Here is a 144,060-nt window from a genome sequence, read left to right on the forward strand (position 1 = left end):
GATGGCAACACTGCCTTTGCTTCCATTGGCTGGCTCCTCAGGGTGTCCCTCTTTGTGTGGGTGTGTGTATGTGAATAATGGTCATTATCATCAGTATCATTATATGGCACTGTGTGGGTAACTCTCTCTCATGAATACTGCATGAAGCTGTGAACATAGACGTGACAGCACGGAGTAAAGCTGTGACAAAGTCACTGTTACTGTCACATGTGCTCACTCCAGTGATCATTCAGCCTCAGTTTGACTAAATTCTATTCAAATATTACATTTGTCGATCATAGGTAGAGTCAGGTAATAAATCAATGTAATATCAATAAACATTCAATGAATATTCCAAATTCAAATGCATTTTGGAGTGTGAAGAGAAGGAGCTGGCCCTTTGGATGTGTGCCTTGCGAGTTCCTGCACAGGACAGGGCCACTGTGCTGAACACACTGGGCTGAACACACTGTGCTGAACACAATGTGAATGAAAATTAAATGTGTGTCAAAACAGGCGAATAGTTCAACAACAATAACGTCTCAGTAATAACAGAGATTTCACAACACAACTTGAGAAATCTCTGTAGCAAATAGTAATTTGCACAAACTCCATTTTGAAATCCTTTGGATTGTGGTCAGTGGATGCATGATTGTGAAACCTCGACCTAAACTTATATGCCCCAATCTTGGATCTCATTGCCTATCATCTGATGATGAACAACCAACATTTTGGGGCTCTCAGTGGAGCCAGCAGATATCGGGGCCGAGACTCTGTCTTCCGTTTAACTTGCACTGGTTTCCGTCCGACTACTTTCTTTATCACATGAGTTAGATGTTTGTAGGTGATTTTAGGTCCAGACGGCATTTTGGCTAATATCTGTTAACTGCTATCTGCATATGAATGCAGATAAATTAAAAAGCAATTCGTTCAATTCGTTCCTCCTCTTGTTCTCCGCACAGACTGTTTACCTGACGGCAACTCCATTCTGCTCAAACATGATCGGTCAAACTAGAAATGGAAGCATCTTGTCTCAAAATCTTGTCCCTCTTCCCTTCAGATATTGCATATTCACATGTACAATCTGTTTATAGAGATCATGTGCACCACAGTAGCCTAAGGTTCCAGCACAAGCAATCGGAGGACAAGTGTTGAAATTATGCATGAGCTTGGCCTGATGTCCAGAACTCCACCCAAATAGTTTTCATCATGTTTTACACATCACACTACACATTACCTTACGCACTAATAGCCATCTTAATGTTAAATCATTATACACATTGATAGTGAGGTATATTTCTTTTAAAATGAATTTAGCTAGTACATTGAAAATATAGTTTCTATGGTAGGAGATTGCATCAACATCACCCTTATTTGTATTGTCTATTTATTAAAGAGACATAGAATTCAAACAGAATCACATGTTATATCTTTTGTCAGTCTGTCTGGTTTCATTGTATAGAATTCAAGCTTCATCATACAGGGCTGGGAAGTTGTTTTCACGACATATTTCCACTTGTCTCCTTGCATCTAGCTGCCTACTTTACATTGTATGTGTTTTGTTCAGCAAGCATGAAAATTGCCCTATTTAATGACTCCCTCCCATGCTCCTCAAGATGCAGCACTTCTGTGAGCACTGAGAACAACTCATCTGAAGGCTGCTATACCTTTGAAATGAACAACAGATTGAACTTCAGATTTCTGCTTGTTCCCTATTGTGCTGAGCATTGTCCTGTAACCAGTGCTGCGGGCTATAAGCGATTGTTTGTCCAGTCTTAAAAAAGAGCAGCATTGTGCATGTGACATATTAGTCACTTGAGTGCCAGTGTTGACCTATATGTTGAGGTCTGGGCCAAAGGAGGGGCAGCGAGCCAGAGCATCGGGCAGATATCTAGTGTAATGAGCCTTAATGTAACATTCAGTGACACGACATGCGTCAGACTGTGGCACACACTAAGGCAGCCAAGATGAACGCAGGATTTATGTGCTGCTTTGGTGATATCCTCCAGCTGAAGCAATTGTTGTGTAAGCAAAGCCCTGTCTCTGGGTGAAAATATCACGCATGAAAACACTCACACATGCATGCACACATTTACTGGAGACTCCTCATGCATCTCTGACACAGGGAAACTCTATTACCTCTTTCACGCCAATATACGTGGGTTTTGTAACAAAGGTTAACCCTATTAAAAAAGCAATTGCCTCCTTTCCCATTGCCACGGTGGCAGATATAAGATTTTTCTAAATCCGGGGCTATAAAGGGGGCCAAGTTCACAGAGGGGCCAATATCCAACATCAATGCACAATTTCTGATTCAGTAAGGTGCATATATAAGTCATACATTGTTTACTGTTGTTTCTGTAGTTTTTATCAAAGTGAGATTTCAATTTTGGAAATTGTTCCTCTGAAAAACTAAATAAGAAGCATGCAACATGTAAAAAATGTGCCAGAAACTGGGAACCTCTCTCACCTCCCTGTCTTGCAGGTGTTGCATCTTGCGTGAGATGCAACATGAATAAAAACTCCTGGAATTTCAGTGCGGGTCCTAATATCGCATATAAAAGGTGCAGCATCAGCTTCTATGGAATAGATTTGATTATAGATAAATTAAGCATTTACTGGGGTGTCATGTTTCCATCACTGCCGATTGGAGACAAAAGCCAGATGTTAGTTAGTAATTCTGACTTTACCTCATTCTTCTCTTCAATCTTGCTGTAACCCCATTTTTTTCGATACATAAATACTTGTAAATACATCTCCCGGTTCAAAATTGATAAATCAATTTGTTAATTGGATGTTTAGGCATGCTGTGGTGGACAGGACAGGACTGGAAGACAGGACAAGATGGAGTGACTTCCCCAAGCTTGGGTTGGAATGGATGCAGAAAATTCAGTGTGACTCTAAGCCTTATTATCTATGCCGTGATGACTCCTCTAGTGCAGGAATCAATAAAGTCTGACTGGCTCCAGGGTCACAGGGCCCCACTACAGGAAGCGGATATCTTAAAAACGATCCATTATGGATGTGGCAGTGAGGAGGATTGTTAAGGTTGGAGAAAAAAGGGAAAGAAAGGAAGACAGGGCCAGAGGAGAATAAGAAGATGAGAGGAAGGATGGGTGGAGGAGCTGATTCAGAAGACGAGTGGTTGAGTGGAGGTGAAGATTTACAGCAGGGCTCAGCTGCCTTAGTGTGGCTGGTTCCTACTGTTCCTCCAGTGTTGTTGAGGGAAGGAAACTCAGCAATTGTCTTCTTCCCTCCCACTGTTTCTCACCCCTGTAACTTGCAATATAAATATTTTGGTATCATTTCCTCTTCCTCTTGCAGCAGCAGTATCCTTCCCTCTGTACATATACAGTGTAGTCCTCTTACTCGTCCTTCCTTCTTCTAGTAATTCCTTCCTCCTTACATTGTCTGCCATGCTTTGTGGCCATACCCTTGTTATTATTCTCCCTCATTTGCTAAAACACACATATGTGACCCCAACCCCCTCCTCCCTCTCTCTCTCTCCCTCCCTCTCTCTCTCTCTCTCTCTCTCTCTCTCTCTCTCTCTCTCTCTCTCTCATGTAATGCTCTCTCTCCTCCTCGTCCTCCTCCTCCTCCTCCGCTGTGATGTGAGGTCACAGCCGGGGAGCCCGATGATTTGACAGCTAAATGTTTGTGTGTCTGTGATGAGGGGGGGGGGGGGGGGGAGCGGCTTCAGTGCCACCGACTGCCTGTGACAGAGCAAGGCAAGGATGGCATGACAGCAGTTGCTAACCAGCAGCAGCAGACTATCGCAGTTTATCCCGGGGCACACATTATGGTGTAGCTGACTCCACCGCTGCCAACTCATCGCTAACGGGTCTGTAGCTACAGTCAGTCGTGCAAGGGTGCATCTGTGTGCAGCTCAGGGTGTGTGCATGGGAACAGAGGTGGGTGGCAGCCTGAGCTCACTGTTTTGTGTTTGTGAGTGTATGTGTGTGTGTGTGTGTGTGTGTGCTGGTGCCAGAGCAGAGCAGAGAGTCAGGAAGTTTGCTTTGGTTAATAAGCTTGTGTGTGTGTGTGTGTATGTATGTGTGTGTGTGTGTGTGTGTATGTGTGTGTGTGTCTCAACTCTGCTAGTGCTGGGATTCTGTCCTCTGCAGAGAGAACAGCTCATTATCTGCCTCTGAACAGCATCTTACCTCCACACTGCAGTGCTGCACGCTGACAGGATGAACGTATTGAAGCATTTACGTGTGTGTGGTTACTGTGCTGACCTCTTTTTGTTTTTAAGCCGGGAGAAAAGTGGGTGTTGGGCAATACGGTATCTGTTTGGTTCTCCAAGTGCGTTTTTCTCATCTTGTTTACATTTTTTCTCGAGCTTTGCTTGTACATGCTTCATCTGCCAAGGACACCATTCATTAAATAATCATCGGTTATTTTGCTTCTTTTTTTTGTCAGTGTAATTTTTTCCTTACAAGCTCCAACTCGGAGGCATGTGTGCTGTATGCCCAGTGTGGCCTGTTAGGGCAAAAGTCTAGCTTCATTGTCACGTACGTTGTGATAATGTCGGTCCCTACAGTGCTTTGTTTATCCGTGTGTGTTGTCTCCATGAGCCTCAAGCATGTGCACAGTGCTGCCAGTGTAGCTGGTGAAGCTGCTTCACACCATGATGTGTGAGTCACTGGGCCCTCGACGTAATGACTCTATATGCACAGTTAAATGTCAGTGGGCTCACATGTATTCATCAGCAGCAGAACATGACTGTGCCTTCGTCAGAGCGCTCGCAGCTTTGGAGAGGGGCTGGGAACACGTGATGTCACTTCCTTCTCTGCATGGCTTAAATAACAATTTCGCAATATTTGAACTGTGGCTGTTTTGGGTTTATTTTCTACGGGTGGCAGGTCAGTGTTTACCAGATCTCATAATAACAGAGACACACACACGCAGACACACACACACACACACACATACACACACACACACACACACACACACACACACACACGCAGACACACACACACAACACACACACACTTACACTTACGCTCTCTCTCGCTCTCACTCTAACTCTCTGTCTTTTCCCTCTCTCTCTCTCACTTTTATCTCTCTTTTATCGCTTTCTTCTGTCTCTCTCTCTCTCACACACAAACACACACACACACAGTACTGACCAAGCAGATTAGCAGTTAAACTCAGTCAGGTCATAACCAGGGATTAATCTTCCAAACTTTAAATTGCCAGGGAGATGAACAGATGTGGTCACATTTAGATATCTATAGAGTCTGCATACCGGCCCAAGCCCCAATGTGTCCCAATATTTCCTTACTTACTCAGGACGATTTCAGTACATTTTTGTTAAGGATTTTCGTTTAGGGTTGAGTTTGGTCGCAATGGCTGGGTTATGCTGGATTTAGTTTTTACACTGTTTGTGTCTGTAATCGGAGAAAACCGGCAGTAGCCATGAGAGGGGTAACACAAACTCAGATCAGCTTCCATTAAACGCATAGGGCTTGTGTTTCGGTTCTGACACAAAAAGAATCAGGTCAGGCTCGCTTAGTTTTCTTTTGTTTCTCGACTGGTAAACTAAATCAGTATTTGTGTGTGTTTCTCTCTTATCAGCTAATCAAAGTCATCCAGTTGCACCACGTTCCCTCCCTCATTCCCCGGCTGACACACTTACAGAAAACACCTGCAATGAGAGCTGTCTGCCTTTCATGGGGCCTTCATTCACTCAAATCTCTCAGCGCTGCTCGTATTAACAAGCACACAAAAGTTATTTTGGGCAATTTGGGCAGTTTCTTCTCCTCTGTCACAAGTTGAGAAGCTGCCTCTGCTTCTATTCTCCTGGACTGAATCACTGAGCAGTGAAAAAAGGGGGTTTGGAGAAAGGATCAGATGTGGGCGGAAGAGGACAATTTATTTTTGGCTTGAAGTCAAGCCTTTGAGAGAACGTGCTCGTGCCCGTCCTTCCACCAATAGACCATAATCAGCAGCAGAAGTATCTGTTTAGCAATATGCAAGTTGATTTATTCATGTTTGGCACGTGAATATCTCTGATTCGCTGACCTGTTCTTAACCTGTAGTACATGAGGTGGCACACACGTCGCTGCTTACTCAATCGCCCACACATCAACACACACACGCGCAAACACACACACAAACACACCAATTCAGAGCCAAACAAGCATACAAGGGTGTTTGCAGGAATAAAGCAAACATGGCGAACAGCTGTATATTAGAAGGACTGAACAGCTGATGTAATGAAAACAACGTAGACCTCATTTCCCTCTTGAAAGCCTGGACAGGAAATGCTTCATAAGAGCTATAGTCTTAGTTCTTCTTTTCATGCATCCAGTCTCCTCATTGTATTCTAAATATGCAACACCCCATCAAATGTGATTTCAGGGAGCAGAAACCAGGGCACAGCCGATTTCAAACAGCAAAAAGACTTATTACAACTGAGACCCACATTTCTTCCATCATCAGTTAGTCCATGTAAACACAGAATCTACTTTAAGCTGTAACTGACATTAATCCTTAATGTTTGCTTTAACCCGTTAGAGAGAAAAAAATGGGTGGGGCTTAGTGATGCACTAATAAGTGACACATTTACATGCATGATCCGTAAGCTGCTGATTGTAATTTGCAGATACTCCAATTAGATAATTGGTGAATATTTTACTTTCACTGCCTTTGATTACATTTGGAAGAGGTTTTGTTTAACAGAAAACCAAGTTGGCATTGGAGAACTCATCATGTGCTTGTGCAATACCAGAATTGTACCGTTAGTTTCTTTGCTATTTTACAAAAGAGAAGAGATTCTTTGTTATTTGTTCATTTATTTAATATCAGTCTCAGAAAATAATTTATATGATGAAGTTTACGTCCAATAATAAAGTAAATACTTTTACTTAGACTGTTAGATTTCCGAGATTGAACTGAGGCCTGTCTATACTACTATCAATATTTTCCCCTTCATTAAAACTTCCTAATGACATTCATTCAACAAAATATATCCATCCTCACAAGAACCCCAAAACGAGCATGCTGGCCAAGTAGGCGGGGATAAAGTGTTCATCAACAATCCGTCAGTACTACAGAAGAATGATGTGGTCTAAGTGATGTTGGATGAAGCAGAACCCTGTGAATGTTGGTGGTGCAGTGATGATACATTTAGCTGCAAACTTGTATTTAGTTTCTTGCCAACCAAATGTAGAGAAACAAGTATATATAGCCACCATTGTTGTTGTTGTTGTTTCTGGAGCGTGTTCATTACATAACGCAGCAGTGGGCAGAGCCAAAGTAGAAATAGAAGTTCCCAAAAGTTTCTGTTGTACACCGACACATACTGGGAAAACATTTGAAAAATGTGTATTCTAGAGTCTTAAAAACAGCGTTGGTTTGTGGAGAAGAAGCACGATCAAAATGAAAAACGATGTTTTGCAAAATATTCACATTAGTGTGGTCAGGGTAGGAAACAAACAGCAGCAGTCGCCTGATACTGTTTTTATCTGCTTTGGTGAAACAGCAGAAGTTTTGTTTACCTTATCTGAAAGTGCTGTAGTCCTGGTAAAAAAAGGACAGAAGAAAATGATCCTCTTTCATTCCTGTCAAAGGTGGGGCCATGCTGAGGCAGACACTCTGGGTAAACCACAGAGGAGAAAAAGACGGATCAATGAATCCAGCCAGACACCCGCCTTATGCACTGCAACTGCTCCCTCAGCCCACATGCTGCATGCTCAGGAGAGATTTGCAGGCGGTTTTGATTAACCAGCGAGCTCAGGGTTTATGAACAGTCGCCTGCTAAAAGGAAGAAATGCTGCTTCTTGCCTCTATCTGCACAGTTCTCCTGACTTTTTAGTGACCTATGTGTCTTATTTGGACGGAAGCCATTCGAGGGAATTTTGTCTGAAGCATCGTCTTCTACCCTCTTGACCTGATTCATTTTATGACTTACGGCTTTTCCTACTAAGTAAAGACATCAGCAAATTCCTAATTTCATCGGGGACATTCAGACACAAACACACACACTTTCACCACTTTCACTGCAGAATGCTGAAACCTTTTCATGCTCCATAATCACTTATGTAAGTGGTAGTTACTTTTACTTACAGCCTAAGATAATACTAGTGTTGTTACCAGCTGCAACAGTGCGGATGATATTGTTTTCACCTTGTGGTTGTGATAACTGCAAACTGTGGTCCAGGAGACACCTATACCTATAAGCACACAGGTGGCTTGGAGGACTTTCCCTAGGCTTACTCCAAACTTTCACATATAAGAACGCAGCCGGAAAACCGAAAAGTCTGGATTTAACTTGACATTTCTTTGATATTTTACCAGAAGGCTTGCAGGATAAGTCCCAGAAAATGTCCAGAGTAACTGACTGTGATTTTTGCGTTTTCATCTACAGCCCCTCTAGACATTTTCAGTACAATGTAATGAACAAATGGAATTCAACGCATGTGTCGGTCTCTCTGCCTGTGTAGTCACAACACTTTACAGTTGTGAAATCAAAACGAAGGCTCAGTTTGAACATGGTTGAGGTCCAGCTCACGTTTACTGGCTTATGGGTGGAAACGTCAACATGTTGAGGCTGGGCATGATGGCTGCATTTCACATGCTCTCTTGTTGCTGCTGTTTTGTATAAGGCTTCATCCTTGTCTGTGTCATTCTACACAATGTAAGGTCTTTGGAGTGAGTCAAAATCAATCCGAACAGATGCTTCTCCTCCCACTTGAACTGTCAGCTGGACATAAATTTGTAAAATAGATGGTAGTTGTGTCTATGCAAAGATTCTGGACCTCTGCATCAATAAACACAATGAAATCCAATAGTTTCAATCTATTTTTTTGCTTTGTGTTATGTAGTCCTGGTACAAATCCTTTTTTGTTTCTCTTTGGCCGGATCATATATTTTATTTATTATGTTGTCATATCCAGCTGGGTGCGGTCCAGGCAGTATAAACTGGTTTGCTAAAATGCTCCTGTATGTGGTAACAGAGCTAAAGCAACAAAAACTCGATTAAGTCTGTTCTAGTGTCCGCTCGAGCATATCCCTGCAACACTTGCTCAGCGTTTATATAAGCTAATGCAGCCCAGAGGCACCATGTAAGAATTTGTACAATGTTGGCTGCCTCTTGTCCCCAGAACAGGGCAGAGATGCTGCTAATGTTAGTAAACAAAGACTTTGTCTTTTTGCTGTTTCAAGGGGAGTTGCTCCATGGCACAGGTTTGGGTGTAGGGTCTTGGTTAATGATTGTTAATGGTTAACAGGAATTCTGATGTATGTCAACCTGGGTACCATGTTTGTTAATGGGTTTTTTTTCTGAGTTTTTGTAAGTACTATTCCTTCACACACCAACGTTCATAAACACAGGGCTCAGGTTGAAAAATACCAGAATTCTCCTTTAAGTAAAGGCACATTACTTTCTTTAGCATTTCTCTCAATAAAATTTTCCCTCCAGAAAGATATGACTCTTCAAGTCAGAAATTCATCTTCTTAAATGTTTAAAAAAAACATTTTAGTTGTAATTAGCCGGCAGATATTTACACGTTTAATATTTGGTAGTATTTGCCAATATTCATATTTTCATTTAATATTTTAGAATTTAGAATTTAGAGTTGGACATTGTCAGGTTTGACTTGGACTTGGAGAAACTCCCTCCAGCATGTCTTTGGTATAAGGGCGATAACTTAATATAGGTGGATATATAGTCATAATCTGAATCATAAGATTTGAGTTACAGTTTGACAAATGTTTTGTGTGTTTCTAAAGTGAACTTAAGTTCAAATGTAAGTCTGATCTCATTCTTTACAACTCTGTCTGATGTTTGACAACATAAGAAAACATTATTATAACTTATATTAAATGTGACCTCCTGTATTTAATGAGCAGCTCACAGTAATAGGATGGATTATATAACTTGATGACGTTGGGGTGATTTATGGTTCATCTTTGCATGACAAGCTTTGAGATATTCAGTGGTCAGACTCATTAATAACAAAAAAAAGTGAATCCTTTTTCTTTTAAAGGAGATAAATGAACTTCAAAGCAGAGCTCAATTATTGTTGGCTTTCTCAAGGAAGATATATAGAATAGGAGAGAGGGGAAAGAAATGCAGAAGATGTGGGACACCAAACTTCACAGTGTGCTCACTACTGACAGAATAACATTAAAGAGATATAGAACCATCAACCCCGTATCACAGACTTTCATGTCTGACACACAGTTGCAATTTTATTTTTGCAAAGCATTCGTTTTCTTGGCCAAGCATCTTTTCCAGTAGAGAAATAGCTTTCTCTGCAACAGTGGACGATTATGACAGTGCTGATGGGACGTCTGGCCCTCTGCCAGGCTAATGATGAGAGAGGAGTTGGGGAGGTGGGGGTGGTTGTTTGGGTGCAGAGGGGGGGAAATTGTGTCTGTCAGTGAGTGTTTTCAATTTGTATTTTTTTTGTGCTGGGGTGTCTTTGCATGTGTGTGTGTGTGTGAGTGGGATGGGAGGGCTTAAAAGATTAAAACCCCATGCCTGGCCACAGTGACGGGAGAAGACCCCTCGTTGGAGTCTCTCACTACGGGGGGAGGCTTCTTCAGCGGCGTCCCATTTGCATGGTTCCCTGTCCTGCTCGGGGAATTAGCCTTTTTCTTTTTGCCATTGTCCCTCTGTCCCCCCTTTTTCCACCTTGGAGAGAGCGCATCCATCCAGCGGCGCCGCTTGTTTCTGAGGCATACAATGGAGTGAGGAGTATTTAGGACACTTGGCATTAGGCATGTTGGAGGGGATGGGGGACACGGGCTGCTAAGTAGCTCATCCCCGTCACACAGCCACAGGCATGATAGCTCTCCATAGCAAGGTAAGCACTGAGCAAAATGGCAGAGCCCTGATTGTTTCCCTGTGTGTCTAATATAGGGTTGTGTGGTGACAACCACCTCCTCTTCTTCTTGACCGTAATGCAATTAACTAGGATTGTGGTGTTTGTGGCTAATGTTATGATGATATTTAAACACTGCCTCCATTAATCTTTCACCTAATGTTGTGTTCACACAGACTAATCCAATAAGGGGGTGAATAATAGAGTAATCTTACAATTGTTTGCCATTTTAATTGTAACTGCCCACAACAGAATAAATGCACTTTGTTTACTCTTATCCTCCAAGAGCCTTTCAAAGCACAATCTGACGGTAGGGATTGTTTTTGTTCAGTTTACTTCTGCACACTTTAATTACTGTATATGAAGTCCCCTCTGTTATCTGTGTAGCTCTGTCATCAGCCGCAAGCAGCACTCTGTGTCTTGGTAATTACAGTTATTTAGAGTGTACGGCCATCAGTGAATGGAGAGTATGATATGTAGCCTCTGAAGCGTGTCCCTGCTCCCCCATAGAAAGATCATACATCCAATATCTTTATTGGACACATGTAGCATGAAGTAATTAAGCTGAATGGTTTTTTCTTCATAGAGGGCACGTCTCCTCTGACCTCTGCCTTTATGGCGCAATTTATCTCACACAATGTGACACACTTTTCATACTAAGAGGCGCTTAGAGAATTTCAGACCTGGGTTTTGTCTTGAGTGTGATGCAACCACAGACTGTATCGCACTCTTTCGTGGCCTTTGCGTGAAAGGTCAATGCATTTATGTGTCATGAATTACTGTTCTTTTTATTTTATGTTGTAATAAATGAACAGCAATGGTAAAATCAGAGTGGAAGGCAGAGGAGGCCGCTGTTAATCACACGGGTTTCTCTTCTGCTCTAAGATTTAGGTCTTGAGGATCGATTGTTTAAAAGAAAACCCAATGTTGGAATTGTTATCATATTCATCTTGTCCGTAGGCTGATGTTTTATATCCTCCATCTGCCCTGCAATTCTTCTTAATTGGTTAGATTTGTGCATTTACCATAGACTGTTTATAAAGATAGGCACCGCACCCCCACTTCATCCTACCATCTGTAAATGAAGCCAAAATGTCCCCGATGCAAACTCGTCCAGAGTCAGCAAAGCAGCGATCGGGGATTGAGCCCAGTAGTAGTGATGTCCCACAGACACACGCCCTTGACCAATTGAAAGTCAGTCTTAGCGTCAATCATGACTTTTAACCCTCGGTTTTGGGGTACGTTTGAAGGATTTCTACCTAAGTTACCAACTACCAGTAGATGTTAGCAGATGTTAGCAGGTGTTAGCAGGTGTTAGCTGATACATAACCTCAGTTGTGCACTTAGAATTAACAAGTCTTTTGGCCTTGTAATCAAAGATTAAGTGACTAATTAATGCCTACCACCATTTGATGCTAGGGACATATCTTCAGTTGTGTAAATAAATGTACTTATTAATTGACCTTTGACTTATTATTAGTGTAGTGTAGGAGAGGCGGTGGACTAGTGGCAGAAACTTGGACTATGGGCAGAAAAGGTATCTGGTTCGTCTCTGGTTCGACTCCACGGAGAAACAACAAAAAGACGAACCTGGATTGATCTGTCCAAAAATCCAAGAGGATTCTCCCTACCCTGTCTAGTGCCCCTGAGAAAGGCACCTTACTCCCCCAACATCTGCTCCCCGGGCGCCGTACATGGTCGCTCACCGCTCATGGTCAAAAGCAGAGGTTACATTTCCCTACCTGCATGAGTGTGCCTGTGCATGTGTTTGGGACTAATAAATGCATCTTAATCTCTTAATCTAGTCCATGTCCCAGGAGGCAATTCTTTTTTTGAAAATATACTGCAGCAAGCCACGAGAGAGCGATTGAGACCCTTTGACTTGACTGATGGGAACAGTCACGTCATTCATTTTTAGATGCAGTCTATGATTTGTCGAAAAATGTCCCTCATCACTGTTATTATGGTTATTTTTTCCATGATCATTTTTGTCAGGGCCCTTTTATAAAACACGCCACTTAGTTTACTTGGTGTAAACGTTCGCAAAAGCCAATTACTATACTTACTTATGATAACAAAATGATCAGCTGTCAGCCCCTTCTCCTGGTTTGTCACTCACACTGCTGCTTGACAGTGGACAAACTGTGACATGATATCTTATGATTTAAAGAAAGTGCTATTGCACTGCTGCATTTGTTTTTATACATTCATATTAATTCCTACAGCGGTCCAGGTCCAGTCTTCATGGATTGAATGACTGGTGTCATTGATATTCAGGTCAGCAGAGGTTTGTTAGCCTGACTGGCCTTGGGGGGCTTTGTGTTGACGGCAGGGGTTTGGATAAATAGCTTACATTAGCAAGGCGGCTTCTTCTCCTCAGAGGGAGGAGGTGGGAGGGAGGGCGAGAGACAGATTGACACAGTGAACGAGCCATGACTGGATCATCTGCAGCTGGATTACATCATGAATAATACTTTAAACTAAGTCTGTCTGCTTTCTGGGTTGGGAAGGACAAAATAACTACAGGAAGCAATCTGTGCATGAGATTGTACACAACAAGTAACAGCCTGAAGCACTTGTCCTAAAATATGTCAGAAGTATTATTTCTTGCAGGGGCTTATTGAGTAGTAAGCAAAAATGTAAAAATAAATCGGAAGAAATCAGGCTAACATTAAGTTCCGATAAAGTTAATCTTTGGCGGGACCACAACACTGCTCCTGAAGCTACTGAAGCGCCTCGTCAGTCCAGCCGATACTTGCGGAGTATCGTGATGTCACATGATGTTTGGTTGCCCCACATTTGCCAACATTTCCTGCCTTCGCTCGAAGCAGTTGACCTATTGAAACAGAGCTGTACAGCTGGCCAATCAGAACAGACTGAGCTTCATCCTTAGGGGGGCCCTCAAGAGACAGGAGCTAGAACCAAGCTGAAAGGAGGAGCTGCAGTAAAGGATAGAATTAGGAAAGTGAGGATTTTTCGGGAGATTACAGCATGTAAACCCTTATGAAGTAATATAAAGAAGTTAAAATGATGAATCTAAATGGGAGCATAATATGTCTCCTTTAAGTATTACTGCATCTAAAGACCAATCAACGGACTTGTATTCTATTAAAACCCTTAGCTACTTCCAAAGAGGAGAATCTCCATTGCCCCATGCGTGGGAGGTGGAGCTTCCCCTCCGATTGCTGACCACACAGCAGCTGACATAGATGATGGAGCATGGATAGAAATCTGAAAACCAGCTGTTGTATTTGCTTTATGTGGGTGTTGATTGGATGATGTCCCAGTTATGAAATTAGCATTTTAGCAGTGCTGAACCGGGTTTGGAAATGGGTGAGTGACATTTTGCTTCAAGGGAACCATTTCCGTTACTAATTAATACTTGTTCAGCAGTGTGACAAGAGATCACGTAATTGAAAACTGCTTTCCTGGGAACAGAGTTAAAACCCAGTACCTGTGACCACAGAGTAGTGAACAGATGAAGGGCTGAATGATAATGTGAAGACCATAATCAGCCTATTACAGCAATTTTCCTGCAGACTTACTTCCCATATAAAGTAGTCATTTATTAATTTGCACATAAACCATGCGGTCCAGTCATATGGCTTTTACCAAGTGGTATTCTTTCAAGTGCTGAGCATGCCCCTGCTTAGAAACAGGAGGCCTGTACAGTGGAAAATGAAGAGACCATTTCTGTAGGTGTGATTGTCAGTGTCTTGGGGTCACGGCTGCATCTGCTGCGTAATAGGTTTAGAAAGCCTATGTCTGTATCCTACGATTTAATTGAATCATTCTGCTGGACTTCTGGGAGGAATAAACCTGTTTATCTGAAGCCAAGTCCAGTCTAATTTCCCACCCTGATACAGAACAAAAGGAGTGCATCTCTCAGAGCAGAGGTTAGGGAGACACACAGGCAGTCTGTGGCTCATTTCACAATCCAAATCAATGATTCTGTCATAAATAATTCATAACATTGTGGTAAAATAACACTGTTTCAGCATAAAAATGAAATGATTCACAGCTTGTGTTTCTTCCTAATGTTAAAATACAGTATGTTTTCACAGTCAGACGTCTTATTACAGAGGATGTGAGGAGAAAGGTGCTGTTTTATAGTTTTCCCTTTTCATTTCAGAATTACATTTCTAAAGTTGGAATTATATAGCAAACCTGAGTATTGGATCCCATTAATATACAAAATCTATTTTCAGTGTCGTTAAGATGGTTCGAATGTTCTTACTATCTGAATTTAGGGAGGACAGCAACTCTCATCAGGCTCTGGATGAATAAAGCTAAAGAGATTGAATGTTAATTCTCCTTAAACCAGACTAAGTCACCACTGCTTCTTACAGATGATGTCAGACCCAATGTCTCACAGTTTGATCTTAATTTAATCGGGATCAATATTCACTAAAACATGTCTGCCGTATCCCAAAGTGAGTGGTCACTATATACCTCATTAATATTGCATTCCAATATTGGATCTCATGCTTTGGTTTGAGTGACCCACCAGTAGATGCAAGTTGAGATGAAAAAAGGAAATCCCACTTTAACCAGTAAGAAATTACACTATATAAGGACTAATTTGACATGTTGGAAACAACCACTACTTTTTTACTTTCTTGCTGAAAGATGGAAAAGAGGACCGGTGGAAGGACACGTGGGAGTGGTATCACTCTTCAATATTTGTGAAGAATATGAAAAAATTTGGACTTTTGCTTTAGTATAGAGTAAATCACATTATTATATTTAGCAATGAACAATTGGTTTATGAGGGGGTATTTTAATACTACAGATACAAATCTGGGAGAAATTAAACATACAAACTCTTTTTATGTTGGATAATACTACAACACTGAGGCTTCTACTTGCATTTATTTTCATTATTGATTATCCCGTTGATTATTTCCAGATGAATTTATCAGTCGTCATCTGAAAAACCAAGATTGGACCATATCTAAAGATATTCCCTTTGTAACAGTATAACACATATAAGCCCACAGTAGCTGGAACCAGATGTGTTTGGCTTTTTCACTCAATAAACGACTGAAACTATAGATTGATTATCAGGACATTTACAGATGAGTTCCCAGTGGAACATCTAATCAATTATCCGACACATTTTTCCAGCTCTGTCCTCCAACTAGAAGTGTTTGCATCCTCCTGGAATTCAAATAATTGAAACCTAACACATTCATCAATAGTTGTGGAGAGGTGCTGGTCACTGGGTATAGACTGGTTCCGTGGTTCACTCATGGCTTGGAAGCTGCAGGAGCTGGCGCTGTGTCTAAGCAGTGCTCATTTCTCCTTCTCCAACTGATTAAGACCAATCCAGCGTTAACCCCATCTTGGCTTCCTCCTTTGCAGGATTACTGTGAATCTGTTGTGAATGACTGATTGTGGTGTGTTTGTGTGTTGTGTGTGTGTGTGTGTGTGTGTGTAAGGGGTGGTGGTGATGGGGGTGGGGGGGGCTGTTGGAGCAACATCTTGCTTTTGAAGCTGAACACTCTGACCCCTCCATCGTCCCCTCCTCCACCCCTATCCTCGTCTCCCTTCGCCCCTCCTCCCCCACATCACTGGATCTGCCCCCGCTGATAAGAAAAGACATTTCTGCAAAGTTCCCCTCACTTGATTATGCAGCTTGCATCAGGTCAAGCGCAGAGATGGAGAGGTTCCAGTCACTTTCACCGAGACCCTGGTGCCCCGAAGGGGTTACGGGGTCATAATAAACAGCAGAGATGACAGTATTTTCCATCGAAGTGCAGCTGTAAAATCCCACAATCTGCCCCGTGCAGCCTCGACTCCGCGTAACTTGATTTCTGATTCCAGAGTTATGAGGTTGAGAATTCTAATGGGAGGCAGAAGGAGATTGTAATTCGGCCTGCGAAGAAAGAAAGCTGCGAGACGGGAAGAAAGAAAAACCTTGATAAGAAAAACCGACAAATCAAACCAGAAGCAGTAATAGCCCTGGTAATATCCAGGATGTGAGCTATAGGGGGATAATAAATGGCCTTGTTTGAGGGCTGTCAGGTCTGGGCCTTGTGATTTACTGTGATGACTTGAGCGCTCTCATCACATGCATTCAGGCTGCTAAGAAACGACAGGATGAGGCTCCATTAATACTGATTACAAGAGCATGTTGCCGTCCTGCGTGCTGCTGGGCTGATGGTTCTTTTTCTTATACTATATCAATTTAGTGGCAGTTCTTAATGGGATAAATGGGATTGGTTCCCTCGCAATGTACTGTTATGCTATAACTAGGATCATTGTCATCCACTCTCATCTCCTAAGTGCACCTATTAAGATCATTTATGATTCATGAGTCAGAAATTATACCTACAGTAGCTGTGCACTGAAGTCAAGAGGGGAACAGCTTCAGTAAACATTTTTTTTTCATTGTTTTGCCTGATTTTTATTTTATTACTCCTGTGAGACCACATAAGTTCTTCAAAATAAATCAATATAAAAAATGAAGTTGGAAACTTTTAAGAATATAGATAAGAGTAGAATAAAGATAATAAGAATATAAAAACAGATGAACAAAGCATGACAAATAACTATAGTCAGATAGTACAAATACATTTGTCCTTGCCCTCTTTTGTTCTAATATCTAATATCCCCTGAGTGGATATCTGCTCTCTCTCAGTGAGCACTCTATGATTCAGCCAGGAACTGTTTGGTGTTTTACTTTAAACAGCATTTGTTAAGAGTGCAAGCTCCTTCAGTCCATAAGTGTCTGGAAGTATTAGTGAGTTAGGTCGTTGCAATCAATCTTTATGAAAACTTTTATTGCTCTTTTTGGAATCTAAAGATGAAATTGCTTGGTTTTGTAGGTAAGAGTACATTAAAGAATAAATGGTGAGTAATGTTAAAAGAACTGTAATGGATTTAGACAGGTTTGACTTGATATGTTTTCTAACATATTTTCAGTCACAAGAATATTTATAATAATTTTTATATATTCTTTCAATTCCTAAACGATTCATCTAATGTTGCTTCATCCCTTTGCTTGAGCAAAATACATCTGCCATTAGCAAATATAGAAAAACATAATGATTTAACAATAAATAAACAACATTAAACTTATAAATATGATTAATATAAAGTACTGGAACCAGCACTGAGCCTTGTGGTACTCCACAGGCAACCATCATATATTCTGAATCAAAATCTTTCACTTGAGCACTTTGATATTTGTTCTTAAAGCTTCTCATTCAGGAATATGTTACCCCTCTAATGCCATATCTTTGCAGCTCCTTCATAAGTAAACCACGATCAGTTGGTGGTTGAGGACAGTAGACTACAGATACTCAGCTCAGTAACCTCAATTGTTTCATTTTGCGTAACTTTGTTGCATGAATCAGATATGTTAGTTATCATTACACTTTTATTCTTAATTAAACTTAGGTATAATTACTTAGTTTAACTTGTTTCTGAATGTGGTTTTTCACTATAATGTGCACTTTTCACATTACTTCTGTTTTTCTTCAAAACTTCAGGACCCGCTGTAACATAGAAATGAGCAGAGCACAGTAGGTCTTCGTTCCCCAGCAGCAGTGTTGTTCCAGATTCAAATCAGTGTTTGTATAGTTTCCTTGCTTTCTACAAGAGCCCCCCCGTCGCACACAAACTGCTCCTTTTGAAAACTGTTGCTAGGATACAGGCCAGTGTGAAAATGAAATCGCCTCTGTATTGTTTCCCCCGCAGCTGTACAGCTCGGACATTAAAACCAACTTACTGTGTCTGGGCTTTAATTGTACAGGACGTCTGCCCTGTTTTGTGTGTGTTTGAATATGCAGTCTCCAGTGTGGTTGTGTTTGTGTCATACAAAGCTGCAACATTAAACCGATTCTCTTCTCTAATCCGTTTTCTGCAACAAGCCTCCATTTGTCTGGCGACAGTGAGATCTCAATTCTGCGGTCGCACCTCTGAGTCCCCGACAGCCGACACCTCGGGCTGTGCACAAAGAATCAATAGAATCTGCCTCACGTTCAATTACACTGTAATCAACGCACAACAGTCCAGCACAACCAGCAAGTAAATGGACAGGTTTGCTGAGCTAATGCTCTATGATACTGGAAAAAAAATACAAAGATGAAGTGCTAAATTTGAAAGTGTGCTGGTCAACCCACTTTCAAATTTGGAAAAGAAGAATAGTATAATTATTATCATTATGATTAATTAAAATTATGTAGATGAGATGTTTTCCTTTTCAGCTCGTAAAATATCAAGAAGTGTATGCAACTTACACACGCAAAGTATTTACCATCTTATTCCATTGACTGTTTCTGTTTCTTTTAGATAAACTGATCTATTAAGTTTTTATTGACATTTAACATCAAATCAAAAACTCAAACATTGCTGAATTTGATTATTTTCCTTGTTTCAGAATCTCCTGCCACAGTGCGTTTTATGAAACAGATTATTTTAAACACATTATTCATAGTATCATTGATATGGAGATTATTGTCAACCATTACATAGAGATCAGCTTTCCTCTCTGTCTCAGTGAGTGCTCGTGGTGTTCGTCCACACTCGGACTGGGCGCCAGGCTCAGTGCCCGGTGCTGGTCTGGTGATTCCTGGTGTGGTGTTGACATCCCGGGGGCGGTGAGCGAGCAGCGAGATGACTGCTCGGCTAAACCAGTGCTGAGGATTCCTTCTGGCAACTGTCTAAATGTCAATCATGAGGTGTGGACCAATCAAGGAGCTTGTGCCTGAGAAGCTGACAGGAAGCAGAGACACATCTAACACACTGAAGCACCGTCCCGGTCAGAGATGGTTGTTGTCATGGCCGGTGACACCGGTTGATGCTGATACAGTTTTCACATTAATGCTTCCCCGCGAGACAAATACACATAATGTTGAGATTATTAGTTGGTGAACAATAATCAACATTTCCAGCTTCTCAAATGTGATGTTGCTGTTTTGTACAAAACCAAATTTTAAGGTTTTCATGAGATGTATTTTTTAAATCATAAATGGTGCTTAACAAAATTCAGCTATTTATTCAACATTAATATGCTCTTTTCCTTTCTGACAGGCTGATGCTGTTAGCCTTCTTTTTTGCTTGTGTAAAAATGTCTTTGTTAGAATAAAATACTATAAATGTCAACAGACTCTTTTCCCAACTGTTTATATGTGTTATTACTATGTTAATTATCTGACCTGAGGTTTCATCATCTTTCTTTACATTCACAGTTGCTTCAAACAAAACATGTTTTTCTGTAAATCTAACCATCTGTCTCTCTTTGTGTTTTCTTCCCTCTCTTTAAGGAAATCCAGGCAGTCCTGCTAATGTTCCATCAGCTGAGCTTTAAGCTGTAACCCCACCAGGTGGTTCTCACTTCAGCATCATGCTGCACCTCACCCTGCTCCTCCATCTCCTGGTCCTCTCATTCTCTCCTGCAGGTTGGTAGCACATCAGCGAAAAAGAGAACAGCTTCAGTGAATTAACAGAATGTGTCAAATGGTATTTTTGAGATGCTGGATTCCTGCTGTGAAAGATAAGAAAGAATCATGTCGCTAAAAATCATACCTTACCCTCAACCTGTTTTTTTTAGACAAGGATTGGGGACATTTTCCAGAGTTTGCCTTTCACATATGAGGAGCACAGAAGGAGGTTGAGAGTCAGAGAGTATTCCTTTGGGTTTTTTTCAATTCCGTATCCACCACATATGCTGTCACTCTGACATTCCAAAGAGGTTGGCAGGAAAAGTGAGCTACTGACTCAGACATTTCATTTATCGCACACAGCCCATGAGTTCAGTCAATGTCAGAAGGCAGCCTCAGCCTCAGCAATGTGACAGTCATGATAATTAGATATAATTATTAAATCTTTCTGTGACATTACATTTTTCATATTTTCACAGTACACATGTACAAACTTGAATTTCTTTTACATTGTATATATTTTTACATGTTCAAAAACCTGTTGACCTGACTCTGAGTCCAAATAAAAACAGCACAAATTGTAGGAAAAAGCTATCAGGATAGATGTGTAGCTGATGGACCAGGCCGGGTCATTGTGCTCTCAGAGCTCCTGTTGTTTTCATTGCTTTTTTTTTTTCTGATCTTGCTGTGCAGTCATCTGTGCTGGAAAGCAAAGTGGACAGAAAACAGCGGCCCTGAAAATGACCTGTCTACAAACCATACAACCTCCTCTGTGCTCCCATTCCCGCGGCTATTCTCACTTGTTTCAGATTGGATTGCACATGGAGCCCAAAAAAATGGGAGATTACATTGGGAATTTTGACTTCACAACTCATTCGTCTCAAACAGACGTTGAGATCTCGGGGTCTTGGAATAATTTTTTTCTCTTTTACTGATATGGGATTGTATTTGTGACAAATATTGTGGCAGCACTGCAGCTAAAGCTCACAATATGATTCTGGAAATACCATCTGTCACACCCCGCCTCGGGTGAAGGTAATGTAACCTTAAAAAGACTGGACTTTCAAACCCAAAGATGGCAAGGCACACAGTTGCAAATTGGTTTATAACAACATTTATTCTCCCAAAGTGTCAAAATAAGTGCACAACATACATAGGAGGCCAAAACCCAAACATCTCAGTAGATATTCCGTGGAGAGCTGAGCACCCTGCACAACACCGACAACCTCCTCCGGCAACAGCATGCAGCAGACTGTCAGAAGGACAGCAGCTCACCCCTTATATACCCCATGGCCCCTCCCACTAGACAGGCCCAATCAACAGGGGGATTATAATACTGAGCATTTTGCCAACCAACCATGAATACACTCATCAAAAAATACAGCATGCATGTTAATGTTACTTTCATTTAGCAGATTAGTGATTTTCACTAGTACATTTAAAATTGTCACTCATTAATGTCCAATGTCAATGTCCAGTGTCCCCCTTTGACACAAGGGAAAATGGTTTGGCCCAAACATGGCCAATCAGTCCAATCAGTTGCAGCAGGTATTTCCTGACACCATATTTAAAGCCCTCAGCCCCACCCTGACTCTTTTAGTCTGCAGTACAGAGCCGTGGTGAGCGGGTAAGATTGTTTGTGAGTGTTTGAACAAAGAGAATGTATGCTTGAGGGCCTTGCCGCTCACACCATCCATCAATGCGCGCCGCCGACAGGCAGCCAAACAGGGACAGTGGTCTAAACTGTCACATCACCTCCCTCCTCTCCAGGAACTGCAAGTTCAGGCAGGCGGGACAGGTAATCGGCAAGCAAGTTCGTTTTTCCAGCTCTGTGAGTAATATTGAAGCAATATGGCTGTAATGCCAAGTACCATCTGGTGACACGGGAGTTCTTATCCCTCATGGAGTTGATCCAGCTCAATGCCCGGTGGTCCGTTTCCAAATCAAAGGTCCTTCCAAGAAGATAATACCGAAGGCTGTCCAATGCCCACTTGATTGCAAGACATTCCTTTTCAATGGCAGAGTACCTAGTTTCTCTGGGATGCAGTTTACGGCTCAAATAGAGAATAGGGCATTCCTCACCCTCCCTACGTTGCTGGCCAATCAAAAAGTCTTTGAACATGTCAACCAGTGTAGGTTCACCTGGCATTGTTGTAGGCCTCGGTGGCTCAGCAGACCACCTAGCCTTTCTAGACCCCTCTTTGTCCCGCTTAGGCCTAGCCCCCAAGTTCTCACATCCTTGAACATCTTCATCAGACTCCTCGGTGTTCCATCCAACTCCTTCACGATCCTCAGCCATGGCCGCCGCCCCTTCCAGCTCCATAGCCATGGCCCTCGGTTTGGCCACCTCTTCAGCCTCCTCTGTAGTTGCTAGCACTGACACTTGGGATCGTAACCCACTTCTCGCTCTGCCTCTGCCAGGCTTGTTAAAACCTCTGCGGCCTGCCATCCCACCACTGCCACCAATTGTCACACCCCGCCTCGGGTGAAGGTAATGTAACCTTAAAAAGACTGGACTTTCAAACCCAAAGATGGCAAGGCACACAGTTGCAAATTGGTTTATAACAACATTTATTCTCCCAAAGTGTCAAAATAAGTGCACAACATACATAGGAGGCCAAAACCCAAACATCTCAGTAGATATTCCGTGGAGAGCTGAGCACCCTGCACAACACCGACAACCTCCTCTGGCAACAGCATGCAGCAGACTGTCAGAAGGACAGCAGCTCACCCCTTATATACCCCATGGCCCCTCCCACTAGACAGGCCCAATCAACAGGGGGATTATAATACTGAGCATTTTGCCAACCAACCATGAATACACTCATCAAAAAATACAGCATGCATGTTAATGTTACTTTCATTTAGCAGATTAGTGATTTTCACTAGTACATTTAAAATTGTCACTCATTAATGTCCAATGTCAATGTCCAGTGTCCCCCTTTGACACAAGGGAAAATGGTTTGGCCCAAACATGGCCAATCAGTCCAATCAGTTGCAGCAGGTATTTCCTGACACCATATTTAAAGCCCTCAGCCCCACCCTGACTCTTTTAGTCTGCAGTACAGAGCCGTGGTGAGCGGGTAAGATTGTTTGTGAGTGTTTGAACAAAGAGAATGTATGCTTGAGGGCCTTGCCGCTCACACCATCCATCAATGCGCGCCGCCGACAGGCAGCCAAACAGGGACAGTGGTCTAAACTGTCACATCACCTCCCTCCTCTCCAGGAACTGCAAGTTCAGGCAGGCGGGACAGGTAATCGGCAAGCAAGTTCGTTTTTCCAGCTCTGTGAGTAATATTGAAGCAATATGGCTGTAATGCCAAGTACCATCTGGTGACACGGGAGTTCTTATCCCTCATGGAGTTGATCCAGCTCAATGCCCGGTGGTCCGTTTCCAAATCAAAGGTCCTTCCAAGAAGATAATACCGAAGGCTGTCCAATGCCCACTTGATTGCAAGACATTCCTTTTCAATGGCAGAGTACCTAGTTTCTCTGGGATGCAGTTTACGGCTCAAATAGAGAATAGGGCATTCCTCACCCTCCCTACGTTGCTGGCCAATCAAAAAGTCTTTGAACATGTCAACCAGTGTAGGTTCACCTGGCATTGTTGTAGGCCTCGGTGGCTCAGCAGACCACCTAGCCTTTCTAGACCCCTCTTTGTCCCGCTTAGGCCTAGCCCCCAAGTTCTCACATCCTTGAACATCTTCATCAGACTCCTCGGTGTTCCATCCAACTCCTTCACGATCCTCAGCCATGGCCGCCGCCCCTTCCAGCTCCATAGCCATGGCCCTCGGTTTGGCCACCTCTTCAGCCTCCTCTGTAGTTGCTAGCACTGACACTTGGGATCGTAACCCACTTCTCGCTCTGCCTCTGCCAGGCTTGTTAAAACCTCTGCGGCCTGCCATCCCACCACTGCCACCAATTGTCACACCCCGCCTCGGGTGAAGGTAATGTAACCTTAAAAAGACTGGACTTTCAAACCCAAAGATGGCAAGGCACACAGTTGCAAATTGGTTTATAACAACATTTATTCTCCCAAAGTGTCAAAATAAGTGCACAACATACATAGGAGGCCAAAACCCAAACATCTCAGTAGATATTCCGTGGAGAGCTGAGCACCCTGCACAACACCGACAACCTCCTCCGGCAACAGCATGTAGCAGACTGTCAGAAGGACAGCAGCTCACCCCTTATATACCCCATGGCCCCTCCCACTAGACAGGCCCAATCAACAGGGGGATTATAATACTGAGCATTTTGCCAACCAACCATGAATACACTCATCAAAAAATACAGCATGCATGTTAATGTTACTTTCATTTAGCAGATTAGTGATTTTCACTAGTACATTTAAAATTGTCACTCATTAATGTCCAATGTCAATGTCCAGTGTCCCCCTTTGACACAAGGGAAAATGGTTTGGCCCAAACATGGCCAATCAGTCCAATCAGTTGCAGCAGGTATTTCCTGACACCATATTTAAAGCCCTCAGCCCCACCCTGACTCTTTTAGTCTGCAGTACAGAGCCGTGGTGAGCGGGTAAGATTGTTTGTGAGTGTTTGAACAAAGAGAATGTATGCTTGAGGGCCTTGCCGCTCACACCATCCATCAATGCGCGCCGCCGACAGGCAGCCAAACAGGGACAGTGGTCTAAACTGTCACACCATCACATCCAACTGTAGAAATGAGAGACGTACATCAACACCACGGACAAAGCTGCACTGCTCACACACACTCTACGTGGTGTATCCACTATAACTCAGGCACACACAGATGAGCTGAGCTATACGCCTGTTGCTCGATATAAACAGACAGCAGCCAACCAAGAGTCTCAGGCTGTTATTGTGGGTAGAGAACATTAGCTTGACATTTTTTGTTTAGCCCCAACGAGAATAAAGTATGATGGTTAATGTGACGTCAATGCTTTGACAGCAGAACGAAAGTCAAGCCCAGGCCACAGAGGACAGAATGTATGTGTGTGCTTTTTAAAGCTGAGCCAAACCAATGCTTAGTCTACAACATATAGATGCAAAATTGTTTAATTGTTGTTTAATCATTGGGTGGGTATTGTTTATTTCTTGCTTCTCTAAATGTACCCTTTGAATCAGGAGCCCTTCAAAGGTCTCTAGCAAAAAGGACCTGGGGGCTCGAAAAATAGGCGTCAACCATTCTAGACTTTCTAAAACTACGAAGCTGCAGTTGCAGTGGTTGTTAAGCAATACATCCAATGGATGGCAGCACTGGGTCGAGAGTTTCTCACAACTACGAGGTGTACCATTCGCAATAGAGGCAAAAGTGGCTATTTGTCCCTGATCTGAATACCGTCTGACCATTTCACTTTCTAAGCCAACCACCACAATTTTGAGTTGTGTATTTTGGCAGTGTGTAGTGGATTTTACGGGAAGGGCCCTTTACAAAATAAAATCTTTCTTTATTAAAAGCACCACTTCTATCAAAGGCACAAATATAGCAGAAAACACTGTCATGATGATATATATTTTCATATCATTTGTCCTGTGAAATCTGTGTGAAAAACCTGTGATCAAGAACAGAACAGATGTTATTTGAATCAGGAGTTATTTTCTAGTTTAATGTTTCCAAATGCTGACATGATATCCTTTTTTTCCCCACAGATGCATCATTCCATGGGGAGGTACCTGACTTTTATAGAGGTAAGGAAATTCAATTTTGAGCTTCCATCCTACATTAATGTACCTTTGAATTCATTCATGAGTGTCCAAAGTTTGGATATGAAGAAAACACTCGTAAAATGTTATACCGGTGCTGATAAGGTTCCAGGGTCAAGGCTGAGTGGGAGGTGACGGAGAATGTTTAATAACCAGAGAGGTCACAGGGTTGACAAGCCATTTATTTTTCATCAACATGTTCTGTAGAGGTCCCCTTGAGGAATTCAAGGGATTCCTCGCCGCTCATTCAGACCATGATAGTAAATACCCGAAATGTGAAAAAAATGAAATTGCAGGATAGCAACAAATTTCATAGGCTCCATTTGATTCACGGTTTTCAAAGCATAGGCAAACAAGCTGTGCCCCTCCGGAGGCAGGTTGATGAGGTCGTGGCCTTGGAGTTCACACGAGGAAGGGATTCATAGTGATTTATATTCAAGGCCACACTGCGAGATCTGTCTGAGGAGATTACGGCAAGTTACTTACGGTCGCTCGTTGCCTTATTCTGTCAAAACTCTCTTAGCATGAGAGCTTTTCCTGGCTGAGTGTTTCGGATTTAATTCTATTTCATTTTGGAGAAACACTCCATTGACTGTAATGACAGTAACTTAGTGCGTCAATGACTAAACAATGCAGTAAAGTTAGAAAGTGTCAGAGATAAAATTACATTGAAAAGTCCATGTCCTCCTTACTTTATAAGATTTTTTATTATAAAGAGATGTTGAGAATTAAGTCTTAATATCTTGAGAAAAATGTAATGCATTTACTTAAAGAAAGTTGTTATAATATGCAAATGAAGTTAAATTTAAGGCTATGTGTTGTTATAGTGGGGTAATATCAGAAGACCAGCCTGTGTTAACATCAAGAATGAAGAGCATCTTGTTAAGTTAAATTTAAGACTATGTGTTGTTATAGTGGGGTAATATCAGAAGACCAGTCTGTCATCGCCTGTGTTAACATCAAGAATGAGGAGCATCTTATTAAATTATATGTAAGTAAAGGTTTCATAAAATACCAAAATACCTATCTTTTCTCACACCAGCATTACATTATCATAAATATCAGGACTAGGATAATTTTCTTTACATTTATTTTATTTTTCTTTATTTTTATAATATAACGACATTTTACTCGTCAAATTTTGACTTTATTTCCATTCATCAGATTACGCTGGTAGTAATAAATTATTCTCAAAATCACATTTTTTTCCTGAGTATTTCCCTAAAGAACAATGACAGTAGATTGTCTGATATGATGGGCATCAGCTCCCATCTTTGACCGCCCCAGCCCCTGAGGTGATAAAACCACACTAGTATCTGGCTGTCAGGATTGGTTAAGAGATATCCAGTGTGACAGACTGCTCCTTTGTCTTTGTGAACAGAGCTAATGAAAAGCTCTGTTTGTCTCCACTGTGGCTATTTCTGTATTTCTCCTACTTGGAAATGTACCTCAATGGAGATGGTCTGAGACATTTCACTGTGCTGAGCAGCTGAATGTGGGGCGGTCTGTAGAGCCAGGAATTGTATTACAATTACCACGCGTCATTGTGGGGTTTTATGGGAAAATAGAGATAAACTTGCCCATGATAAATATTAGGCCACAGCCTCGAGGCGATTAGTGTAGCTTTGCATAAAGATTGAAATTGCGGCTATAGCATTGGATCTGTAAATCAAACCCATCACCCAGCACCTTTAAAGCTCAGTAATTAACACGTCCTGTCTCATTTGTTTGAACTATACTAAAACCAAAGTGTATAAACAACAGGCCTCCCTTTTATGTGGGGTTATGTGCCAAAATTATTATTTGGCTGGGTGTCCCTGCGAGGTTGCCAGGCAACCAGTTGAGGCTCCAGGAAGTCTCTGTCCTCAGCCAACAAATAGTCCAGAAATACTCTGTATTGATCTCTTCATCCAACTACTGGCAAGAAAGTGAAGAAATGCACAATTTGGCAAATAAGGAAAATCAAATGCTCCAAACCAAGTGATTTGTATTCACTTGGTTTCGCTGTCTGCATAAGATTTTCCCTTTGTGTTTTTGTTTTCTGGGAGAAAAGGCGTATGTGAGCGAGGGGTAAATAGAAAAAGACCACTTGCTGATTTGTTGCCTGGAAAAAAAAATGGTGCTGCTGCATGCAGGTTGACTTTCTGGTGGAATCGGTAACAAGAGGAATCTCTTTTCCTTGCTGTCATTTTTCACCCACTCGTTCTCTCTCCTTCTGACCACAGAGGATTTTCACAGTCTGTGTGATGTCACCTCCTGCATAGGTTGATCTCCACTTCTATAAAAAATAAAAGCTTGAAGAAGCCTGGATTCTGCCGAATGTTTTTGCTCAGGCTTTAAATTTTGAACATTTTGTCAAACTTGGACAAAGATGAATGAGTCGTCATGGGAGGAGGCCGAGTCAATAACAAGCTCCTCAAAGGTCAGAGCATTGTCAGGCTGCCTTCCAGCAGGGACCCACTCTGCAGAGTCTGCCATTAGAACAATCAGCTCTAGCCATCTAACTGTAATTCAGCATACAGCTAAATTAATGCATCAGTTATTAAAGCAATACTCATCCCAATTTCATCTGTACTGCCAGATTGGTATACTGACCATACTAAGTGGATTATATCAAATATTGTAAAACTGGGTTTTCCACCAACTCAGTTCTTAGATCGATGTCCCTGGATCACAAGATTTCAGTGATTTCAGAAACATAATCAGAGAATAACTTGAGCCGATCAGATTTGATCTTCCTTGTATAAGGATGATGTCCATCTTGTAGAAAACTGTGCAGAGATGTTCTGTCATTTCTGACGGATGATTTTTCGGCTGCTCTTTGCCGAAGGGCTTTCACTGCTCCATCTTTCACTTGGAAATACAGCAACTTTTTTTTCTTGCTGGATTCAAACAGGAAGATATTTGACCAGGTTATTGTTTCATTACTTATGATTCCTCATATTGTCCGTTCGTCATTTAAAACGAATCTCGGATCTCAAATCTCAAAAGAAAAAGATAAACACAAAAAAAGTAAATAGCAAGAAACAATGAATTGAAGCCATTCAGTAAAAGTTTGTTAGGCACAATTTGAGAGATGATGTGTTTGAAGTATCAGTCAGACCACTGACGAGAGCTTCACACTCCCACCCCCACATTTCACAGTCGGCACTGTGCAGCCACGTCCACTCCAAACATCCTGGACCCCATCTGATCCGAAGAAAATGTATTTTGATTTCATCTCACCAAAGAATGTGCTGCTAATATTTTTCACACTCTTTATTTTTATGGTTTGGATCTGGTCTGGCAGTTTTGTGCTGCCTCGTGTGAGTGATGTATTCTTAAATGTCATCGGTAGAGGTTGACTTCATGCAGTGTCCTTCACACTGACTGAGCGGGCACTGAAACACCATTTCCTCCATAAGTGATCTAGCACGGGGGGGGGGGGGGGGGGTAGTCAGTTTTGTTATGTACAGTATGTCATGGACTGTGAAGCCCTCATCGCTCTGCTCTGTCGCAGCTGCCACTTCACAGAGTCATTCTTTCTGAGCGTGATGTCACATCTGGTACCAACACTGACCAAATAACCTGCAGGGATCCGAATAATTAAATATTATTCATTTGATGCAGAAAAAACAAAAAAAAAGTTGATTTTAGTTTTACTCCAGGGACAGGTTTATCTGCCACCATGCCTCGTGGTGTGGCTCAGGGGCTTGTGGGTAATTATTGCTACCTTGTGCTTTTGGTGCCTCCAGGAGACAATATGCTGTCTGTCCCACTTGGACACCTTCTCGGTCGTGCAAACAGACCATGCGGCAGATGTAGCTAAAACACACAGCTGTGTGTAAAAGTGAATTCAGCTGAGGGTTAATGTCCTCCGGGAGTTTGAGTAATTATGTGACTTTCAGATGTGCAACGAAAACGCACACTAACATGTGAAAACGTTAATGACATGTCACGTGAAAAACCACGAAGAAACAGGACAGGTGGAAGTTGTTTTATGTTTGCTTGGGTTTTACGGTCGCAAATGAACATGTCATGTATTTAAAAATATGCTTTCTACCTCAATGAATTATTGATGCCTCATTAGAAAGTGAAGCCAGAGGATATAGCGGGCTCCTGAAATAAACCGTCTGTGTGGTATTTCTGATTCAAATGACCGTCTAAACTTGCTTGCTCTTTGCCTGAATGGGAGTCTGTGTTTGATAATGAAGTCTGTCCTGAAAAGATCACTTGCAGCAGGCCCTTGAGACAGACTGCCTCTGTGTGTCTGGGTCTTTCTTCCCTTTCTGCACCGATGTGGCCTGACAGTTACTGTCCTCCTTTTCTTTCTTTGTATATGTTTTATGTCTGCGTGGGCGGGAGCGAGCATCTCTCCATTGACTGTTGAGTAAATCATTACTCGCCCATTAAACGGGACAAAAAAGGATATCCACAGTCAATTCAGGAGCAGCCGTGGCTCAGGTGGTAAAGCGGGTCATCCACTAACAGCAGGTTTGTTGTTTGATCACTATTGCAGTATGCAGGCTGAAATGTCCTTGGGCAGCACACTGAGCCGCCTTGTGCAGCTGATAGAAAAAGCTCTGTGTGTGTGAATGGGTGAATGTGACTTGTACTGTAAAGACCTCTGAGTGGTCGAAAAGACACACAAAGAGCAATATAAATACATTCCACTTACTACTCAAGTTGTGCCAAAACAGAGGGGAAGGGAAACAGAGAAGGGCTTTGATCCAGAGAGAAGGAGAACCGTAGAGAGACTCTGATTTGAAGAGAGAGTAATACAGAGATTTGAAAGAGGGATGTTCAATTGGAGAGATGGTGAGAGGTACTTACATCAGTCATGTTCGGGAGGAGGATGGAAAGTGTTCATGACTCTGAAGGTCTTTTTCTCACTTGAGTATTAGCTTCTCAGATGTCTTTTTGGATGATGACTGTTGAGTGCTCAAACAACTGAAACACTGACGGATGCAGAAAACACAGCTAATTGAATCTGATCAGGAAACTTTAATGATGGATGAAAGAGTGGAAGTCGCTGTGTAAATTTGATTAACACAACACGAGGTCATAATTTTTTTCAAACATGGAGCAATTTTGGACAAAAAATTGGACTCAGTGTACAAATACCTTAACTGAGAGGCTTTGAGAGAAAGATGGATCTGAGGCTTTCCCACAGCTTTGAACTACACTAATGCTATTCAGCAGGCTAATGTATTGTGTTCTCTGACCTTATTTAGTTTGATTCTCTTTTCGACCGGGGTCTCTTTCTGTTGGGTTTGCATGTTTTTCTGGATTCTTTGGCTTCCTCCCACAGGAAGACTTGCAGATTGGAGGTGGTTTGATCTGAGACTCTAAATTGGCCGTAGGTGTGAATGTGAGTGAATGGTTGTTTGTCTCTGTATGTTGGCCCTGTTGTTGGCTGGCGACATGTCCAGGTTGCACCCTGCCTCTCACCCAATACCTGCTAGTAAAAGAAAAAAAATCTCAGTGTGCTCTGGTAGCCGCGTGGTTAAAGCAGTAGCCATGTTACTGCAACATCCACAGTTTGACTCCAATCAGGGACCTTTGCTGCACGTCATACCAATTTCATGGCAATCCATCATTCTCATCCAGAGCGACGCAGCAATCAACAGACCGTCACTGTCCAAGCTGCTGGGAACTGAAGAGTCAAGAGAACATTGGAAGGAAAGTAGGTGTGAAAGTAAAGCCAAAGAAAGAGGAGCAGGGTGCGACAGTGGGATGTAGGTTAGAGAAAGGAGGTGGGGACAGAGGAGAGCCGGAGAGAGTTAGAGACGGACAGACAGAGAAATTGAAGCGAGGCAGAGGGAATGTACAAGGTCTATGTGTGTGTGTGTGTGTGTGTCTCCAGGCTGTGGGCCTTATGTGGCCTGCTTTAACACTCCCCTCCACCATCTGTCACATCCCACATTACAGGAAGAAGGACCGGCACCAGCCTTCTTCTTCATGAGTTACACGCCGACTGCTATTTCAACACAGCCTCGGTGACTCCAGCACATCCAAGATTTACAGTGTATTTCAGGTTTACACGCAACACATTTATCCAACACTCATGCAGAACTACTCCAGTGCAATAGGGTCACTGTATTCCCTTTACTCATCATGTGTCTTTCAATGGTATTTTTAATTTCTCCCTTGTTCCCAGAACATAGTTCCTCACTTAATGTGCTGTCCATCAAGCGCACAATACCTATTAATACATATAACATATTAAATTCTCTCTCAGCCGGCAGTAATTCACAGTCCTGCTGCTGCAGTGTGTGAGTGGGAGTGGATCCTCATCGACTTTCTCTGGAGTTTACTTTTTGGTTTTGGTTTTGTATTTACATAGCGCTTTTTCTAGTCTTGATCACCACTCAAAGCGCTTTACAGTACAGTTTTACATTCACCCATTCACACACACATTCATACAGTGCATCTATTCGAAGTCACTTTGTTAATCTATGGGGGGGGGGGGCATTCGGGGTTCAGCATCTTGCCAAAGGACACTTCGGCATGCAGATGGGTAGGACTGGGGATTGCACTTCCGACCTTCAGGTTGGAGGACGACCACTCTACCCCTCAGCCACACACAGCCGTACTGTTCTCACATTAACAATGCAGCAGGAGATTGTCCGAGTCAGAATCGTTCACAACAATAGCGTTCAGGTGAGGGGGGGCGCAGGCAGCAGGAGGCAGGAGTCCTAGCAGAAGGTTCACATCTTTCTGAGGAGATCTCGTGTTTGCATCAGATCCACACTGGCGTCCAGTTCTTTCTTCTACACGTATGGCACCTAACAGCTGTCAAAACTCTGGAGAATGTCCGCAGCAAATGTCACTCAGACGTTTGGACGGGCTGTCCAGGAGATTATCTGGCGTTCAGTGCATGTGTCTCAACATTTATAGATCAGGGACAAACTCCAGAAAATTACAATTTTCCAGACATTAATGTCAGAAAACAGGTTCCATTACTGATTCAGTGATTACAAAAGTAATCAGTTTAGGAGATTATTTAAATCAAGCGCAAACACATTTGGCTGCTGGAATAAAGATTCTTATTATTCCGCAGAAAAGTTCATCTCACAGCTTTTGTGGTAGTAAACAGTAGTGACAATACAGTTTCAGGCAGCAGGATATCATGCAAATAAAAGTCTTTTGTACAGATTTTCGAAAAGGTTACACATTTTCTGTCAGTATGACATTTTGTGAGTAAGTGACTCACTCACTGTGTGTAAGCTTCTATGTAGGCCCGGTGACGAATAGAGGCAGGATATCAGAGAGAGAGAGAGCTTCTCCTCATTGAGGTGTCAGCTGCACGCTCTTAGAACTCAGACACACGGAGGAATCCGAAAAACACACACACACACACAAACACAGGCACACACACCTTCGCAGCCACGCTTCACATTTGTATGCCTGCAGTCACCTACACACGTTTGGGAATATTTTACCCTCTTTGCTTATTCATAGCTCGGCATTGTGTTTATGTCTTATTCACGCCAAAGCTCATAATCTGTTTTTAATGACTAATCGGGGCTAATTGTACGTATGTGTGTGTCGATGCTGTAAAGGCAGATCGAACCAAGAAGACTGTTCTCTTTGGATTTGCCCGTGCAGCTGCTTCATCATGACACATGCAGCATGAAAAGAAGGGGCGTTGGATTATGCTAAGTCAAGTTAGCGTTTCTTTTCCAGCTCCGGGATTTGAATTAGTGTGTAATAATATCATATCCACTGGCAACAGATGATGGTGTTGCTGTGGTTTGGCACCGGAGTGAGCACATCTCGGTCACGATTAGTGTGAGGTTGCGATTTGGAATAAAATGCGGCCTCATTGCTCGATGCTCCGCAGAGGGTTTGTGAGGATTCAGCGGTGGGATTAGTTGAAGCTATGACCAGGATTTATCTTAAACCAGCTGCTTAGCATTGGAGGTGTGTGAAAACCCCAAACTGTGCTGGATGTTAACAGACAGGTCCTCCACAGTCAGTCCCTCGCTGGTGTATACGTCTGAACCCAGCTGTCAGCTTTTTTTTTTATGAAACTGCTCCAGAAGTGCCAGACGAATGCTCTGACACCTTGATATATCCTTTTTTTGTTTTTTACGTCTGACCCAGCTTGTTGATATTTACCCTGGTCTTGTTTGTGTGTTGTCAACAGATGAAGCCACAGGTTTCGGGCCAGTGTTTGAGGAGCAGCCGGTGGACACCATCTACCCCGAGGAGTCGCCTGAGGCCAAAATCATCCTGAACTGCCGCGCTCGGGCCAATCCACCTGCCACATACGAGTAACATATGTTCCCCATAAAGTCATTACTACCCACCGGGCATTCTGCATGCCTCCCATCGTTTGCCTCGCTCTACCTATGGGCTCTATTCATAGTGTTTCATGCTACATCCATACTACAATGTTTTCATTCGAAAGCAGCGTTTTAAAACTAAACAGTTTCTTTACCCTCGATAGCTTTTGCTCCGTATCATTTTCATTCCCCGTCCATGTTCACGCCATGTTCATGACCACTCACATACACTGGGCATACGCGTGTTTGTGTAAACAGTGTCCTCAAATATTATAGTAGCTCGTCTCCTGTAAACATTTGTGATATTATAAAGTTTTACTTAACAACAGCTATTTGCAAAAACAACAGGGTCAGCAATGCCTGTAATGGATCCATGTTGCATTCTGAATGCCTTCAGAAAGAGAGTAATGTAATAGGATCCTGATAAATCAGTGAAGGCTGCGCCCGGACTGAAATTACCCAATCATTATCTTTGTCACAATTTCCAACTTGTCCTTCTCCTTCTAGGGCTGACGTGAAGTGCAGCCCTAGAGTTTTCAAACTTAGAGTCTCAGCACTGTTTCCAAACTCCTCGGTTTTAAACTCTGGATTAGTTTGGACACCAAGTGTATTCGTATCATTTTCTAACAGAAAAGTAGTAGTATGAATGTGTGCCTCTAAATGACAAGGTCACAAGGATGTTTATATTTAACTCAGAGACAATTCTAAGGTTTACTAAGAGAGAGTGTGTGTGTTTGTCTTTGTGTTTGTGTGCGTTCGTGCGTGTGTGTGCGTGTGTGTGTTTGCAGTAGATGAACACACCAAAAATGTTTTAAATTGTCCCTGCATGATCTGCACAAGTCGTCTTATTATGCACAGATGTTTGTTTTTTTCACACAAAAATAATTTAAATGCTAAAATACGTTGCACCAGGAGAACCTTATAACAGATAAGTTGCTCCTGCAGCTGCAGCACAGCCGGCACTGCCATCGCATCTCCGCCTCATTCTGCAGCTCAGACCTTTAAAGATGATCCATTTCAATTTAGATGTAAATGTATGTAAATGACATTGCTCTGCGTCTTCCAAAATCAGTTTCACTATAAAGACAGCCCAGAATTAGTTGTCAAAGGGGAAAGAATTGACTTCCCCCACCACTGGTATGGAGTATTTAAGATGTTTCACCCACAGATCACTTCGTTATGCCTTTTGAAACATGACATTTGTTAAAAAAAATTTACATTTTGTCAGAACCAAAATAACAGGGTTGGATCATTTGCAGTGTGAAAACACTTTTGGAACAGTTCAGACCAGTTCAGACCAGTTGCAGGATGTTGAGACAGCAACAGAAGAAGAAACAGAAGCGACTCACAGGATTGCCTCTAGTGTTTCCCTCCGATTATATTCTGTTTGAACGATGAGGACGTTCATTTGATGCATTCGACACATAGTGTTGAGTACTGCACCTGGAGTTGGAGATGCCGGTAATAGTGATACCATTGTGTTAATGAAATTAATGAAATGAACCGGTTAATTCTTTTACTCCTTTCCAACCTGGCGAATTGACAAAACAGCAACATCAGACGCTCGCCCCTCTACAAACCAATCCATGCCAAGTATAGGTAGACGCAGCCTACGTCCTTAATGAAGACAGGATGTACATATATCATGAGAATAGTCTTAAGTGCCCTCTCTGAATTGCAAACTGAAACCAAAACTTACTTGATCACATGTAAATAATGAAACCAAAATTCGAAGCTTGCTTAATATATTTATATATTTATTTGTTATTATTCTCCATACCATACACCGACTGCTTATACTAACTTCCAATTGTTTTCCTTGTAGATGGAGGCTTAACAATTTGCACATTGATCTGAATGAAGAGGGCAGCCTCTACAGTTTAGCGGGAGGCAACCTGGTCATCAACAACCCACTCAAAACCAAACACGAAGGGAACTACTCCTGCATGGCTTCCAACATGTTCGGAGCGGTCGTCAGCCGAAAGGGCTCGGTCCAGTTCGGATGTAAGTGGCTCAGATGTGAACCCCCACATTTAGGCTGCAGTCTTGTAGTAGCATGTAGACCATGCTAACATAGAACTGCCCTGCAGCTGTACTTTCATGCATATTAAGTGCACAGAAACTTCAAGGGCAGCTGGGACAAATCATTGGCGGTGTGGAACGTTCAATTTGTGAATGATTTGACTTCAGTTCATGTCAGTGTAGCAGATGTCCTTAAATGAACTTTATACAACTTTTGAACTTTTGTTAATGTTTTATGGAAATTAGGTGAAGGAGATACTCAAACGTAATTATGTGATGGTAGATTCTGAGGGGACCTGGAGTCTGAAACTTGTCTCACTGCTCATTCTCTACTCTGTTCTCTCAGACCTGGATCTTTTCTCGTCAGAGGAGAGGGAGACGGTGAAAATCAAAGAGGGACAGGGGGCAGTGCTGCTCTGCGCTCCCCCGCCACATCATCCAGGTACAGCATGTGGTGCAAATGCTTCCGATAACGTTCGACCTTCCTCATTGACCAGCTTAAACATCTGAGTGATTAACATGTGGACGGAACAGCGGTGAAGCGGTGACATATTTGCATATTGCACATAAATGTACTATTGTTGTTTTATTTTCTCTTCAGCTGTTTATATATATATATTTATATATATATATACTTTATTTCTATTATTTTGATATTCTATTTTATTCTATTTTATACTATTTCTATTTTATTTTATAGGTTGTAATTACTTGAGCATTGCCAGAAGAGAGCCTGTGACTCAAGCATTTCACTGCCAGTGACTGCTTAATGTTATTGTTGTGCATTTGATAATAAAATCTTGAATCTTGAATCTTGAGCACTGGGTTCCCTCCTCGATGCTGCAGTCCACAGCCATGTTAGTCAGGTGGCCTGAAGACTGTACATTTCCTTTCTACATGGTTTACACACTTTAAATGTCTTATGCTACACAAATTACAATTTGAGTTATCTGTTCTTCTAGCTGTGGTTGTGCTGTTTCCATAGATTTTCAGGACTGTATATTGCAGTCAAAAATGTAACTGGAGCAAAACAGACAAACAAACAAAAAATGCCAAGAAACTGCTTCGAGTTCTGAGAGTTAAAAAGTCAAATTAAAAAACCTCAGATTGAATCATCCAAACCTAATGCTGTAACCAGCCTTAAATACGTATGATGTACTATCTTAGAAACGTTTAGTTTAGGTCTTAAATATGCTAACGTTAGTTTAAAGCAGGGGTTTTCAACCAGGGGTCCGCGGCCTCGTTCTCTCAACATGTCAGCTACATGTCTGTACATTTAAGTCATGAATATATATTGACGTACATATGGTTCTGAGATGCAGTACAACTACAAACTGCATTTTAATTTTGTTTTCAATTCTTAGGCACTGAAAAACAACCGTTTATTTGTTTTTTACACATTTTAGTAGATTTGTTTGAGGTTTTAAATAAAACAACATGGAAAACCAAATGTTAATACTTCCTTCTATCCACTTACGCGCACGCGCACGCGCACACACACACACACACACACACACACACACACACACGTAGGCACGTAGGCACGCGCACGCGTAGGCACGTCAGTGGGCCGCGGATTACTTTCTAGTCAGAATGGTGGTCCCTGGGACAAAACCAGTTGAAAAACCCCTGGTTAAACCCCTGGTTTAAAGTTTCAGTGTGTAGATTTGAGTGACATCTAGTGGTGAGGTTGCATGTAGCAGTTAAACTCTATTAGGTGTTGTAATTTGATTTAGATGTATACATGACTACATAATGAGACTAAGGTCGCAATACTCCACGTATTAATTAGATTATTTCTTATTCCGAGTATGACCTTATTTGGGTTAAGGTCATCAGAAAATGGTGTTTACATGACTGTGTCTTATTCAGACCTTTGTTTTAATCAGGTTCATATCAGAATGTAAGTGTTAAGGTTTTTATCCGACTCGTGAATCAAACTCCTGAAATACTGAAATGACCCATGGAAATGTTGTCCTCCTGGTGGTTTGGGATGGAATTGACGTTCTTAATTTCCTCTGATGTATATTGCCATTCCTGTTAATATTTATATTTTACTTATGGCAATAAGATATGAGAGTTCAAAATGATTCATTTTTTTTTCCATATTCAGTTTTTCATCACAAAGCTGGTTCTCTGATATCTTTTCTATTACTGGCCTGTTAGTGAACTCATTTAATTCTTCTTCAAGCTTTTCACACTTTAAACATTGTCACATAAAACCTACTCTTCTTACCATTAACATTCACATTTTTTAAGCCACAGCCATCGACCCACAAAGCTGTACACATATTTACATTTCCATGCTGATGCAAATCCGTTTAACACAACAGTCTGAGAGCATTGTTAAGTAATTCTCCACAGCATCAGAATTATCCCAGCGAGCCCATGTGCCTGCACTCGCTCTCCATTATGCCGCTCAGCCAGCAGAATGATACGATTCCATCTGAAAGGTCAATAGATGCTCGAATAATACATTTCTCTCAGCTACAAAGAATGGTGCTATTTTTATTTTGCATGTGTTGAGATTATTCCAATAGAAACAGCTCTCTCCTCCAACCCCCGTGGCTCTTCCCAAAGCTGTTGCTGTGTGTCCACAGTCTTGATTGACAGTGTGTCTCTCTCCCCGCAGCCGAGCTGTCATTCCGATGGATCCTCAATGAGTTCCCCACCTTCATCCCGCTGGACCAGCGGCGCTTTGTCTCCCAGTCCAACGGGAACCTGTACATCTCCAAGGTGGACTCGTCAGACACCGGCAACTACTCCTGCATCGCGTCCAGCCCGTCCATCTCCAAGAGCGTGTTCTCCAACTACATCCCTCTGGTGCCTCAGGCTGAACGTTAGTACCTCACTTCCTACCATTGTCTTTTCCACGTGCTTGTTTCTGACCTGAACGTGAATGACGATCACAGTGAAGCAGTGGTTTCTGGTTTCATCACTTTTACAGCCAGTGATTTAATATGATGCACATAAAGGCCCAAGTTCAAATCAAGGTCGGTTTAATCATCTTGTACCAGATTGATGACAGAGTGATACTTGAGCTGCAATAATAATCTCTTGTAATCTTGTATCCTGTAATAACATGTATAATGTGCTGTATTAATGCAGTGTATAACATTGATAGTAACTCACTGTTCGCTAAACTCTGTATTGATCATTTTACTCCCAGGATCTAAGTTCATGTAAAGACGGAGACAGCGTTTGTTTTAAAGAACGAACTGTAACATTAACAGCCTCAGAGACAAGAAACTACAACTTTGTGCTTATGATTGTTACGACATAAATGTTGTGTTTACAGAAACTACTGCAATATTTACTATGAGAAAACGAGGCAGCAGCTATTTTAACAATCTCCCCAGGGACCTTGCATCAGATGCTTATTTTCACTGTCATCATGATTTACCTGTGGCAAGTGCATCTTTAGCAGTAGAACACAAAAGAACACAAGCTTGAGTGTCGTGTCTCCGAGCCGAGCAGTTGTTCATGCTTTCTCATGCATGGGAGTATTATGGGATGCCTTTTGGGTATGAAGCGACCCGTACTTTGTGTTTTAACTAGTTTTTGTGTCTGCGTGTGTGTAGTTTTGCCTTTTTTTTAGCCTTTTGCGAAGGTTTTTGGAGTGTGATAGCATTTGTCATAATGAGTTATATTTACATGAACTTCATATTACAGTTTATAACCCTATCTTTTTTGCTATATCTTATGTGTTGGGATTAGGGTTTAAGCATAAAAACACGTTGGCTTTAGAGAGCAAAAAAGTGTTTTTAATTGTTTCCTTTAATTTTAAAATATGTATGTGAACAACACAGGAAACACTGAGCTCACATTTTGTCGTTGGCGCCATTTTCCTGCTTTCTGTCTAAAATGGAAACCATCCGACACTGAAAATCTCTGGTTCGTGAAGTGAACTGTGTTCAGCATCACCTGCTGTGGTAACTGTCATCTTCAGTACACAATTTACAGAGAGGTTGAGACGCCAGGAAATCAAAGACACTCTTGGAAATGACACAGTATGTTGCCCAGTGTGGACTCACCCACTTACACACCACAGACAGAATCAACTTTACAGGTTATGACGAAACATGCCCACTGAGACTGCAAGAAACAAGCACAGTGCACATTACGAAAACACCCTGATGACCCGTGTTATTTTCATACCACCGTTTGTTTCAGGATTAGCAGCTGGAAGTGGGAGCATGAGTGATAATACAAATACGATGTTGTTATTCCTCTCAGGTCCCATCAGGAAGTACCCTGCTGACCTCAACGTCAAGTTCCCAGACACCACAGCTCTGGTCGGGCAGAATATCACCTTGGAGTGCTTCGCTCTGGGAAAGTAAGAGAAATGAACAAGTCTATTCTTCTCTCTCAGGAATAAAACTACGAGGAAATGTCCCCCTGTTATGAGTTTATTCAAACGATATGCTAGACACAGTCTGTTCTCATGAATGTTGTAAATATTATCTTGTTGTTATGTCTTCTGTTACACTTGACATCTATTGCACCTCTGTCCGTCATGGGAGAGGGATCCCAGAGGAAGATTCTTTGGCTCAGAATGGTCTTTATCAGATTTGTGAATATGGGATAAACTAATAACATTTGATTGATTTATTGATTGATTTAAATGATGCAGCATGTTTACAGATTATTGACAACATAAACATAATATTTTTTAATAATCAGAATTTTATCCATCTCTTAAGAAAAACATATTTGTCAACTGTAGCTAACCCACTTTTAGACCCGCTGCCTTCCCACTGAGCTAAAATAATTAAAGTCACGGAGTGGTGATGACCGGAGTGCAGTGATTCATAAGTATCACAAGAATCAGGCCTTATTATGTTTTGTCTCTTTTTCCTTTGTCCTTCTCAGCCCTGTTCCTGAGATCCACTGGAAAAAGCTGGAGGGGACAATGCCGCCCAATCGTGAGAAGGCAGGGGCTCATCTGCACCTGTACAATGTGCAGTATGAAGATGGCGGCACGTATCAGTGCGAGGCGGTGAACTCGAGAGGGAAAGACTACCACACCGCCCGTGTGTCTGTAGAAGGTAAGAATCTGAATTGATAAAAGTCTTATTCAGCCTGATTAATTCTCTGTGAGGCTTTCTGTGTGGATTTGACTCCCCAGCCTTATTCTCTTATCACTACCTACTACTTTTTCCTCAGTATTTTCTTTTTTTAGAAATGACGCCTACTTTAATTCCGTGAATATCACCCCGTGTCATATATTATGCAGCAGCTTTGTAGTTTTCTCCCTCTAACTGTTGACTTTCCTCATTTGCAGCTTTCCCTGAGTGGGTAGAGCACATCAGCAGCACAGAGAGAGACCTCCACAGCGAGTACACCATGTCCTGCGAAGCCAGCGGCAAACCCAAACCACACATCCACTGGCTGAAAAACGGAGAGCCGGTAATATTCAAACTCATAGATCTTTGTTTTCCTAAAATGGAATAATTTAGCTTCAGCTATAAAAAAAAAGAAAGTCTGAGCTCCCTCTGCAGCTCGGTCTGTTAAGAACCTGTGTGCATCTCAGGGTTGGTACAGTCGCACAGCGGTGACAGGAAGCTGGCACTGCGGGTACGCATGGTGTCAGGAGAAGGTAGCTGTTGTCATTGAGCCGGTGCCAGCGTGGGCTGTGTAGCGCTCCATACAAACAACTTGTCATCAGGACAGAAAAACACCCAATAAAGTTGCAGCTGGTGACAGCAGAGTGGGGGGGGAGGCTGCTGGATACATCATTAGGTATTAATGAGACCCCCTCCCAGTCCAGCTAATCCTCATCTGTAGCTCTGTGCATGTCAACAATCAGCTGTTTGATTTTCCTAAACTGCTGGGAAACCGTGAAAAATGTAGAATGATGATTTTTCAACAACTCCGGTTGTTTCCCACAGCTCGACAGGAAAGAGATGAAGTTCAGCAGCCTGATGTTTGTTGACTCGGGGATGTACCAGTGCATAGCCCAGAATCGCCACGGAGTCATATATGCCAACGCGGAGCTGCGTGTGTTCGGTGAGTCAAACTTCGGCTGCCGCTCAAATGGCTGCGTCAGAGATTCAAAAGGTCACGTCTCATTAGGACTTTTGCAAAACTGTCTTTGGTCATTCAAAGTAGCGTGCACTAACTCGCCTCTCTAAAAAGTGTCCTAAATCAATGCAAGCCTGCAGTCAAGGCATATTCTACTGAGCGTGTGATAAATTTTTATTTTATTTTTATTTGCCTTTATTTAACCAGGTCGGTCCCGTTGAGATACAATGACCTCTTTTCCAAGGGAAGCCTGGCCAAGACAGCAGCATACAAAAAATGTCAACAGTCACAAGACACACAAAAATCACATAACACAGATCAAATAAGATAAGTTCCCTGTTCCCTTAAGATAAGGCAACAGGACTAAAGCTCGGATTCCCACCAAAACAAGAACAAGTGCGGTATGAAGCCGCTCCAATTTCTCTCACACGAGTCTTCAAAGTTTCAAGGTTTATGAGCTCCTTTAACTTAAGAGTTTTTTGTAGTGCATTCCAAGCAGCAGGTGCAGCGAACTTAAAACAGTGCTTACCAAATTCAGTGTTTACTTTGGGCATAACTAATAAATAAAGCTCATTTGAACGTAAGCTGTAATTGCTCTGGGATTTAAAGATGTACTTACATAAGTAGTGGGGGAGCAGACCCAAGATAGCTTTATAAATAAAAATATGCCAATGTATAAGGCGGCGTGCTGCCAGAGATGGCCACTCAACTCGAGCATATAAGATGCAGCGGTGAGTGAGGGCTTTACAACCAGTGACAAACCTTAAGGCACCATGATATACAGTGTCTAGAGAGCGCAGACAGTTATATGGGGCATTCATATACAAGAGATCACTGTAATCAAGTACAGGGAGGAAAGTGGTAGCGATCAACTTTTTTCTGGTAAAAAAAGAAAAACAAGATTTGTGACAGAAGAAGAATCCCAGTTTCACTCTTAATATTTTTACCAGATTTGCTACATGTGGTTTAAAAGAAAGTCGATCATCAATTAAAATGCCGAGATACTAATAATCTATCATACTGTCCTGTCTCAGCCTGTGCGCCCACGTTTGAACACAACCCAGTGAAGAGGGTCCTGGTGGCCAAAAACGGCCGGGTGGTGATCCAGTGTCGACCGAAAGCTGCTCCGAAGCCGAACTTCTCCTGGAGCAAAGACACGGAGCTGATCTCCAACTCTACCAGGTGATCAGTCTCTTTATGTGGTGGCACTCTTCCTTTTCCTTTCATCCCTCCGTCACACCATCCATCCGTCAATCCATCCATTTATTGTCTTGCACATATCCGAGCGCGGGTCGCGGAGGTGGTCGACCGAGTGGGTTATTCCAGACATCCCAGTCCCTTGACCTTGACCCATGGAGCTTCCCGGGCCCGGTCGAGCAACGGGGAACGGTGCTGAGGTCACCGGGGAGTTGGCAAAGCCTCTTCCTTTTGTCCTGTGCACCATTGTCATAATATAGAGGCTGGTCTGTCAGTTTTTCAAGTTTTTAATGCAAATATCAAAGTTTGTCTGCATCTGTGAGACACATCTGGGTCAAATTAACACAAAGACATGTGTCTGAGCACCGACTACTGGTAAGACACGTACAGTAGTGATTTGGGGATCTCTATAAGCCGTAGATCTCCTGTGCACTCAGTCTTTAGGGTTGTTGCTTCGTCAGTGACGTGCGCTGCTCTGCTGTCAGCCGCTGACGTTAAGCTCATTCCGCAGCGCGTCAGCCTGGTCAGACTGGATGTGCAAACCACCCCCCCGTCTCATGCTCCTCGCTGAAAAAGAAGAAGACGCCTAATCTGGGAGCTCCAGGACCTCCCAGCCCCTCTCACACCCCCGTTCCCGACTCGCACAGAGGAGGAGCAGCAGCCAAATGACTCTGCAGCATATGCCTCCTAATGCTCTGTATGGCTGCTGTTTGCGTGAGAGTGTATGTGGCGGCGGGGCAGCTGGCACGACGCTGTTTGTCATGCATGAATATGAAATATGCAGAGAAGAGAAATGAATCAAACATCTCCTCTCTGCCTTTAGCGCATTTTTAATGTTGCTTCTCGCTGAGTAGTTTCAACTTCTTTTGCTTTTTTATATTTCTTAGAAAAACCTTACATCTGTTGGAGAACTGGTAGAGCTCTTTCATACATTTTCATCATCCACGCATCCACAGGATAACATGCGCTGGACTTTTGACCCTCGTATTGTGCTGAATATTTAATACCGTATAGGTTTTTTTTCTCCTCGGCGTGTGAGGAATTAATCCTGGTTTCTCCTCAGGGTGTTCATCTGGGAGGACGGGAGCCTGGAGATCCTCAACGTGACGCGGGCAGATGAAGGCCGGTACACCTGCTTCGCCGAGAACGACCGGGGCAAGGCCAACAGCACGGGCGCTCTGCTGGTTACAGGCAAGTTCCAGCTAATGAACTGCTCCAAATTAATAACTCTCTCCGTGCCCTCTTTTTTCAAATCTTTCTTTCAGGAGGACTGATGTCGGCCTTGCCTGGCTATCACTCCTGTGCCGACCTCCAAATGTCTGCTGATGAATTGCGTGGCTCTGATCAGAGTGACAGTCCACAGGCTACTGGTGGATATTTAGTCGTTCCCCAAGGGCAGAGTGGAGGGGAAGGGAGGGGATCACTTTAGATCAGATGTTATGAGACATGGACTCAGACTTCATCCTGCTCAGTGAGAAATGAGACGAGAAGATGAGTTATGAACATGTTGACATAGTTTTATTGAAAGTACAAATAATAACACTGGCTGCGGGTTCTTTATCTTGTCAGTTATTCAGACGCACACAATCTCAGCTGTCAAACATTTTTAGGCTTTTACATTTGATGTCTGGATAGAGATGGAAGTGCAGCTCTTTTCTGCCCTCTACTGGGCATTTGTATGTATTATATGGAGACAGCCATATGACTGCTCTATGTTCCTATTTTCATATGAGCTGTTTTCCTGTAACTTCCTTTTGCAGTTAAACAAATTTCTCACCTCTGCCTCATAATCATCATTACATAATTTATTACTTCTGGCTGCAGCTATGTTATTGTGAGAATTAGAGGTTATTCTTTTTTTTACATTCTTTTACACTTTCCTTGCCTTTTGTTCCCACATTAGCTTAGAAACTTACTAAGAAACCATACAATATGTTAGTTGAAGTAAAAATTAAATAATTATTATCATAAATCAATCTGAATGAATGAATGCAATTTTTAATCTAGGAAATAACAATCAAAATATAGAAATTCAAATGAAATAATCACATGATAATAGAACTTTAATAATTAATAATATAATTACCAAAAATGTAAATAGTACTTCAAATTAAAACCTCTTTGAAGCACAATGTTAAATCTACACTAACAGCAGATAACAAAAATAAGACAGCAAATTCTTTCAACAACCATGTATAAAAAGAAACGACCTCGAAGATGAGTGTCTCATTTGTCCTGTAGCATCTTTAACTTTGCTGTTGAATCAACCCCAGCAGCCAACACAGGCTTTTGGAGCAATCGGTGACTTCCAGACAAACATTCCTCTTCTACAGGAAAGAAGAATAAGGAGGCAAGGCAATGCTGCCCAAGGATTCTCTCCGTATTGTTTGATGTCCTGCTAATACTCCAAAGACGGATGTTCTTTGCACACGGTGTCAGCACGATGTTTAAAACCTGAGGTGTTGTCCAGCAATCATGCACAGGAGGACAGGGCCGAGACACGCATGTTGTGTTTCTCCCTCGTCATCACCGATCTCCTCATCCTCCTCCTGTTCTTCCTCAGACTCCACAAAGATCACCCTGGCACCGGCCAACGCTGACGTTAAAGTGGGAGAGAACACCTTGATGCAGTGCGGCGCGTCGCACGACTCCTCCCTGGACATCACCTTCATCTGGTCGCTGGACGGCCGCGTCATTGACCTGCACAAGGAGAGCCAGCACTATGAGCGCACACCGGTAAGACGTCATATCGGTCAGTTAGGAGAAATCACCCCCCCCCTCTTTTCCCCTCAATGTCGCTGCTCCTGCCTGGAGGTCATCCACGTTAACTCATATTTGAGGTTTTGGTTGATGTCGGAAAAAGGAAAAGTATGTCCTGCTGTCAATGGATAGGTCTCTAAAAGCCAATTTCACATTCCTCCTCTAAATGGATTGTATATCAGTTTAATAACCAATTTCCTCGAACATCCATTATTGTTGACGTGACCTGCTCTTTCTTGTAGGGCAGCTCTGACCATAAACCGGTGGTTAGCATTTCTTATTTGTCACTCTGCCCGCTCAGCAAACACCATATTATGATTATGATGGATGATCCCCCTGTTTTTGTACACAAGGACTTTCCCCTTTAAAAAACAAAAACAGGGTCCACTTCAAATTCATACTCTTTTTGTGGTTTTAGCAAAACCAGTTTCAGCCTCAAATGGGGAGTTGAATGCAGTCATGTAATAATGTACGTTTATGTGATGGTTTTTACCTTTTCTTTAATGAAAGTGATGTCCGGAAAACAAACACTGTGTGCGGAGATTAACATTTCTTCACAGAAAAAGAGATGATAGCTCTTTAGCTGCAGTTCATATGCAGCTCCCTCTAATTGGCTGCTTAATGCTGATATCTCAGTCTCTCTGATGTTGCAGGTGTCTGAAATAATGATGTCCTGTTCCATATTTCAAGATGAGTTTCAGGCTGAGAGAGAAAACTCATCTGATGTGATCATTCCCTGTTCCCCTGTAGCCTTGTCTGCTTAATTAACTGTTGAATATATTTTGTTGTTTTCTGCAGAACGGGAGCTCGAACGGCGAGCTGCTGATCAAACACACCCAGCTGAAGCACGCCGGACGATACAGCTGCACTGCGCAGACCACCGTCGACAACATCACCGCCTCTGCCCACCTGGTTGTCAGGGGTGAGTCTTGATTGGTGCAATTCTATAAATATTCAACTACAGCCATATGCACATGAACACATATTTTCTCCGTCTAACCCGAAACAGTGGGCTCCTACATGAACACATGAGTTTCTTCCGGAATTAATTAAAGTTATTTTCTGTATTTTGCTTTTCACTCACATCACACGTCCAATGAAACAGATTAGTTTAGGTGCCAAACTGTAAAATGATACCTCAGAATATTTAGATATTCTTATTTTACATTGTTCTTTATTTTATGGCGGGGCCAATCTGGTTTGCAGCGTTGCCTCCCACAAGAAGGATCCTGGTTTAAATCCCAGTTTGGCCGGGGCCTGTTTGTGTGGACAGCCTCTCAGACCTGGTGTTAACAACTCAGACCACATTAGGAGGTGGTCTTTGACATATGTGAACGCAAATCCATTTTGGGTCACATATGAAAGACCAACTACTGACCTCCACTGACCCCTGATGCGCTTTTCAGTGTGCCTATGGTGCATGCATTGATTTGTTTGTGGTCGCTGCTACGGTGAAATCAGAAAACATCTGTAAACTCAGACTGGATTAAAAGAGCATAATTAGGTCTTTGTAAACAGAAATGACTTACGTGACTATTTGAAGGAGGAGTGGTCACAATTTAATGTTCCAGAGATATACTTTATAGATTTGAGGCCAAGTTTCCGGGGTGAAACACACGACACATGACTTTTAAAATAATTCCACGGTGCGTCACACAAATATTCCTGAATAACTCATTAAAAACTTCTCCAGCTGTTATTATCAGACCATTCCATGCAGCTGGAAAGTGCGTTATTGTGTGTGCGCGTGTGTGCATGTGTGTTGGTGCGCGTGTGAAAAAGTGGCAAAGTTCGACAGTGCATGTTTGAAGAGGAGTAAATCTCTCCAGAGGAACCAGACCGTGGCCTGTTTTGCTGGATAATCTGTCAACCCCGAGACACCACATGAGGGAAAGAGAGAGCGAGAGAGAGAGAGAAAGGTCTGGAAAAGCTATGGAGGGAAATAGCTTGTGTCTTTTTGCAGGAGCCAGAGACACAACTATCTACCACTACCACCTAGAAAAGGTCAAACTAACTTTTCAGGCTGTCTGCATTTGATGATCCATTAAACACCAATAAAAGGCTTCTACAGCCTTCTGCTGGTGCCTGACCCGTGTTGGTACATTGCAAATGATCTCATATTTGTCATAAAGTGGTGTGAGCTTCAAAAAGAAACTGAAAAGTTTTTGCATTATGTTTTTACTTTCTCAGCCAATAACAAACTACTGCTGGGGCTGCATTGTTAGACACTGTTGTAGACTTGATTATACTCAACAGAACAAGAAGAGCTGCTGTGCCACAGAGAAGTGTGATGAATTGAGTTTCAGCTTCCATTCATCTTCATTATAACTCATACAGAGGTTTTAGTCCACCTCCAGTGGCCGGGGGTTCGATTCCGACCCGGCCCTTTGCTGTGTGTCTTCCATGCTCTCCCTTCCCATATCGTGTTCACTGCCCTAACGAAGGGGAGGAGGACTCTTGCACAAAAAAAGAGTCCCTCGGTCAAATCTTTGCAAAAGTGCGACCATGTTGGACTTTGCTCAGTGCAGAATGATTCCTCATTTTCTGCACTAGAGAAGACGACAAAGAAAGGACAGTTTTTTAATGTACAGTTCAACTTATGCCTGTAATTCTTACTATCCTGTCAATAAAAGAGAAAATACCCCCCTCAGAAAAAAACCACATAGATATGTTCTAAACAGAGTAGAGAGTGTTGGTACATGTATAATGCATTGCAATGAGACTTGACTTAAATGTGTTGGGACATCTCTCTCACCACAGTCATTTGAAAGGGAGTGCTGTTGATCTCAGCTCTTGTTCTACCAAATCAACACTGCCACACTTCCGCAGCGCTCTGTCTGTCATTTCACCTCCTGGATGATTCACCATTTGTTACCCCACCCCTCTGACTCCTGCTGACTGAGAGCTTGCCTTACAGCCCCCCCCTTCGCTCCTCGGAACAGGCCCGGTGTTGGCGGACAAAGGCTGTCTTCAGATAGGAACCCAGGAAGCGTAGCAGTGATCTGGTTCGCCAGTGATCCTTGTTGTGCCCTGGCTGTGCTGCCTATAGCCGCCCCTGCTTTAAGAAGCAGGTGCTGACAGATGGCCAGGTGAAGGCGCGGTGGCCAACTCTGTGACGTGTCTCCCCTCCGAGTGTAACCGAAAGCACAGGAGGGCCGTGGGCCGCTGTAGATGGAGAGCCAAGTGCCAGAAGTCCAGGGCGCAGCGAGGGAGGGATGAAAGATGGCTATTTATCAGAGTAAATGAGGAAGCAGATCGGCTTCAGGAGATCGTCCCAGCTAAAAACACAGCTCTGCACCTGTAGCTTGTTATTAGTAGGGATTTGTGATGAGAGGAGAGGTCCTCTTTCTCCATAGTATGGTTTTGTGTGTGTTTTTGTAGCATTATGTTTCAGTCCTGCCTGAACAGTGTTGAAATGTGGCCGGGTTAACTTAAGTGCCTGTGAGTCAGGAGAACTTTTCATTAACTTCGTTCATTTGATTGTTGTCGATTTGTCATTTTCTAACCATGTAATTTCAATTTGAATATCATATAGGTGAGAGAAGAGGAATCCTGCACACTGTCCTGTACTTGCAAAAGAGATGAATGCCCACGGTACCCAAACATTGTACACTTAATAAAGTTTTTTGGGACAGGACAGTGTGCAGGATTCCTCTTCTCTCCCCTGCATGTGCTTTTTCTCCTGCACACCTCTCCACTGTATTTTTGAAGGTGTGCATTGGCCTTTTCAATGTTGTTTTAATTGCAAACATATACAATACTTTTTCACAGTTTATATTTATTTAGCATTGTACATATTTCTATATATGTCTTAAACTGGAGTGCTAAGAGTTCATCCAAACAAACTTTTGTACAGACACAGAGAATCAGCACACTATTTAATACCATGGGCTGAATCGTAAACTTGACTTTTCACAAGTTGCTATGCTTTACCCTACACCTCTTAAAGGAGAGGGGAAGCTTAAGGCCTGTCCAGCTTTAGTTGTCTAATCGCCTTATTTGTCTCATATCCGTGGCTCGGAAAAAATAATCTTGGCTGATTTGTGGGGTTTGTGGGTTGGGAGGCTCAACCCAACACAGTCTGTGTTTTCTATTAGACTATTTTATGTTCCAGAGGTAGAACCGAGAGGAGCAGGCGAGAGACCAAGAAAGACACGCTGGATTCAAAAGATCTCGCTTAAGCTTCAGTTTATATAAGTTAGCGGGGGTCTGAGCTCTAAGGGCTTTAATCCATCATCTTTGCTGACGTCTGTTAAAGAAGTCGGTAAAAAGACCATGTTTAAAAGCTCTGATATGTTTCATATGCATCATCTTGGAGACTGGTGTTGAATTACAAAGTTGTAACACAGCTCAGGACTTTGGACAAGAATTCCCCTCTGAGCTTAATTTAAAAATCTTTCAAGAAAAACTGTACCGTCTTTCTCTTTTTCAACAACCCGTGCGAGGAGCGTGTTCGCAGTTTCCCTGAGGAACAAGTCAAAGTGGAAATTCATTAAATTCCTCCTTCAATCCTGCAGCCGCACTGGAGTTCATTTCTGATCGCATAACACTGACTCGTCTCTTTGCTCTACCTTAGGTCCCCCGGGGGCCCCAGGTGGGTTGCGAGTGGTGAACCAAACCGACAAGAGTATGACGCTGCAGTGGAGCCGAGGGGCAGACAACCACAGCCCCATCTCCAGATACACCATCCAGTACAGGGATTTCCTCCAGAACGACGTCTGGAAGAACGCCACTACATGTGAGAGCTCCATATGTTTATATAGTCAAATAAACACTGGTGCCTTAATGCTGAGTTGACAAAGTGATGCTGCTGACCTACATGGTGGTGAACGTCTCTTAGAAACGTTCTTTACCAAGGGCATTAACATAGGAATGGATTCCGAAAGTGGCATTTAATTATTGATTTAACGGGTTTTTTTGACAGAGCAACATATGCTGCACTTCTTTTCTTAGACCGTCGCACTGTTCGGACTGTTTGTATTGTTTTGCTTTGTTTTGTTTGTTTTGTGATGTGTATTCTGTGTAAGCACACTGAGAGCCACTTTACCGAGTCAAATTCCCTGTTTGTGCAAACTTACTTGGCCAATAAACCGGATTCTGACATGTTCAAGCTGCTGTAACCCTGACATTTTGCCGCCGTAAAACCAAACCGTGAATCTCTCTGCAGCTCCTGCGGAGGTAGAGGGGAACACAGAGACTGCTACCGTGGTGGATCTGCTCCCCTGGACCGAGTATGAGTTCAGGGTGATTGCCATCAACACCCTGGGGACAGGAGATCCGAGCAGCTCGTCCCCCAAACACACGACCCTGGAAGCAAGTAAGACTGTGTCCCGACTCAAGTCCAGTGTGCGGTACACAAGATTTGTGGGAGTAACTTGAAAGGTCACGGAAAACGTGGTAGCACAGTCCAGCTTTCCGTTCTAATATTTACTCGCCATCAATCTATTATAGCCGTGTTTACTTATGTTACGTAGCGCTGTAGGAATGAGTCAGCAGAAAAGCCACCGTGCTGCACTTCCTACGGCACCAGCGTTCTGCCAAGCTCACCACACAAACCGCTACAAATGAGCACTTTGCTGAAACTCTATACTGATATTCAATTATAAAATGGAAATCACAGGCCTACAGTAACCTCTCTTAAAAAAAGAATCACCGAGTCTCGAAGTGAGCTTCGAGACTCGAGGCAAAACAAAAAAGAAGCTTAGCCCCTCCATCCCCTTCCCCCCCGGTGGCAACGTTCCCACATGGACATCAAGGTGTTGCGTTTGGCACGGGGGGGAAGACATTGATATTGTGTTTGCAGAGGAAGGATGTTTCAGTAGCGCTGCCAGGGAGAGGTTACAGCCTGTGTGGGTTGGCGTTGCTTGTGTGGATTCTCGGCATGTGGCTTGAGGGTTTTTGCTTTTGCTGTCTCATTGTAGTTCCTGTGGTGGCGCCCTCGGACATCGGCGGGGGTGGAGGGACCAGCAGAGAGCTGACCATCACGTGGACGGTAGGTCTGGACTTCCCACAGGGCACAGGGGTAAAAAGGTTATGGAAAAGTACGCTGCTGCTGCAACATGCCCAACCAAATTAAGTTACCAGAGGAAAAACCTTATTCAATTTCTAATAACGATGATTGATAATGAACTTTATTGTTTCTTTTAAAAAAAGGAAAAAATTGAATGTCACTCAGTTGAGCTCATACCTCATACCAAGCTGCACCACATTGCACCCACTCATAGATATCAGTTCCCTTAAAGTGTGAGATTTCTTTCATCAAGATCCCTGAATTATTCCCTGGGAATGTTAACAAAATAATCCTGGCTCTGCTGTCTGATCTGGATCCATTCCAACATTGAATGGGTTCTTTTCTTACTCATACCACAGCCCTGCACTAAGTTTCATTCAGCTGATTAGAAGAAGTGGGGTTGGTGAGAGGGAGGTGTGAACAGGACATTGAGTAAGTCTTCCTCAATCAACTTGATTGATTTCAACTGGAAAGGATTTGGAACATTTTATCCAAGCAGCCAATTACAGGGCTGTAAGTTTGACAATACAAATAAAAGGTAGAGCAGGATACAACAAATTAAAGCTATGACACTTCAAATACAGATTTACAGGAAGCCGAAGGTTTCTGTTGCAGCACTTTACATCATCAGATCAGAGACGGGGCAGACAACTGTCAAACCACACGGCGCATGTAGAGGAAATGAAGGATGAGCGATCAAACAAAACAATCACTATCACACAAACATCAGTAAGTGGACGGAAACGTTATCCTGCACTCTCCTGCTGCAGCCGCTGATAAATAAGCTCTCATGGCTAAATTGCCTTTCGTTTGGCCGAGGCAGAGACGTTCGATTCCAGAGCAGCTGGAGGATGAGGCAAGCGATGTGTTCAGGGGTTAGCGCTGCCTAATGCAGGCACGTCTAAGGAGACATATGGCGCTATGATAAAACAAGAGTGCCAGCAGAGGAAATGAGGCAGAAGGAGATATTAGGAGGGTAGAGCCAGCAAAGTGTCCCAACTCAGTGTATATAAATCACAGAATGCAGTGATTTTACTTTGCTGGACTTGGCCCTTTGGGTTCTGCTGTTAATCCGAGTTTATAGCATAAGTGGTTGATGAAGTGGGGTGAAATCTGACAGGATGGACGTAGTAGTCGCAGAAACGTCTGTATGTGGAACTCGTATCTTGAGAACCGTTCCTCTTATCGCCTTCACCCTTGACATGTGTGTCCGTTACAGCCCAAGGAAGTGCAGTGTTGAATTTGGTGCGTTTTGGGCTCTTGATGAGTTCAGTTGAATAAAGAGCCAAACAGCGCCTTACAGTTAGTGGGGGCGGGGCTTAACAGGCAGTCTGCAGACCATGAAACATGTTTTCTTCTACGTTCTCGAAAAAACTAAGTGGCGGCAAATGAACAGTAATATCAGTTCCATCAGATCCTTTTGGTACATTTCACCATGTCGGTGCTGATCTTCATTATGTCAACGACCTTTGTAGAATCACTTCCTCTGTAGCAAGTTGTCTTCAAAGTAAAAGCACAACATCCATTTTGTCGCTGCAACTTTTATACTGAACAGAATAACAGGGCTTTTATTTTTGAAATGTTGTGAACTTGAGTCAGAAGATTGTGTCGATTTTTTTATATAAACTTATATAAAGAAACCACACCTGAACAGTAAATAAAGCAAATTCAGTTTAATGAAAAACATTTGCACTTGTCAAGAGTTCCAGGGTTGAGAGTTGTGTTCATTTGTGATGTTTTCCTTTTCTCACCAGCCGGTGCAGCCACAGTATTACTACGGTTCCAACTTTGGCTACATCGTGGCCTTTAAACCTCAAGATGACAACCAGTGGAGGAGGGTGATAGTGCCCGACCCCCAGGCCAGCCGCTACGTCCACAAAGAGTCGTCCATCGTCCCATTGACCAAGTTCCAGGTCAAAGTCAAAGCGTTCAACAGCGAAGGAGAGGGACCCTACAGCCTCACAGCCACCATTTACTCCGCGCTGGATGGTGAGCAGCTCCTTCTCCACACTGAAGTGCAGCGTGTCCAAATAATCTCACCACAGTGTCACAGATCGACCCGATCCTGTTTGTCCTCAGTATCTTGCAGAGAATGGATGAATTCCTCAGTATGCCAACACTCTGCCATTTCAATCTGTCAGTGTCAGCTACTCATCACCACCCGGGTTTTCAATGGGAGTGGGAGCCATTTGATAGCAGCTCTTGTGTATAGTTGTCAGGAATTTTAATACCCCCTTGAAAAGTGAACCTATCTTATCCTCTTTCTCTTTCCTTGCGGGGGGATTATCAGGATCTATCTAGCATGAACCAGAAAGCTGATAATTCGCCCAAGGATGCAAAGCATTTAGCCTATTTATTAACTTCCACTGACAGACAGTTAAGATAACCACTGGCACCCCACACGTGATGGGCTGTGCCCCGTTGCCATGGTATCGCACTCTGGGAACGCTTGAGCGTGTAGCCAAGCCTGCAAAGCATGCGTGTGTGACTGTTATAATTTGTGCGCGTCCTTGTTTGTGTATTTCTGTTTTAAACACAATGACAGTATGTGACGGCTCAAGGCTCGGTGCGACAATCTGACATTCAAGGACAGTTTCACACAGTGTGTCACCATTATTCACGGAATAGTGCACGATGGCCTAGTGAGGAATGTGGGCCGAGATGGATTTCTCTCATTTCACTTGTTCCTTACTGTGATTTATTCACCTTACATGAAATGATGCATAAGCACCACTGACTAAAAATGGCGTTCATAAAGCCAATAGACACAAAGCAGGAAGTGCTAGATAGTTTATGTTCAAAGTAATGGATCCATTAGCTTGTGTGGTGCACAGGTCGATATCTGACTAAACATATTCATGCATTTAAAATATGCTGCCTTTGAGTTTTATCCGTGCAATGCAAGATGAAGGGTGAGTCCTTGAAGTGCTCTCTCAGTAAATAACCTATTAATCACACTGTATTCTGTCTCCTCAGCTCCATCCGAAGCTCCTGTGAGTGTCAGCGGCAAAGCTCTCTCTGCAGTAGATGCCATGGTGGGGTGGCGGCCACTCTCACAAAGCAATATAGAGGGATACCAGGTCAGCAAAGTTGTACTGATGCATGCTGGGGGGGGGGGATTTCCAATGTGAAAGACGTACTGGAGCCGTTTTGTACTCCAGATAATGCCCTGTCATGTCAATTGGGTGCTGACATTTCCTGGAGGTTGCCTTTCACATATGTAGACCGTAGCAGGAGGTCGGACGAGTTCACATCAACAGGAAGGTGTGTTCTGGTGAGGGGGGGCGCCTGGGTGGAATAGGCAGGAGGCAGGACATGGCCTATTAATTACGCCGTGTTCGAATGTTGGGCCTCATCAAAAAATCTCAAATTCTGTTGTCTTTCCCAGTAGACATCTTCATCTTCTAAGAGTAACGACCCCAGAAATATTTATATTCGTCCCCTCCGGACTTAATCCTGCTTGTTTCTTACATACTGTCAGTATGCTAGGAGGAGGATAAACTCTGGAAAATGTCCAGAGCAACATTTGCAGTTTTACATAGAGCCCCTTGGGACAATTTCAGGAGAGAAACCGAAGTTCAGTGCCTGTCTGATAGCAGCTTATGGCTCAAGCTATGGAGCATCCAAAAATATGTTATTAAGTCATCCATGAGTAGAACCTTCGTACCGCCTAGATTCTATAAATTAGTTATTTTTTATTTTATTTTAAGTTTTTCTGTTTCACTTGCACTTTGCGTTTCATGACATATGACCCTTCTGCATCACTCCACTATAGTGCTCAGTTCTTCTGACACTATCCCACCCATCTCACCTCTGTCCTTGTGTTTGCCAGGTGAAGTACTGGAGGAAGCTTGAAGACGGTGAGGGCGGGGCTCAGAGGGTGGTGGTGCCAAGCAAGGAGAACCACACCAAGTTGGAGGGTATGAAGCCCAGCTCCGTTTACCTCATTGAGGTCAGGGGCTACAACTCTGCAGGCTTCGGGCCGCCCAGCGAACACATCCAGATCCACACCAAGAGAGCCCGTATGTCCTGCCATTTGTCGTATTAAACAGCCCTATCTGCGGTAAAAACAACATTGCACTGTTCCGACTGCATATGAGTTGCTTGCTCTTCATTTTTGTTTTCCGTGTCTTTTACCAGCTCCCAGTCGACCGCCAAAAATAATAGGTAAAAAGTTAAAGGGCCGGTTAGTAAATATTGCCTGGGAACACGTTGAACCGCTGGAAAACGAGTCATCGATAAATGGCTACAAAGTGAGTACAGCTCAACACATACTTAAGTGCAGATGATAATCTCTCTGAAGTGAAACATCAACTGTTGGAAACTTCACATTTCTTATTTCTTACCTGTGTATTTATAAAATCTAGGTGCTGTGCTGGATTAAGGGTGACCCCAAGCAAGTCCTGTACACAACAACTAGGCTGAACATAGATCTTCCCCTGCCTCCAGGGGGAACCTATGTGGTGGAGGTCCGGGCGTTCACAGAAGGAGGAGACGGGGCACTGGCACAAATCGTCATCACAAGTAACAGAGACAGACCTCAGTGAATTTAAATGTGGTTTCATAAGTGGACTGTTGGAGGAGGTTTGCATCGAGTGCCGTTCTAGTTTATAAGAATGATTCTCTATTTCCTTTCAGTGGTACTTTCTGTTTAATGAACACTTAAATAAGTGGCCGAGTAATAAAATATCATGCCACCTTCACCGAGGTTTAGTTTCACATCAGTAGAATGAAAATGAGGAAAGCCCTCGGTTATCAAATCACATTTTAAATCCGTGGTGCTGAGGTCTCGCACCCAGACGGTTCAATCCTGGCCTGTCCTTTGCCAGTGGGATTAGACCAGATTCCGAGTTGGTGGTAGGTTATCATTTGTCACAGCTAGAGGGTTCCCATGGGCCAGAGCGGAGCTGTCACTTCAAGTTTCATACCTTTAACTGGAGGGCTAAGACGGGAAACTTAACAGTTCGTGACCAAAGCCTCGATTGCCCAGTGACTGGATCCTCACTCCGGCCGATGGCCTGATTGTGGGCTGACGGGATAGAAGAGGCCTTAAGCTCCTGTAATTGATCCTGATGAGTAGAATACCCCCCCCCCCCCCTGTGCTTTTCCTTATCCCTTATCGTTCAGTGCAGACCCAACCTGACAGCTTGATTTCACAGACCTGGGAGTTTAAGCCGTGGAGGATTTCAGATGAGGGGGGTGGGGGGGGGCATTTATGGTGAACTCCATACAGATGGGATATAATATCAAACACACGCCATATATGGTCTATAGATGGTGAGAGTTAGACATACGAGGGAGGAAGCTTTTTCCCTCAAATCAGAATAATCTTTATAGACCAACTGTAAGTGGTGTGCGGATCGATACTCAAATGTCAACACTTCTCTTATTAAAAGTTTGACATATACTTTTGCACAAAGTATCTGTATCTACACTACCACCCCTGGTTTAACTTGGCATTGGTTAAGAAAATATAAGTGGAATTGCACCTCACTACCAATTATGTGTACATACTCTCGATGTACTTAGATATTAATAAACAAACAGCTAGGAATAAGGTGAACAAAAACAGACATATAGGTTATAAGTCATGATAAAGGAATGGTAAAAAGAAAGGAGCATATACAGTATTTGATTGTTAACACTCTGTGTCTCTGTGTGCCTCTCAGATGGCGGTGTGATGGCTGCCCAGTCCCTCAGCGTACTTTCCCTGCTCCTGGCGGCCCTCCTCTGCCTGAACCTCTGAATGTAGCGCCATCTTTGTCTTCACTCCTCGTGAAGAAGACTCTTTAAGCTAGACGCCTGTTAAGGACTTTGGGACTTTCCACACTCTCTCGGCTCCACCCTACAACCCGGGACTTCGTATATTCCAACTCTTCCCCTCTGGAATTTGTTTGCAGGAATAGACCGAAAAGGAAAAAATTGGAAATGGACAAAGACATCCCTTATTTATCCACAAAAAACACCTCTTTGGAGGAGCGTCAAAAGGAGATCTGTAAACTTTTTAAATATGCCTTATATAAACGACTGCACTTATCTTTCACAGTGAGCTGTTTTTCAAATGGATCGTGGCTGAATATGTGAGCGTTACACTTTACACAGTTTGGCAGTTTAATGTCTATAACATGTTCTAATCTGTCCCACAGTGCATTCCACAGTGAAAGTAAACAAGTAGCTGCGAAGGATAAGTGAATCAGTTTATAAAACTGTCTTTGTCTCTCTTTACTTGCAGTTCAGTGGCATTTTCTTATGTTTTCTTTTCTAAATGAAGCACATACTCTGTTACAGAGATACAGTCAAAGCAAATCTCATCCTTCTACATACTTGATTTTTTTAACAAGCATCATGGAGAAGAGCTATTTATGTCATGCTGAAATAATATATCCAATAATTGATATTGTTTTGCTATCTAATATAAAATGGATGTTATGCAGAGAAATAGATTGGTTTATCTGGAATCAGTGCTTATTTACAAATCACAACATGAACTCAAGACCATATTCACACGGCAGCCATTTTCCTCTGATGTCATGCTCGGGGTGGGAATGCTCATGTGCCGTTCAAACTGAATAATTTTGAAGTTTGTGTTGCTGTGTTCCGTGTTTGAAACCTATGTCAACACAGAGAGAGGCAGCTAAAAAAACAATACATATTTCAAATCGGGCTTAAATCGTTGTCCCAGAAGTGCATTGATATCTCCGGATTATATTGTCTTTCCCATTGTATAACTGTGTTAAACAGTGATGTTAGCTAGGAAGGGGTTGGATGCTCACGTTAGCTGTAGATCAAGTGTGTTGTGTAATCTTGAAATAAGGTGCCATGTCCCTCCAGATTTTTTACGACCCATTGTCTTTCCAGTTGCTGATCAGTTAGGAAGCAGTGAAATGAAAACAGTTTGTCAGATTCTCTGTGTTTCTGTGACTTACAAACCTGGATCACAACCACACAACATTATTCAGTTCATAACAGGATTAGCCCCTCCCACCCGAATCATGCCGCCAGAGGAAAATGGCTGCTAGGTGGCTATGATCTGTTCAACCACCTTAAAGTTGTGTGCATGTTGACATTGTTACATGAGTCAATTTGAAAGGATTCAGAGGAGCTGGAGAGTGTCAGCAGGTGGAATCAATATTTGCAAAACTGAATGTAAAGCAAACCACGGGACCAGGTGAACATATCAAACATCTTGAACATGTTCTTATTCTGACTGCTGATTTACCACCTGTAGTTGTACGTGTACATCTGTGCAGTGATCAACACCTCAACATCTGGGTCAATGTCGTATCCGATGCTTAAAAAAAAACACGCTAAATTATAAGTACTTTTGTTTTGACTGTATCACGAGGACCTCGGTGGTACAAGCCAGTGCTTTGTAAAGAATGTTTGCTTTTTTTCTTTGTACATTTTCATGTTGTCTCTCATTTATGGCTTCGTGTGAGAGTCACAGTAGCGACGCTCATGCCCTCCTGTAATTGTGCAATGTCTGATTCATCCGTGGCTAACTTTGTATATTTTCCAATAAGACAACTTGCCTAGCTCCTTTAACAGTAAATCTAGTATATTTCATTTTTTCATTATCTTGTTTTAACAGAAGGTATAAGCGAAGGCATCCATGTCGGCGGAAAGAGCCAAAGGTCATGACATTGTTTTCACTCCATTATTTTAAACTTTTTTTTAACAAAGAAATATATGAACATAATCAGCTGTTGTCATTTTTTTTTGTTCATAATCAATATATGTGTATGTCCTCACTGTTAAAATGTTGATTTCCCTCAACAACAAATGCTGCGTTTTGGATTCCTACCATTCACGTGTTGTGTGACTGATGCTGGCCATGCTTCTACATTGTGACTATATCAACATCCACCACAAAGTGCTTTTGCCGGTCATTTCCTTCATGCGACAAATCGAAACAAAAAAGAAGAGTTGCCAAATGCATGAATGCCGACAACCTTGACTGACATTTGGGTCGAGGCGGCGACTCTACGCTCTGACATGCATGACATTGCAGATGAAGTGTACATTACTTTGCAACCAATCGACACCATAGCGACTTCTCAACCTCTGTGCTCCATCTGAAATACATTCCATTACTGAGTGACGTCCCTGTATGTCAGAGACGGTAGAGATCTGAGCCTAACACGGGCTTCTTTCATCTCATGTGACGTTTTAGGGTGAGTCTTTAAAGAGACAAATCCAACTAAAGGAATCTCACTTGTAAAAAGCTCAGACATGGTCTCTTGCACAAAATGGTTGGAATTTGATGGCTTCACTGGAGGCAGTGGCAGCGTGTTGGGCTGTCCAGTGCTCCGCTGGCCGAGAACGGTACATGTGAGGGCTGAAACTGGAACTTCTCATTGGCTGGATAAGGAACAATAAAAGTGTAGTTAACTATTAAATTGTTCTGCCTTTTTTTCCCTTTGTTTCACAGTGAATTGTCTGTCTCACCAGTCTTGGGGAATACTCTTACAATTATTATTGACAGCCTAAAGGAGAGTGCAGCTGACTGTGAATGCGAGAGTAATTTGGGATGAATACTGTTGAGTCAGATTTGCAGTTAAGATTCATTACCTAAGTCAATCTAGCAGTATCACATTATTAAAGTACTAATGATAACCAAATGTTGCAGTTAAGAGAAATAGACTAATATATTAAGTTTGAACAACCCTCTCTTTTGGGAATATGTCTGTGGGTGTTTTCTATGGGAACTCCGGTGTCCCACAGCCTAAAGATATGCAGATTGGGGTGAGGATAATTGGGGATTGTCAGTTGCCCATTGGTGTAAATGTTATTGTAACGCTGTCACTATATGTTGGCCCTGTAAGTATATAAACGTATTAACTGCATTATTATTAATAGCCAAATTTAGAATATATTTCTTTGAAATGTAAAACAACCGAACAAAGAAGTAGAAGAAGATTTATGTGTCGCCTTTCAAAAACAGCAGATACAATCATTTCATAATTTAGGAGTAATGGTAAAAGAATAAAATAATCTAAAGTAATAGCTAAAAAACAATTAGCCATTCAGTAAAAGTAAGTCCTGAGACGTGATCATGATCATCAGCTGAAAGTCGTCCATGAACAGAAAAGGACGAGTGATTTAGTCGACTGTGGGTCAGTGGGAGTTCACCAGTGGAGGTTCAGAACAGATTCCATGAGCTCAGCCTGAAATACTGATGTTACTGAAAGATTAAAGCAGAGACCACAGCAGAATATTTCGATCATACTTTCACTTTTATCGCTCCGAAGAAAATTCGTTGGAGTTATAAGCAGCGTTATCAAACTCAGACAGACCCTCCACTGGGATGTGGAAGAGCTGCGGGTCTCAGGTGCTTTTCGCTCTCAGGGGGGATTTGAATAAAAATCACTTGTGTCCTTTCGCTGCCGTGGGATTAAAGTATCTTTTTACGCTCCTCGAACTTCAGACTGGTTATGTGTGAAATGTTTGTAGCTGCGTTTCAGCTCTCACATATCAAACATGAGAAACTAGAGCATCGCAGATGATTTATGAGCTCCTTCCATTATAAACTCAAGCGCCCTTGTTTTGCAGGACAAAGCTATTCTTTACCGAAGCCAGAACCAAATGTATCACAGATAGTGTTTCAATCTGTCCTCCATTACAGATAAGGCCGACTCCTGGCCAGTTTTTTCATGCCGAAACAGCTGTTGGAGTTTTGTCTTCTATCAGGTATCCAGCAGACGAAGAAGTAGATTGATATCACTTCTCTTTGGTGGATTAGGTCGGAGGGAATAAATCAGATTTTAGATTCTTATTGAGCTGTAGGTCACCTCTCTGTTTCACTCAGGGGTCTTGAGGGTTATTTGCTGAGATCAGCTCACAGAGAGAACAAACGATCGAGATATATATTTATTTACCCCTGCTGTGATTTTGTTCTTGATTCAGGGGCTTATCAGTTCGAGCACATGGCCTGTGTGATAGGTCTGGTCCCAGGTGGCTGCGGGTAAGACACTTCCCCCCAAAGACACTCTCCCAATCCTGTTACCTGCGCCAAAGCCTGCTTCACTCTCCCCCCTCATTACGTTCTCCAGACTTTAAACTCATTCACTTCCGAAACATTGTCATTTTATGAAAGAGATTTTATCTAACATCACATTATAATGTAATATTACAGCTAGTATTTCATTTCCCATGATTGACGGGGAAAATGAATACATTCCTCTGACCTCCTTGTGCGTGTGTTTCTGCAGACAGGTGTGCAGTCCCGGGACAGATCGCCATATTGTCTTTGTAAATCTACACCTGTTCTCTGACAGCTCAGACAACACATAACAGACTTTTAAAGTGGTGCACGCAGCAGACTGCTTCCCCGGGAGACCTGAAACGTGACGCCCTCTCTGACATGCCTGCAATATGTCATGCTGTGTCAGGCAGTAAGGCCGCGCTGGACTCAGGCAGGAGGGCTTTACAAATGAAAGGTCTCCATGCAGATATTGTGTTACAGCTGCTGGCTTTAAGCATGTGGAACAGCCACGACCCCTTGGGACGGGTTTCACTGACATGGCGTCGCTGCAGAACCTGAGCAGAAAGTAAACTCAATTCATTAAATAGGGTTAAGACGAGGTAAAATGAAAAAGGCGCCCTGATAATGTCAATCATGATGTGGACTGTTACAAGTTTTTAACTGACTCATTTGGATCTCAGTTTGAAGGATCTGTTTCCAAGTGAAGTGTGGGGGGGGATGAGAGACCTCTGCTGGAGAGGATCTATATCACACAATGAAACCAAACTGTACACAACCAGTGGTAGAGGAAGTACTTCTACTTTATTATAGTAAAAGTAAATAGACAAAACTGTACTCAAGTGAAAGTATCTACTTTAACAATTTTACATGTGTAAAAGTAATTAAGTCCTAACTACTAAATATTATTACTTTTTTAATGTAAAAGTATATTTTGTAATATTCTCTGATGCAATGGTCCAACATGCAGTGGAATGGTGAACTTATTCAATTGGACCAATTACCCTCTCATTACTTTTAAATAAAAAAAATGACGTGAACATGTAACACAATGTAAAAATATACTTAAGTAAAGTATAGATACATGAAATGTACCTAAGTACACTTACTAGCATCTCCCCACTTCAATACAAAAATCCATACTGCAGAGATGGGGCTCATGTAAATATAAAATAACACAACCTCATCATCCTTTATCAAATTGAATAAATACAACTGAAAAAAAACACACAAAAACACATTCACTGACTGAGCTAAAAGTACAATTTCTTTAAAAAAAGATCATGGTTCAAATATTGAATTCAATGATCAAACGATTTGTCAAATAAATGGTTTGCGCCTCCTCACTATGAAGACATACAACACGAAACACCGCAAAATAATGTAAAACATCCCACAGCTCGTGACAGAGGACAAGAGGAGGTGCAGCTCCTCACAGCGGGTAGGTGAAGCTCCTCAGCTCCTGACAGAGGTCAGAGAGGAGGTGCAGCTCCTCAGAGAGAGGAGGTGAAGCTCCTCAGCTCCTGACAGAGGTCAGAGAGGAGGTGCAGCTCCTCAGAGAGAGGAGGTGAAGCTCCTCAGCTCCTGACAGAGGTCAGAGAGGAGGTGCAGCCCCTTATCTCCTCACAGAGAGGCGGTGAAGCTCCTCAGCTCCTAGCAGGACAGAGAAGAGGTGCAGCTCCTCACAGCGAGGAGGTGCAGCTCCTCACAGATAGGAGGTGAAGCTCCTCAGCTCCTGACAGAGGTCAGAGAGGAGGTGAAGCTCCTCAGCTCCTGACAGAGGTCAGAGAGGAGGTGCAACTCCTCACAGAGAGGAGGTGAAGCTCCTCAGCTACTGACAGAGGTCAGAGAGGAGGTGCAGCCCCTTATCTCCTCACAGAGAGCAGGTGCAGCCCCCCCAGCTACTCAGAGAGGAGGTGCAGCTCCTCAGCTCCTGACAGGACAGAGAGGAGGTGCAGCTCCTCACAGAGAGGAGGTGCAGCCCCTCAGCGCCACCTGACCTGCGCAGACCGCACTAACTCTCCGTTCACTCACGCGTCAGACGTGTCCGGTAACTTTGTCCAAACTCTTTGAGCTAACACTTTCTCTGGGTTGACTATGTGCGCCGGTTGCGCTGGAACAAAGTCCTGAAAGCGGTAGGGATGGCTTCGCAAAGGAGGTTGGACACGGGTCTCCGCGGTGCCGGTGTTTGTCAGCGGGGATGCGGGCTCCCCTTGCCCGCCGAGGACGCTCTCCAAGCGGAGCACTGCTGCGTGGAGGCGCTCCGCACGGTCACCGACGCGCTGGAGGAGAGGAGCGCCGCAGTGGAGCACGGAGCCCGGATGTCGAGGCTCAGGTGGAACAGGAAGGAGCAGCTCCTGCTGGCCCAGGTGTCCAGGCTCCAGAACCAGGCTCAGCTCGCTGCTCTCCAGTACCAGCGCAGACTGCACCAGTACATGGTGCACACCAACAGCATCGCGCAGCAGATGGCTGGACACTGCAAGGTGAGGAGGACTCTTTTGGAGTGATTGGTTCTAGGCCCGTGAGCTGCAGTGAGTGACACCTGCATGGAGCTCACTTCAGAACATGACGTGCTGATTCACCTTCCGCTCTCCTGTGTTATTGGCTGATACAGACTGATGCTGACCCGCAGAGCCACCGATCGGAGGAGTCCACACGTGCAGAACCACAGGAGCAGGTCGAGGAGCCCGAGGTAGGAGCAGCTCCTCACTGAATTCAGCTTCTGTGTGGACGTTCAGTATGAAGGCCCACTGCTGCTGACACTGGCTTGTGTTGTGCATTGATACATAGATAGATCACACCACGAGAGAGAGAGACACACAAAACACCAAACACCTGAGTATGATGAAAACTAAAACCTCTCTTTCTCCCCCTCCCCTTAAATATAAGGTCATGACATGTAGTGATGAGGAGCCCAGGAGTCAGCATGTGCTCAATACATCCAGATGGACAGCTTTATTTCAAAGATAAGAAAATTAATAAAAAAGCTAAACAAACGTTTGTAGGCCTATACAGTATAAGCCTGTATGCTCACACATACACAATCCACAAGTACACACAATCAACAAGTACACACACACACACACAAACATACACATACATGCCATTATATCCACAGGAGTAAGAAAACATAAGCTTGACTGGGCATATAAAAAAGTGCTGCTAACAGATGCACTGTATGAATGGGTGTGAATGGGTGAAAGGCAAACTGTACTGTAAAGCACTTTGAGTGGTCATCAGGTGGTCATAAATGCTGCTATATAAATACAGACCATTTACCATATATCCAAAATATACAAATTTAAGAGAGAGAGAGTGACATTGTGTTACTCTTAGTGTTCACTCCCTCACTTCACAGTGATGTTGATGTTTAGTGGATTTTACTTCTTCTGATTCCACCTGCTGCTTCAGCTCAGCCTTTAAACCCCCTACCACACAACTCAGATTGTAAATGTTGACTATGGGATCCTAGTGAATGATGGAGTGGTGGATATCTGGGGCTGCGGGCTGCTTTATGGTGCATACCCTTTACCCACATCTCCCCTGTTTGTTCATTGACAAGGGAATCAATCTGAACATCATAGTTGTCACAAGGGCTGGGCGATATTGCTAAACACCATATCAAGAAATTTTTATATAATTTGATACCAGTGATTATCGCGATAAATGTCACATTATTGTTTCTTTCAACTGAGTTTAAAGGCTCCTGAGTGACAGTTGTGGTTTTAAACTCTTCTTTATGATATATTGCTATTGATTAGAATGACATTGCAATGATTATTGATATCGTTTGATAGCCTAGCATTGGTTTTCACTCGCCATGTTGCATGATCACTTCTGTGGAGCAGTTAACTGATATCACAAGATTTCTCCCTGTTTTGTCCATCTGCTGTGAGAGATGCTTTTAAATGTGCTATTTTTCTTTTTCTCTCTTTCCACGGTCGAGAGCTGATCTAATATCATTGTCGGGGGGGGGGGGGGGGGTTACATCTTGGGGTCAGAACACCTTATCACATTTCACCTCTAATCACTGGTTCCTGACAGGAGTCGGGCTTCGACCAGCGGAGCGGGAAAGAAAACAAAGTGTTTTTAATACAACACATGAAATACAGAAACATTGTGCGAAATCACGGAAATGGAAACATTGCACATATCTTCTGCAGACACGGTAGAAAATTTAAAAATAGTGAAGTAGGGCTTCACCCAATTATTTTCTTCATTGATCAATGTTTTGCTTATTTTTCCAGCTTAATAATATAGTTTGTTTTAATTTTAAGGTGTCAGAAAACTGTAGTCTTTGCTTCCAGTAAGACATATAATTGTTTTGGCTCATTTATTTAGATTTGATTTCCTGGATTATGATTATTATTAATGGTTTTTACATTATACAAAATTTGTATCAAAAGAAATGTTAATCCATCTACTGAGGATTCATTAATTACTGCAGCTTCACTAGAAAACAAATCCTCTCACTTCTGGTGTGAACTGCTCAGATTATGTGTTAATTGCAGCCTGAGCGTTTGTGTTTTCTCAGGGCAGCGGGGAATATTTTGTGCTTACATTCTCATCCTCATGTCGTCTAATCTAAGGCTAAACTCTATGGAGAAAGTTTCTAGCTGCGTCTGAGTCTTGTGATCTTTCAGGGAATAATTCAGTCCCTGCCAAATGTAATAATAGCTCTTGTTTTAGTAAGGTCAAAGTTTGTGTTATTAACCCTCCATCCACAGACTTTATGTTGTTTTTGGGTCGCTGGTGAGAGTTTAATTGTGGTAATGGTTACATGAATTATCTCTAACAGCCTGTGAGTGCAACAAACACACTTCTGATGAATGTGGGAAAGTGTCCCCTCTCCTCTGCCAGGGTTGGGCAGCGGCTGTGCCTCTATTTCCAGCTTTTTTCCCCCTCCTCATCTAAAACCTCCTCTCTAATGCGTCTTTAATAGTTTTCTCACTGTGTGTTTTCTCCTTTAATGCTTTTTTCAAACGGGTTTTCCAATACTCGGGCGAGCTGGGTTACAGTGCATGGTGAAGTGCTGCTGTCTGCATGGACAACAGAACTGGATGTAGAGTAAACGTTTCAGTAGCAGTTATGGATCCTCACGTTCAGGGCCTCAATGTGTGGACGGAAAAAGCCTAAATGACCCTTTACCGAGCCCATTAAGTTCCCACTGTTCTGCCTGTGGAGTTCTCTGGTCTAGCATGGAACCCATGCACTGCTACAATGGGGTTGTTAACATTAGTAGACAAAACCTGGCAATTCTTTACTGGCTGGTGATCATTTTATAGCAAAGGCATTTATGGGATGTGGATTAGTTGATGAGTAACGGTTACTTGGCCGGTGTGTTTGGCTGGATGAAGGGCAGAATGGAGTGGCTATGGTTTACCAAACTGGTTTTAGTAGCCTCCAAGAACAGCTCTCAGACTGTTGGGAACACTATTTCAAGCAAATTGTGCCATTGTGAACATTAGTTTTGCTAATGCAACCTGTTACCCTATAAAATAACGCAACCAGTTAGTTTAATCTCCTTAGTTCCGAACGGATTGTGTACAAAGATGATTGACGGGTCTCCACTTCCTTTCACACTTCAGAAATTAAGCCAAAATATGCAGGACACTAACGACTGCACTCGACTAGTCTGTCAGCTGTCAATTAAAATGTTTTACCCCATTTTCCTAACATCACATAACTAATTGAAACTAAAATTAACACTTGGACATACAATGCTGTGATAAGATCTACCTATAATGACAGAACCATCTGTGATAAAAAAAAAATTTCTGAAGTGTTCTTTTTAGTTTGAGGCGTTTTTTTTTTTTTTTTACTGCAGCCAGTCAGCAGGTGGCGATCAAGAGACTTTGGCTTCACTATAGGGGACCTAACATGTCGTCCATCTTTATATGCACTTTACTGTCTGGAGCCACATTTGTTTACTATTACATGAAGGAAGCTGAAGAGCTGGACTTGCTGAAGAGTCTAGTTTATGTACAAGCAGATAAACACAGTTTAATCCATGTTGTGTTTTACTGCTGACTACTCAAGTATTGGTCTTACTAGATGTACACGCTTGATGTGCCTAGTTAAAGTTTCTAAGCTATGAATGGATCATTGTTCACAGCTTAATAAACCTAGTTACACCTTACCTCATGGCTAAAGTTGTACTTTTCTTCTACCTACAATATTGTTCCAGCGGTTTTGTGGACAATATAAAATTCAGCAGTCTGTGGAACAACTGACTATTCCCCACATGCCAGTTGTTCTTTACCGTCAGTGATCCTGTTGGTTTCTGTAAAATCAGCTCTCTGACAGCGGTTTGATTTCCCCTGTACTGTACCTCAGACATGTACTGATCTAGATCCAGCTGATTGTGTTCACTGGCCTGACAGTCAGCACAGTCTATGGCTGGGGGTGAGTCAGCCAGTTCTGCTGTGGTGAAATAAGATAATGAAACCAACGCAGAGCATTGAAGCGGCAGCATGATTAGTCACCATCGTAAACGTATACAGTTGTCGTCATCTGCCCGTATGTTTGTTTAAAACCTGATGAACGCAGTGAAGGGAAACCACAGCTGAGGTGAAACGCTAAGACCTCCTCCACCAAATCCACACTCTGGTTTGGAAGTCAATGGAAACTAAGGAAATATTTACATGCTCCTGAGAGTTGATGGATCTTTCAGTCACCCATTACAAGTGCTGCCGACAGCGTGCACCACACAGGAGGTAGAAAATCCATTTAGTTGACCCAGTCTGTGCCTGTGACACATCATTGAAGGGGCCTCTGACAAGAAATACCAAGACCTTTTCACCTGTGTGAGAGCGAGAGAGCCCAGGAGCTCCTGCTAATTCTTCTTTTTGTTCAGATCAGGAGAAAAGAAAGGGGTGGGGAAGAGGGAGGGAGGGAGGGAGGGAGAGTGCACAAACTGAGTATCAGTGTCATCAAAATTCAATCTTGCGTGACAGGTGTGGATGAAAGTGGGCCGGTTTGTTTGCTTCCACAACACTATGACAACAGGAGATTGCTTCACGATATGAGAAAAGATGGATTCATGACCTCCTGATTTTATGTCCCTGTTTTTGATCTTTATTCCCCGAACTGAGCCTTAAAGTAGAAACGATAATAAACTAGAATTGCACTCAGTAGAGTGCATACCTCTGCTAAAACCCAACAGTCCCCTTATATTAAAATAAGCTTTATAACTAAAGCCACATCTTATCTTACAGGCATCTCGCCCTTTTTCTTACCATAGAGCTGAGAAAAGCCTACGCCCCCCTGAAATCACATATAATCCATCCAGATCCAGGTTTTTAGTTGGCTCTACATGAAATTGCACACACTTACCAATCCCCTTTTCATCAAGATCCATAAACTATTGTGAGAAATCTGTAAAAAAACATCTTACCTTCAAATTTTAAACAAAGTGAGAGAACATTTCTTGACCCGCCCCCTGATCTGAATCCGTAAAAAAAGTGGAAGTTCTTCCCTGACCGATACCACATCCCTCGACCAGGTTTCGTTGTAATCCATCCTGTAGTTTTTGTGTAGTCCTGCTATCTAACAAACTAGAGTTGGACAAAGTAGAGCACATGCATTAAGACCCAACAGTCTCCTTTTGAAACCACATTTAAATTCACCTGAAAGTCCACACACTCATCAATACCAAACCTTTATACTGGTCTGTTTGTCAACTCAAGATCCATGAACTATTCTCTGAGGAATCAAGGAAAAAGTTGAAAAACCCCAGCGTTAAAGTAAGTCTTGGAAAAATATCCGCACAAAAAAATGGAATGGGTTTTTCCCTGATGCACCACGTCCTTTCACCATGTTTGTGATAATCTGTCCAGTAGTTTTTGTGTCAACATCTTTGGTTCATAGAAGCTGGATGCTGGCGTGGCTGGATTTTGGAGATAAAAAGATGTATGTTTACTACCTGACATGAAAAAATATGTGTGTGTGTGTTTGTGTGTGTCTTCTAACAAAGGCAGATTGGTCACATCGGCTGGGCGCACAGTTACTCATCTTTTTACTGCTTGTCTGGACAGTTTCATATTCGCTCTTTGCTCAAACTTTCCGAAGCACTTAGATGAAGAATGGGAGAAAATGCTTGTTTTCAGAGCAGAAAGTCGGTTTCTCTCACAGCTCAGGGAAGAGAACACTGGGATTGGACGATGTGGAAATTGGGTCAGTCACACAATTCCCTCCAACTGCACGGTTAGTGATGAGCAGTGAATATGGAGCTCCGTGTTCATCCCTGCTCCGGAGGGGTTCTCTGTACCTGTTCTGCTCTGTTTGGGAAGTCGTTCACTCTGTATTTACTCGTCAGCTGTTTGGAGGGACCGCCCTGCTCCCCATTTCCTATTTCCTCTCCAATTCGACAGACAAACACACACGAGGCAGCTAAAACAAACTTCAGCTTGCTTTGATTTAGATGTGTCGGATAAGAAAATTGAGATTTAGATTAGCCTTAAATTATTCAATTATTCTTTAGCAGCCTCCTTGTTTAAGGTCCCACTCCAGTTTATCTGCATGCATTTTTTACAGAAATGCCATTAGTTGAAGGAATTTGCACTATTTTCATAGGTGCTGTTTTGGCAAACGCAGTGTTGTTGCCTGAGGCTCTTGGCAGGTGACCGTGTTAGTTAACAAGGCAGATATTGAGATTAGGATACTTCAGATTCCAAGGTTGTGAATTTGGACCAAACCAAGAGGAGCGGCTGGAGAATATATCATGGCCCTTTTGTGTGTGTGTGTGTGTGTGTGTGTGTGTGTGTGTGTGTGTGTGTGTGTGTGTGTGTGTGTGTGTGTGTGTGTGTGTGTGTGTGTGTGTGTGTGTGTGTGTGTGTGTGTGTGTGTGTGTGTGTGTGTGTGTGTGTGTGTGTGTGTGTGTTACTTTGGGTTCCCAGGTCTGTAGCTTTAGGCAAGTGCTGTGAAAAACAAAACTGTTCGGTTTAAGACCACCCTGCTTGTAAAGAGGTGCACTCTGGGTAAATTGGTCCCAATCTGCTGAAAGGGCCCTTTTTAATAAATGCCAATAAGATGTGTGTAAGTTTGGTCTGTTGGACGTTGGAGATTAAATAACAGTGATTCGAGCTTACGACTGTTTTGATTTTCACACTGTGATGACAAATGACGTTCCTATTTAAAATGCATTGATTGGAAACATCTGCCTAGTGAAACATACAGTAAGTTCAGCTGCTGTTTATGCCTGAAGTTACTGGTTTATTTGATTCGCCCCATATTAATATTAATGAAGTACAAATACAGCAGACCAGTGATACATCCTTCCCTCCTGAATCTTTATGGTAATGTTTAGTTTTAGCTTATTCAAAGTTTCTGCTTCTCATTTGTGTGTGTGTGTGTGTGTGTGTGTGTGGGGGGGGGGGGGGGGGGGGGGTGTTAGGGTTGTAACCAACTTCATATAAGAATGGACATGACAGCTCCAAAAGTGAAGCCAAAGCATCTCAGTTGCTTGCTGTAGGATAGGTCATAAGCCCCACCTCCTCCTTGTTAGTGGATGGGACCTGGACCAAACCAAAAAGTCAAAGAAGACATCAAATAACTTTTTCATCAAAGATAATTGTCAATATAGGCCGTTCTTATCCCACTGATATTGGTTCAAGTGTATCGGCGGTACCTCGCTGCCACGGCTCCATCCCACTGATCACCACTGCCCAGACTCTGGCTCCGAATGTGCAAGATGGCAGCGTTTCTTATCCAGGGCAATTTTACTTCAATTCTGTATCGTGGGAGGAAGTGGAGAGTCATCCATCTTTATGTACAGTCTGTGGTTCGGACCCCGAAAAAGAAAGTAGAATACGTGGGAAATTGTGAATGCCATGTTTCACAATTTTCTGACATGTTACAGACCAAACAATCAGCAGCCTAATTAATTAAATTATTGTCAAACACAGTCCTATTACAGTCCATGTGTATTTCTCTCCTAGAATTGGACGAATAGCAGTGACTCTGTTACAACTCAAGTTCACCTCCTGTATATGTTGCCTGACAAACTTGGTGTACTGGTGTGCACACATGCATTTGCTATTCTATATTCTCAGTATTGACTTTCCCCCAGTTTGTGAGTCCTGTATCTGCAGACTCTTACTGTGTTGAGTGTGTGTTTCGTCTAAGGAATGTGGCCTGCGTGGAGCAGATGTTGGATGCAGCCCGGGCCTGTGCTGTAGCTCTGCTCTCAGGCTGAAGCGCAGGAAGCAGACGGTGACTGCAGCGATTCATCACCTTCGTCACCCAGGAGGAGAACGCTCCACTTTATTCACACCTCCTTAATGACTCGCTCCCCACCGCGCCGGTCCTTCTCGCTCCTCTGTGACTGATTCAACAGCCGGCATCTGGACAAAAGCTCAGTGTCAAAACTCAGGAACTTTCGAGGTCACTTCCTAATGTGGTGCTTTTAAGGTAACTCGCTGCGAGCAAGTAGCCGCTTGTGTGCTAGGACACATGTAAATGGATTCATAAGTCTATGTTCAGTTGGAAAGTTCTCACACGCTTGTACGCGCCTGGCACCGACGATAAAGTTTACATCTTTTAACTAGACCTCTTGTAACTGATGAGGTGGAAATCTCCTCTGTACTCAGGAGCCCTGGTGCAACCGAACACTCTCCCCCGTCTCTTGGCGTGATGAGAAAATTGTTTGTTGTGAAGTTGATTCACCGGCTAAATGATTGTGGTTAAATCTGAATCCAGTCGCCCCCTCCGTTCCCATCTTCTCCCCACCCTGCGGTGCAGTTAGTCAGGGACCTGAGGCCTTTTGAACTCACACGGACCAACTCATCTCCATAGTCTTGATAAACATGTGGCTTTAGCCTACAGCTGTTATAGGGAGATTACAGAGAAAACCTTGAGTCAGCATGTCAGAGGTGTACAGGGCCAGCTGCGTGTGTGCATAGGCATACACACACAAACAGCAGTGGCCACTCTGTCATCAGGGCTTGTAATGAGGTAAAGTTGTAGCTGGACCTTTCACAGTCAGACTACTGAGACCAACTGTTCTCCTCTGAAGTGCAATCCATCACGGACAGTGCCAGTGCAGTACATGACGGACAAAGTCTCTTTAAAGCTCCAATGATTACATCATCTTTCAAATTTTTGTGGTGAAAACTTGTTGCTGTTGTCTTTACTGTCAATGTCAGGGTCAGATATTCATCTCCTAACTCAGAGATATTGAAATTCTACCCAGACTGTATATGTTTATATGTTATATTCCTTTTATTTCAAAGGTTATATATCAGGGAACAATTCATGGAGCTTGATGAACAAATTCATACATTGTTAGGGCCTTGGAGGAGGTCTGCGCTCTACTGAGTGCCATCCTAGTTTAGAATTTAGATGAACAATCCTAAAAGTGAGCCTCCTTTAAAAAAAACATGAGGATTTCATACTTTTGCTCTTCCTCCTTCTCTGTCCTCCATTTTTGTGCAGTCTATATCAGGTCACCTCTTGGTGCAACAGTTGTACTCGGCCACTTGAGTTATATCACTGATTTTCAGTAGTCGTGGTCAAAGATCCTGGAGTCACCAGCATCGGAGCTGTTTCAACATTTATAGTCATTTAGACCTGAGGAACTTACACAAGCTGAGCCTCACAATTTTGAATCCTTCACAGATAATACACAGAATGTAAAGTCCATCAGTGTGTTCCACGTTCGACCCCCCTAACTGTGACCTTCATCAGAGCAGACTGTGACATTACCTCTGGCCCATCAGTGGAGGTTTAGCATTATTAAGCACCGTGGCTCAACACTGTATTTACTGCACATTCATCTGCATACTGAATTTACGCTTCCTCTGCCTTTGTCAGCGGGAGGATTAGGGCTTAATTACATCTGGGCAGAGCTGCCGTATCGTCTGAGCAACAATTGTGCAGTGGGAGTCGGGGGCAGTACATTAGGGAGGTGTTGAGGAAAGGGATAAGCCCGTGTAATATGCCAGGTGTTCAGGGTATTAGCAAACACTGGCACGCCACTATACGCCTGCCAAGACAAGGGATCAAAACAAACCTTCCCCTCTGAGTCCTCGCTCTCATTTCACCTTAAAGGCCAGTGCTCCGCATTGTTCAGTGGAAGAAAACAGTAGAACAATTCGTCTTAAATCCACAAGTCCTCTGTAGCGTGCACGATTTAGGGAACACTGGAGCAATACACACACAGGCAGGGATTGTTGGCTTATCAGGCAGTCAGCACTGGTGGTGTCTTGCCACTACTGTAGATTTGGTTTCATAAGTCCAGATTTGAAGATAATCGTTTTTTGAGATTTCTGCCATCTTGACGATATGAAGGAGGATTTCAGTGTGCTGTTGCCCACAGAACTGAACCTATGATCAGCAGAATTTGTCGGAAAGTGTCCCCTTTAGAAAAAGCGTGACATCGGTGTCCACAGCTTTCAACTTTTGATACCTTGGTAAATTAAATCCGAATACCCATAGCAATGATGAGAAAACAATGTTTTTTTGTGATTTGGGTGACCTGGCCCTTTAAGAATGAGCAAATGTTTCAGCCATTTGGGAGATTTTAAGATAAAGAGATAATGAGGATAATTCAAATGGAAACTTTGACATGTCAGATAAAAATATCTTTACAATTCTTAAGTGTCTCTCTTAAATGTTTCTGCTGGAAACCAGTGCGGGAGAACACTGTTAGCCTTGCTCTGTCCAAAGGTAAAATGATCTTATATAAAAGCACCTTTAAGACTGATGAATTATCACACATCATTTTCAAAAGAACCAGGCAAACTTTTTCTTCCTATTTCTAGTTGTTCAGCTTTGCTCAGCCAAATCTCTGCATGAGGCAGTTTCCTAGACGTCATTCCACCATCCATGAACTAAGCAAAAAACACGGTTGTTGTCCACAATGATGTTTCACCCCATTTCGAAGGCATTGAAAACTTTGTATCAAACTACCTAAAATGACAGAAACCATCTGTTACAAAAAACTGGATGTGTATCATGACTTTTCAGTCACTAGTTCATATCCCATTCACTAACATGAAGGAGGCGGGGTTTATGACTGATATTGCAGTCAGCCACCAGGTGGCAATAGAGACGCTTTGGTCTCCCCTTCGGGGAGCAGTCATGTTGTCCATCTGAGCAGTCATGTCAGTCGATGGTGTGGTTATGAAGGGATGGAGTACTGCTTGTACCGAAATGAAAATAACTACTCAAGAGTTTCAATTTGAAAAAACAAAGGCTTAATTTGCTAGAAAAAAATGCTCATGAATATGAATTAGTTCCATTATTTCCGGCCTCCTCCCATCGTCACCTTCATCACCTTGAATGAGTTGCCTTCTCCCTGTAATAACTAGAGGGTGGTGTTTGCCCAGTGTTGCGTGACCTCTTGGGAGCTAGTTAGTGACAGGTCGATTAGTGTTGAATCCAGACAGAGCCGACTAATTCCATTCAAATCACAACCTTCATGTTATTGCTGGATCTGAGGAAGGAAGCTCTGATGGACATGTTTTTAATTAGCTGAATGGGCTCACAGAGAAATGGAGTAGGAATATTCATCATGATCGCTGCTGTCCTACAGATGATTCCAACATCTTGAAAGGAACGTGATTGTTTCAAGTGGACTTGCATGTTCCTTTTTTTCCCTATAGCACAGGTAATTGAAATCTTGTTGATAGATATTGAATCACTAGCTGTGAGCAGATACTTTAAATCTCTTATGTCAAGAGAAGTGTCATGTTTTGATGTCTCAAGTCGACAAAGAGAAACCATCCAAGTTACAAGTGTTCATGAGCAGATTTGAAGTCAGATACTCGTCTTAAATGCCGATCAAATGAAAGTTATTTAACAGTTTATTGCACTTACTTGTAGTTTGGCTTATTAATTACGTAGACAGGTTTATTTCCAGTATTGCTAAAAGATTAAATTAAATTTATTTGTATTAAATAAATAACAAAAAAGATAATCTGCAACATAAGTAGGAGAAAAGCAAAAAACAACAAATATATAGTAACATTAATTAACATTAAGAATAACATTTCATGTTCCTTCCCAAAAGGAGTAGAAAGAAGCATTGTGGTTATCTGTTCCTTCCCTATATTAAATCATCCAACAAAAATACTTATACAACTCCACTTTTTGTCTATTGTCCATATTTGAGAAAACTATATCTTCTGATGAGAATTGTTAGATACTCGTTAACGCTCAGTTTAGAATGTTTTGCCCATGTTGATATTTTAAATGTCATCCCATTGTGAAAGTAACAGGTTAGACTTTAAATTTGATGTGTCAAGCCAACACTTCATGCAGTCCAATAAGTCAAGTCCATATCGAGGAAGATTTAGTTGTCACTATTGCTGAATGAGGTCACATAATAGTGACTGAGCTTGTGCTCCACTCATGAAAGTATTTAAATTTGTGTATATTTGCAGAATGACTATTAACTAACTGACACTTCTGGAGAAAGAGCTTCATTAAACTGCTGCGACTCTAAAGGAACGTTTCCGACAGCTGCAGCTTCACTTCAGAAGAGTTTAACACAACTCGCCTTCTATCAGTCACAGGAAATGTGATGTGTTTGACAGTGAGTTTGCTGCTGTTGTTCAGTTTGAAGTGTGAAGAGTGAAATGGACGAGTCGGTCTGGCTGCTGCTGCAGATGAGGAGCTGCAGGCGACTTCTCGGTGAGGTAACCGACTCCTCTCACCGTGCCCTGCTGTGTGCAGACTCCTGCTGTGTGCAGCAGAGAGTCAGATCCCGGTTGCTCACAGGATGACGGGAAGACCCACTTTATTGCCTGACTTCTTCTACCGACATAACAATTTGTTTTCATCTCCTCAGAGTTCTGCGTCATGTAGGAACATGCATCTTCTGTTAACACCAGTAACTACAGGTTCAAATTCAGCAGGACTGAAATCTTTGAGATCCCCACTTTTTGATCTCATATCTAGACTAAACATTCTTTCTTATGGATAAAGACATCAGATGTTATGCTGTAAAGCTAAAAACAAAGCAGAAGTTAAATTGAACACATAACGGTCCCTTTGTCACAAATGTATTGAAAGTTTCCGTCCTGGTACCATTTCACCAAATTCAGCAGGAATATGCAGGTTTTTACAAAAAATGCTAAACCCACTGCAAATTTCCATTACCACAGGAGGAGTTTGCCTTTCAGGTTTTTCCTCCCACTGGGTCATGTTTGACGTCACCAGTGCACCGACGCACCCGGGTGTCACGAGCCAGAGCTGATTCAAACTCGTGTCCACTGAAGAGTAACTTGACCTGGGAGTAAATGCCAATTGCAGTGTATTGTTTAGATTCACATTGCATACCACATAATTTTCTTTTTAAAGGAGCTTTACAGAAGTTTTGCAAAGGCAGTTTTTTGGGAGCCTAATTAAGGGAGACATGGACTTAAGAAGTTTGAACTTTTTGTGGGACTGTGACATTGATCAATAGGACAGAGTGTATACTGTTAAGAATGAAAGACAACCCTTAAAATGTTAAAAATCATGTTGGCTGTTTTCCCCTCTAAGGGAGAAATGCTGCAAATATCAAGGTGTCTATTAGTGAAGGAGCACAAGAGAGCTCGACAAGCTTGAACGTGTGAGTTTGAATTCACAGTGTATCTTCACAGCACAGCGCACATACGCCAGTGTCTCTCTGCCTCATTACATGCTAACTGATGTACCACCGTGTAGAGCAGGAGGCAGATTACAATCTGCACGTGTGTTTCCGTGCGTGTCTGTGTGTGTGTGTGTTTGTGTTACTGCCACCAACAGTGAGTCCCATCTCTCGGACCACAGTGCAGCTGGTGGTGTCGAGTCAGCACGTCCAGTTCGCAGCTCTGGTGTCGGTACCAGTCCTCCCATCTGTTCGTGTCAACAGAGACCACCGCCAGCCCCATTACATCAGATTGTATCTGCCTGCTGCAAATAGGATTTGCTTTGGCTGCAGGTTCCCCTCATTCAGAGCACATTGTTACTGCACGTCATGTGTTTCTCATTATGCTGTGTTTGTTTGGCAGATTAGTAAGAACGCACGCAAAGCTAGAGCACCAGCGAAATGTCTCCTGTGCACTGACTTGAGATCAGTGTCCACTGCTGAAAATTCTGATGTGAGTGGTGCTGCCGGCTGAGTGGATGCAGGGAGTGTAACAGCTGCATCTGACCAGCAGATGGCAGAAAGAACACACACGTGCAGTTCCACATTTATTTACAGTCTGCCACAGACTTGTTGATTTGTAGATTTCTAACTAATGAGAACGTATGGTAATAGATTTCTCCATTAGAACTTGCTCTAATCTTCTGTAAGCTGTTTATTTGATTATCACTAGATGTGGTTTTGTTCATTTGCTATTACTCTGATCTAAAGTGTGAGATTATGATAATATAGGAATCTGTATCTATGGTTGTTTTTTCGGGGGGAAGACGGAATTAGAGTTAAAATATAAAAGTAAACACTTAAGATGGGAGACCTGGGCTATTTTTGAATGTTTTAGATTTTGCCTTTTTCCACATTCAAATTGTTCACCTTGCAATATTTGGTACCATTTTCATCACAACATTGTCTTTATGAGCAGACAATTTATTTTGGTTGGTATTTATGGTTGTAAGCTTCAGAGGGTTCAATTAGAGTGTCTCAAGTTTTCGTGGTTTTGACAAGAAAGTGGACTGTAAGTTGAGACAGTTTTGTGCCATTTCCAAGGTCAAGAACAAACTGTCATGGGAACCCATTTCTTTTTTTCATCACATAACATTCTCAACATTTGCAACGTCTCCCCGTTTATTTATTCAATGTTTTCTTTAGTTTAGTCCTGTTTACTATGTTGGCTGCCATGATGTCCTCATGCAACAGCAAACACATTTATATACACTAGTTGCAGTGTCCGTTCTAACCCTGCCTGTGTGGAATGGGCTGTTTTCTTGTCCTGTGGTGATGCTGGTTGCAGCTTTTCTTTCTGAAACTGTAAAAGTCACCTGCAGTAATTGAGCCGCAGGAAGTAAAAACCTGCTGCAGGACTCGGTCCTCAGGACCCTGAAGCGTCTGCACAATCAATTGTACACTGGTTTATTCAAAGTTTGCAGAAGCTCAAACTGAAGAATCAGTGGTGGGTCCCTTTGTTGTGATGGACAACGTCACCCGTCACTGCTGCAGAGTGAGCTGGCCCTTTAATTATGAATAAATCGGTTGTCCGATGGCACCAAATTTGAGCCAGCACTTCCCTTGTGTGTAGCCGTGGGAAGCCGATAAGATGAATGGTTCTTGAGATATGCCACATACAGCCAGACCGAGGTTAAGGGGATCATCAGCTAGTTTAAGACAAGAAAATCCCACAATCTCCTCCTGACATGCATTTTCAGTGACAACCAGTAAAAACATCTGTTCGGTGTCTCTGCTCGGGAAACCTCTCCAAGACCGAAACAACAGAAGGGCACTATCTCACCACTTGAACGGTTGTGGTGTTGATGTGCTGCTCTGCTCTCCTCCACTTCTCGCCCTCTTCCCCCGGGTGACTCACCTGAGCTCCGCACTTTGACTCCGCTCCGTGCATCTCTATGAAGTGGCTCGTATAGTGCTCACGTCACGGCAGTGCAAAGCCTTTCATGTCATGTGTCATGTATCTGATCACATGCCGCTCGGATCAACACCTGAAACTTTTTTTTTCTTTCTCTGCACAAACACACAGGATAATGCCATTGATTGATGGACCCACTTTGGAGGGTTTGGTTCTTAGTTGTTTAACAGCTTCCACTCGCCTGATCGACCTGCTGGGAGACACCAGACAAAGTCGCCCGTTGTTCTCCCCATTAGCCTCCCCCCCCCAGCTGTTGATTAACTTTCGATAGACTCTCACTAGTCGGGTTCCTCCGCTTAGCCTCCTAATGAATGCCAGGGATGATTTGGCTGCGATTGTCTTTCCTCATCACCACAAATGACCGCTGAGAGCTGCTGCGCGGTGAAATCAATAGCCTCGGACTATGAGAGTCTCCAACAGTCGCAGATTACTGATGAGAGTGATTTTAGGTGTTTAGCTGTGAGTTGGTCTGTGTGTGTCTGTGGGGGAGACAATGGGCGAGACGGGTAAATGAAGAAACACAGGTGTGTGTGCAAGAGAGAAGGATAAAGAGAGAAATAATGATTATATGCATATTTCTGTGCGCTCTTTGTTTACATGCGGGATTGTTTTCCTCCTGCTTAATGCTTTGGCTTGGTTTTGAGATCATTCCCAGAGACAAACGATTGAAGTTTCTTCATCCCAACAGAGCGACGGATAAAATCGATGTTGGCTAGCAGACTGTGGCTAATCAAAGTGAGTAGTTGGCCCCCTGTTGCAGACGGCAGCTTTACTCCTTATTGTTTTTAGGGCTGTGTAATTGGCTTGCAGCTGATAGGAGCTGGAAACGAATGGAGAGACCATGCTTCTTTTGGTCCGTAATTCAGTGTTGCACTGTTGTTACATGAAGTCCACCAGGTCGGCTGCGGATGAGGACGTCTCAGACTTTATTTCTCACCCTCATTCATTCTCTGATATTGAGTGATACTGTAATTTGCGATTTTCTTTGTCTTGAGTCAGCTGCTCAGGAACGGAGAAGTCAACGCGCTGCGAGGTACTGGCTTCATGATTCATCATTTTGGTAGCATGCTCGTAGAATTTTATTCCGGTTTCACCCTCCGTCTCTTTTTTTTTTTTTTTGTCCTGAATTACGAAGCTCTGTTATTTCAAAGATCTTTCGAAATTATCAACGTACACTGTACTTTATGTTGTACACAACAAAAGGTGATAAATCAGACCTTGCTAGCATTTGCTCTCTGCATAATGTATCTGCTGTTTGGATGAGAAAATGTGGGTGATCCTATGAATAATACAAGCTGCTCAGTCTTTGATGCCAGTACAGATAATAATAAAGCAGGCTCCTATCAACACCAAGCCAACCAGGAGAGCCAGAGAGCCTGGTACATTAGTTGTGGACGGCTGGTGATAAATCAAGCCTGCACAGGGAGGATTGCCTGGCACGGGGAGCTCCCTCTGGAGGCCTCCCGGAGCGGTGCCATACGGCGAGGCGAGGCAGTGAGAATGCCCTCCTTAACCGTTACCGCAGGTCTCCGGGGTGGCTTTTAATCGCCACAAATGGGCAGTGATAACAACTGGCTGTATTTCACGTTGTGTCCGATAGTTACAGCCTCCCGCAGATTTTACGACAAGGAGATGTCAAGTTCCCGGCATAATTGGCTCTTCTTGGGGATTTTACGAGTCTGTTTACTCTGTGAGGAGTACTTGTCTCTGGGATGCGAGGCTCTCCTTAGGGCCCAACGTTGTTTTCCGCTTGATATACTTTCAGCTTGTGTGTGTGTGTGCGTAGGTGGAGGTTGTCTAATGATCAGACACTGTATTGCCTACTGATTGATGCGCCTGGGGCAAAAGCCCGGGGTGGTTGGAGTTATCGGGGTTCCCAAATCTGACCATCTTCATTCACGCTCAGACTTGGAGACAATAGAGTGGGAGACTAGTCTCTGTCACCGGGCTGATGGATGGATGCTGTCTGGGCCAATCCATGGCTATTCTTTATACATTTCCATACAGCAGTAGTGGGTGGGGGAGGGGGTTCGCCTCACTGCCTCGGAGTGAATCATCCTGGTAGAGTGAGTGAAGTGTAAGTAACCTTTTTTCTTGTCTTAAACCACGTAACGCTCGCAGTTTATCCTCACGGCACATGTTTCTGTCACGATGCAAAGCTTTAACAACCCACAGCCATGCCGTACAACCTGTCTCCACTTCCTCCAACTATCCAGAAATGAAGTAAAAATATGGCGTATACCAACATTGCCATTTTGCGCCAATCACTTGGTGTGAGGGCCTGTATGTTCTGTAGTAATTGGGGTATGGAGCCAATTGTTGAGGTCCCGCCAAACCACGAATCAAGATTCAGTCTCAGAGCATGATCAAGGCGTTCCGTAGGTAACAGCCGTTCATGGCCTGAGCTATGTACTGAAACATAAACGTTATTGCATACGTGTAGTTAACATGACACTTAACTACAGTGGCAACACAAAACATGGCTCTGGAAGCACAAACATGGGCCCAGTTAGCTTGTAGCATCCTCAAACTGGAGTTGAGACTGTATGCCTAAAGCCAACCGCTCGAAAGTGTCCACGCAAACCGTTTTTTTGACACCAGCAAATGCAGCAAATTTCAGAGCACTACACGAGAGCTGGAACCTGGCAGCTGCTAATGCGACTAGACTGGTGACATGTTCGGAGTGTACCCCACCTCTTGCCCTGTGTTATTTGGGATTGACTGCAGTTTGAGTCTAGCTCTTATTTGGTATTTTATTTAATCTTGCTGTTTTAAAATGATACTGTCAGTGTATTCTTTCCCAATTACTAGATTAATGATGGGATTTTTTGATCTGGAAAGTAGTTGGTGTCTGTGAAGACTTGATCATTCAGGTTATGGCTTCTTCAGAAGTTGTACAGGAAGTTGTGCACTTGCGCGTAGGCAACTTTTCAAGAATCACAGAACTAGTTGGTGGTGTCAGTCCAAGGTAAGTCCATGGAGTAGAAAGTCCCTGTTGAAATGGCTCCTGCCCTCTGTGTTCACTGACTCTAAATATGTGCATAAGTAAACAGGGTTGTTTGTTGATTACCCATTCCTGCTTACCCTCCTTATGCATTTTTTGTTTTCTGTTTACTTTTGTTGTTGTTTTGCCTCCGCGCGCCTCCACCAAAACACGCCTCTGCTCTCCCCTCTAATCTCCACCATGGTAGTGCTTTGGTAACCGCACAGTCCCAGAGCAGTGCATTCATTATTTATGGTGATAAATATCCATGATGCTGGAAGAAAGGAGTGCGTGTGTGTGTGTGTGTGTGTGTGTGTGTGTGTGTGTGTGTGTGTGTGTGTGTGTGTGTGTGTGTGTGTGTGTGTGTGTGTGTGTGTGTGTGTGTGTGTGTGTGTGTGTGTGTGTGTGTGTGTGTGTGTGTGTGTGTGTGTGTGTGTGTGTGTTTGGAGGTGACAGGATGTTTTTGGCTTGTCAACTGCAATCACCGGAGACCCCTTCTAAAGCTAGAAGTAGTCGTGCGAGTCTCACTGTGTGTGTGTGTGTGTGTGTGTGTGTGTGTGTGTGTGTGTGTGTGTGTGTGTGTGTGTGTGTGTGTGTGTGTGTGTGTGTGTGTGTGTGTGTGTGTGTGTGTACAACAATAACTGTAAAAATGAGACACAGCGCTCCAACAGCAGTCATCCTGTTGTTGTCTCATTTCCTCCCACCCATTCCCCGCATAACAACATCAAGATGATACACTCCCTGGTGCTTGGTAACGCATAGTTGTCTATCTGTGACATGGGTGTGTATGTGTTACCTTCTTCATGTTTGTAAGCGTCTGGTTGTGTGTGTGGTCACATGCTGTGCTGAGGCGCCGCTGCACCTGCTTCATGTGTCTTACCGTGCTCGTCATTTCACGGAGCCTTACAGGTCCCAGTGCCCCAGACATAAAAACACATACTCCTTGATGAATAATTAAGAAAGCAGCCATGTAGATAAGAGGCCAGTGCACCTGAAGGAGCGTCTCTCCCACAGCTTTCATGTCGAACACACTCGGATTAAACGTTCTTTGTCTCCTCAGTCTTACACTTGGCTCCGTCGGTGTCTGTCTGTCAGTCGTGTCAAGGTTCAGGAAGGGTGACATATTTTTATTTGAGTGCACACACACACACACACAGAGCTCCCATTACACCACGATGTTTGACAGTCAAGGGCATGATATTAAAATCAGAAGCAGTGCAGTTGACATGATTGACTGCATACATTAAACACTGATGTGTGTGTGTGTGTGTGTGTGTGTGCCGGGGGGGATTTAAGGGTTGTTTCATTCAGAATACATATTCAGTTAGTTTTTGCTTTATTTGCCTAAGATTTTTATTTGCCCAAGATTTGAAATTTGAATTTTCACTACTTTCCATCAAAAACATGTCCGCTATAAAAATATATGAGAGCTTTTTCGGTGAAAATCCATAGTGTGACGTGCTCGGTGAAGGTTTTCTTGAAGCAACGCGGGCTGGGGGGAGTATTGATGGGGGAGATTCAAACCCGATGCAATGGAAGTGCATAGGATGTTTGAAGTAGGGCATGAGAGAGTAGCACCGCCATATCCCCCCCCACCCCAAGTCACAATGTTTAGCTTGGTCTTAATCTCACCACCGATTGTTTTCACTGGAACTACTACTGAGAAAATATTCTTCAGCTCTTTCCGTCTTTCTGTAGGCTGCTCTTGAGTTTTCCAATTTTTTTAATGTAAATTCATTTCATTCACCTCTTTTATATTCAGATAGAGTCATATATCTTAAACTGCAGCTTAATTAAAAAAATATCTGCAAGGCTGGATACCATTGTGTTTGTAATTTGGTTGAACCAACCCTTTAACCTTTCCATTTTTATTAAAAAAAAGTCCCCAAATCCCACACCATAAAAAGCATAATTACGATAACTATTAAATGCAAGGCTGCTGTGCTGAGGCAGCAAAGAGTTCAAGGGAAAGATCAGTGTGTTTGCATATCTAGTTGTAGCATGTCGTCAGTGTGTAATTGAGGATGCTGTTATCATGGCAGTCAGAGCGCTGAGAGCCATTAACAGACCAGTCTTTTATGACATTCTGTATTATGGATGCCTTGTGCGTGCAGTTTCATCAGAGGCCATAAACATTGGCCCAGTCAGCAAACTCCACTCATTAAGAGACATTTAAATGTAATTATTTATTGATGCCTGTTATGATCTATTGTCCTGGATGCACCAGTGTGGGATTTTAGTTTTCATGTCATGAGACTTGGTCGCTGACACTGCCCAGGTCAACAGCTGTATTAACTGTTGCAGAACTAATGAATGCATCCTTATGGTAATCATAGAAGTGTGGAATGGAGAATACATCTGATAAAAAAACTAGTTAATTTTGTCTTTTTCAAAAACGGATTATTTGTTTTATCTTGTTTGCACAGTAGACTGTAACAAAGATTGACGATGCCTCCATAAATGAGGCCAACATATTCCAGGTACAAGTGCTGCCATCTTAAACCAGAGGCGGTGCAGTACTGATAGTGGTGTATAGGTATAAAGCTCCTGCTAATACAAACACTCGACCAATCCTTAGTCAGTCTCATCTGTCAATCATGATGCTCCACCCTATTTTTATAGCAGCAAATCACTATGTAAACCCAAACTTACAATGCACTTGAACATATACATTGTGGTAAGAACTGCCTAAAATGACCAAAATCTGGTGCCTGTCCCATCCACTAACATGGATGAGATGGGATTTATTACAGCAACCAGGTGGTGATCAAGGCACTTTGGCTTCACTATCTGGGAGCTCTCATGTTTAGATACAGTCTATTGTCCTTCACCTTCAACAACATCACTGAGCCAATGAAAAGTAATGAAAGTCCAAGTCTTTAATTAAGGTTTTCATTTAGGTCCAACAAAGTGTGTGTCTCTCAGTAAGTCATGACAGTTTTAAAAGTGAAATTAACACACATTTGACTAGTGTACCTACATTCGTAATAAATACATCATTTCATGGACCATGTAAATCTTTATTGGCCATTTTACAAGCGATTTTGATGGAGTGCCAATGAAACTCTCCCTTTTGACATTTGCTTACAGCCAGGATGATAAAGCTGTTGAGCCGACGCATTTTATGAAAGACATTTTGCTCACTTACACTTTTATTAGACCACAGAAAGTGTCAGACTTGCTCACACAGCCACTCACGGCGATGCACTGGAGCTGAGGGAAAGTTATTAAGAGTTCAAGAGCTGTCGAGGGGATAAATTAGTACGTTTTCCGAGAGGAGCGTGCATTCCCACAGAAACATCACACCGGCTGTCATGCCAAACTTTACCCTTGACATTTCAGCTCAGAGCAGCACTGTCTGCAGATAACTCAGTGAGATGAGTTTTATTGCTGCACTAGTTAATGATGTGTATTTCATTCCTTGTCTGCTGTGAAGATTTTATCTCTGTGGTTATCAGGACTGTTGTCAAACAATAAACACAGTCCCAGATAAACAAGAAAGATACAGTTGCCAGCTAACAGCTCGCTGAGCCTTTAGGTATACACAGGTTTCTTGAGGTGGATGCTTATTAATAAACAACCATATGTGTCCAGAAGTCTGTCCTACAATTTTTGAGCAAAGAAGACCCTGGTCAGACTTGGTATTAACATCCGTCCTGAGCGATCCAATTGCAAGTTGACAGTGCTGAGTCTGACATGAGTGAACGTGCCCAAATGTGTCCTGAGATTCGATCACTCAGACCACATTCAGAGGTGTTCGGGGACACTAGCACTTTTAAAAACATTGAACAGAGTTTACAACGTGCTTCGACAAGGAGCAAGAAAAGTAAATAGCCTGAACACTTAAAAGCTGTAATATGACAATAAAAATTAATGAAAAAGTAAAATAAAAAGGTGAAAAGACAAAACTCAACATCACATGAAAGCCAGTCTATAAAAATGGGTTTCAAGAAGTGATTTAAAATAAGTCACTGACTCTGCAAGCATTTTCTCCTCAGGTAAGCCGTTCCAAAGCCGAGGGGCCCTGATGGCATATAGCACGGCCACCTTAAGTTTAAGGTGATGAAGGGTTAGATCAGCAAAGACCAAACAGCAAAGACCTGCTGGATCTGAAATGAGATAGAATCCTGCAGAGAGATGCATGTGTGGTGCTCCTTTGCCACTCCTAACAGCGTGTGGCTGCTCTAGATATATGACCACATTGTGTTATCACAGTACAATCCAGCAAAGGTAATCAGAAACACAATGGGGAAGGTAGAATCTCTGTGAGATGGTGAAATGCGTTAACATGAGAGCATATTTCTGGTAAAAAAAATTGCTTGGGTCTTACATGAAGTGTGTTATGAGGTCATGTTCCCCCTCAATTGGATTTGGACACGAAGCACCTACGATCTCAACCCCCCCCCCCCCACACTACTCCCTGCCCCTCTTCCTCTTTCTGCAATGTGTCAAACTAGGTATCAACAGTAGCCAGTTTATTTTTAGCCTCCTCAAGCCCACTATTGCTGCGTCGTCTCTATCAAGGTTAAATAAGCAATCAAATCACTCAAAAAGCTATCTATCAAAAAAACTGTTAGTAAGACACACTCGACCTGTTTGGAGACCTGTAATTTTTCAAAGGGGGCTCCTCATACCCGGGCCATATATTACACAAACAATTTCTTATCTGACGTTAAGCATGAATAGATGTGGTGTTGGGGATCAGAAGGGGTCTAGCTGATTATAGGCGGATCCAGAGGGATTGGTCTGCCTCAGCAGATAAAAGAGGTTTGGCAGCAGTGAGACAGACTCCATTCATCAGACACAGAGGTGGCACGTCAGCCACTTTAACACAGCACTGCAAGCTGATGGATGGTCCTGCTACTGACATGAAGACATCTGAGGGGCTGTCATTACCAACGTTCGCCTCTAGCCAACTGGGGAGGGGCAGTGGCTGATCAAAATCAATAGGTGCGGGCAGCTGGGCAGACGGGTGCCGGAGTAAACCTTGATATGCCGGAAAGACGCTCCAAAGTTTGCAGCCGTATTCTTTTGCTGAATGCGAGTACTGTAAATTTCCTTGACTGCCTGTCAATACAAAGAAGTCTGCCCGAAATTCCTCAGCGACCTTCTCCTAACACTGCCACAGTGCAACGTCAGTGGATTATTGTGATTTGTATACAGGTAGATGCTCAACTGCATGGATGCAAAATAATATGGATGTAATGTTTAGAATTCCTTTTAATTAGGCAATCAGTGGCAGCATGTGGCCATTTACCATCTGTGGAGTATGTGGATCATTACCTGAACCGGCCAGGTTTTGTCATAAGCCTTAAGAGAGACGCAGCCACACAGAATTCCATCTCGTGGGGTCCAAATGAACGTCCTAATTGGGATGGATATGTTTTTAATGAGCGGTATCATTTGCTTGACGACTCAAGTGATATTATGCAGTGAGAACGAGAGAACATGCAGCGCTAATAGGGATGCTATGGCCAAAGGTTACAGTTAAAGCTCATATTTGTATTTCATTTGATTTCTACGGTAGGGACTATTTTTTTTCTGCCTCCATTCTTTTTAATGGGGTGGCAGTAATTGTGGGTCTAAGAGATTCACTTTCCTGCTCGTTAGTTTGGCTGCAGTGGCTTTCTGCTCATTTAAAGAGCTAAAGCAGAACAAGGGTCTTCATACTTAGAGAGCCATGACATTAGGAGCCAATTTTACTGTGTGGTGTCCGACAGAGAGCTAACCCTCCCTGTTATTGACGGAATTGGAAGCCCAGGAGAATTGCTCCTGCTTATTAAGGGGCATGCACAGAGCTCCATTTGCGGATTAAAAGATAAACATAATTAATCCTCTTTAGCTTGGTAAATTGCTAAATTATTGTTGATAGTATCTCATCCAGTTCCAGGTTCCAAACAATCCACCGTCATTACTAAGTCAGAGCCATTGTTCAAGGGTTGGGTACTGTTCACATCTGAATTGATTTGGTTCCAGTACTAGGCATTCAGTTTTGGTACCCAACATTACTTTTGTTGGTACCACTCACTTGCAATGAAATATCAGAAATGTTTTAATCTCCCCTCCCGTATTAAAATGTATAATGAAAAGTGAACAAGTATGTTTTCTCCAGCCATTACTTATCCAAGTGGTAAATAACTGACCTGAAGTTGGGGTCGTGAAACTGTTGGTGCTTCACGTAAAATGTAATCGTCCATGGAGGTTACATGAACTTCTTCACTGCTGGCCAGAGGCATGCTGCTAGCATTTGCTCGGAATGCTTTGGTGGATTTGGCTTTCAGGCTATCAAATCCAGTTCAGCGTTTAGCATTGGATATATTTTGTGTCTCATCAGGTTAGATGGGTCACCATGGCCAGCTTTGCATTTCACATCACATAATATGCAGAGTTTTGTCAACTTTTGAAAAGTGTTATTGAGACCGCTGTAAACATGCATGCAAGTGCTCTCAATTTCAGTCACAAGACTTACTAGGTTAAAACTAGGTTGATCAGAGTGCTGTGTGATGGACAGTGCTCTCAGCCAGTGAAGTGCTTGCATTTGACATTGTTAATGTGTCAGTAAGATTTCTTGTTTTTTGGAGAGTTCCACTAAAGATGAACCGATGCCCCACCTTGTCCTCATTCCTCTGTACCAGCTGTCGATCTACTTCTGGCTCAAGTTCATGCCATGGACGCATAGATCGTTAACTGTTAACAACCGCTTTTGGCTCACCGTTAGTGACACCATAGCCTGATGCACACCTTCCTAGAAATGTAGCATCACTTGCTACGCAGACACACTAGCAGAAAACTATCAATGCATTGGCCACTTGCCTAGGCTCATAGATTGTACTTGCTCTCTACCCCAGAAGATTTAACTTGCACTCTAACCGATGATTTAACGTTAATCCGTGCGAGGTTGTACCCAGTTAATTCCGTCGGTACCCTTACAAGTACAGAGTATGGTACACAACCCTATGTGTGATCAATCTGTTTTCCAGAGGTTGTTGCAAAAATGCCACGAAATAGGCTTTTGTTTTGTGCGGTGCTGCATTTGTGCAGAGAAATGGTGGCGGCACAACATATGAAGGTGCGCTGACCGATGGACCAGAGCATTGAGTGTGTCACAGGGCCTCATGTACCACAAGAGATATGGGAGTGTGATGGTTGCACATCATTAGGATGCCGCAGCTGGGAGAATAGCCTTCAGTCAAACATTTATCTCCGGTCGTAGACACCAGCACTGAAAAGTCTTTGTTTGCCCTTAGTACCACTGATGGAAGTCATTCCCTCTCCATGTCCTCTGAAATCAATGTAAAGAATGATTCTGTCAGCTCATTCCACCGTGGAAAAGAATTCGGTTTCACCTTGTCATTTTTTATAAAAACAATCCAGTATTCCTTAAAAAGACTCCACCCTATCTCCATTACAGATGCACATGTCATCTCATTCTCATTTCCAACACATCCGATTTTTCTCCTCTCTCGCACAAACTCTCTCCCTAATTAAGCTCTGTTATCTGGAGTCTGGGGCTTAACCCGAGACAGAGAACCGAAGGTGCTCAGCCGTCATTTCACCAGACCTTGCTGCGTCTGAGGAGGCCCCTCCTCTTTCCGCACTAATGGAACTGACACAAGACAACGTTGGATTTAATTTAAGACGGGATCGTATTATTTTGTCCTTGGAGAAATAACACTATGGAAATGTCATTGGCTTGCCCTTTATGTTTATGGATGGGAGGCCTTGTTGTGAAGGTCTCTACCAGGGATACTTGGAGTTATTAGATGTGAGAGACTGCAAATAACAAGTGCATTGTCCTCTGGAGCGCACACAGCAAATACTCACCATTATGTAGCTTGTGTATCATGATGTGTGCATCATTGTTTTAGTACCTGTACGGGCCAAGCTTTGCTGCTCCTGCAGGTACTGGGATGTTGATTTGAGGTTTCTGTCCGATAGCGACGATATTAAACTGTAAAACCACAAAATGTCGGGTAAATTACATTTGTTGACGACTCTGTTGGGTTGAGGTGAGTCTTAAGCTCTTTTGTTTTGTATGTATTTATTTTATGTTGTTAATTTTATTTTTCCTGGTTGTGTAGTGAGTGGGACTCATTGGTTAATTAAAACGCCCTGATGTATTAAATGCTCATTTGCTGCTGCTATAAAGGTCGACTTTCTAGAGCTACATCAGAACTGTTAAGGGCTCAAGTGATATTGGAACAAATGCAGATGTTAAGGAGTAAAAAATATTCAAATACATATTTATATGTAGGACGTTTATGTATGTAGTAGCATGTATTCTACAGTTTGATCAAACATTTTATGAGAAGTAGCTTTGAATGAAAAGACACAAATACAATTAAATATTTAAAACTTATTGCATCAAAACCTCTTCTCTGAACTTTGAATAAACAGGTGAACAGCTCTTTGCGCAGCAGGGGCAGTGCAGCTCCAGGGTTCTGTGCTGTGGATCAATTACTTCAGGTCACCTTAGGAGTTTCTGACAGATGCATTATCACAGGCCAAGCAAACAGCCCATTCCAAACAGACTTTAGGTTTAGGAGGCCCACTGTATTGCTAGTGTATTATCGTTGATCATGTAATACACAGCAGTTGTAATTATAGAGACCCAGTGAAACTACCAGTACCTCTGATAGTTGTACAGAATATTATGACATTTTTTTATTAAAAAAACCTAAAAGTCTGCCCAGGCACCTTCTCACAGTAAATATCTTCATGATTGCGGAGATTCCATCCAAAGTTCACTTTCCTGTTATTTATTCAATTTCAAATCTCATTTCCAGGAGTGGGTATGTAGGCCGTTTTGGTGGGTGGGTATCATCAGATATAAATTAGATGGCTGTAGGTTGCCATGGAGTAGACCTATCTGTGGGGTTACCAGGCAGTGTGTGATGGAGCTGGGTGGGAAGAGTGGGTGGATGAGCGGGTGGATGAGCGGGTGGGTTCGCAGATATGGAGTTGATTACATCGGGTTGCCATGGCAGAGGAAACAAATACAGTAGTATCCAGCTGATTTTCCTTGGCTGCGGCGCTCCATGAACCGGAGGGTGATGAGGATCTTAAAAATGAGGATTAGATTGGTTTCATTTTCCAATCTTGCAAAACCACCTCCCAGCGTGTGGTGGTTAACAAGTGTGTATTTATTCTGTTTTGGTTTTCCTCCTTGATTTTCAATTGACCCCCTAATAGGTGCATATATGAACAATGATTGATCACACTAATTGAAATTCTGGCTGAGTCTCTCATTTTCTCCTTTTTTTTGATTAACTCTAATCTCACCCACCTTCCGCCCACGCCCTCTCCCCCTCTGTCGCTTCATGTTTACCTGCGGCGCTGTTCCCTCTGATTGTCTCTTGCAGCGGTTGATGAGAGTGCTGATTGGCTGGAGGTGGTGTGCAGGGTGGGGTCAGGAGGGCTGGCACTGAGCCGTCCCTTCTCGCAGTGTGGCGGCAGCCTGCAATCAGCCGGGCGGGATGAGACGGTGCCTCTGTCGCTCACCACACACACACACACACACACACACACACACACACACAGACACACACACACCCTGTCTTTCATTACTGTGCCGCTCAAACCCACAGAGAAAAGTGGGATTCAGGTGAAAAGAGGGAACAAGCAGTGAAAAGAGTCAGACACATCGAGGGAGGAAGAAAGAGAAATCGTAAACAAGCACTTCAATGGAACATGATCATGCTGAAAAAATGCAGTCCGACAATGGATAAAAGAGAATAGTTGAAAATGAGAAATAAAACAGGAAATGGAGAGAGGGTGTGCGTGTGTGTAAGTGAGGTGTGCAGACATATTCAATATTTCCCTCTCCTTTGAATAATATCCTACCTCATTGATGTCCAGCGAGATACTTGCAGCCAAGCAGGTGCAAATAAGAGAAATGGGATGATAATGTCTCATGTCCACAACCGTGTAATTAAGCGATATCGCTGAAGGATATGCATATAATATTACCGATGCTATCAAAGGCCTAGGCTTCATTTCCCCCCGATGCACAGGGGAGGAAAAACAAACACCAGCCATCCGTTTGATTTCCTCTCCTCTCCTCTGATCGACTGAAGTCCTATCACAGGAAGAAAAAGGAGAGATAGAGCTCTTTATTATCCATCAGCCTATAGGGAGCACATTAACATACAAAATGTACAGGGTTATCTTCCAGAGCTTAGTTAATTGAAGTTAATCAGAGGCGGTGTTTCCGCATGTCGCAGTCACTTCCTGGGTGGATTGCTCTTTGTTCGCATCCAACACCTTTTAAGGTTCTTAATTAACTGTCCTAACACAATGACATGGGACTTCTCCTCCTGGTCGGCCTTGACAGTTAATTACAGTGTGAGGGAGGGAAGTGTCTGGGAGGAGGTGGCATCGAGCTGATCTGATCACACTCCGCCAAAATAATTTAAAAAGAAAAGTGTGACTGTCTGGATGTTGTTTGTTCACTCTCTCTCTCTCTCTCTCTCTCTCTCTCTCTCTCTCTCTCTCTCTCTCTCTCTATTGATCAGCGCCAGTGAAGTCTTACAAGGAGAATGTTTGTACTTCAGTTGTGTGCACTGACTTTTACAGAGCTGAAGAACCTGCTGCTCCCCCCACCTCACCCCACACCTCACCGTAAACCCCCAACAACCACCATCTTAATGTGTGATTCAGCTCAGGTTGGATCACTCACAGGAAACTACTCTCAGAGCGTATACCTCCACCGAGGCCCAACAGTCCCGTTATGAAACCACATTTAAATTCACTAGACCTAGATTTTTAATTGAATGTGTACCAACGTCTACACATTCTTAAAGATCAGCCCCTAAAGATGCCCGATTTTGTTTAGAATCAAGATCCATTAATTGTTCTCTGGAAAATCAAAGAAAATGTCAAATCTGCCATCAGCAATGTCAAAGAAAGTAAAAATGAAACGATATTCCTGGCTCCACCACTCATCAACTAATAATAAACAAGCAAATGCTGATGAAAATGTTACTTTGTTGATGCAGGTAATAAGGAGGTTGTTTAAATTAAAGGCTAATGAAAGGTTTTATGTTCCATGGTTAATAAATATGTATGTGAAAGCTTTACAAGCGAATAAAGTTGTTGCTGCTCAGCAATACACCCTTAATATCACACCATCGTTGACCAAGGTGAACTTTAACAGGTTAAAAATGATAAATCATTGTATGTTACTCATTTACGTTCTACTACATCCTCTTATTGCTGAGGGCAGAAATAGTAATTTTTCTCACAAATCTTTAAATGTGTATAATGAAAAGCCTGTCCTGTAAGAGGAGATACTGTATCTCTTTCACTTAGGTATCATTGATGCCTATAGGTTTAACTGGTAGAGCACTGTTTGCCTTGCTTGTCCTGACAACACTTCTGTGGTCTTCATTCAGCAGTGTCCTGCAGCAGCACAAATCTCTATCTGAACCTTACTTGGGAGAAAGTGTACTGAAAACCACCTGGTTGGTGTCTGCTGGTCAGACACTATGGATGTAGGTATGATTTCAGGCCCCACATGGGTCGGCCCCTGACTTATTTTAGATTTGCGTTGAGTTTTTTGAATTGGTTGTTGACGTTAGTTTGAGCGATGTGACGACTCCTGATGAATCGCGGGAACAATCAATGATATGGCTGTCGAAAAATCTAATGGATTTCTGGCCTGTCAGAAATTCTGGTCAGCAATCTTGCAGATTGATCAAAGAAGAAAAGATCCATTAAACATCAGCACGCTTGTTTTATTACAGGAGTATTAATTCAATAAACTGACCATCTGCAGAGTCATGTTTGTCTTTGGTCTTTTCTTCTTTCGATTGCCGGTAATAATTAAATTTTACAGCTATGCACCTCTCTACATGTTCATTCATTAGGAAGCCTTTGACGTCTTTGACTAAACGTGACAAGAACTGTCAAAAGTTTAAAACAATCTTGATTGTAGTGTGAGCATAGACATGTTGTAGCTGAAACACTGATCACAGAGTTATCATCTGACGAGTAGATTGACATAATAAGGTCGAGGATTTGGCCTTAATGCCAAAAGGGAACCTATATTTTTAAAGTGTCCACCTCTACTTTACACTCGCACCTTCAAGTGTACCACCAGATCCAAAATAAAGGATCAAAGTGAGTGCTTCTTTTCTTGTACAATGTCCTCTGATATCGTAACACTGGTGTTGTCATGAGTTAATTACCCAGTGGGGAAAATCATCAGCCATTTTTTTTTTCCTTTATTTAATGCAAAGATGTGAACATTTGTTACAGATGCGTGGCACCACTGGCCATAAGTGAAATACTCCTGTCGCTCATTTCTTTCTTTTGGCTTGTCTCCCCTCGGCTTCTTCTCCCCACAATTCTTTGCCACCAAACAGCGGTCCCTGTGGAACTTCTGGGCTGCTACAGTATTCCCTGAGGTTCAGGCCATCGTAAGCAAAATCAGGGAATATAAATAGGTTGTCTGCAGAAGTCAGATAGTAGCTGGTTGTCTGATGAATGAGTCACTGCATAGCTGAATGTATGCACTACACTGCATCATGTAGCTTGACTTAGGACTTATTGGGACTGCTGAAGAACTTGTATTGTTTAATGTTGTCTGTATTCCTTTAATAAAGATTGTTGTAGCTATGAAACCTCATTCAGTGAATATTAAAGGTCAATTCTGGGGAATTTTTGGTATTAACTGGCTGAAATGGGACTTTAAACAAGATACATTTATTGGTTCCACACACATGCACAGACACACGGCATGCAAATTAGGGAAAATTTGTCCTCTGCTTTTGACCCATCTGGTAAACACAGGAGGACACACAGAGCAGTGGGCAGCCATGCTCGGCGCCCGGGGAGCAGGTGTTGGGGGAGTAAGCTGCCTTGCTCAGGGGCACTTAGACAGTGGGGTAGAGAGAGTCCTCTTGGACTTTTGAACAGATCCAGGTGTTGTCCATCCAGGTATGTTTTTGTTGTCACTCCGTGGAGTTGAACCAGAAACCATCCAGTCTGATTTTCTGCCACTAGTCCACCGCCTCTCAAACGAGACATCTGTAATATTGCCAGACCTCTAGCAAAGAGCTAGAGTAACAATTTTAGATTTTTATTGGTGAAAAAAGCACTTTAACTTGTCGCAGTTGCCAAATAAGATTACATTTCAGCCACTGCCACTTTGTCACCTCATCCGGCGGAGGTGATCTATTGAATTCCAAAAGATAAGTTGTCATTCTGCAATCCTAAACATCCTTAACAAAATGCGCAGAATGCAAACAAAGCCTTATTTAAAGCGGATGTGGTAAAATAATACTGCCATTTCCATTTAGATTCCTAATTTATAAATTAAAAAAAACATATTTTGATCAACTAAAATCATTTAAAAACCTTTTGTTTGAAATTTGTTCCCATGATGAACCTGATTTTATCCCTTATGAAATTATTTTGGAAGGGATGCAAACCTGGAAATATTTTAGGTTTTAGACCATGCAAGTGTTGTGACATAAATTTGAAGTCATAGACTTGAATGTTTGGGTCTAGTCGGATGAAAGAATTTGCATCAAATACTGATTATTGTTTTAAAAAAATCTCTCTGACCTGTAAGCTCTACTGCATTGCCTCTACATTAGATTTAAGAACCATTCACTTATTCTGCCATACAGTTTATTCAGCACATGCTGTTAATATCTGACTTTTAATGCTTTATAAACCACGGACGTCATATTTTACTGCCGCTCGTTGGATCTGCAGGTCAGCAAATAGACCTAATGGTGCAAAAAATCTACATAAACCAGGGACTGTATGTGCCACCCTGTGTGCCTGGATGTTTATGAACCCTGGGCCGAGGATACAGTAAATCACCACTTATAATCAGGGCCATAGACATTGGGTGGTGTGTAAGATGAGTTATATAAGTTATATTCTATATCGCTCGGCTGCCATCGCCTTCACTCAGCCCCCCCTCACAAACCGATGCGAGGCTATCAGCGGCGACCTTGCCTCTGCACCCCGGCTCCAGGTGGAAGTGATAGATACTCCCTCTCCATGACAGCCGGGCCTTTTTGTATAAGAAAAGCCATATTGATTCATGAGCCAATAAATACACACACAAGCGGTTTAGCCTCAGCTGCTCCTCCCCCTCTATTTAGGAGCCTCTCCTCTTGTATTTTCTGTCTCTTTGTCCGCTCAGTGGGAAAATCAGCTGTAAACTTCTCGTCCTTATCGGAGCATCGGCCCTGTGCCAGGCTTGACGGCCGAAACAATGGCGGGTCAGTGGGAGTAGGCGCATCAGCAGCCGACGCAGGGGTCTTATCGCGGCGTGAACCATCAGTGGCTGCCAATCAGACGGCTCTCAGACCACCCACGGAAAGAAAGACCTACCGCAGCCTTGTGTTTCAGAGATAACCAGGCAACCGACCTCCTCCATCCAGAAGGCTTCGACTGCTCAATGGATTAAATATCGATCATAACAATCCTGAAAATTGAGTTATTATTTTCTCCATGTGACATTACAGAGGCCTCTGGCAGATCGATGTGATGGATGGACACCTGTGGCAAAATTGTATGAGACAAGTAGCGGTTTCACCTGTGGGCCTTGTCTTCTCTATTAAAGTTTCAATAACGTTCAATCTTCAGATAAGATGGCTGCTATTTATGTCGTGTAATTCGTGGCAAATCTGTTTTGTGAACATACAACTAGCAATAATGGTACAATCATCAGCTTGTGAGCAGCCTGACTCCCCCCATCCCTGCCAAACAACTGGCGACGAGACATGGGGGATGCGTTTGTTTGAATGTGTGGCGCCCACACCGGTGACAGAATACCTTTCCTTCACTTCACTACATCAATAACAAGAGGACAGTGGTTTGGAGAAGATGAATGTTCCACTATCCGAGGATGCAGCATCGCATTCCACACTTCGGAGTTACTTTAAGGTGTAATATTGTTCGTATATTGAAGCACGGTGCAGTGCACTCTTCTCTTAAACGATAGATGTAGCCGCTGAGAAAATAGCAACCGCACTCCCGGAAAAAGGCAAAGAAGACAAAACAGTTTTGACACTGGCCAGTTATGGAGGTTTTTACATTGTTTCCTGCAGAATGCCTCGTCTTAACAACAGTCTCTGCAGTCTCCTGAGAATCTCTATGCTTCCTTACTCAGCGGGTCATACAGATGTCTTTAGAGACCGACCTGTTTACACACTCTGTCCCCCAACTCATCTATGTATGCTAATATAAGTAATAACTTTAATTATAGAGCACATTTCAACGCAAAGTACAAAAGGCATGTAAATTCAGGAGTATGCATTCTGAAAAAGGCTTATAGTTTTAGCCGAGACTTAAAAGAAGACATCATCTCAGACGACATTATTTCCTCAGGTAATTTATTCCAGAGCCTCTGGGATCCTGATGGCAAACAGTATCTCCCCCAGTCACGACAGCTGAAGTAACGTCATTCATGGCGCACGCAAGGACAGGAATACAACCGCATCTTTTCTGGACCAGAATCCAGAATTTTTGGGGGGCAAAATACACTTTTTAATATATTTGAGTTTCTTCATGCACCAAAGTTTAAGAATTATCTGAAGATATTGAATTGGGGACCAGTCAAAATTTAGTGGAAGAGGAAAAATTGTGAATTCAAGTATCTTTTACGTTTTACACTGCAGAACATACCTTGTATATTTACCCCAAGTGCAAGAAGATGGACGTCACAAGATGACGTATTTGGATTCCACCAGATGTTAAATAGGTCAAATAGTGACCTTCAATGCAGTTTGTGATTTCTTGCAAAGACGTTTCATCATCTTTCGTCAGATTTCCTACATTTCCTTTATCTGTCTTTGAGATAAAATAGTGTAAAGTAAATAAACTCATGTTTTTACTGTGGATGGATTCACTTTCCTGACGATGCTACAGTACACTTCTGTTTGATTCCAACACTTCACCAGTTTAAGTATAGACTTGTGTGTTGTTTCCATAGAAACCAATGCTCATACAGTTGGCCAATCATGCAAGATAATGAAATTTAGCGTGTTCATCTGCTCCTGAACATCAGATCTTACAATCGAATGAGTTTAGACAGGGTCGAGGTTTTCATCATACATTTTTTTGTAAATAACATAAATCTTGATTTGGAATATTTGCAACAATCTACAGTCCAGATGCTATGTACCCCGAAGAAAGATGGAAAATTACATTTTGTACGTGCCTTTGGGCCGACATTTTACTGGTTAGTGTACAATCTCTTCTCTGAAATGCCAGGTGGAGTTTCAGGGTACTTTATTAGCAGAGCGCTCCCAGAGACTCTATTGATTTCTAGAACATTCTTCATCAAATAATAAAATACGCCTGGCATGTCATACATTACATTTCACGTGTCCTTATATTGACCTTTGATTGCTAACACGATAGCTGCACCTGAATGTCACATTGATAAGGGATTGGATGGAGCCAGTTAGTATGTTTTGCTCAGTGTTTCATTGCAGTGAAATAAGGCGCCGCCGCCGACATGGGGGGGGCAGCTGTTCGTCATGATTAGTGCTCCGGCGGTATCACCGTAAAAGGACGGAACGGTGTTGAGTTAAAATATGTTCCCGGTCAATTCATAACCCGCCGCAGCAGCTGAATGAGAAATATCACGAGTGTCATTCCCCGGCAACCTTGAGCCGACTCATTCATGATGTAAATGGGCCTCACGTGAGCCAGTGTGTTTCTCTAATTTGTGATTTATCCATGCGTCTTCTCTCTCCGTCGTATTGTTTAAGGTACAGTTGCACTTTCGCCTGCAGCAGTTGATCACATTTATCTCTCTGGGATGCATGTGTGAATACTAATGCAGTCTCTGTTTAATTCTGGAATGAACCCTTGTTTAGCCGGACCTGCCACAGAGCCTGATGCAAACTGTCAGCCTGTGAATTTAATCTAGAATATTGCAAACCCCAAACACTCAGTCTTTTCATCAGGACAAATATATTGATAGTGGGATCGTTCACCAATATATCCTAATGACATCACCTCACATTATCTTAACCCGGGCGCCTGTAACGTTCCGTGTCTGCGAAAGTTTCAAAATCGAATTATGGCTTAACTGCAGCTAACCTCAACACAACAGGAGCATATCCAATCACATTTGTGTGAAAAATGAGACAGGCCATATTTTCAATTACATCTCAGCATAAAGGGATTGTTAATCCTGTCTCCGGTGCTGCCAGAAGCCGTTAATGAATTTGCCTATCCTCCAAGATACCGCTCTGCTCAGAGGGAAAAGGGAAAAACAGAAACAAGTCTTTTTCTTTGTCCTCCTCACACAATACTGTGTCTGACTGTAATGGATGCAAATCTATTCACAGCAAGGTTAAACAGTTTGCTTTGCTGGAGCTGCTGCTCTGTTTATGTACAAAGTTGTATTGGATGATCTCATGCGCTGAAGCCCCGGAGCCATGATTTGCAGAATGCTCTAGTCTCCTCTGCCGGCTTTGTCTGTTTAGTGATTCATTGGATTTAAGATGTTTTTCCTCATTCAGAAAGATTTTTACAACAAAGAGAAAGGGAAGCAGAGCCGGGACAGCTGAGGGAGTTTTTCTGTGAGTTGCCAAATGTGGTCGCATACATCAGTATAATTAACTATTTGTATTTGTAGATATGATGAGTTTGTACTTCAACAAAAGTTAAAGGTCCATCGGTTGACCCCGAAGCTCTGAAAGCTACTATAACTGTGTATGTGTAATGATGGGTGACATGGCAGCCCTCCAAAAGTGAAGCCGAAGAACTTCTGCTGCAGTATAGGTCATAAAGCATGCATCCTTCTCGTTAGTGGTTGGGACATCACACTTTTTCAATTGGTTATTTAATCCTATAACAACTAGGGTGAAAGGCTATGATTGACAGCTGAGACTGACTCACGATAGGTCGATCACGTGTCTGGTTGGGATCTAAATAACCCGACTCATATTTTGGCTCCATATGCGCAAGATGGAATCGTTTGTATCCTGGATTTTTAGTCTTCATGTCTGGATAGTGAGGGGAAGTGGAGGCATGTCGTCCATCTTTAAATACAATCTATGGTATGAAGCTACAGCTAGTAAACAGTTGGCTGAGCTTAGCTATATATAAAAAAAACAGCTAGCATGGTTCTATTTAAAAGTAAACAACTTAACCATGTGACATAATTCTAGCTTTTATTTCTTTCTTTTGGACAGCTTCCCCCTGCTTCCAGTTTGTGTGTTTAGCTAAAGCACAACTTGCAGTAGCTTCATATTTGAAACACAGATATAAGAGTGACTAGAAAATGTCCCATCACATGTAAAAATGGCCAGCTCTTTTATCTGCAACTTCTCAGATGCGTCAAATTAGTTTATAGAGTCTCCTCTTAAAATAATAAAAAGTATTGAAACCGTTGAAGGACATAAAAGGACAATAAAACAGTTTGTTGTCTTGTTGTGTGCGCTGCCTCTTAAGGTCTGGAACCCACTCAAGGCAGTTCTGCTCTATTGAAGGTCTGCAGCAGTCAACAGTCAGCTTGATGATGGATGGTGTATTAATGCTCACAGTCCCTTTCTATTGTCACTGTGCATTACACAAATTAGGGTAAACAAATGTCTGCCCCTACCCCCCCGTCACTCTACCCACCTCCCACAAACAGGCTTTCACACTGCTCTGCCTGGGCTCATGCCGCTAACAGGGGTGATGTGTTTGTGTTACCTTGATGTTGGAGCTCCACCTAATTAACTCAGATGGATGGACAGATGCATTACATCACCACATCTGGCTTACATCACCAGCCCCTCACATTTCCTCCCAGTGACAAATGGGATTTTTGTCACCGGTCCTTCTCTACGTTCCTCTTTCCCCTTTGCTCTTCTCTCCTCTATACAAGAACGACTCATTTTAAAGTCTGTGAGATCAGTGGATAAGAGGCCTCATATCTTGACCTAGGCTTCTCCTCTGTGGGCGTCCTTTCCCAGTCCCGTGTGTGGTATGTGTGGGCGTGTGTGGGTTGTCTGTTTCTATATGCATGTGCATATAGAAACTAATACACAAATACACACTATGTGCATCAACACACACACACACACACACACACACACACAGAGGTGACACGGTCACCGTCATTAGACCTTCACAGGCATCTGCTCATGCCTGCAACGTGATGTGATCCTTCACCTTCTACATGACAGTCGGCCATTTAGCAGTAAATTTATGCCGCCCATGCCCTTTATCCATGCTTTCTGGGGAGGGTGCGGGGGGTGGGCAGATAGAGGGCGTCACTCAGTGTCCTAGCTTTGATTTGTGTTACTGCTTTTACTCAACCAGACACTGTAATGACACGTTGGGCCTCTTTGAAGCACTGAGAGATGCTGTAGTAATGCAAAGGCTACGTCTGTGTGTATATTAAATAACATCTGAGGAGGAATTCCTCAACGTAAGCCGCACAAAAACCATATTAGTTACAGATTCAGATAAATGCTTGTATCTTTAAACAGTAAATCTCTGATTGAAGTCTTAAAAGTATAGGGCAAGACCAGACTTAAGCGGCCAATACTGCTACAGAGTGTAGTGTAGAATGTATAATTGACAGTTTTAAGTATCATAACAAAATACCAACTTTGTTTGTGGCATACATTTTTTTTTTAACTCCACCAAGTTTATATTTCCACCTATCTGTCTATTTACTTGTGAACAGGATTAGGCAAAAAGTACTGAGCCAATTTGCCTCAAGCTGAATGGGCCACAGGAAAGCACTTATTAAATATCACACTATCAGAGTCTTCTTAAAGAGGCTAATCCAGGATTTGAGTTTATCACATCACTTCCAGAACCTTGAAAGTTATTTTTATCCATTTTCATATTTAGGATTCTCGGGCCTTGGTATGTGTTGTACTGAGTTACAGTCTAGTTGGAGTTATAAACAAGATGCAGCGTGTGACATTTTGACTGTTGAATGATAAATTGTACTGTTTAAATCATACGCATCACTGTTTATAAATATCCTCCTACTGCAATTCACTATCCTCTGGGGGGGGGGGGGGTTCACACGTTCCTTCTTTGTTCAGGAGCTTCTGACATTTCGGTTTATTTTGATCCAAAAATAACGTGTCTGTGAAAGGTGCCTTGAACCAATGGACCAAACTTTAGTCCGACAAAAAGAGGAGGTCTCATTCGGCATCAAACTGAACAATGGTTCGGTTTGTTTGGTTTTTAGGATAGTTCAGACCTCCACAATTGGTTCATTCATTTTCATATATGTATTCATATGTACACAGACATAGAGATGCTCTGTACTCTCCTGAAATGGATTTGAGATACACCCAAAATGTATAACTATTCCTTTAAAGAGAGTTTGAGGTAACAGAGAGAAATACAATCCAGGAAGACCAGTTTGAGTCATAGAACCATGAGTTTAGATCAGGTGTTTAAAACCAGGAGACAGGATTTCACCACTGAATTTTTCTGCTTGACGTCCTGTGGTAAACAGCAGAATTCTTCATGTTAAAAGGTCATCAGGAACAGACACATGTTTGATTGGAAATTAACTGTTTTGTTTCAGGACATTGAACTGAATCAAGAAGTTCAACAGAGGTTCAGGGTCGACATATGGTGGTTGCTCATTCCTGCTCTGCCACTTTAGTGTGAGAGTATTTGCCTGTTTAGTGGTGAAATGAGGTGAGACACCGCTTGTTAAATCATCACAAGCAGTTGTTTCTGTGAATGAGGTTGTTTGGATTCATTTTGCTGCTCCGGGAATTAAAATCAGATCGTTATTCTGCAAAAGTGCCGGTTTGAAGTTATTTAGAGATGGACAAATAAAAAGGCAAATGAAACACCAGGTGAGGACTTATTTTGTCATCATGCAGGTCTGCAGAGGCTTTCAAAGCAATGCATTTTTCAAGATTTTTCAATGTCTGAATAGAAATTTCACTGGTGGCCGGAGAAACCGCCAAACATTTAGTAAGAGGCTGTGAATAATGTAAAAGCCTGTCTGCTTACACAGACACTTCTCCCCCTAAAACTCTCAGTTGCACTAAGTTCACCACAGTTACAAAATGATATCCTTCCACCTTAACCTATACAGTGCCTTGCATAAGTATTCACCCCCCTTGGACTTTTTCCCATTATGTACTGTTACTAACTGGAATTCAAATAGACCTAAATAAACTTTTTCCCGTTTGATCAACAAAACATGCATAGTACTTTGGAGGTGCAAAATAAATTTTATTGTGACAATAATGAGAACAAAAAAGTTGACATCTGTTGGGTGCATAAGTATTCACCCCCCTGTGTCAATACTTGGTAGAACCCCCTTTCGCTGCAATTACAGCTGCAAGTCTTTTGGGGTATGTCTCTACCAGCTTTGCACATCTAGAGATGGAAAGGTTTGTCCATTCTTCTTGGCAAAAAAGATGAAGCTCAGTCAGATTGGATGGAGACTGTCTGTGAACCGCAATCTTCAAGTCTTGCCATAGATTCTCTATTGGATTGAGGTCTGGGCTTTGACTGGGCCATTTTAAGACATTAACATTCTTTATTCCGAACCATTCCTTTGTAGCTCTGGCTGTATGTTTAGGGTCATTGTCCTGCTGGAAGATGAACCTCCGCCCCAGTCTCAAGTCTTTTGCAGACTGCATCAGATTTTCTTCAAGGATTTCCCTGTATTTGGCTCCATCCATCTTTCCCTCTATTCTGACCAGTTTCCCTGTACCTGCTGAAGAGAAGCATCCCCACAGCATGATGCTACCACCACCATGTTTCACTGTTGGGATGGTGTGCTCAGGGTGATGGGCAGTGTTGGGTTTTCGCCACACATAGCGTTTTGCATTGAGGCCAAAAAGTTCAATTTTGGTCTCATCTGACCAGAGCACCTTCTTCCACATGTTTGCTGTGTCTCCCACATGGCTTCTGGCAAACTCCAAACGGGATTTTTTATGGATCCCTTTCAACAATGGCTTTCTTCTTGCCACACTTCCATAAAGGCCAGATTTGTGGAGTAGACGACTAATAGTTGTCCTGTGGACAGATTCTCCCACCTCAGCTGTGGATCTCTGCAACTCCTCCAGAGTAACCATGGGCCTCCTGGTTGCTTCTCTGATTAATTTTCTCCTTGTCCGACTCTTCAGTCTGGGTGGACGGCCTCCTCTTGGTAGGTTTGCGGTTGTGCCATATTCTTTCCATTTTCTTATGATGGATTTTATGGTGCTCAGAGAGATGTTCAAAGCTCTGGATATTTTTGTATAACCTAACCCTGCTTCATATTTCTCCACAACTTTATCCCTGACCTGTTTGGTGAGCTCCTTGGTCTTCATGATGCTGTTTGTTCAGTAATGATCTCCAACAAACTCTGAGTCCGTCACAGAACAGGTGTATTTATACTGAGATTAAATTGCAGACAGGTGGACCCTATTTACTAATTATGTGACTTGCAAATGTGACTTGTGAATGCAATTGGTCGCACCAGATCTTTGTTAGGGGTTTCACAGTAAAGGGGGTGAATACATATGCACTCAACACTTTTCAGATTTTTATTTGTAAATAATTGTGAAATCCATGTAATATTTCCCCCCACTTCCAAATGATGCACTATTTTGTGTTGGTCCATTACATAAACTCACGATGAAATAAATTTTAATCTGTGGTTATACCATGACAAAATGTAGAAAAGTCCAAAGGGGGTGAATACTTATGCAAGGCACTGTATATCACAAGTGCAGACAGTTTACAACACAACCTCAATTGGGGAAATCTGTGCCGGCAACAGTCTGTCGCAGTAGACATTATGTTCTCGGGTTTTCTGTCGGTCAATCCATATGTCCTGTATTAGAAATTCATATTTTATATAACTAAGTTCTTTCTTATTCCTTATCTTAAACGGTAAATGGCCTTTTCCTCTCACAAAGCATTCTTTACAGTCTTTGCGTGACAAGCTTGTGTGAGCACCTGGACAAGATAAGATGACCTCAAATGTGTCACCCAACTAACCGTATAAAACTTTGATGAGCCTTCTTAACTTTGCTAATTTTCTGGAGTCATCAATCTGCAGGTGCCGAATTAAAAGATCAGCATTGATTTGATCCTTTATTCAACAGAAATTGCCAGCCCACGGTCCGGTCATCCCTCCCATCATTTTTAACACAATATCTCAAAAACGTCTTAAGGAAGTTTCTTAAAATTGTGTGCAAACATTCAGTCTGACTCATAGACAGACTGATTGGATTTTGGTGGTTGAAGGTAAAAAGGTGAAGGTCACTGTGTCCTGTCTTTTTCACCTCATGAACACTTTATCTTCAGAATGCATAGAGAAAATCATTTCAAAGTTGGCATAATTGGAATAACTGATGGTCAAAAGTCATGGTGGCCTCATAAAAACATGTTTTGTGCCTGAACATGATGTCTGATGTCTAATTTCCAAGATTTTCTTCGTATTTTGACCACTATCACAGATTTTAGTGGTCAAAGATCAGAGGTCATGGTGACCTTATGTGAGTCTGGTAGATAAAATGTGCACTGGTTCAGCTGAGGAACACCAGGACACAACAGCCACATAATTTATTGCTTTCCACACCTAAATATGCTTCTTATCGAGGTGATCCTCAGTGAAGGCTGTGTGGGCACATGCTGTCCTCCAGTGTTTTTTGTCAGCAGCTTTCTTTTTCCGCATAAATTAGTTCCTTAAAAATTGTCTTTCTAATGCTATGATAATGCGTTCTAATTAACCAAGCCACATAAAAGCTGTACTGTCATATGGTAATGAGCTTCATCTTGTGGCTCGTACGCCACATAAAATAGATAAAACAGAGCCAGAGTGGACTCAAACACTTGCCTTTCCATGCATTTTTCATTAAGTTTAGTTTATCGCCCCCCCCCTCCGTTGATGACATTTTAGAGATACAGTGTTGCCTATTATGTTTCCAAAGTTTTAACGAGCACATGCTAAAAATGACTCCCGACGTTCGGGGCCAGACTCTGAAGGTTGAGCAGGTTACTGTCACGTAAATTGGTCCGTCCTTTACTTTTCTTCCACCCCGTCTGCTTGGAGCCCTCCTCACCTCTTGTCTCAGGGAGAGAGCGAGTGTGAATGGTAATAGAGACGGACTATTGTTTCAGGCTAATGCTGCCATTACCCAACCTTCTGATAGATGACGCATTTGGAGGGTGTTATCAGAGCCAGCTGTGAGGTATGCATTATACATGGGCAGTAACCCCGACACCGTCTGGAGACACGCACAGAATTACAGAAGTGGGTGGCTCACAGACTGTAAAGCAGTTTTTATTATGTACAGATATCTGAGGGTTCACACATTTCAATCCTCTAAGCAATTAGGCACGAGTAATTGAATCACAGAGATATGGTCGACAGATTGTTTGGCTGAGTATTACTGTCGACTGGATAGAAAAGATAGTACTGAGTTGTGGTACCACTGACATTTTTAAGCTTTGAGTCATTGTAGTATTATTTTATTTGTTGAGATCAAAGAGGGAATTGTAGCATTCGAAAAAGGCCAGAAACTACAGTACTTACTGATGACCTAAAAACAGTCAATGGAAACTAAAATCACTAACCCATTGAGGATATGCCTCCCTAGACCAGCACTGGAGGATGTTACGGGCAGCATAACGTTCACCTCGGTGTCTCCAGACTCTTTCAGGCCTGTCACATGTGCTCAGTGTAAATCTTGTCTCATCCGGGTGCCAGTGGCAGTCCTGCCAATTCAGACGCTCCCTGGCGAATGCCAATCAAGCTGCACGGTGCTGGGCTGTGACCACAGGTCCCACTTGAGGACATTAGGACCTTCGTGCCACCTCCATTGAGTCTGTCTCTGACAGTTAGGTCAGAAGCATGCACACCAGTAGCCTGCTGGAGTTCATTTTCTATGGCTCTGACCACCACAGGCAAAACTGTTCCCTTTTTGTGGGTTGTCTTGCTTTGCCTCCATTGCACCTGTTGTCATTTGCACCAAAGCAGGTTAAACTGATTCACAATCACGCTTCCTAAATGGACAGATGGATATCCCTGATTCTTAACTGACTTGGTGTTATACTCTGATTTCATTTTTTTTTTTTGCAGTGTAATAACACAGCAATTCAGCAAATCAAGTGATTAAGCTTGACAGTGTTGGATCTGCTCCAGTAATTCAAACATGAGCGCTGATGAAATTTTTACCAACATTGGACTGGGCCATAAAAGAATAAAGACATGCTGGCTTCTTGCAATGTTGCCATATGTTAGAATCATTGACTGTGTATAATGATGGATGAAGGTTCTCTACTTCCTCCCACTATTTTAGAAATAAAGTCAAAATATTGCGAGATGCAGCCGTGGTAGCGAGCTCCTGTCGATACACAGGCTTAACCAATCATGAGGCAGTCTCAGCTGTCAATTAGGATGTTTCAAAGCGTTTTATAGCATCAAATCCCTGACCAGAATGGCTCCCAGTATAGATCAAGGCCCAACAGTCCACTTACATTCAATTAAGCTGCACCACAAGTGAACACACTCATAGATTAAAGTTCCCTAAATGTGCCTGCTTTTTAAATTATGAATTATTCCTTGAGTAAACGGTGGAAATGTTGAAAAATGCCCCAAAAAACTAGACAGACACTATAACATGGACGGGGGGGGGGGGGGGGGATCCTATCCTATCCTCCCTGGCAGAGATAATTAAAACCAAACTTACTATTAAAATTAGCACTTGGACAAACATCAGTGTGATATGAATTACCTAAAATGACAGCCAGGATTTATGACTTATACTTCTTGAGACGCTGGGAATAAAGGAAACATCCCAACATGCAGCTGCCAGGTGCTCAAAACGGTTCAGAGACTGTTCATGTTCAGACAGATGATGTATTGTACCTTTGTCACGCCCACACAGGTGTTTTCATTTCTTGTCCTGAATTATATCTCTTCTGAAGACTGTGGTTATATTTACAGACTGTGTTTAACTGACCTGGTTATTACTCTGCTGCAGCTGCCAGGGTGGAGAAACTGCTCCTTTGTTGTTCTTATTGGTTCATGGAGTTCGGTGACTTCACATAATTCCCTCAAGTTTCACTGTAAAAGTGAGAACACCTCTGTGGGTGTCACCACCAGCTGTATAACGGACACTCACTGGTTTAGACGAGCACTAATATGGATGCTTCATTTTCATAATTTGCCATTTTGTGTTGTAACTGATGATTTCAGTGTCATTCACAGTAAATGTAGCTATAATAATAACAACCCGAACACGACTCATCCTGTATCCCATGGTGGCTCTATGTCCTAAACAAATGAGACATATAGTTTTGTCCCACTTTGTACCTGCAATATAACAGACATTAATATTGAAGCATACACAGTATGATTGCACTTCTTTAGAGTAGCACCAATAAACCAAGAATCGATTGTTATTAATATTTGTGATATGACATTTATTCACTCCGAGGTTAACAGAAAAACAAAAAATAAAATGTTCAAAATAGAGTCATAAAGTGAGGTTGTGGATTGTATACACAATATAATATGTTTTGTGTTACAAAGAACTATAACCAGATAAAACGACAACAGAACCACATTAATCATTGTTATAAGTCAAATCCCTTCAGATGCACCAGTTCTTTGATTTATCTTCTGCTCGTTCCACCACATTTTAAACAGAGCTTCCACCTCCACTGGATCCAGTGGCCTGGCTGCTTTCCACAGCATCTACTTGACAAAGAAAACATCAAATGAAACTTTTGAATGTAACAAAGCAAGTGTTGTCAAGTGCAGAGTATACAACTGTGTTTTACTGTGAGAGCACTTCCACCTATTTATGCTTGTGAGGAAGCATTTTGACGGGAGATCTCTGATTAGTTTTAGCTCCTGGAGGATTTTTACTGGTGTTGTTTATCAGTGATAAATACAAAGATATCGTCTGTTGATGGAAGAGAGGGGGCAAAACTAGTGTGTGCCCTGTGTAGCCTGGCATAGTGTGGGTTTCCCCTGCCCACATTGGCCCACAGTAAACCCACACCTACCACAGGATCCGATAAGGTCCATCTCGGATGAGGTGATACAGGATGTTGAATATACACCTTGAAGAATTCAACCATGAAGGCAATAAATTGCTTCTTCCTGTTATCGACTGGTTGTACTGATAAAGTAACCAGACACTCCGGAAAATTAGGAATTGGTTCACATTGATGTGTTGCTGCTGAGTTATCTGCACCCCTAACAACACCTGATCATTGCATTAGCTGCTTTTACAAGTACACAGCCTGATTTTATTTTGTATTTGTATATACTTATATTGAAACAAATAAACAGAATTTATTTATTTGGAAAATAAATTTATTGTTTTCAGTTGAAATAAAAATATGTACACACTCAGTTTTTCATCTCAACATTTTGAGTGCCCCCCAACTGAGAGCTCTCCAACTCCGCTTCTAAAGGCTTGAGTGGTGAACTGAGAATAGTGATATTTAAATCTAAGCTGCCTGAGTGTAATATGGAAATGAGTTCTTGTCATTGATAGAAATTCATAACCAGGCTGACATACGTATCACATGCTCAGTGACATCCAGTAAATCCTGGAGCATGTGAGCAACACGCTGACTGGGTGGAGTTAATCAAGTGTGACAACATACCTCCAGTACAGTCGTGGTGACATACATCTATTGGGAACAATGGTGCCTGCTTTTCTTTGTTAGGTATTTAGTCTTTGTTGATTCTGACAATAGACTACTCCACCAGTAGTAAAGTAATGATGTCTAATCACTTTACAGTGGTGCTCACAGATAACTTAGAGGTTTCAATTCAAAAGTATTACGTACAATATTTGGTCCTACCACAGAGGAAGCTGTTAATAGCTGTTCGTAATAACAGCATTTAAAGGTGAACGAAAAGCCGTTTTTTTTTTTCACGATTTGTAGTCTAGATTTAATTTTAAATGGAAAAAACACTATGGGTTCAAATCAATAACCCATAGTGACAGTGTCTTTTACAAATATATTCTGAATCTTTAAACCTCTGGTAACAGTCGCTGCTTCGACACTTCCTGGAAACGTCTCTACAAGCTTTGCACACCTGGCAGATCCTCTCGAGCTCCATCAGATTAGAAGTGTCCATCTGTCCACAGATGTTCAGGGGTTTGAGTCTGTTCTTTTGCTGGGACCCTCGAGGACTTGTTATACTTCAGGTCACTGTTGCACTGCATAGTTAAACATTGCATCAGTCTCAGAGCACTTGCCCTCTGGAGCAGGTTTTATTCAGGGGCCTCTCTGTATTTGGTTGAATTTATCCTTTCCTCAGTTGTAACCAGTCCCAGTGTCATGACGCTTAACCTCCCGGCCCCCCATGCTAAACCAGTGGTGAATATCATGCCATCTGGATAATACCCCATATGGGAGCCAGGTGAAGAGTAATGCCTGGTGTTCAAGTGTTTGGGATTTTGCTCGGTTCTTTGGCTCTCTCCATACGAGTTGCCTTATGCCTTTTACTCAAAGTATCTTCATCTCTGCAGAGGACCTGCGAAGCTCTGTATGCGACTGTTGTGCTTCTGGGAACACTTAAGAAGTTGTTTTATACCATGGTCCTGTTCGAAGCCTTGCTTAAATGTTTTTTGCAGACATCTTCAGAAAGTTCCTTTGACCTGAATCAATGCAGTTTGCCACAAATAAACATGAAATAAAGTTCTAGACACATCTCAAGGATAATTAGTGCACAAGATTTAACTGACAACAATGGAGAGGGCCACAGCAATGGACCAGAGATTTTTATCTACAGACATATTTCCACCTGAGCAATGAGAGGTCAAATCTTCTGCACAATAAAGACAAAAATGTGCAGAAAAGTAAAGTAGCAGTTCCCGAAGCCACACATCTATTACCTGGAAACACCTTTAGACAATTTTCCTCGAAAGCAGTTACAGTGAAAAGGGACAATAGTAGTTCTGTGAGGGATGAATAAAGGAAAGATTGAGTCATAAGTTCAAGGGTCTCATCTCTGCACACCTGGATATCTACTGTGCATCACTATCATATTGTTTGTTTTGGGAAGTTACAGAGCAAGTGAGGGGGGGGGGGGGGGGGGGGGGGGGGTTCATTTCACTTGTGTCTCTCCTGCAGTGAGACCTGAAATCATGGAAGAATGTGCCATCAATTCCCCCCCCCCCCCCCCCCCCCCCCCCCCCCGCAAGCTCACTTGCTCATTCCTTTTGTTTTTCTTGATCCTGCATTCTTTATCTCAAACGATATTTTCATGCCAAGCAGTTTCTCCCACTGTGTCAAAAGCTATTATCAGATTTTTTTTATCGACGTGAGCTGTAGCCTTTGACCGGCTGATTGGGCAATTTTCCGGGTGTAAGCTTTAAGGAGAGGGTGTGTATTATCACTAAGGAAATGTCCAGCCTGTGTTTTTTATCTGTCCACTTTTGGAGCGGTCCAATTCTTGTTACACTGTGTCGTTTTGTCACCGACTCCAGTGTTTCACCCTCGGGAGGATGTAGGCTGCTTCTGATACACTGCTCTCAGCTGTTAGTTCACTTGTGATGTTAGCAGTTGCTCTCATATGGATCACTGCACACTGGTTCACTGAAGATGATAGAAACCTGATCTGTGTCCCTATTCGCTACTTCCTACAAATTCTAATAGGGACTATGACTATGTAGAATGTTTATGATTGACAGTGAGGCCCTGTGCAGACCTGCCAATAACATAGGTCCATTATGTTGCATCAGATATTGCAAGTCTAAAATGGTGAAACAGAAGTAAAAAAACTATTAAATTAAAAACTATAGTTAATTCAAACAATATTGAATTGGGGTGGAGCCCCAGTGCAACCCCCTGTCCCACAAATCCGTACTGCAAATTCTTAAGTGTTGTGTATGTCAACCGTCAGTGTCTGTCCTCTAATTTTGTTACATTCATAAGGAAATATGAAGGTTTTATTGCCTCATTTCATCATCAGTGTTCACTTCAACTCTAACATCAGCTTTGAGCAGGACTCAAAAGAGGATTTTCTGTTGTTATTGGGAAAATGAGTCTGAAGCCTGGCACATTTAAGTTCGCTTGTGGAAACCATTCGTCAGTGACAGTGTGCAGCAGACTGAGGAACAAGCATCTTCAGAGGGAAAACAAAAGAAAACTCTTCTTACCAGACGTGAAGAGGGAGAAAAAGATTGATCGAAAAAGAGAGTGGTATTTAGAGGATTTAGTTTGAACATTGAATCTTCAGTTTGAGATGCGGACATCCCTCTAAGGACCCAGAGGCCAGGGTCATGGCTCACAAGATAAGAGGGCCATGTGTAGTTGAAGTTAACCCTGGGGTGAAATGGTCCAGATGGACTGGCCCCCAAATTCCTCTTTACTTTGTGTATCAATTAGGTGGCATTAACACTTGAGTGACCACCCTGAAGACAAGTCAGCTTGAGGTTTTATGGAGCTTCTGTCCTCGTTGATTGAATCCAGATGTCTGCTCACAAAATAAATGGACTTATCTTGTTTGGCTTAATAGTTGGGCTGCACCTAACGATTTCCCCTGTCAAATGATCTGTCATCATTTTTGCTTAATCGTTTAGTCTATAGTATGTCAGAAGATTGATGTTTAAATGTGAACAAGGCCTCTTACATTTCCTAGAGCCCGAGGTGTCCTCTTCAAACTTAGTTGTTTTCCAACACGGTTATTGCTAAAGGACTTAATCAGTTGATCGTCAAAATTGTTGTAAATTCTGTCAGATGATCATTTAATCAGCTGTTCCGGCCAAAGATACATAACTGAGCTGATAGTGGCACTGCATCCTCCGTTGAGGCTGCATGTGAGAACACAAATGTCCGTGTGAGATGCTCCAGACATTTTCGCGAACTTTGCCTGGTAGCCCCCTAAAAAAACACGTGCCAAATATCCAAGGGAGCTCCTGTGAGAATACAGCATAGCTAAGTGGGTGTATTGGCTTTTTAAACACAAGTGACCGATGAAAATGAGAATGAAAGTATAACAAATAATAGGATGAAAAAGAGGTGACATACACGTAAAACAAATCAGACAAAGATGTCAACCAGATTTGAGAGCTTTCGGTGATGGGTGCCGTTGTGCTGATGTGCAAAATACAAAACACTGTCATGTTCTGCCCCCTGCAAATGGACTGGAAATGTTCCTGTTGTTAAACGCATCTCACCCAGACTCCTGCTGCGTTCTTAAGTGAGAGGCAAACTCTGGATAATGTCCAGACACAATTTGACAGACATATCAACTTCAAAATGAGCAGTTATCTAGAAATGCACATGTCAACAAACTATAAAATATGCTACAGATGGTTCTGGTCTTGTGTTATTTATTTGTCATATCCATGGAAGACATGAGACATGGTGACAACTCTAGTTGAAATAATGAATAGATGAGAGGACTGTCTCGCTGGAAAGACTTCACGTTGTGACGATAAGTATTGTAAAGACACGCGTTTCAAGAACTGAACAAAATGTAATATAAAACCAAATAATTAGGAGAAATATTGTGCAAATGAGGAATTTAAAAAAGCCCAACTCATGAAGAGATCCATTCAGCTAAACTGGAAAAAGCGACTGGAGTAAAATACAATTATCAAATGAGATGTTAAAATCACCCAATGTATGCAATATTTTCTGCAAATTGAAAACATGTCCAGAATGTGGTGAAGCACCATCTATGCGGTTGAAATCTATATGCATTCAATACCAAAATCCCAAAGTGAGCCCCCAAGGGTAACATTAAATTATTGGATTAGACTAATGAGCGCAGTTTACAAGCTGTTTTCCAGTGTTGTTAATGAGAGGCTCATGTTGTCTTTAGAGAAATAACGTCTCCCTGTGGAAGAGCCAAATGTTTTTGTACGTGAAGGTCATGTCTTCATTATGTGTTTTCTCAACTTGTCTAATTATAACAAGCTGAATTAATGAAAATAAGTCAAGGTTTGCATGCTTTATTGATTTTCACATCGCCCCTGATAGGATTAATAGCAATCTTTAACCCCGAGACCTATTGAGCCTGGCTTGAATGGAAAACTCTACTTGGCTTAAAAAGCTGTATACTAAATGGTGAGAGTCAGGTTGAATGATCCTCATACTAAGTGGTTCCCAACATCATTATGGGTGAAACAAGGTGATACTTTGTCCCCCATATTTTTAAATTGATATTAATGATTCTTCAAAAGAAATAAGAATCCACAAGCCACAGCCATACTTGGTGCCTAATTATTTTTAATGCACTTTTCGTAGTGTGGTCATATTTAAGAAACCTTACAGTATACGACAGATGCTCCGCTACACTGAGCGGTGTAAAATATGGGAGGATTTATCATTTTGTATTATTCAACCCTCAACGGTACTTACCAGGTTGAAGCTAGATCACATAACATAGAGAGGAATTATGCTGAATATATGTAGGTTTCTAAATGAGTGACCATGTGAATCTGATGTAAGTTGTTAAGGTTCTTTCCAAATCAGAGGGAAGAGGTCTTTGAGGAATCATTGGTAAAGGTAAAAGTCTGTATTAGTAGATTCCAGACGTGTACGTCATGGGTCAGAAGCCATAGAATTATATTTTTGTGTAAATCAGTTAATGACGCGTGTGCAAAAACATGCACCAAACTGGGCTTTAGTGTAGGACATGGAATTGGAATCACGTGAGAGTTGTTTGACCAACATGTGGATCTGTTATGGAATCGGTTGCTGCAGAAGGTGTGGGTTGAATAGAGCAACGTTTAACTTAGATAAACAATCTACTGCGGGGTTTGATGAAGAGATTATAAATAATGAAATAGTGGGCAAAATTCATTCAATTTGAATTCTAAAGCCCCAAATACCAACATACATTATCTCAGGGCACTTCACATTGTAAACTATATGGTAAACCTAGTATAGTATGATAAGGAACAAACCGAAACTGAGTATGTTTGTAGTGATGAGGATGAAGATGCTACTTAATCTCCCTAAAAAGCTAATTTTTCTATGAGCCCAGGTGAGATATGTGTTTTCTTTTCGTGAGTACAGGACAACATGCTACAATAACCAGTTGTTTCATATGGGAGGTGCTAAAAGTTGTGCGTTTTGATCACAGAGATGCTCTGTAATCCCACAATGGGATGGGCTGATTGTATTGGCATTGCATGTTTACATACGGTATGAATGTATCTTATGTGTGTATTTATAATTGATGCAGATATTGTGTGTTGGTGAACACTTAACATCAGAATTCTGGAGCAAAACACCATCACCTACAAATTTTCACATCCAAAATAGGTCTACTGCATCTTTATGACCTCGCAATTTTTATTTACAGTGGTAATATACTGTGCCGCTCCGCGTGGTATTGATTAGCAAATGTGACAGAATGGCTGCAAAATGGTCGTCAAGAGGACCCATTCACCATGGAGGGTCACCAGGTGGAGGAAAATGACCCAGAATGGCTGCAGCCTGTAATCATCCGTATTAATTCCGTGTGAGCTGTTGCAGAGAAAACACATCTGTCCAGAGTGACTTATCGATTTCATAAGCCTGCCAGCAAAGCCAGCGGTGAAGCCCGGCGGCAACAAGCCGCAGGTCACGTGACCAAGACGAGCCGTCACCTAGAAGAAAAGGACCCGAGCAGAAGTGTGAAACCTTTCAACGATTATCAATCCTCTAATGCTCCGAGGAAATCCAATTTCACATGGCTGTAATTGAAATTTATTTTGTCACCACAACAGCAAGTCGACATCATTTATTGAGCTTTGTCTTTTCCATGCTGAGGGATGTATCTCACACTGCAGAGTTTAATATGGAACCTGTGTAGATAAATGAATGATCGAAAAGATTATGACAAAATTTCATGAATGATCTAGAATTCAACTGAAACAGAATGTAAAGCTACATCCATACGTTTCTTTTTTAAAACGCTCTCTGTCCACATGAAAATGTATGCTCCATATCAGTAATAATCCATGTCCATGCTAACACACCTGGAAACAATTCACGTACACTGTGTGTGTGTGTGTGTGTGTGTGTGTGTGTGTGTGTGTGTGTGTGTGTGTGTGTGTGTGTGTGTGTGTGTGTGTGTGTGTGTGTGTGTGTGTGTGTGTGTGTGTGTGTGTGTGTGTGTGTGTGTGTGCCAGTGTAAACAGAAAGTAGATTGTCAACTCTGCAGTTGGTTGCTTGGTTCCAGAAAGTCTTATGAACGAGAAAAAGCATTGTTGAAAATGAAGAGCAGGGATTGTTGCTGACAGAAGTGGTTTCAACATTTTACCTTCGCTGCTATGACAGATGAGATCCAATCAGGAGACGAATGCAGGTGACTGCGTCATTATTTCTCAAACTCTTTTTGCCAACCCAGGAGTTTTCTAACTAAATTGGTCCGGGCAGTGTTTTCAAACTTATTTATAAAACAAATTTCATGCACAGAGGTAGATTGAAGGTGCTGTTCACGGACATTCAAAGCAACAGAGACAAAATGATAAGAAATCAATTTAAAATCCAAAAGCACTGTTTAAAACATTTTTAAACATTTCAAAATAAAAGTGAGAGGTAATAACCGAGGTAGAGATTAAACATTTTTAGAAATAAAGAGGATAAATCTTTATATATATATATATATATAAATTAAAAATAGGTGTAAAATACACATCAGAATGATATAATCGTGTAAAATAATACAATAGATAGAACAAAATAAAATTATGGTAGATTTTGTAAAATAGTTTAGTTCAAAGTAAGGTTTTCAGCATGGATTAAAATAAACTTCAATGGATGGAGCAGTTCTACTGTATGTGCATGGTTGTGTGAACGCACCAGATTAGAGGATATCGGCAGCCATGATTCATTGAGATTAACTGTTGCATTATGTAACTTTAAGTGCAAACCTCATATTTAGCTTGTTTCAGGTTTCATTATTGTATAGGATTATATTATATATATATAAAGTGGTGGATGCAGGTAGTTCCATGTTCAGTCTAATACACCCCCACCATCACAGTTCATCTCGATAAATCAACGTTAAAATTTCTGCAGCGGCCTTTAGTCTCTATGGATCCTGGAGTGTGATGTAGAGTCAGCCACAGGATCGCCCTTCATCCCTCTCAGCTCCACGCAATGAACGCACAGCATGAAGAGGTCCATTACCTCCGTGCCCCCCCCCCCCTCTGCTCGGATGCACGCCAGCAAAAAGGACAACATGGGAAAAGCAGACAAGCGTTGAAGTTCTCTGAAAACCCCCTAGTCGCAGGGCTGCGTACGAATTATCCCGCAGATTAAAAAGTGAGAGAAACACTTTTCTGAGCACATGGTGGTCGAGCGAAAGCGTTCAATCAAATTAGGAGTGATAGGGGTTATTATATATTCTAATATGGCAATTTCAGTAATTGGATGACTTCGTTAGCAAGCAGAGCATGAGGGAATGGACTCATGAGTCATTTTATTTGTGTTTGTGCGTGTGTATGTCTGTGGGCATGCATTTGTTTATCTTTAAACTTATTAAAAATAGTTTTGATCCTGTTAACATCTTGTAACAGCTTGTACACGTTACTGATTTTGTTTTCACCGTGCTCTTTAATTAGTCCGACCACAAAACACTCTTCTTCATCTGACTAATTGCAAGCTACTGCTCTGAAGTATAAAAAAAGGAAAGATTGTGGGTACTTGACAGGTAGGACTCACAATGTGCGGCTCCGTGGGGAATAGAGATGTGAAGTTGTTACTGTAATTGCTTGTGCAGCGAGGGGGTCTTCCCCTTTGTCTGCACAGATCTGTGAAAGACAGCGCGGGGGCCTCCGCTCTTTGTCTGTGGTGATAACTTAATGGTGAAGACGTTGAGCTTTGTTTTACCACTGGTATTTCTAAAACTAAAGACACACAACCTAAAGCTTTTAAGGATTAAAAAATGATTTATGGTCATATGGTGGGATTGAGATCATCATGACATCACATTGTGCAGTAATACATTAACCTTTGCAACCAATGAGATTAGAGTCTCAATGTACAGCTCATTTAAATAACCAATCCCTCGTCTTTATGTGGTGTAAATGACAACATGATGACATCATTATAATATAGGATATATCTTTATATTGCTTCTCAAAACAAAGTGGTCAAGTGCTTTACAAATTAAAAAACACAAGTACAAACACACAAGCAAATGCAAAAGCCGTGATTCTACAATAAAATAATGAAAATGCTAAACGTATGATGTGAGATATTTAAGCACAACCTCCCATTACATAATAAAACTGAAAGTGAGGTTAAATTAGGGAATGTGCTATGATAAAGGTATGTTTTAAGCTTTGATTCAAAGGAGCCTGCTGTATTTTTCTATTGGGTAGAATGAATGAATGAATATTAATGAAACGATTGTCTCGGTCGAGGAGGTTATGTTGTCAACCCTGCCCATTTGTTTGTTGATTTGTTTGTTTTAGCATGACAGTTGGAGGAAGGCTGTGGTATGGGTCAGGGAAGAACCAGTTAAAGTTTGGTGGGGGTGTGGATCAGGGGGCAGATCCAAGATTGAGCAGCTTGATTGTATCTACCAAGAAGACTTTCCGGCATTGGCGGAGGAATGGGCTCTACTGAGTGCCATTCTAGTTACAATATTAAAGTTAGCATTATCTAATTGGCGTATATACAGTGCGGGTACAGGGTATGCATCCCCCCTTTGACGCTTATATGTGAGTTAGAGCAATAAATTGTTTTCTGCAGATTATCAGCTGCTTGAATTTTTACAGTTGTTCCTGTGCAAAGTCTGTGCTCTGCGTCTACGTGAGAGGAAACTCATGATGCACATATATGAGTCGTACATCTGTGTTTCATTTTGAATAAGATTTGCATCTTCCTGCATGTGTTGGTGTCATGTTGTTTGTATGTGTGTGATTTATGTTTGCGTGCGTGCCCGCGTGTGGGTGTGCAGCGCTGCGGCTGTAACATCTGGCACCAGCGTGATTGGTGTGGTGAGCCCTCAGGCCTTTTCACAGGTGATAGATGATGCCTATCACAACCTGTCAGCAGAGACCCAGCGAGCCAACTAGCCGACCAACCAGCAGCCTGCCCTCCTTTATCTCCGCCGCCGGTTTTTACTGCACAGAGAGATGGAAAGATGGCGGGAGCAAAGAGAGTGACTCATTGCCTTTTATGAATACAAAGATGCGTACAGTGTTGTGTGGTACTTCGCAGCACTAGGACCCTGAAGTTATATTAAAAAATCTGATTATCCTCTGGGATGTCAGAAAATTATCGGAGTTGAATGAATGTTTATAAGTCATGGGAATAATTTGAGATATATTCAGAAAGTGGAGAGTTTACAGCAGAGGACAAAGCACTTTGCTTTCTGATGCTTCAACTTGTTAATCAACATCACAGTGGATGTGAATGTGGGAGGGTTCCTTCTCCAGACGAGGCGTTTCAGTGGTGTCCAGGAACATGCTGGGTTTGAGCACTGACAGAAAACCTGCCAACCAAACAATTAAAACCCATCTGTTGTCTCCAGTCTTTATCTCTTTCCTCTCCTTTTTCATTTCTTCAGTCTGACGATATCAGAGGTAGGAGTCAGGCTGCCATGTCTCACGATCTCCTGGCTGCACAATAACTAAAGTCGGAATTTTATGTGCTAAGAGTTCACAGCTAACCACAGGTTGGGGCTATGGAGGCTATAAAGATTTATATCACCAGGAGACAAACCATATCTTTATTGGTCACCTGTAGCAAAAAGTTTATTTGTGAACAGCAAAGATATCATCAAATAAGATTAAAAAAAAAGGCTCAGTAATATTTTCTTCTCACCTCTGCCAGAGGTTATGTTTTCATTGCAGTCTATAAGCAGCAAAAACTACTATAGCTATTTTATTGGAGCTTAGAGGACGGGTGGGGTGTTGGCCAAAAAAAAGTAATTAGCTGTTGGAGAGAATTCGATTGAAGGGAGTGGATTTAGAATTGTTTTTTTACTTCCTCTGGAGAATCTTTTGACATTTTCGAGAATTTCTCAAGAAATAATGCAGAGATCATTATGAAAAAATTCAGGCATGTGTGGGATGCTGCTACGATCTATGAAGGCGTCCAATTTCGTGCACGTTTGGATAACGATTCAGACTTATGTGCTTTCAGTACATGGTTATTCAATATGATGATAAAGTGGCCAATCGGCCTTGGTGGAGGTATGCGCTCTAAGCCCTTCCAGTTTGTAACATACTTAAAGAAAGGTTATCTCCACCACAAAGGCTATAACCACACCAATCCCAAAACAATCTCCATCCAGATGTGCATTTTACATCTGTATTGAAAATGCTTTCTATCGTTACTAACACCTGAAAATGCAAACAACAGAATGATTTTCAGACAATAGCCATGCAAGAGGCCACAGGACTTGTCACAGATGACTCAGGAGCTGCTTTCCGACACGCACTGAACTCTGAGATTCTCCGCAGGACTTTCACTGCCTGTATGAAATGCAGCGCAGAAAGTCGGGTGTTTTAGAATTTGATGTGTGAACACAGCAGGAGGTGATGTTGATGAAGTTTCTAAAACGTGACTTATGCATAAATGAAAAAAACTAAAACGAAACTCAAAAATCCTGCGGACAAAGCGTTAGCTAGCACGTAGAAGACGCTGAGGAACATGTCAAAAGAAAGTTTGTGGTGATAAAAGCCGACACCGGTGTCTGTGTGTTGTTAAAAACATCACGTGATCTCTGCAGCAGAGTTAATATCTTTCTGCTTACCCCACCTGAGTCATCACCTCTCACCTCAATAATGCAGAGGATTGGTTGCTGTTGGGAAAACGTCTGTTCAGAGAACCACCTGCTGCGTTGTGCAAGTGTAAAAAACCTGCAGGTTGAGTCCGGACCTAATTGTCTGGACGAAACTCAAAAATCCTGCGGACAAAGCGTTAGCTAGCACCTAGAAGACGCTGAGGAACATGTCAAAAGAAAGTTTGTGGTGATAAGAACCGACACCGGTGTCTGTGTGTTGTTAAAAACATCACGTGATCTCTGCAGCAGAGTTAATATCTTTCTGCTTACCCCACCTGGATCATCACCTCTCACCTGAATAATGAAGAGGATTGGTTGCTGTTGGGAAAACGTCTGTTCAGAGAACCGCCTGCTGCGTTGTGCAAGTGTAAAAAACCTGCAGGTTGAGTCCGGACCTAATTGTCTGGACTTTATCCACAAGTCCTGTCTGAAAACAGCTGGATAAAGGCTCACCTCCTGCACATGTAGAGACTTTTATCTCACACTCACTAACATGGGAGGGAAGGATAGGGGCTGTGAGCGGGGCTGTCTGCGTCAACACCATTTTCCATTTTTGCATGTCTACACTAAACCCTGGCATTTTCAGAAAAAAATCAGGGCCAGCAGCGTTGGCGAAATTCAGGACTAGTATGGATGCCAGATGTAAAGTAGCAGAAGTACGTAGTGTGTATGTAGCCTAAAGCTGCACACTCACACATAGGCAAAACGATCCAGAGCGCATAGAAAAGTACATCCACACTGGTTAACGCTCACACATGTTAATGGATTAACCAGGGAGCCCTGGGTGAGCCTTGACAAAGTGCCGGCTCAGGGCTGCAGCGGCTTTCCTGGTGCCTGATAATAATTGATGGATGACTGTGGTGCAGGACACTGACAGCCTGGTTGCCTGGCCTTTACCCTCGGCCAGCTCAACCCTTACATGTGTGAAATAGCCAATTACTCTGACGCCTATTGAAAGTAATAGGCTGATGAGGAAATGGCTACCGTGGGATGTTGGGGAAGCTCATGGCAGGAGGGGAGAATGAGGTGAAGTTCTTCCAGGAGCAGCTGCCGCCTCCCCAGCTGGGCCTACTGGTTATACTGTGCACGCTGGAGAGCCCTGGGTCAGTGAGGTGTTTTCACTCCCCCCCCCCCCCCAGCCACAGTATTGCTGTATTGACTTAAGGTTTATGATCCATGATACAGTCGTGTTATACAGGAGCTAATTTACAAAAAATAAATGTTCCTTTTAGAGGCTGTTAAATGGATAGTGGAAACAGCGGAGGCCGTTCATTCTCAGGGAAGCATTAAACACCTTCTTCTTTTCTTTGCTGGGGGAATGGAAAGTCATATGCTGCGTGGCGAGTTCGCCAGCCCGGGGATATTGACAGAACGATCCGTCTTTATAAAAGACGGTGAACAATTCCAATCTATTTTCCAGAATCACATTATCATAGGCAATATATGTCCGCATCTAAATATATACAGGAGACGTATATGTGTGCAGAGAGGAGGGGAAATGGGCTGTTCCTCCTCTTCTACAGGAAAGCATCCCAGATAGAAGGGCCAGTAGTCTCTCTTCATAATTGGACAGGTTATTTTTACACAGTGCTCGCGTCTGGTGCTGCTCGCTGACACGTGCGGCCATATCTCTCGCAAATATTCCCTCTAATTCTCTTTCACTGTCTCTCCGTGCCACCTCCATCTCCCGCCCTCACATGTACTCTGCCCGGCCTCCGTCTCCCCCCCTTTTCATCCTCACACTCTTTCATTTACTTTTACACTCTCTCCGTCTTCCCTCCAGTTCACCGTCGTCTATTGTTTTCTCCTCTGCAGCACATCTCGGTCTCCCGCTATTCAAACAAAGCGTAATTGACGGATGTTTCGCAGCGTCTCTCCGTGAAAAGGGACACTGATTGGACACGGCTTGTTCTCCGTGTAACCAAAGCCATTCGCTTTGTGCCTAATTCAATTCCAGATTGACTTCCAGCCTAATCTATCGCTGCTTCAGCGTGAGACAAAAGAAAATTGAATCCGGACACGGATATAATGCAACTTTCTCTTTTTGTTTACTTGTCGTGCAGTTAATTCATCCAGCGAACTCATGACTGTGAATATCTCAGCATGACACATTTTCTGTTGTTTCTCTTCCTGTCATTATCTCCCAGGTCTTGATAAGGCAGACTCACATGTGCTTTCAACAAAATAAACTTCTTAACTTCATTTCCCATGTGCACAAACTCCTGGAGGCCTTTCAAGTGTAATCCAATCATGCCGATATGAGCTCTGTTACCTCCACTTAAGATTTCAAAGAAGAACCTCGTCTGCCCTTGGCGTATGTCTGACACGTGGGTGTATCGGGCCCCTCCCCTGCCTTATGCCAGCCAATGGTGATGGATGACTGGTAATACATCACTGGAGCTGGAGCGCGGTGGGTGGCAGAGCTTATTGTTCAGGGCGGTTTCTCAAGTATTGCCCCGTCCATAAGTAAAATGGTTATTTAAAGAAATTAGCTTATCGCTAAGGCTTTGACCTTAACAGACTGAAACACTGCTCTTACTTCTGTCTGTGAAACGTACCTGTTGATTTGATCTTTATTCTCTATTACGACAAAAAAATTATTAGATTTTCATCTAGAGCAATTATCAGGTCAGAATTTTTTGTTTAATAGTCGTGTTTATTGGGTGGTGTGATTCTATTGCAAGATCACCTCTCATAGAGCTGGTTTAAAAAAACATTGATCGCCTCATTCCAATCGATCTTCATTTAAATGGTTTGATATTGATCCATTAAATACCGACCTTGATCTTTTAACATGCCTTTTACTTTGCCTGTGCTTAAATCCTGTTACACTGAAAACTGCTGCCACTGAAGACAATGCCAAGCCCAAGGGCACATGGATTAAAGTTCTCTGCTGCTAGCATAAATTTCTTTGATTTGCCTTCCAGAGATCATGGTCACGTCATGTATGAGATAAGGTGTTACACTATGAGCCTTGCATGTCACTGTGGTTCAATTTAAAAGTCATTTTTAGATATGTAGTGTTGCTTCATGACATGGATGTGCCGTGTAACTTGCACTTGCTAAACATAAAAGTTCAATCATCGAACTGCTTGAGATTCAATTCTTAATGTAAACATTAATGTGACAATACACCCAGTTCAAGGGTTCCTAAAACAATGTGCAGTTTCAGCACTTATACCTCAACAAAACTGCGCTTGCAGATGAAATATCCCAAAATGAATCAATAACCAATCCAATTGATAAAGAAACAAATTTGACATTTTGAATCGGAATTAAATCAATTCAAGAAATCTGTTGATACTCTCTCGCCTCTAGTAACGTGTGTTTGAATTTTAACTTGAAGTCTTGACCTTGACCTGATTGGTTGGTTTAACTCCTGGTCGGGTCGGTTGTTGTCATTAGAAGTTGTAAATCGTAATGGGACTGTGTTTATATACTATTTATGCATTTATAAAATACTTTTCTATCGTTATCAACCTCCAAATGGATTTTACAGTAGAACCCACATTCACTCACTCACACAAACATTCACACAGTGTTACTGTGTCTACCAGATACCATTCATTCAGTGTCGGTAGAGCCGCCAGGGGGAATTTGGGGTTCAGTGACTTGCCCAAGGAATGCAGCCAGGAGGAGCTGGGGATCGGGTCATCCACTTCGGGGTCAGTGGACGACGCCCTCTACCTCCTGAGCCACAGCTGCCCCCATTGTAGCTATTTTCACTTTATCAATATTGGATTTAAATGTTGTACTTTTTATAGAGTATGTCAAAAGTTCAGAGGATAGTTAGATTAAGTAACTATTTATTATAAGTATGATTTCACTGTGTGTACCATGTACTGTATGTTTAGAAAGCTCGCAGACCTGCACCACATATCTATTGCTGATGTAGTGATTGACATGGGCAATGGGGCCTGGGATTGGAGATGGCTGATCACAGTGCTGGTGTGAGTGAGAGTTGTGTTCCCTTCATTAGACAGGCAGGGGGAATGACCTGTTGACCCCACGCTGACCCCTCCAACACAATTACGAACCACAGGCCTGGCGCCGCTGGTTATTGATGTCCATCACCGACATGAGCAGCTACGGGTTACGGTCTCACTCCCTAATGTGAGGCGCAGAGCGTCACACTCACTGAACAGTGGAAACAGGCACATTAAAAAGGAAAACAGGCACACACATCCTCTGTGAAACATCGATTTTGATAATGTGTCCAAATGATTTTGTGAAAGGGAGACTCGTTTTTTAAATTAGAATAGTTAAAAGTGTTGAGCCTGACATTTACTGGAGCTGTTAAGACAATAACGACATCAGTATGTGATCATTAACAATTGATTAAAGATCTGTTTGTTTTTCAACAGCAATGTGTTTGATAAAAACGTCTTTAGAACGTTAGTACTGAGACACAGCTAGTTTTATGTCTCTAATCGCAAAACACTGATGGGTATCTATTTCTTCACTGAATGCTAAGTATTCATCTGGGCAGAGCATGACACAGCGCTGCACCATTCCCAGTCTTACAAAGCAGTGGTCAGCTATGGAACTGCAGTGAGCCCTGTAATGCCTGACAGCAATGTCTAGCCATGTCAGTTTGTGGTGTTGATGCAATGTATTCAACATAGTAGTTTCATAGCACATTTATATACATACACATGTTTATATTCCTTTATACTGTAGCTCGGGATAAACCATTTTTTTTCACGCAGCTCACAGATGCTAAAGTTAGCTCACAGGTGCTGCCGTCTAGCTTTAATGGACACTAATGTCGCGTTCCACTACACCTCAAAGCTCGGAATTTCCGATCTCAGAGTTGGAGGTTGCAGCTGGCGCGCCCCCTTATGTCAGAATTTCGACTCTGAAGGTCGGAGGAAGCTCACCACCCCCGCAAAACATTTTGCTAGGTTGAAGTTGACGTCTATAAATTTAAGGCAAAACAAAAACCTGCAAATATTTGTATTTCTTTTACTGCTTTTGCTTATAAATAACCTTACGGATTAATTGATTATCAGTCTTTGATAATTATTGATGTTAATTGACTAACCAATTATTCTACCAATAGCTTCAGCTCGACTATATTTACTAGATTATTTATTCAACACTACACAACAAGTTCAACTCCAATAAAAACATTTCCTTCTCTATCGACTGACATTTACTCCATATCTGTGAAAAGCTAAAAATATTGGATCCCTAGTTGCCAGGCAGACGAAATCCCCTTCAGCAAATCCTCAAATTTAAAAAGGTAAAACAATCGATTACATAACTTATAGATTACTTGGGTTTTTCAGTTTTCTTCTGAAGACGAAATTAATCACAGCTAGCACTTGCTCTCTTTTAAATATTTAGCAATGGCTGTATGAACAACAGCAGAGTGTGTCTCTCTGGAAACTGGACCCTTGAGAACGGCAGCGGAGGATATTGCCTTGCGTGATTGGAACAAACAGAAATGATATGACAGTGCAGAGGATACTCTAAGACAAGAGAAAAATATTTGTTGGATTACATTCATCGGTGCGTGTGTTGCAGCACTGCTCGGCTCTACCTTGTTGTTGTGTTTGTGATGTAATGTCGTGAGCTGTGAGTGTGGTGTCAGGGAGAGAAAAAAAAGAAAAACCACAACCTGCTGCTTTTGGTTATCTTCTCATTTTCCCCCCAGCAAGCTGGCAATAAGCCAGCATTCAGCCTATTGATTTCCTCCACCTCCACTTGTGAAATGAAACCTGAAATAGTCCCCAACCACCCCCTCTCTCCTCTTCCTCTCTCACTTTGCAGGTTGTTCCTCTGGACAAACTTTGCAGCTTGTGTTTTAAATATTGCTTAACTCATTAGTCTATTTTTACTACTCTTTCTTGTATTTTATCTTGTTGTATCTTTGGCTCGTTGCTATTGTGCACGGTTAGATTGCACGTTGGCAGCACCTCTGCATATTTTATTGCTCTCAATTTTCAAATTGACCCGTGGAATCCCTATTTTCTACCTCTTTGGGGGGGTAATGGCGGGGAGGCCCTGTTAACGAGCCTTTGTCCCCCCGCTCGCTGTTCGAGGGTACGCAGCTCCGGGGAAGTGGCTTGTGTGATTAGCCAATTGTGGTTAATTAGATAGATGGAAGGGTCAGCAGCAGTGATAAAGTCAAGGGATCCAATGAATGGGGGGGGGGGGGGTCCGTGTCTCGATGTTAATAAATGGAGAGTGCTCAGAATAGTGTGGTGTAGTGGCCTTTAATAGATGGTCATTAAGAGCTATTAGAGATCAGTCCAGACAAAGTCAAAAGTGTCCTAGCTGTCTGCAGAATCACTCTCAGTCCATCTAATTCCATAACCATCTGTCTGTCTATAGAATGCATACATTGAAAAGCGTTCATCTTATCGACTCAACGCTGTCGTCTGATATCTTCCAGCAGTGTTTTGGAACTGGTTCAAACTGCAGGTCGAAATCGCCGCCACATCATTTTCACAATATCAATATTTTTATGTCACCATATTGGACTTAAACAAACTTGTATGGGTTTCGCAGGTGCTGAGCTGCGTCATTGCAGCGACATCCATTAAATCTCTTCCTCTGTAGCAAGTTGTCTTCACAGTGAAAGCCTAAGGTTTGTTTTGATGCTGCCATTCTTTGTATCATCAGAATTGCAGAGCTTTTATTTTGAAAAGGTACACATTTTTACTGTTTGAGCAGGACTCACTGTTTGAGCAGGACTCACCAAGGAAAATGAATGCTTCTGGAGCAGCGCCGGAGAATTAGCACAGGTTAAAAGAACAGCCTGATCCAAACAGAAGGGACACTGGAGTAGTAGAGTAAAGACTGAGAAGGGAACTCTTCAACATCAATAACAGGAGCCATAGAGGTGGACAACTGGATCTAATAATACCTTGGTGATCTGGTGGAAAAGTTAGCGTGAGAGAAGGATGAAGTGGCACCGCTGAGTGTTCCCTGCAAGACAAACTGGTCGGAGCATCAGTCTAATCCGTCCAGCCAAGGGTGATTGGTCGGAGGATATCTGGGAGGACAGGAGGCTGATGTTAACGGCTGGAGGAGAATCACAAATCACAAATATGATCCAAAGCGAAGAGATTAGATCCGTATCAAGGGGAGCATGCAGTGGATCTATCTCCACTATCACACATCCGCTTCTTATCTGTCTTTTGATTTATTTTCTCACAACACGCAGCCAGTGGGGAAATGATTTGGCACTTCTTTATCGCCAAACAAAGGGCCGTCGCTGCGAGCGATTACATCTGACAGACTTTATTCGAGACGATTCAAGGAGACTCCCGGCGAGCTGGGCGCAGCGTCCTGCTGCTTGAGGAGTTTGCCCTCTGCCTGGCCTCTAGCAGGTGCATGAGCCAACTCCCCGCGTTTTCTACGGCCGACCTCCTTGCACCAGGACGGGGCAATTAGTCCGCACAAAATGGCCGACTGTAAATCTTCAGCGGAAAAGGGTTTGGCCGGGCCACTCCGAGGTGAGCTCCACAACGAGGAATTAAACACACAGGATTAGCTAACAGCAGTTTTATGATGTGAGGAGCAGAGCAGGGTGAGGATGCTTCTCTCCAGAGTCATCGAGGGAGCCTTGCAGTGTACGGCTGTATTTCACGATCAGGGTCTCCGTGTCATATGTAGGAAATTGACTGTGGCATATAATGACGTTTATTACAGAACACAGGGCGAGAAGGGATTTACTGAGCCAAGGCTAGTAGCACAGGAAAACACCACATAAACTGTTAATGTGAAAACTGGTCAATCGGGTCAATGGACACAAACAATAATGTAAATATTTAAATTGAAACATTCACAAACGGGATGCAGATGTTTTTTTTTATTATATATTGGCCTAATAAATTACCTTTAAAGGGATAGTTCACCGAATAATACAAAGTTCATCTACTCACCACTATGCCGGTGGAGGAGTGGGTGAAGTCTTTGAGTCCAATTAGTGCCTTTTACCTGGTTATTGTCACATTTTGATATTAAAGAACAGTTTTTTAAGAACGTTGGAAATATATAGAGCCAAAGACCTGCCGTAATTATATTTAACAGCTTCTAAACTTCCAAAGTCTTCAGCTGTTATCTCTGCTGTTTTGAACACCTGCAGCGAGCAGCATATGTCCTGCTCTTATTACAGACACGACTGAGCCGACCACAGCCCCTCGAACTCAACATGTCCCTGTCCTGAATTGTAATGTTGGACCTGGTCTAATGGGAAATGCAATTTTTTTCTAACGCCACCAAACAACATGCATATTAAATATACAATGATCTAACATTTGTTTGTTGTAAGAATGTACACGTTAGATCAATAGAAAAAAAGGATTAATCCTTGTAAAAATCATTTTACAAGGATTAATCCCACTCGATGATGACCCATTGACCCCAGAAAGGAAGAAGATGAATCTTTGTCCAGTCTGTGTTGCTTGACCCTTTGACAATGAAACAAACTATTGACCCATTTTTCAAAGTAAAAGATAATTTAGATCCTCCTGCGCCACTGGTAAAAACCTCAGATGGGGACTATTCAGACGTGAAAAGGCAACGTCCAACTTTTTTGTATGTGTGTGTGATGTGTTATTTATTTATTATTTAGTGCACGATGACATCCGCCTCTCACAGGAAACACTGATTCATTTGATCAATTAATCACAAAGCGTGTAATTAATTATACATTTTAAGCACTTGACAGCCCTAGCTTTTGACAGCACAAGTTAACAAGGTAATGAGGCTGGATTTGCTCTTGTTATTATGAACGAGAGTGACTTACTTCACAAGTACAACTCCAGAGATTTCAGTTTCAGTTCTTCTCTTCATTTCACCATCTCAAAAAGGCTCAGTTCTCTGGGACCTGCTGAAGCTCTCACCTGAGTAATGTGGCAGCAACAAGGCTCCAGTCCCGACACGCTCGTGTGCAGCAGATTTATCCTGGATCATTAGTTGTGGTGGTGAGGATATTTAAACAGGATGCATTGCCCGTGGTCCCTAAGAAGCTTTTTCTTTAGTAAAAGTTAATCCACTTCCATTGACAAATAAATGGGACCTGGGCAACTTGTAGAACTGTCCAGAGGAAGTCACTCCACTGTCTACCTGATGGAGGTTTTCAGTAATTTCAGTCTTTTTGATGTATTGCTACCACCTTCTAACATTCAGTGACACCATATTTGTTGGTCTCTTGACAGATGAACCCCTGCTGTGTGTTCTATTCTCTTTCCCTTCACTTTCTGCAGAAAGGTTTCTGCGACTCCTTCTCACTCTGTGTTTCATTTGTGGCAGCGGAGCACTCACAACATGAGCCAGCAGAGAACTCCTAACTTAGTATCGTGGCTGAGGCGTCTCACATGAAAACATTAATAGCCTTTACATTCATGTTTTCCGTTAATGCACTTGTGTGACACTTCTCGACAACCATTGTCTAGGCAATTTTAAGGTTTCAACATGAGCAAACATATTAAAGATGCACAGACTCTACAGTTTTATAAATCAAAAAACTACACAATACAACAGTCTTACTCTGTACAGCTTAATCTGAATAAATGATTTGCCCTTTGTGAGACATACATTTAATAACCAATATGCTGCCTATAAACAATATGTAGGAATACTGTGTTCCCCTGGAGCACCTAAAGGAAGTGGGGACAGAATGTGTGATGTTCCCTGACTGAAGAATTGGGGCTGTCCCAGCACATTTGCCAGATGGTGATCTTTGAGAACCTGAGAGTTTGCACTGAGCCTATTGGGACGGGGCTAGAAGGACGGAGCGCTCAAACTGACAAATAGTTTTTCCTCTCTCCTTATAACCGTTGGCTGATTTGCGAATATTGTTACCCTTTGGTTTAATCTTCCCTGTGCTGTGAGCTGGAAACTATTCCCAGAGGGCTTCTTGGAGGGGATTGTTAATTTATCTCCTGTGTATTAACGGTGTCAGTGGCAGGAGAGCGCGCCCCGGCCCCTCTCTTCACCGGAGTAACAAGGGGAAAAACGTCGACCTGCGTTGACCCAAAACCTTGAGATTGTCCCCCATTAAATGACAAGCGAGGCTCCGAGGGCACGTTTGAGTTTTTTATGATTAACCCTCCCACGGTCCCTGGCCCTGACACACATTTATCCAGTGAAACAGTCAGATATATCCCCATGTATGTGACTGTAGGCCCACGCTGTGTGGGGTCACCCTTGTAAGTTTGATGCAGCGATATCTGTTGAAGCTGATTTCTTGAGGGGTTCCCGCTGGACAAGAACACACGTGTGCAAGACTCTGATGCTTCAGATAGATCTGTCAGGAGGGTGAGGATGCCCTGCAGCTATGTGAGGCCCATCAGGCATAACAACAAAAACAAAATCAATAAAACACTATGTCTGAGATGTATAATTTCATTAGATGGTTGCTACAGAGAAATATGGCCATTATGTGATCGCACCATAGTGTTTCAGTCTACAGTGCAGATCCAGAACTCTGACCTTATTGCTTGTTGACCGTGTTTTGTCCTGAGCGATGCTTTCGAGTCTGTAAAATAGCAAATGTAAACGCATAAATCTTTTCCAAGGATTTTTATTTCATTATTTGATATGAAACGTCTTGTGGTGGCCCAAAGATGGAAGGTCCAGCTTTGTCATTCAGCGGAGTTGAACATTGAAAATCCCTCTGAAGGGCCGTTCGCTGGTGTGTTTGTGCCTCCAGCAGAAAGGGCCCAGGTTTCAGATTAATCCCCCCCGAAGATTCTTTGTCATGAGCTTTATCAAACAGCCGGGGGTTACCATGGTGACACGGGCAGGTACTGAAAGCCCCGTCGTGGAGAAATGCCTGTGGAACCCCAACACTTCATCATGTGACATTCAATAATTTGGTGTTGATTATAACTGGAAAATCAATGGCCGTCCTCTGGGGATGTAAAGCGCTGCAGAGACAGACAGCGACTCAGCTGTGTTTGCTTATTTGTTTCTGTGTTCTGCAAATCAACAGGGACATTACATGTTCGTGCTGTATGATGACATCCAGGATCAGGTGCAGTTGACACACTCTGACGAAGCCCCAAAATCTTAACTGACACAATCTCTTGTAAAGCAATGGTGTAAACATGTGCGAATAATAGGGTCAGGTCTCAGTTTGATACGAGATGTTGTGATTGTGAATCTTACAAACCGTGTGACATATTTATGACATCTGGTATCCTTTGATCAAATCCTTTTCTTTAGATTGACACACATTACTCCATGTTCTGTCAGAGATAACAGAGGAGGAAACTAACTCGTTTTTAGAAACATGCAACTAGAATGGTGCTCTGCGAGTCCATAACTCCCCTAAGGCCCAACCACATTTAATTCAGCTCAGTCCAGATTTATTCATTTTTTCATTTGTAACAAACTGGACACAGTCATAGTCATCCATCCCTTAAACATCCCGGATTTTATTTAGAAAAATCCATGAATTTGTCTGTTCAATTGATCCACCAACTTAATCAAACCCACCTCCAAAGTAAAGGTTCCTCCCTGGCCCTTACTGAACTCTTTCAACTAAGTATCAATAAAATCTGTTCAGTTATGTAATCCTAATAGACAAACAAACAAACATCAGTAATAACATAGCCTCCTTGTCAGAAAAACGCTCATCATCACTGTAGATTTGACTACCTAACAATATTTGAAAAGAAAATGTATTCCCTGGGAAATCGATTGAATGACAAAAAAATCCTACCTTGGTATTTTAAATAAAAAGTGAAAGAATTCCTGAATCTGCCCCTTTGTATGGATCCGTCTCATCGGGTTATTTATGGACCCATGTCCCATCCATTCAGTGGTCTTTGCATAATCTTGCTGACAAATAAAAAAATGACATTCTTGGTGAGCGTAAAAATGCATCATTGTCCTAAAACAGATGGAAGGCAAATTGGAAGGCCAACACACCGGCGTGCGGCACACAGCGTGTTAAATCACACACCTCTCCCTCCTTTCCTCCGGGCCACCGTCCGCCTCTTGTTTTCTTATCACAAGGGCAGAAAATAAGATTCCTACCCCCTGGGTATCATCATAATTCCAGACTAATCTGTGAGGCTGAAAATCAAGCAGCTCTGTTATTACCACCGGTTCTTATGGCCGAGCACATTGCAGTTTAGGGGAAGATTTTTAAGCTGATCCTCAGGCGAACCAAAGACTTCCTCTTGCCCGACAAAGCAAAGGATATTGTCAAAGGCGGGAAAAAAGACATATAGGAAATGGAAGTGTGTTTGTGCAGCCACCAGGCAAGCTGAGGCGCTTGGAGGAGCACGACCAACAAGCCCATCACAGCACAAATTATAGAGAACATGAAGGTGCCAGTGAAGGGCTCCTGCTGCTGCTGCTGCTGCATCGATGTGGACCAATCACAAACTACTGTGGTGCTGCCAAAGACTGAATAGTCTCACAAATACTTTTATTCCCCAACTTTCCTCCATCTTATTATTTTTGCCTTGCCTTGAAGCAATAGAGAAAATGACATAATGTGATTTGAGAAAAATTCCATACCAAGGTTACATTATACAAGACCAGCGCAGATTGTTCCATTACTCTCAAACCGCAGATTGATTTGAAACAGTTCAGCGGAAAAATGTTTATCAATTTCCTGTATTAAATCTTTTCCATCAGCATGTAGCCTTTATAATTGGATCTCGCTACCACATAGCTCACAGAACACAGATTTATGTTTTTTCCACTTAGTCACCGTGAAAATGTGTCTGATATCAAACGTTGACAAACAAAAGAGGCAAACATGGAGGAGTCGTCATTCACCTGCAGAGATAAGTTCATATTTTATCGTTATAGATAGTTATAGTAATGCAGATATTGTGGCTCATATCATACTTTTGCTGTAGATATTCAACTTTCTTTACAAGTCACTTTAATCTTTATTTAGTCTGTTGGCTGTTTGTTGCTCAACATTAAAATTGTCAGGTGGCATTTTGTGGCGATGACATTTTAATGCAGAACGTTTTTTTATTTTTATAATTTTGCATTTCTTTCCCTCCTGGGAGATGGATCTTTTGGATTTTGGCAATTTCTTTCCCCACGGATGTTGCACATTGTACAAATTATTAATCTCAGTGAGGCAGATTGTTATTTCTGAATATTTGCTAGACAAATTCAATTTGATTTGATCAGTGATCTTGCAATCAAGCCACAGTAGCGAGACCTTGTAGCTACAGGCACTCGACCTAATGCGAGACAGTCTGAGCTGTTTCACCCTTTTTTTTATATGATAAAACATTATCAATTAGAATGTAATTCAAACCAAACCAACTGAATGAACACTGAATGAACTATCATCTTTGAAAATAATGTATTTGATGAACACTTTTTGGTTTGGTCCATGTCCCATCCACTAACATGGAGGAGGCTGGGTTTATGAACTGTATTGCAGCCAGTCACCAGAGACACTTTGACTTCACTTTTGGTCGCTGTCATGTCCATCTTTATGTACAGTCCATGGTCAATATGAGCAGCCACTTTTACATCACAAATATTGATGATTGTCAATAACAGTGATTCGTGCATCACTTTGGTTGTTTCATGGTGACAATGTCTGCTCCATCTTCTGTGCAGGATGTGGTTTCTGTCTCAACGCGACAAGAACTCAAACGCTGATATTGTGTATCTGAAATGAGATGACCTCTGTGGTGACACTGCTGCAAACGGCCTTGGTTCGTACACAATGAGGAGATCGCAGGTTCTATCGTTATGATGGAATCAGCATAGGGCTTGAATAGACGGAGCAGAACAGGAGTCTAACCCGTTTGCCCTCTGAGCTGATTGGCTCTATAGATCCAATTCTTCTCTTCAGTAGCAGGAAACTCTCACCAACAATCAAAAGTGTATTGACCGTGTATTGATGAGTACTCAGCCAGCAGTGGGCAGAATCTTAAATCAATGACATGCCTGTTGTACATGCTCGCTGTTTGTTGTCACTGAGGTTTGCCACCTTGGGCTTCCGTGACGAATTGATGAACTCCCATTCGTTGATTCTTAACATGCACGGTTTAACTATTAATACATAAAAATACGTTAATTGGTTTCTTACAATTGGACCTTTTATTGAAATGTTTGCACCAAGAAGAGCAAGTGAAAAGGCTGGTTGTGTATCACTGTACTAGATGTCTAGTGTCAGGGCCATGTAAAGGAAAAAATTATAGAATTAGAGAATAAAGTTGTAATATCACGAGGAAAAAATTGTGATTTTACTAGAATCAAGTGAATTTCGAATAGCATGTGTTCTCCTTGCTGTTTATTTCCCAAAATATATATTTTCTTAAATTATTATTTCCTGATACTGTTTTTTGATTCTTATTAAATTACAACTTTAATGTCGTATTATGACTTTTTTTGTTAAATAATGACTTTTCACTTGCGATATTTCTTCAATATGGCCATGTACTCCATTGTACTTGTTCACTGAAAATAGCAAAATATTTTTTTCTGGACACTAGGATGTAAAACACCTGAACATAAAAGCACAATAATACATTTCCTATCTCTGTTAAAGCGCAGACACAAAACTCTGAATTTATCCCCATATACAGTTTGTCCATCAGTTCAACACCTTGTTTCTCCTCAGGTTCGGTGTTATCTCAACACCAGGAGACCTTGTAGCCCTGCTTCACACACACACACACACACCCAGTGGAGATTTATTCAGTACAACGAGGCATCTCTCTGGTCTTGTTACTATTTGTCAGATAATGTAATAAAAGGTGGAGCTCAGTACACAGAGGGGTTGTTTCTAGCCACAAATATCATTAAACACCCCGGGCAACAAGAGCAGGTGGACCTGTGGACCTCGTTCTTCACATGCATACTTCACAGCTAAGCTTTATTTATGCTTGAGTGCCTCACGCATCGGAAACGATTACTATTCATCACGGGCTGGCAGGGGAAACTTTACCAGCCATCATGGATGAATATACACCAGCCGACATTTCCATCTCCACCCCCCCCCCCCCCCCAGAACTGCAGGGAGACCCCGGTGCAGCATTAGTTTGGGATGTCCTGAGGGCAAGCTGCTGCACGGGTGGTGCTGAGGGGTCACTGTGTCATGTGGTAGTGAGTGTTTTCATGGCGGCAGTTAGTGCAGGGGAGGCCACACACTCTGCAGCCTCGGGTTGAGTGCACATAAGAGCAGACGGGAGCATCCAGCAGAGCGGGGAGTCTTGTCTTTCACCCGGCGCTCCCCTCGTCTCCTCCTCTCCTGCAGCTTAAAGTGTCAAACCCAGTGTTTTCTCAGTGAGAAGGTCACTAGTCTTACATGTGTTAAACTGATGTAGTGTTATATATTTTTTTTTACTCATTTGTGGAAACCACAGCTGTTTATATGTGAGAGACATTTCTGACATGCTGAAGAACCTGGGGGGTTTGCACGGCTGAGATGTGTTGGTAAAGGTTGTTTCAATTACAAGTGAATGATATGGAAAACATCTCGGGGTGCCAGTTGACTATTGATGCATCTACTGGAGATTTAAAATGTATTCATCGGGCAATAAACTGTCAGGAAGTGTCCAATGAAATAAGTTAATGTCTCATCAGGGTGCTATGAGGTGTGTGGGCAATATAGGAAAAAATCCTCTCATGAAGAAATCTATCGTTTGTTTATATCTTTATTTTTTTTATTATTAATATGTCATAAAGCCTATACTATATTACTAATATTTACAAGCCACATGACTGGTTTCAGTAAGGTTTGATTTGTAATTAATTGATCCGACAATTAAAATCTATTGACCTTTACTTACTTAATTTATCGGCTTAGATAAATTGTATCAGGTGAAGTCATCGTTATTGTACTACATACAAGTTCTTATTGCGGTGCATCTAGTCCACATAGATGCATTTTTCTCTGTTACATTATGGGATTGCTCACAGAGATTCATCCTTAACAAACAAACAAATTTAGATTTTTCGTTTTGGGTTTGAAGTAGATCAAAGACAGATCAGATTGTCAGTTATTTTGCTAATCCTGAAAAGCCATAGACCTCAACAGTGACCGCCTATCCTGGTTCTGGATATAAATTCCAGGACCTGTCATTAAGAACCTGTCATAAATTCCTTTATTAAAGACTTTGTAAGTGAAGGAAACACGCAGCTCATAAACCACTGGTCCATTTTCGTCTACTTCCCGGGCTTCTTCTCGACTTTCACCTTTTTGTTAATACTGTGTTGCAGTATGGCGTTCCTGACTGCAGTCATGGGAAATCAAAATCACGATCCAACAATCAGAGACATTGCTATTACACCTGAGGATTGTGGATAGCGTAGTAAATCTCCTTGACATCACAAATAAAGAGCTTCCATTGGTCGTTGCACAGTCTTGCAGCTTGTGGTAATAAAAATCTTTATTGAGAAAATGAAAGGGATGTTTTTAATCTCGAACCGAACTGTTGAGCTCTGATTCTTGATAAAAATGAGCATCACAATTGTCTTGCCTAGAACTGAGATTAAGATTTACCAAGGTTAGTGGAACTTGTTTCTTTAAATATATTTGTTGTATTCCTCCTTAACACAAACGCCACGGTGTCATCAAAGCAAAGTTAATGCGGCACTGTGGGGGCTTTAGATTATTTTTTGAAAAAGAGGGAGCACTTGTTTTGATGCAATTGGTGTCCCAAATTAAAATGCAACAGAATCGTATGTGAGAAATGAGATTGCATATATGTATGAATCGAGTTCCAGATTTTAATGTGATTAATCGTGCGGCAGTGCTTTATCACACTGATGTAAAAATCCTGTAAATGGGATGTTATCACAAAAAAGTCATGCCTTTTGATTTGTAGCATTGCAACAGCACCACAGACATTAAAGGAATAGTAATCATGGTAGGGCAGATTGTGATGTTCACACGTTTTATTGTGTCATCTTGTTGCTCCACCCTAATTTCCAACATGCATATTTTACCGAGCCTAAAAAATCCCTTGTGTGGTACTGTAGATTCAGGCAGCAATTGCAGCAGCACCACTCAGACTTGAGTGTTTCACTTTGATCCCACTGACACTTTCATTCTAGTCTCCTGCTCTGTTTTCCCCGCACAGTTAACTGAATGCTTGGCACATGTCACTACCTCAGCAATTTCCTAGTCAGGTGTAGACAAGAGAAGTTGGAGCTGCCTCTCTGATGTGCACTTTGTTTCATCTTCATGCAGACAGCGGGGGCATCAGGGTTAACCAGGTTTCATGTAGGACGTCTGTGCAGGGTGGGGTTCATGTCAAGGGCTGCTTTTTGTGGAGCAGCAGCGAAAGCTCCTGGAGTTGTGTGATGTCTCAGTGAAGAGGATCATTAGCAACAGAATGAAAACGAAAATTCACTCATTATCTACTCACCACTATGCCGATGGAGAGGTGGGTGCAGTGCTGGAGTTTCAGGGGTAAACACTGTGCAGCCAAATCCATTTGAAGTAACTGATAACGTCAGATTTGTTTTTTAAAGATGCTACTGGTAAGGTGGTGACATACAAGAGTCCAGAAGCACTGGTACTCGAATTCATCTTGAAACTGCGTCATTTTCACCAGGTTTTTAGCCTAAATCTCTGCTGTTATCCTCGTCCCGGAGCCGTGGTCACACTCGCACGCACACACTGCCCAAGCTCTCGCCCCTATGCTCTCGCCCCAGGGACACGTGACAACATCAGTGAGAACTCGTGATGGCGACTGTTACTGCAACAAATCTCATCACACGTTACTCACGAGTTCTGTTTAAAACTGAAGACCCCCAAAAGTGTTTTAATCACTTCACCAAACCCTCCATCGACATAGCGGTGAGTAGATAATAAGTGAATTTACATTTTTGGGTGAACTATACATTTAGGCAAAATGGAAGTTCACACTTTATTGTTTCTTTCAAAGCTTTGTGAAAATTCACCTTTAAATATATAATACTTAACAATTCTTCATTCAAATGTCTAAAAGCAACTAGATTATGTTTGGTTGACTTTTTCTACGTTAAACAAAAAGACAATCAGCTATTTTTTTCCTTCCACATTTAATATTGGTGACACGTAATGGATCACGATTATTAAATCACTTGCTGCGTAAACCAAGTGACCCAAGAAGATACATGATTCAATGCTGCTTCATGACATCATCAAACCAGGTCTCTGGATGTTGTTTTGATGGAGGGACCTCACTTATTGTTTGTTATACTAGAGCAAAATATGGAGTTTATTTATTCTCAGTCAAAACCCACATTTGATAGGAGTTTACAGAACACTATCTGTGAGCACAAAACTAGTCTCGCAAGGGATTATCTCAACTCTGCATGAAGTGCACAGAACAGTATCCGTAAATGTAAAGATTTCCACTTCGCATGCACAACTGCGGTTACACAATTAATGGGTTTGAGACGAGTTCAAACTCCCCTTCAATACAAGCTTTCAATGGCTCAACACTAACAGAGAGACACTGGGGAGGAGGAGGTGGAGCATCAGCCACTGTCTCCGCCTCCAGAATCTAAAAATTCAACTAGACAAACGAGCGACTGTTGTGCGTTGCTAAGAAGTTGCCAGCGTGTGGTGAAGGGCCAGTTGTACACGTGGGAAAGAAGTGTATGGATTTAGGTTGGTTGTATGGTTTAGTAGTTGGTATAGTTAACTAAAAAGCTAACTTTAGGTTTACTAAAATCTCATCACAGATATTGGTGACATAGACACATAACAGTCAAATTATGAACTTGTTTAAAATCAAAGCTGCTGACAAAGGTGGTCAGAAATTCAGAAAGTTTAAATATTCGATTACTGTGTCGAATGCTTGAAAACAGAATTTGCATGTGTTATCATGTGGAGCAGTCCACAGCGTGCTACTGCCGTGGTCATGTTCCCACATGAATTAAAGATTCAAGCCTATTTAATAATTTATCGTCATTGAGAGAGATGTTTTGCTTGGCTTCCCACAGTCTGGCCGCGCTCGTCCTCATGCACCCACCTGTGCGTTCGCGTGTGCACAACGCAGCAGCTCCCATCAAAACTGTCATCAGAGGAGCGGGCTGCGGCGATGATTCATTCACAAAAGGGCCTCATTTAATTACTCCCAAATCAGGTCACACAGATACCCAGGAGCAGCGGCTGCTTTACAGCGGCAGTGGGCCGTCAGATTTCCGAGCCACGCGCGGCACATCGCAAACCGCTCTGCGTTTTCCCACGGCTCTGCGTTCACGTGAACAGGATTTCAATCGTCACACGTTTCCAGTGCTCCCACCGAAGGGATTCCTGCCCACCTGGTGTGTGGGAGCTGCCCTAATAAACCTGTTTATGTAGCAAACACTGTGGGGACACTTGATATTCCTGACAGACATCGCCATGGACAAGTTATCACAGCAACTTGCCTCTTATTACATCTCGAGCACTTTTTAGACGCTCATCTTGTTGTGAAGGTCACATGAGCGGTTGGAAGGCAGCCATGTCAGACCTGAGCTTTGTGTCTATTAGATTTCACCTCCTAGTTGTGATGTGTGAGATATCAGCGTCAGGAGCCGCGAGAGACGTCTTGAAGAGTTACTGCCTGAATGGAAAAGAAAAATACACACTATGTTTGACCTACTTTTTAAAGGCAGTGGAATATCTAATGGATCCAATGTTTGTGCTCTGGTGACTGATGGTTGAAGAACGAGTTTCCAATGTGTTTTCTACTGACTCTAGACTGTAAATGAAGATGGCTGATGTGTCTCCATTTCCTCACACTAACGGGAAATGAAGCCAAAATATTGAAGCACTGATGACGGCATTAGGAGACACAGTCTGTACAGTAGCCATCAGGGGACGGAGACACAGTATCGAGGTCCCGACTGAAACGCATGCTGAACCACATTCAGCTCAGTTTCAATCATGACGTTTCGCCCCATTTTTAAACCATCCAATTATGAATGAAACCCGTACTCACCAGGACAATTTACATTTGGACGAACCCATGTTTGTGAAACATGTATTTGACATGTACTTTGACTTTTTCGTTTTTTTCACTTACATGGAGGAAGCAGGGTTTATGACATAAGCACTACTCACCAGGGGGCGATCAAGACAAGTTGGCTTCACTCTGTTCATATTGTTTGTCTTTATACATACTCAGTCGTACGCTGGTAATATTTTTTTTTATCTCTATTCAAGAGCCAGGGCCATTTCATTTTCCAACCTTAAGCTTGGCGTTCTAGTGATTGTTGAATTTTGACAGACTTTGATTGTTAAAAACCAAAATCAGACTTTTGCATAGAAGCAGTAAGATCTTATGCTGCAGCGCAGGAAATCCAAGCACTTGAGTGTGAGCGCAGGGTTGGAGTGAGAGCGTCACAAACATCTGAACATGAAATCAGGAAGTCCTGCTCTCAAACTGAAGAACCCTGCTCTTGAAGAAAATAGGGGAACAATCATACACTGGCAGCACAATGATCAGTGGTGCAGCTGTTACAACAGTATAGTGAACATGTACTGATCATATATGTGACACGACAGACAGAAACAGAGTCTGTGGCAGAGTGCGCGTCAGGCAGACCTGTCTGACAGCTCCGAGGTTTACAACCGGCTCGTACACCTGCATTACACACTCGGCTGCAGGTTATACCTCTGGTTTTAGGGTGAGCTCAAATATCGGCCTGTCAGAAATGCAATTGAAGAAACCTCAAAATACACCCATCATGGTGAGGACAGATCGCTTCTCCGGGCCACGTGATGTGAGGCCCATTAACTGAGGGAATGGCCACGGCCGAGAGCTCCTTTCTACCCGAGCAGGCAAAGGACAGAGCGAATGATGAACGAGCGCCGGACAGTGGGAGAGGACAAGAGGAGTGGAGGGAATCAGTGGTCGTCAATATGAAATACAGACTTAATACACTAGGAGCTAGTTTCATTTTCCTTATAAACGTTAAACAAGATTTTTTATATTGTTACCATTGATCATAACTTCCATGAGAACGGTCTCGGAGGGACAGGCGGAGAGACAAATGGTTTATCCAGCGAAGCTTCACCTTGTCAGAAAGTAAATGGTTTTAGTAACTGGAACTATAATGTGCCAGTCTCGCCCTCGGGTCGCATGGGAAATGCGGGCTCAGGTATATTCACGCTGTCACCATGTAAAACCGATGGCCATAAAGAACCATGGGAGAGCTTTTATCAGTCCTAATGCACTTCTCACCGAGCATCCTTCACTCTGCATGTCCCAGGGAGAGGTGCTGCTTGACCGCAGGCAGAGGCTACTGTATCAGTCTCGCATCACCGATGATGAGAAAGACCACGGGGTGACCGATGAGCATCTTAACCTTTAGGGGTCAGCGGCTGTAACACCACAGAGCGATTGTCCTCCAGACCTGAAGCCGGAGCGGGCTTCTTCAAAGGTGCTTTGATATCAAACACCCTCCGCAGATTTACAATTGAATATTTGTCTTTGCATGCGGGGAGGGCTGTGTATTTGACCCTCAGTGTTTTACATTCCATGTCTGTGCTGACTACCAACAACTAGACAGGCGAGCACTCCTTGTGTACAAGCACTTCACAGCTTTCAGTCCTTGATATACCCTTCCAGAGGACTGCCTGACTCATATATTTTTTTTCCGCAGTCCATTTTATACGGCGAGCAAGTACAGCACCCCTGTTCATCAAATGCAATATCATATCCCCGCTCCCCCGCTCCCCAGTCTCCCAACAGGACCCTTTCATGTCAAATTGACTCTTTAGTGAACAGCACTTCATGGATTTGATATTGCCTGGCAACTGTGGAAAAAAAAGCCCACTCCTCGTGGCTTCTTCAGGATGAGGAGCAGATAGCTGCGAGGACAGCGGTGGAGACGAAGAGGAAGGGTGGAGGACGTATTAAACATAATAACGCTGTATGATTTAGGTTTGTGTCTGGCTCGCCTCCAGGCACTGGGCAAAATGAAAGCCCGGAAAATCGGATTACGGAGTCCCCGGGGGTGGGATGCCCAGTAGCCATCTGACGAGCGCTCATCTACTTTTAGCCGGATCGTCCACCGCGAGCCCCGCTGTTGGTTTGGGGGCCAATTTATTAACAATTATTGCTCGTTAGTGTTGCTTCCTGCTCCTGAAAGGGGGCTCAGTGGCTGAGATAAAAGCTAAGGTCTATTGTCTTGTAATTATCACACTTTGAGGGGAAGGCTGTGGTGCATATATTGTCTCTGAAGTCTTTGCCTATTTCCAGTGTGTCCCAGGCCAAGTTCTTTAGGCCAGAGATGATGTCATCGTATTCATTGTTTTGTCCAGCCTGGGCTTTGAGACTAAAGGTGTGAGGTTGATCTTCACACACAGCACAGAGAAGCACAAATCTGAAAAAGATTTGACTGAAACTTCTGATTATAGGAACATTTGGAAGTTATTTTTCTTTTAACCACCTAAAATAAAACATGTTTACCTCTGCGCTGCACAAAAATGCTTATTGAGGCAACTTTCCTTTCTGTGTTAGATTACGGGGACATTGTATACGTGCATTCTTTGGCTGAAACCCTGACACAGTTATTCTCTCAGCTCGAAGATTCAATTCTTCGATAAAAACTACAAAACTAGTGAGTTATATACCAATGCTGGATGGCCCAGCCTCTCTCTGTTTAGAAACACTGGGTTTTTATGTATCTATAAGGCCCTTATTGATCTTTACCCCCTCACATCACCTCGCTTCTGACTTTAAATGTGGGCAAATTCAGTTTTTCTCATCATACACCTGCAACATGGAATAACATACAGAACAATCTACAGCTCAACCCCTTTTTAACCTTAAGGCAATTCAGGACT

At 42.5% G+C, this 144,060-nt stretch overlaps 1 protein-coding gene across 1 annotated transcript; it reads left to right on the top strand.

Moving 5' to 3' along the window:
• The first annotated feature begins 19,499 nt into the window (after positions 1–19,499).
• Positions 19,500–60,575, top strand: cntn1a (contactin 1a). Its single transcript, XM_053426457.1, is given in 24 exon segments — positions 19,500–19,584; positions 20,090–20,224; positions 25,840–25,878; positions 34,025–34,151; positions 35,989–36,167; positions 36,532–36,627; positions 38,818–39,024; positions 40,422–40,521; positions 41,058–41,233; positions 41,470–41,594; positions 42,077–42,194; positions 43,244–43,391; positions 44,470–44,597; positions 45,970–46,142; positions 46,965–47,088; positions 50,743–50,904; positions 51,334–51,483; positions 52,088–52,158; positions 53,931–54,165; positions 55,153–55,256; positions 56,009–56,198; positions 56,317–56,429; positions 56,544–56,700; positions 57,846–60,575. Coding segments are annotated over 24 exon segments (3,219 nt in total). The 3' UTR covers positions 57,923–60,575.
• Positions 60,576–144,060: the final 83,485 nt, after the last annotated feature.

This window comes from Pleuronectes platessa, chromosome 7 (genome assembly GCF_947347685.1).
Source record: "Pleuronectes platessa chromosome 7, fPlePla1.1, whole genome shotgun sequence".
In the NCBI taxonomy this organism is placed as follows: Eukaryota; Metazoa; Chordata; class Actinopteri; order Pleuronectiformes; family Pleuronectidae; genus Pleuronectes; species Pleuronectes platessa.